Raw genomic sequence first — 144,179 nt, 5'->3', positions numbered from 1 at the left:
ATGATACAAAGTACGTATACAGGGTGTTTGAAAACATCGCCGATAACGTTTGGGAGATAATTCCTGACATCAAGATAAGACAGAAAGTATAGACCAACCTGGGTGCACAAATGCTTCCTTTCGGAGTTATAGGCTGCAAGAAACGTGAAAATAATCAAATTTAAGGGTCTATAACTCCCAAACTATTTGACCTACCGAAGTTGGGTCAAGACCTCACATAGAAACTAATATGTACCCTCTCCAAAATTGCAGATTTCAGAATCCTGCGGTACTTCCGCAAAAAATTTTTAAAATAGAGAGTTTGACTAAGGGCATATAATTTGAAATTCCTACTAAAAACACCTATAAAACTGTTGCAGAAATACTATAGGATTCTGGAACATGGCTATTTAGATAGCGCACATACTAGTTCTTAAGTGAAGTCTTGACCCGACTATGATAGGTACCATAGTATTGGAGCAATGGAGCTTCAAAGTTAATCTTTTCATTCATGATTTCGGCAGCCTATAACTCTGAAAGAAAGCATTTGTACACCCAAGTTGGTCTATACTTTTTGTCTTAGCTTGGTGTCTGGAATCACCTCCCAAACATTTTCTGTGTTGTTTTGAAACACCCTGTACATGAATGGTCATTCTAACGTGATGGAATGGAATGGTCATTCTAACGTGTGTAGGATATGGAATTAGTGGAAACAAATGTAAGGCACTGGAAAGATCTTTAAAAAATAAATGAAGATATCTTGTTCCTAGTGTTCAACAGGTTTCGTTTCCCAACACTATTGCCAAATAGTAAATGCTGCATACCACTGGGTAGGTCACTTTACCATCATTAATGTACACTGTTTCGTTTCTTAAGAATAACAAAAGAATGGATAATATATGCTTATTTGAATCTTTCGTAAAATTTTGTTCTTCTACGTTGGGCAACTTTCTATTTTTCTCCTAGTTGTTACCTTAATAAACAATGTGAAATTTCAATAAATTTTTTACCCTATGGTTTTTGTGAGTAAATATAGCTTTGTGTGCGAAAATGTTATCTTCCAACTCGATTATATAATCTTCAAAATGAATTTTTGGGTCAATTACAAAAAAAAATGTTTCAATAACTTAACTTTCAAACACTACTTTCCTACATGCTGCATACGGTTTATGTCACCATTAAAATATACTATCTTTCACCTTTGAAGAATAGGTGTAGAATGAGTAAGTAAAATACATTCAAAGATTGTGTTTAACCCTTAACTTGAGTGCGACTCGTGGTCATAAAAACTCTTTTGCTTTGAATGACCACTCCTGACATCCATCAAAGAAACGAAGTTTTCTCATATGACACCTTTTATATTTAACAATATATCAATCTATTACAAAATTCGAATAATCGAATACCTGTCATCAACCATACCAACCGTATTATCACTGGAGCAACGCGACCCTATTCAGTGAATTGGATAATATCCTGTTAGTGTACATTGCTTACATGATATTTTTTGTAGAAGTAGGTCTCTTGAGTTGAAAGTATAATATTAAGGATTAACTATAATGCATTATTTGCTTTTCTTGAAATTGAATTCAAGTAAATATTTTTTTACTTTTTGTTTCTTCGTAAAATATTTCTTTTAGTTAAATTGATTTCATTTAATCCGTGTCTTCTTAGTACGCTTGCATTTCTCATAACACAGTTCATATATTAGGACTACGGTTGAAATAGAAAATCCAAAACCCATAAATATAAAAATACCTTGCAAATCTGATAACGAAATACTTGATGTATCTTGATCCAATGTTGGTGTGTTATGAAACAACATTTCTGTTTTGTGAATACTATATATGGGAACAACATATTTCTCCCAATACTTTAAAATTCCTGATTCAATAAAAGCTGTAACATCTTTATTAAATACATCTTTAAATATCGATTTTTTAGGAAATGTTGCTACAATATTACTTTCTAAAATGCATTCATCTAGAAGCCGAAAGTACGATAACATTTCTTCTGATAAATAGTCGGTTCCACTAGCAATTTCACCGCTCAGTAACTCAACGTATATACCATATCTACCTGTACGAGCCATCTCTTCCATATTAGCTCCATTCTCAACAAAAATAAATCTTTTAGCAAACCGTTGGTGATCCTCTATACTTGACTCGCTCATCATAATTTCCATGTAAGGTTCAAACCCTAACCATTCCAAATTACTTTCTATTACGTCACTAAATGTTCTAAGAATTTTATGGTAAGCTGGAATCGTGAAACTAGATAAGATATTAGCGCTATATGCTGTTGTCAGCAACATAAACGTAAGTATCAAAAATATAAGAAATAGACGTAAGGCACTTTCCTTTGGTTCTGATATTCCAGTTTGAATCAACAATCTTACCACGTCCGAGAAACATTCTAAAATATTCTCATGTCTTCTTCGATATTTGAAACACCTAATCTTGTTTTGTATATTTGTCAACACTTTGAGAAAGAATATTGAAAATAATATTATAGAAAAAACTAGACACCACACTGTAAAAGTAAATGGACAAATCAAAGCATAGGCTTTTGAAATTTCTATTGGTCGTGGGGTTAACACAGTGAGACATGGTTTTAAATAAGATACTGAAAAATCTATAGCGAGTGACTTTGCTTCATATTCTTACCAACAATCTCCTATACCAAAATCTGCATTGCGTTTGATGACTTCACCTAACATTCCATCAGCTGTCCCATTATCATAATATTCTCCCCACAATCCTCTTGGTAGGAGGAAGGAGAACGTAAAATTCCGAAGTTGAGACAATTCCTTAACTAGAAGGCCTTCAATGCCATTCACATCCGCAAATTTATGATGTCCGAAAATAGGTTGCTCTACTATTTCAATTTTCCCGTTTTGGGTAGATGTATAAAACAAGGTGAACGGAGAATATGGAACGCTTGCGATTTTAAGTTCTCTTCCCCTTAAGTCTCTTACGTTATTAGGATACAACTTCGTCTTCCAAGTAACTTTGCTTACATTCGTCTTATCAATTGGTAAAACACTAACATTATTAGAATAAATACGATATTGAATATTACAGCCATTTTTTGCCCCGCTACAGTTTAAAAATATCACATTAGCAAATCTTTCAAACACATTCTGTTGGAGGACACTTTCCAGTTTTGTGTTTTTGGAGCAACGTATAATTATAAAATATGTTAAGGGTACACTTAGACGGGAAGTGAAGAACCTGAGAATGTGTTCCGCATTCCTTGCAACTACAATGGATAATTCACATTTAATATGGTTCGGAATATTTATGCTGGATTTCACAGTTGGAATATCTGATAGAGCATTTGAGATAGTGTCGGAGATGTCATTTGTGGCTTGGCATTCGTCACCAACGATAGACACACAACGAACAGCGTCTCCAATTGACGCACGTAGAATATAGTAAACCATTTGCAACAGCAATTCATCCTCGAGAGGTTCTTCTTCTTCATTCACAGTGCTTGAAAGATCATACCCGTAAAATGTTTCACAAATTATCAGGATAAATAAAAGCAGCATCTTCACCTGAAATAAATGACAATATTAAATAAGTTCTTTCAGTGGAAACTATTCTAGATTTAGCTTTTTGCACATGGAGACTTACCTACTAAAAAGTTAGTCAAAGACTGAAAGATTAGGAACAAAGGGTTACGAAGTCATCGAATGTTTGAAAATAGGTTCATTCTGGCAAAAAAAAAGTTTTTTGTTGTTGGTTTAGAAATACTTGAGTAGTTGGATGGAATTCTTAAGCAGAGCAAGTGTACTCACCATGTCTTTGAGGGATTAGCTCGGTTAACTATATTCTTGCACAGAATTTTTATGTTAACAATCATTTCTGTAATGTTTCAGTGATCGCTTCAAAATGACCTGAGATTTCTTCGATTTTTTGACTCTGGTTTATTGTGACATTCCAATTGATATATTTCCTTACTATTTATGCAACATCCTCATTAGTTAACTCTAAGATGCATTTTGATGCCAATTGGCATCATACTGAATCAATAACAATAACAATAGTAATAATGTTCTTAAAATGTGTATATTAGCGAATATCACACCAAAGCCACGTGGCACCAATGCAGTTAAGATTTCTAAAACACAGTTTTCGTCTAGTGGCATAGATTAGACAGAAAGTGTCAAAGAGAGTCAGAAAGTGCATAGAAAGCATAAAACGTGTACGTTTGTTACTTGTAAATTTTTCACAAAACCTTTTTTTCTTCTCATAACATTAAAAAAAAACATCAGTGTTTCACAATCTTCCATACCCCATAGTTTCTGCTGATATTGACACTAAAGTCTATTTTCACTAGTGTAATACAAAAATGACAACTATCGTGTAACTTCATACTTCAGGGATAAAAACCTAAAAAAAAAAACTCATATTATTGGAAATTATTTACATTTATCTACGGAATGCATAAAGAAAGCAAAAAGAAAGATAATTTCATCATGATCAAGATTATTTCAGCATTAAAGGCCTTGTATTGGGTCATTCTGTTGGCTTGACGAGTCTAGATCAAGCGTTTCAAGTGTACAGCCTTATAATATACCGTATGTTCCTGATATAATGCAATAGTGTTGCCAGCTACTTTTCATTGTTATACTTGAAGGAAGTAGGCGGCATATATTCGATATTCTATGGGGACGGAAGTTTTCCTCGTTCAACCTTTCTCCAATTGAGCTGTTATTTCCAGCCTGTATCCTTCAACCATGGGCTACCAAAGGAAGTAAACCAAATCGAAGAATGCTGAAGATTAAGCCACTTACATAAGTTCCAAATTAGGAGTTCGATGAGGTGACTTTTAATTATTATTATTATTATTATGAAATGACGATTACTTATTATTATAGCTGTTATCTTGCTGCTACATTTAAAAGTCATTTTCATTCTCTAAATGTTGGATAAATTAAAAAGTTTATTCCTTTGTTCTAATGATATGTATTTATATTGACATTTAAAGAATAAACATTACATGAATATGTTAATGATTAATTTTCTAAAATGAAGGTAACACATAGGCTATTGTACGGTAATACTTTTTTAACGAAAAAATATTAAAATAAAGAAAGTATCAAGAACTTAATTGAATAATCTTAAAGTTAAAGTACTAGAAAAGGCAAAGACAAATGGTCCTGTTTGGTAGTAATGCCAAAATTGAGTAATACTCTTTTCGTATCAACCAATTAACCGGTATCATTTACACTAGCCAACTCCATTAATCCTTATCAATTATTCTTTCTATTAATTTACATACAATATTAAACTTTTACCATCTCATAATAAACAGGGTGTCTGAAAACAACAACGAAAATGTTTAAGAGGTGATTCCTGACAGCAAGATTAGACAAAAAGTCCAACCTGGGTGTACAAATGCTTCCTTTCAGAGTTATATGCTGCCAAAAATATATATAAAAAAATAATTTTAAAGATCCATTGTTCGAATACCATCGGAGCTACCCTAGTCTGGTCAATACTTCACTTAAGAACTAGTATGTATCCTATCCAAATATCCATTTTTTCAGAATCCTGCCGTACTTCACAGAGGTAGTTGATGCGCACTTCAAATTATATGCCCTTAGCCAAAATCTTTCCACAAAAATTATGGCGTGAGTACCGCAGGATTCTGAAACATGTATTTTTGGATAGGGCACATATTAGTTCCTAAGTGAAGTCTTGATCCAACTAAGGTAGGTCCCATAGTTTTGGAGCTATGGACCTTTTAAAGTTATGTATTCTGCAGCCTGAAACTCCGTAAGGAAGCATTTATGCACCCAGGTTGGTATATACTTTTTTTCTTATGTTTGTGTCAGGAATCATCTCCCAGATGTTGTCGGTGTTGTTTCTAAACACCCTTATATATATATATATATATATATATATATATATATATATATATATATATATATATATATATATATACACACACACACACACACACACACACAAACACACATACACACACATATATATATATATATATATATAGGTGACGGACAAAAATTTAAAACCTTTGCAAAAGTGTTAAAATCATACCTAGTATAGTGTGGGGGGGCTCCTTTTGCGTCCAAAACAGCTTCGACCCAACGTGGAATGGATGTGTACAGCTCCTGAATCGTAGTGTGTGGAATTTTGTACCATTGTTCCTCCAAAACATGCTCCCATTCCTTAAGGGATGCTTGTGGAGGGTAATGAGACCGAACACGCCTTTCTAACTCAGACCAAAATGGCTCAATGATCTTCAGATCTATTGATTGTGGGTACCAAAGGAGGTGGGATAGCTCCTGTTCATGCTCATCAAACCATGATTTCACCGTTTTTGCAGCGTGACAGGGTGCCAAATCTTCGTATTTGCCATCACAATCAGGGAATAATATTTGGGCCATGGGTAATTCTCGTCTCCCAAAATGGTCTCACACGCCTTAGCATTAATCATTCCATGCAGAACTATGATGGGACCTACAGAAAACCACGATATTACTGCTATACTGTAACAGAACCATCCACATGCTTTACAGTTGGGAGCAGATAATCTGTTTCATAGGACTGAGACGGTGTTCTCCATTCGTAAACACGACCGGTTGTTGGAAACAAGGTGAAGATCGATTCATCGGACTACATTACGTGTTTCCACCACTCATGAGTCCACGCCTTGTGGTCCTTCTATCACTGGATATGCCTCTTCGCATTTACTGCTGTGACCAGAGGTTTGGTGATAGCGGCGCTACCATGAATTTTCTTTTTATGAAGTTCCTGTTGCACTGTTTTCGATGAAAGCGGGATCTGTAGGATTGAGTTCAGACGTAGTTTTCATTGCAGTGGTCTTCTCTTTTAGCTGCTACAATCCGCTTTAATGCCCTCAGGTCTATATCTGACAGGATTGTTTTTCGACCATTGTTGTGCTTTGCAGACGTCGTTTGCCCATGAATTGTGAATGAACTCGTGATACTTGACACAGTGCCTTTCGATACCCCCCATTTTCGCCACTGTTGTTCCAACCAGACTGGCACCAACGATAATGCCTCTTTTGAGGTCTGTCAGGTCGCACATTTTGCCGCACCACTTTCATACAACGACACTCAGATATGAACTCGTTACTCCTGAGGGAAGAGGAAGGCCCACATAACACAATGAAAACAAAAAACAATCGGCAATCAGAATACGTGTTATACAGTAGAGGGCCAAACTTACGTGTTTGTATGAAGTGATTTTAGATTTTTTATCCAATCCCTATATATATATATATATATATATATATATATATACAGTATAACCTCGTTAACACGAACTCGCTTAAGCCGAACACTCGGTTAGGACGAACAAAATTTCGGTCCCGGCATCGCTGTACGTTATCTTATAGGAAGTTTTATCGGTTAACACGAATTTCGGTTAGCACGAATTACGAACTAATATTTAGTCCCTTGAGTCAGTAAATGTTTTCACTTAACACGAACTTTCAATCCTTAGTTTTTTCCAGAGTATTTTTCTAATTTTAGTTTCCACTCCAGATCAGTTTTTGTCATACAGTATTTATACAGACGAAAATTGCCTTGTAAATAAGAGAAAAAAACAGAAACGGGTATATTTCCTCTCTTATGAGGTGTTGATTCTGTCCTCCGTCAAGCGCTGAACATGCAGGTGCTTGGCAGACGGGCTGGTGACAACTCGAGACAAAACGTCTTCTCTCCTCTGTAACTCCAAACTGGTTACAGCAGTCATAAATACCGTTTCGTTACTAGTGGTACCCAACCTGCTAGAAGAGTTGTCAATTTTATAACTTGACCTTAATTTTCTGCGTGGAAACTTTTTTTCTTAATCTTCGAAGATAGGGTAATAAGCTTACTGTAGTGTTTTTACTTTTCAGAGGACGGTACCGAGACCGAACTCGAATTTGATTCGAGCCGTGTTTTTCGAAATCGAGACGAGACCGAAACTCTCAGTCTCGTCTCGATACTATTCTGTGGATGGTATCAAGACGAAGAATAGTCTTGGTCTCGTCTCGAATTTGGAACCGAGACGAGACTACTCAGTCTCGTCTCGATACCATCTCTAGTGTTTTCTATGACATACATAATATACTGTAGTGGTATGTATAGTCTGTATACTGTAGTGCGTATGTATGGAGAAAATGTATTCGAATAATAAAATTTGGCTCCCCGGTTAACACGAATTTTTTTAACACGAACTTCTGATTTTTCAGTCCCTTGGAATTCGTGTTAACGAGGGTTTACTGTATATATATATATATATATATATATATATATATATATATGTATGTATGTATATATAAAAATTTGGTAAATTTTGGAACTGTTCTCATCTGTGGACAATGAATATGTATATCTTGGGAACGAGTTTGACATTCTAATTAGGAAGAAGTAAAGAAAAAATATAAAAGGTTGTGTTAAGTGGAACGAGAGGTTATGACGCTGTTGTATGAAGGACAATTCCTAAATATATTTAGAAAATGTATCATCGACTTACAGGTAAAAGAAATCCTTATATTTAAGAAAGTAATTTTAGCTTCGCAATGTTAACTTTAATTGTGATACTTTGATAGCAACTTGCCGTTCTTTCCTTAAAACGTGTCCTTCCTAGTATGGTAATAAAATCGGCTCTTGACCCTAAGTGGATCGCTATTGACTCAACATGTTACCCTTGACTTCAATCTATCTCAAAGTAACTTTTTGGGCCCCCTACCCCTCCCTTTACCGAATTATCGAATCATTCGTGATCCAAATTGAATATATATATATATATATATATATATATATATATATATATATATATAAGCTAATGATTATGACAACAAACACTATTCGAAGCTTTCTTCCACCCACTGGAAAACGTGAAGTATATTAATATTTATTTGCATATATTGTTATTGTAGACTGTCCCATACTTCGATTTTACAAAATTTGAGAAATAAATTTCACCTTTTATTTTATGGTCAATTTGAAGGCATTTTGTTATACTACCATTAAGAAACCCATATACATCATATTACGAATCAATCATTATGAAACAATTTCATGTAGTAGGCGCAGCAGTGGTACCAATCTTTGAAAGTTTCATTTACAACTTTATTTCCTTTTTCTTTTTTAACTGATTTTGTGAGTAATGGTGCATTCAATATAAAGGTACAACAAGATTTTATCTCTCTGTCTCTCTCTCTCTCTCTGTGTGTGTGTGTGTGTGTGTTTCTAGTTTCAGGCGTAAGCGTGTGTATACTACCAATATACTTTCGTGTGTACATATGATAGTGTGTGTGTGTGGCTGGGGTATATGAAGTATTAATTGGGATCTCGTAGTGGAACTTATCGATATTAGTACGTACATACGAGCGGCCGTTACTTCACACGATAACTTTGGACGAACGCGAATTTTTTAAATTTAGGGAGTTCCTTAATGGAGGTGATACGCCAACTGGAAGTGGTAGAAATGGGTCATTTTCGATTTTAACGTTGATCACTATAGAGCTAACAAAATTTGGACGATTACTGTGTTTGAATTTCAACATAATCTTTGAGTCTAGGTCTCATATAACCTCGATGCAGAAAGGAATCCTAAATTTAAATAATTAACTACATCGAAACCGATTTCAGTATAAAACTCAAGGTTTCGCCAGAAAACTAGCACAAACATTTGGAATAGAAAAAGTATCAAGTATCCAGTTGGAGGGGAAAGAAAGGATGGGAATACGGAAATAAGAAATTTTCGTGGAAGTTATATGTGATTTTATCTGCACTAATGAATATGGTAAAATGAACAGTACACATAGCATAATTTTTATATAAATATGTTTATTTCTCTAGAAAGAATAATGCTATTCTTATAAAACTTAGAAGGCTTACTAAGTATAAATCAAGCTAACATACAATATAATTCGTGCATTTACATACCTAAGATACTCGAGTTACAGGTATGAAAATGGTTTAAAAAAAGAAACAGGAAATTGAGGGGAAATTAATCGAAAATCCCTCTGTCACGGGAAAACTGAGGATGATACAGAAAAACTGATTGCAGATTCGAATTCTACGTAAAAAGTTCTATTAGAATCAGGTATTTTCTTCCCTCTGCCAGAGAAAAAGATTTTTTTGTCCACTAGTGTAATAGGTACCATTTTCAATCTCAGAAAAATTTATTCAAACCGGTTAACGTTGATCGCAGATATTAAAAATACCCACATCCGTATATTCTTTAGTACAAACGAAAATTTTACCTACCCATCTCTGCACAAACGCTGTATAAACGATCGCGACAATTTGTGCTTCAATCGAACATGGTGGGGCGAGCACTTAGACAACTCCCCTTTCTTGTCGTTCTGTCAACGCACCTGATAGCGTAGAAACAAAACTTTCACCTGCGCATTACTGTACAAACGATGTACAAACGATTGAGATAATGTTCTTTTGAATCGGACGTGGGAGAGGTGCTACCAATTAGACAGTCTATACTTTGTTATCGTTTCGGCGGCGCCCCATTTATATGCAAACGAAAATTTCAGCTGCATATTTATGTATAATGACGTACAAACAATTGCCACAGTTTGTGGTTGAATTGAACATGGAAGGGCTACCATACAGACAGCCCCCACTTTGTTTCGTTCTGGCGGCGCTGCTAATTGCGTACAAACGAAACTTTCGCCTGCACATTTTTGTACAAACGATGTACAACAATTTGTGATTGAATTCGACATGGTGAGGGCTACCACTTAAACAGACCCCCACTTTGGCTTCGTTCTGGCGGTGCCCATAATTGTATACAAACGGAAATTTCGCCTGCACATTTTTGTACAAACGATGTACGATTGTCAAGGCTCTATATTTGTATTCTACATTTAAAATTGCAACGGGGCGTTTGTTGCTGCCGTATTCGGTAGCCCGATCATCACCTTGTTCTTCGCGAGCAGAGTCATTCGAAGAACAGAAAACGCACTCTGTAGACAAACAGTTTATGGTTGTGAACTCGGAGAGCATGGTACTTCTGCTTGTCAAGGTCAAAAAGTGGGAGAAAAAAGGATGTGTATAATGTATATATATATATATATATATATATTATATATTGTTGGGGATGATCGAAATATTTTGAAAATTTTGAAACCTATGAATGTTGTAGATACTATGTAGATGTTTCTTCGTTTTTCCTTGCGTATTGAAAACTTCAAAAAAGTGTAGAAAATTCATTATTTTTGCTAAAAGTCTGTAATATTTTTCGGTACAACTTATATTTTTTCTCAAAGCCTTAAAGTGATTGGAACACGGTCAAAAAGTAAAATTTAAAACAAACGTGCATTTCGCACAGTTTTCCCATTTTAGGTTCCTCAAGATCAAAATTCACACATTTCATTGCGAGGGTTGACTTTTTTACTTTATTTGCCTCTCTGCCGCGTCTGTCATTATCGATTTCTTCGAGTGTATCCGTTTCGGAACAGAAGCACCAAATATATTTCCATAACAACGCTTCCAATTCAGCCTATTCTTCCACTCCAAAATTTCACATACCTCACGTTGCGTCCTAGATATACCGGCCCTGCTTTACTTGCCGCACAGAGTGGCACTCTTATAATTGTATTGCCAAGGTTCGATTCTATTTGTCCCTGGTCGGGTTAAGCCAATTTACAATTGGAGTGGGAGAAGGGATTTCCGTTCTACCCGTCCAGATTCGGTCACTGTTCGGGTAAACTAATTTATAAGAGGAGTCCTGGGTTCGATCCTCGTATGTCTCTGTTCGGGTAAGACAATTTATAATGGAATTGTGAGGACTGAGCTTACATGTTCTAATTTACGCGACTACATGTGGCACTATCGGGATCCGAACCTAGGATCTCTTTAGAAATCTTCTTTATAGCATCATTCAATTCCAAAGATTAGTGAGATCCTGTAATAATAATCAATGAATTGGTAACAAAGAAATAACTCCACTCCCACAGTCTTAGGATTCGGGAGTTAAGAAAACCAGAGGCATATGCCGTACACCCACCATCATTATTGCGTCAATCTAAACGTAAACTTCTTAATACCTGTAAAAGAAGACAAGGTGGAACGGACATGCATAGTTAACACCAGATGAGTAGCGGGAGACGAAAGTAAACGTTCGCACTTGACTTTCACAAAGATACCTTACCTTGTTATATCCTACTTTAGGTCACACACGTATTTAGAACTTAGTATCTTCCTTTCACTGAGAAAGAGACAATGTAAAATTACACACATTGATGCTATTAAATATTACTTTCCAATGCATTTTAGAAAAGAAAAAATATATTTGTAAAACACTCATATTTGGTATTATTATTTCATGAAAATAAAACATTTTCAAACGCGTAATAACAGAAGAACACGTTTGAATTATTATCAAAAATTTTCACTTGTTATAAAATGGTCCAATGACTTGTATACGAACCGATACGGTACGATATAATACGCAAAGTTTACGACCGTGCGAATATGACGAATCGAGTAGTGATGATGGAGTTCACTGTAGACACTTCACTTCCATTTTTGTATAGAGAAGATATCATTTAACATCTTTAGTATCTGGATCGCAGTAGAACACTTATTTCAATATCTTCTTTCATCTTAAGTTCCAAATAGGTTACTTGACGATTTACATTCAAAACCCATTGTTTACTCTGCAAATCCACAAAATGCTAAAAGCATATTAACTTTCGTTGCACTATTAGAAAGGATGTATGATAAAAATTCTACAGTTGGAATCTTTATATGAATATTTCTTCATTTCTTCTACTGTATGTGCTAGTGTTGCACAGTCCTGAGGATTGACCTCCGCTCGCGTCATGCGCGTCATTTCGTTGCTTATTGTGCAGCGCAAGAGTACACTACGAAGTTAAAATATAGTGCACATAAAACATTTAGTCTTTAGTTCGTTGTTTCGCTGATTTTGTATAATGGATAATCCATCGTTCAATTGAAATTATATTATAGACACTAATACTCCCAATAAAGCAGGAAATTAATGATTATGTGTAATAATCATCTCTCACGTCGTATCTGTTGTGATGGTTCAAGCCTATTCTGCGTGGGTGTTGGAGATGAGAGTAGCAAAATTCCTTACCTTGTCTGGTTCGACGGGAGAAGCAGGACTATCTGGAAAAGTGAGGCACCTTTCGGGTAAAACATTCTTGTCCTTCGCTCTTCTGCGAATGTTGGCTAGTTGCGTTTTACTTTCAAGAATTGGCGTTGGGAAATACGAGGGTTGATTAAAAACTTTAAGCATGTCCATATTGTCACAAATGGCCCCGGACGGAATGTCTACTAGTCGTGCCACGAATGTGGGCAAGAACCCTGGAATTCAATTCTCCATAATTACATTGCATCATAGTAGCACAATCAGAACACGTTGGGATGCCTATTCCTGTAGTCCACTGAGGGTTAAACTTGTTTGAAGTTAGTTTACACTGCGGTATAACAGCTCACATGTTCGCACGAGGACACGTAATCACGAAAATCTGAATAATAACGAACGCATGGGCCATATACAATAACACGTGGGCCATTTCATAAATGTCTTTTCAGTCCTATTTTATTATTGTTGTTGGTTTGTGTCTCCTATTATTTTAATCATTTCTTAAAATGGGAACACAAACACAATTTCAATGCTTGAATATAAATCAATGATTACTTATAGCTTGACATATTATTCAATATTATATTTCATATTTTTTAAAAAAATTCAAACCAAATTATAGGAACATATTAAAATATTCAATGCAATAATGTGTTCAATGAAACATGATATTTAACAAAATATTATATTTGGTAAAATATTAAGTTTCATAAGGTATCGAATTCAATGCCATACTTACCACTGCATAATAAAACATGAGTAACACAAACAAAATATATTGCAATAAATTTAAAATACTGGTAATTGATTTAATATTCTCCAATAATACTCATTTATACTAAAATAAAACACATTTTTTAGAAATTACTAATATATCAATAAATGATCCAAATTGTTATATTTTCAATTTTCATGGAAATAAAATACTCCTTACTATTTGGTCACAAAAATTTACTATAGTTAAATCATTAACATTAATCATAAAATTCAAAACGATATATTCATTTAAATTCTGAGGCAAAATATTTATCGAAATATTCAAAATAATTCAATGCAACTATATCATAGAACATAGTTGAATTATTACAGGATTCATAAAAATTACATACTAAAACACATAGGTTAATACAACACTAAAAATATTTCATTTACTTAAAAATGAAATTGACTGGGCGGATGCGAGCTTGTCACGCTCGAAGTATATAAAAATATACTGCCTGCATTAAGTCTGCAAGACCCTTCCCCAATTATTTATTAATATGTTTCCATCCCCGAATCAAAGTGGAAAGGATAGGAAACAAAATTATAAAATTTAAAATAATATGGAGGGGACTAATACGAACATTGCGTTACAAACGCTTTACAAAATGTGAATAACCCATAATCTTGGAGAAAAACTTTGATTCCATGCTTTCAAGTCCAAGTTGAAGTATTTTCGTATTTAACGAAAAGATTAAAGTAAGGTAAGTGCAATAGCAATTGCTAATAATTAGCATACACATGACTTATTGGTACCCAATTATAGTAAAATATCGTATTATATTTTGTTTTGAACCTAACCAACGCGCCATGAAGGTGGATACAAGTATAAAACAAAACTACAATAACTTACCACACCAGAATTGAAGTATCCTTAGCTAATTAAAAATGCGACAGGCATACTACTTAACTCAAACAAATAACTTGACGAAACACATCGTAAGTATCATTATTATTAATTAAGGCATGGTTGATATTTAGAAATTGAAAAATTTAACTCACTAATTTAGAATGTAATCGTTGAGGTTTATTACCGAATGGTTTTTCACCAAAATATTCAAATTTGTATTCAAAATATTTTTAATTTTGTAAAATTGTAACACTCTGGTGGAATATTCTGTACAGATTTTCCACATCTTCACAATTTAAATTTATTTAATTTCACTAAATTTGAAATTATTTTCATTGCACAAATTAACTCTTGCACTACAAAGAGTGGCACTATAATTTTCATACTTTAAAAGAAATAAAATTTCGTTATGAATGCGTTAACGAAAAGATATTATTACAACTAATTTCGTAATACATATGCTTCTAATATCAAAATTTTGAAAGTGGTATCTCTGGTCCAACATTTTTAATATATTATCAGGTGCGACAATATATGAAACGAAAAAATAGTATTCAAAAATTTTCCTAAATCTATCGGCTATAGCCATTAACATGAAACATACAGTAAAAATACTATTAATTTTATTGTAATATTCAAACTTGTCTAAAGTACTAACAGCATCATTTAGTATTTATAGTATGAAAAATAATTACTAATACCGAAGAGAATTTTATACAAAAAAAAATTCTGCAATGATTCCAAACATTTATTTTTCATTGCAATGTCAAAAATACGGAAAATGGGCAAACCGGCTATGTAATAATCTCGTTTACCCAATTCCTTTATTGTTGGATTTATTACAACATCGTAAACCTAATTTTTCATGCAATCAAGGATTTTACTTTTAAGTTCCAATGATTTTTGTTAGTACAAAAACGCAATATTGTATAAAAACTATATATTTGTGCTGCTTCAACATGAGAATTAACTGATACCTTACGATTGGTTTATACACTTGAAACATTAACAATTTGAGTGTCATTGGAAATATTCGCAGAATTTATACTTTCTGCATAGGCATGACTTCTTACCTATCTTACGCACTTCTTTACATGTCTTCAGGTTAATTTTTATTTTTCGACGGTGGAAAAACCTTTGTTTACCTTTCTTACTAGCCAAACAAACATCACTGTTTCTAAATTTCTCAGTAACATTTCTAGTTGAATGTAAATTATTGGCCGGTGGATAGTCATTCTGAGTATCCTGATTTAACATCATTTTTCTTACTTTTACAGAATTTAAATTTGATCGATTTACGATTTACACAATCTGTACCAAGGGCACATGAAATGATTTCATTGTTATTAAAACAAACAATTACAGGTGTTCACACTGCACATTCTCATCGTACTAAAATATTTTACCAATGGGAAAATAACGTAACTCATCATTCTGAATTGGTTGCACAATGAATTTTACTCTAGGTTGACTTTCAACATGCCGTGTATACACCACAAAAAGTACAGGAATTATTGACAAACATTCCTTATTAACAAGTAGCAATGAGTCGGAGGGGGGGAAACACTTCCTTTCACAAAAGGGACGAGTGCAGACTTTAACTTCGTCTAAAAAACCACAACGGCATCACTTTTTATTTTCGTAGTGTTGGTCGCATTAACAAAACTCGTACTACTATTGGAGATAACCCTCATGAAGTCAACCTGTACGGTGTTTGTATTTACACTGGCTGTTTTATTACTTACTTCATTCCCCTGAGAAAAACATCATTGTTTTGTAAAACAGATACATTTGCCAACTTGGTTTTAATGCTTTGTAGTTGTGCACCATTATTATCTAAGAATTGAAATAAATTATTCCAACAAATATTCTCAATTTCATCAATTTCAATAAAGTGCAACTCCTGGATTTCAGATAACCTACATTTTTTTGACAGGATTTGGATAAATATCAATGTCATCGACAATATTTTCCAGTTTCCTTTTACAACTTTTACCTCTAACCTCAGAAGGACAACTATGACGAACATATGCTAATGGGCCCATTCTGAACTCATTCGCAAATTTGACCTCTTCCTGATTTTAGTTTTCCTTTTCGGTCTGACCCACATTAACCGACATAGTGTATACATTAGTATCCTTACTACATTTTTTGAGGATAGAATTAATACCACTACAAGGAGTTTTAGAAGGGTTTTTAACATCAACTAAAAATAATTCTTTCTCCTCACCATTGAGCATACTATCATGGTAACTAAAGGAACTAGTATAATTAGAATACTTTTTTGTAATCCTTCAACTATTGTTTCAATAACCTTATTTTCGACGTTAACATCGGCGCACTGAAGTTTCAACTTTGAGGCTACATAGTTAGAATCTATATTTTTGCCACGAGCACACTTCTCTTTCAATTTCCCATACTGAGCGGTTTTTCTTATACCACGTACACGGAGATTGACCTCCTTTTCGACATTTTTCCTATATTCACAATTGAAATTAAACAAAGATTCATAAATTGCATCTTTACCTACTCTATTGAAAGAATTAGGTTCTACTTTGAGACCTAAAACATTTTGAAACTCTTCTAAGCAAAATGGAACAATACTATATATATATTTATTAATGACGTTAGCGTAGTTTAACTCTATCTGCGCTCTCACATTCATTAAATTTAATGCTAGCATTTTGTACGTGGATTTATAAATTATACGCAAAATTCTACAATTAACACAGATATATAACTTGCAAATAACATTACATGTAAAAGAATAGCAAAGAAATGTTTCTTTCGCACATTACTTACTATTCATATTTAAATTTTCAGTCGTTATTTTGCATTCTTGTATGCGTAAACTAGAACCTACCTGCATTTGTTCAGCAGTTTTTGACGTTTCTGGAAGATTATTTTTTGGTATTTTACGAAATTTTATTAGTTTATTATACATAATGTTTATCTGATGTCGCAGCTCCAGAAAATTTCTTTCAACCTTTTCGTGCATTTCATACAATTCGACGGATAACAAATTAATTACATCAAGCAATGTTTCCATTTCACGAGTAATTGTCAAGATAAAATATTACACTAAAAAACACAATATGTATTAATAAAATTGCATTAAATACGAAGCAGTGCAGTTCAAAAATTCGCTTTCTCCCACCTAAAGTATCTGTCGTTGTTTGGTGTGCTAATTCATAATGGTATTCCCAAGGTTCGATTCTCTTTGCCCCTGGTTGGGTTAAGCCAATTTATAATTGCAGTGGGAAAAGGAATTTCTGTTGTACCCGTCCAGATTCGGTTACTGTTCGGGTAAACTAATTTATAAGAGGAGTCCTGGGTTCGATCCTCGTATGTCTCTGTTCGGGTAAGACAATATATAATAGAATTGTGAGGTCTGAGCTTACATGTTCCAATTCACGCGACTACATGTGACACTATCGGGATCCGAACCTAGGATCTCTTTAGAAATCCTCTCTATAACATCATTCAATTGCAAAAGATTAGTGAGATCCTGTAATAATAATCAATGAACTGGTAACAATAGAATTAATAACTCCACTCCCACAGTCTTAGGATTCGGGCGTTAAGAAAACCAGAGGCATATGCCGTACACCCACCATCATTATTGCGTCAATCTAAACGTAAACTTCTTAATACCTGTAAAAGAAGACAAGGTGGAACGGACATGCATAGTTAACACCAGATGAGTAGCGGGAGACGAAAGTAAACGTTCGCACTTCACTTCCACAAAGATACCTTACCTTGTTATATCCTACTTTAGGTCAGACACGTATTTAGAACTTAGTATCTTCCATTCACTGAGAAAGAGACAATGTAAAATTACACACATTGATGCTATTAAATATTACTTTCCAATGCATTTTAGAAAAGAAAAATATATTTGTAAAACACTTATATTTGGTATTATTATTTCATGAAAATAAAACATTTTCAAACGCGTAATAACACAAGAACACGTTTGAATTATTATCAAAAATTTTCACTTGTTATAAAATGGTCCAATGACTTGTATACGAACCGATACGGTACGATAAAATACGCAAAGTTTACGACCGTGCGAATATGACGAATCGAGTAGTGATGATGGAGTTCACTGTAGACACTTCACTTCCATTGTTGTATAGAGAAGATATTATTTAACATCTTTAGTATCTGGATCGCAGTAGAACACTTATTTCAATATCTTCTTTCATTTTAAGTTCCAAATAGGTTAATTGACGATTTACATTGAAAACCCATTGTTTAGTCTGCAAAACCACAAAATACCAAAAGCATATTAACTTTCGTTGCACTATTAGGAAGGATGTTTAATAAAACTTCGACAGCAGGAATCTTTATATGATAACTTTTATGAATATTTCTTCATTTCTTCTACTGTATGTGCTAGTGTTAAAGAGTCCTGAGGATAGACTGCCGCTCGTTTTCATGCGCGTTCTTTCGTTGCCTATTGTGCACAATACACTACCAAATTAAAATATGGTGCACATGAAACATTTAGTTTTTAGTTCGTTGTTTCGCTGATGTTGTATAATGGATAATCCATCGTTCAATTGAAATTATTGAATACACTAATACTCCCAATAAAGCAGGAAATTAATGATTATGTGTAATAATCACCTTCCCACGTCGAATCTGTTGTCATTGTTCATGCTTATTCTGCGTAGGTGTTGGAGATGAGACTAGCAAAATTCGTTGCCTTGTTTGGTTTGGCGGAAGAAGCAGGGCTGTCTGGAAAAGTGAGGCACCTTTTGGGTAAAAAGTTTTTGTTCTTCGCTCTTTTGCGAATGTTGGCTGGTTGCGTTTTACTTCCAAGAATTGGCGTTGGGAAATACGAGGGTTGATTAAAAACTTAAAGCATGTCCATATCGTCACACTCTTTGTTACCCGCAATGGAAATCTGCGACTCGCTACTGATGAATACTGTTCTCCACTATTAACGTCTTGAATAAGCACCAGAGGCAGCCTAAAAGCAGGATACGCAAACGTTGCATTTCTCTTTTACCCGGAATCGAAGTAACTTCGCGTACCTTGTTATTTTAGAGGGACCTACAATTATTTGGATGGTCATCGGATAACAAAAATACGCATCTTATTGAAGATATTCTGTGTATCTTATTCACCAATTTACTTTTTTTGTTTTGTTTTTTCTTTGGTGATGTAAGCTGCATTTTGCTGTTTTGTTTCTTCATTTACAAGTATGTACACGAGGGCATTGATTTTGGCAGTTTTAAGGCAAAACGTTTCCAAGTTCAACTTCAGGTATCTTCGGAAACGGTAAACCAAAAATACCAACTTCTGCAATCGGGAGGAATTAAGCGTATATATTTTTCCTTTTAAGTTTAATAAGATATGTCGACATATATGTGTTACGGAAATATAGAGAATGTACCATTTTTTCGTGGTTTGTTAAACAATTATTTTTAAAAGTTTCTAGAAAGAGAATTCACGGATGCTATAGGGATATAAACAACTTTTAGAAACAAAACAAGTTGAAGTGAGAGGGAAAACATAAGCTATTTGTGAAACAGAAATGTATACTTGTGTCAAAATATTTGCGAAGTTAGTTATAAGGACTTCCGTTTTGGCGTCACAGGAAACAGCCTCTTTTTAAGGATAGTTCAGAAATAGAGAACAGAAACATGGAAAGTGAAAAACAAATTGTGTATAAAAACTCTGATAAATTCTACCAGCGGAGAAGTTGCCTTTTATCCACGAGACCTTGCGGGTTGCGCTAACCGAGTAGTTTGTCGCGAGTCAACTATTTGTCTTGTCATATCATTATTGGATGGCTGAAAGGATACAAACATGTAAATTGGAATCTCTCTTTATTGTTTTCTAATAAGCATAAAATAATTACCAGAGGTAGCATTAGTCGAATTTGTATTCTTCACGCACCTTAGGACTTTGTGACAGGATTTATAATTATGTTTATTGAGATTTATATCTGTTGTCTCAGGTTAACTCTTGGTTTAACTCTTAGATCATTAAAATCAATAGAAGTTTATTGAATATGACCAGAGAGGAATGATATCTTTTGCTAATTTATTTATGTAAATGTTCATGTAATTACGCAAGCTGATTGGCTCAATTCTCAGGCAGACTATCATGTCTTGCATTTATGTAGGTATTTTAATTCAGTTGTAAGGACCAATCCAGCTCAACCTGTCTGATCCATTTAAGTATTAAAATAAAATTGATAGGCTACGAGTGAGAGTAATCATTGACCTTTACTAGCATTAATAAAATCCCCGATTTCTTTCTCACGTGAAAAGGTAATTTGCATGATAGATACAGTACTACCGAGTTATTACATCATGCATATTTATCATTATAGCATTATTAGCATAATGTAGATTATGTTGACACACTTTGTACGTGTTATATGCATGGATGTGAGCAATTACTGACTTTGTCATTTATGTTTGTTTTACGAATTTTTGAATGCCATCCTGTTTAATATAACTTTCCATTTGAATTTTATCAACTCACTCCTGCTTCCTGGGGTCATTCACTTATCACGAGCATCACAGTTGGCCTCCGTTACGTGATAGACATCTTTAGCTCCAAACTCTTTCTGAAAAATGAAAAATCACCTATGGTCAGATTTTACTTTGTCATAACGAAAAGAGTTGAACTTGAAGTTTTACGGGTCATCCTTCAAGACCCCTTTGTTGTATCAGTATAGGATAAACGTTACCATTCGCTTTTTCGTAGGAGCTTTCGAATGCCACCTAGTTTACATACCTTTTCATTTGCAAGTTTTCCTTGTCTTTTCTTTCATTGGAAATTTTCTTTTAGGTATGGAAACATGATTGACAAAGCCAGCATATATTCACATGTATATATAATTTCGAAATATTATATCGTTAATTATTTCAATCAATGTTACTTTCTTCTACACTTAACAGTCAAACATGTATTATTAACTTAAAAGAAAAAATGACCTGCTCAAGTTTTCCTGATTGCAAACGTTGACTTGAGAGCTCGAGCTTTGCATCTTTCGTTTACCGTGTCCGAACATACCGAAAGTTGAAATTAGTAAGGTTTTGCTTGAAAACAACCATAAACAATGCACTCGACCTTTCACGAATAAGATGTACATATTTATAAATGAAGAAACGAAACGTACAGCTTACATCACAAAAAAGAATGTAAATCGATGAATATGGTACGAACAGTATCTGAAAGAAAACGCACCTTTTTGTTATGCGATGGTCATCCAAATAATTGTAGGTCCCTCTAAAATAACAACGTACGTGGAATTACTTCAATTCCATGTGAAACAGAAACAGAAGGTGTACCTTGCTTTTCCTTGCGTATTCGAAACACAAGTAGTGGGAAAACTTATTCATAAGAAGCGAGTCACCGATTCCCGTTACGGGTAAAAAGAGCACCATTGTGTGCGGCAAGTAAAACAAGCCCGGTACATCCAGGACGAGACGTGAGGTCTGTGTAACTTTGTAGTGGAAGAGTCGGCTGAATTAGAAGCGTTGTTATGGAGATATATTTGATGCTTCTGTTCCGAAACGTACGCAATCGAAGCAGCCGAAGAATGACAGAAGCGATGGAGACGCAAGATTAAGGGAAACGGAAAATCCTTCAACTCTGGCAAAAAAATGTGTAAAGTTTGTCTTAGAGGAGTTAAAATGGTGAAAAAATGTGCAAAAAGCAGACTTGTTTTCAGTTTTATTTCTTTTTGACAATGTTGCTATTATTTTCAGGCCTCGAAATTTGTATTTGTTGTTCCTAAGGGTATTACAAATTGTTAACCAAAAACAAAAAAAATAAGTAATGTGTATCCATCATAATTTGATGTATATTTTTTTTAAAAATATTTGAACGCTCATAAAAATAAAGAAAATGTGCATCGAAGTTTTTTTAAATGCATATTTACACCTACATAATATCTACAATCTCTGAAGCTTTCAAGTATTTCGACCACTGCTACCAAAATCTAAAAAAAAATCACGTTTAATAAGATTATTCGGTAAGGGAAGGGGATCAAAAATTTCCTTGTGTTAGTTTTAGTTCAAGGCTGACATTTCGGGTCAATAGCGATCCAATTCGTATCAATGGGAGATTTCAGTATCTTACTAGGAAAGACCGTTTACTTTTCGTACATTTTTCGTTTTTTTGACATTCTCCCTCAAAAATCGAAGACATTATATACCATTCGAATTCAACGGAACACATCTAGTCGGTATGAAACTTGTCTTAACAGTAGACATTAACTTGTTTTATATTCATGTGAAATATCATGTTGTTTAGAAGTTTGATAAAATAATCATAAGTGGTTATATTTTCAATCATAAAAAGTTGCCATACACTACTTCTAAAATTCGTTCTAAACGTGACAGTACTGTATTAAACTATATAAACTGTTTCAGATTTGTAAGGCAGCAGTTTCTTTCGTCTCTGATAAGTGTGGCCGTTGCATTGATCCCAACTCATAGAAGTGGGTTTTGTTGTGGACAAGCATTATGTGCCTGGGTTTTCTCTTGGTTAGAAAGGTTTCCTCACATTTTTTCGTTCCATCATTTTATTCATACCATCACTGTCTCCTTTAGCATAGCGAGCATAACTATGGGGAATAAAACTTAAAGATTTAATTTCAATTTTAATTTTTGTTACATATTTTTTTACCGAGACTAAATATTTTCATAGAAACAAGATCTATCAGATCTCACTCATAACAAAAACAATAGTAAATTATTTAATTTTGTTTTTATAACCTCCTCCGTTTACCCTTATTCATGTCCGTTCCTTCGTCCCCGATAGGGAACACAAAATGTGACTACATTATTATTGCTTTACAATTTTAAAACCCAACTGGCAACATTGGAAACTGTATATAGGGATAATCGTTGATGGATAATTCCTTGTAAACAGTTTTCAATGTTGCCAGTTGGATTTTAAAGTTGTAAAGCAAGAATAATGTCGTCATATTTGATGTCCTCTGTGCGGAACGCCACGACCAAGATGGTTATTTATTATTAGTAAGAATTTCAAAGTTTTTCCCCAAAAAACGACTTATAGGTTTACAGATAATAAACTATCCCACAAATTTAAAGAGATATTTTAATAGTGGGTTGTTATATCTTCACCTGTTATATAATAGTGTAAAATATGTTGTGCAAGTTTGTTAGCCGAGTTTTGGACAGTCAAACTTTGATTTCTGTTTAATTAAAAAAACTGAAATCATTAACAGATCAAATACATCATGCTACGAATTTAATGTAGTATTCTCCTATGTGAGTCAGAAATACTTTCATTCTGATTCATAACTATGTAGACTAATAGTTCTAAATCAATTGATCGGGCATAACGTTTTGCAAAGGCTAAAAGTATGTTTAAATATTAATTAAAGATTAGTATTTAAAATACAAGGGAAAGGTAAGTGAAAACCACTTTTTAAGACCATAACTATTCAATTTTGTTATTGAATGCGACACCGTGTATTTCGCAGTGTTTCGTGTGATGACTTTAAATTCAGTTTTCAGTATTATGCAGTAGAAAACTACGTTTCTGGTTCACAGATTGTTGAAATTAAGTCATAAGCAAAAAGAAATTGTTGAAAGAGTTTTAGAGGATTAGTTTGAGAATATAATCACGTTGATAAATAATTAATTTAATGACTAAACATTTGGGGATCAGTACACGAAAAGAAAAAAGTGAGCTATTTACAAGAAAAATCTGTAGATTTCGAATGCAAGCAGCGTTCCTTGTACTGCTCTTGTCACGACAAGAGAGATTCAATCCTAGAAAGTTCATGTTCTGACTGTGAGATAGATCTTCTCGACTTGAAGAGTCCGCACAAAATCAAGTAATGTTTGCCTAATTGCATCATCATGATTTTCTGTATCCCACACGTGTCGATGGAGAACACGTTATTTGATTTATTTACGAGTGTACAGATTGGTCCTAGTCAAACAACGAATCTATAAGTAGTCTGGAAAAGAAAATCTTACGTAAGATACAAAATCTTGCAACATTTGTCACTTGCAACTTAGTACGATAGAAGACACTTTTTTCTAGTCTAAGTTCACAAGTGTAAGTTTCTAGAAATCACTTCTTTCCTGTCAGTACACTAGAAATAAGTTCCTTAATTTACGAAAAGAGTCGGCCTTAATTAATATTTGAAATAAGTCCTTATTAAAATTACTTACTTTAGATAATTCAGTACCTACAACTGAAATTTGATTGTCCATAACAGGAGTCAAAAACCTGATCATAAAAATATTTAACATACTTGTACTCCAGATCAATATGTGCCAATATACGGAGCAGTGTTTCTTCCAGAAATCTTTTTGGGGATACTGTCCCCCGGAGCTATGAGAGTGCCCTCCTGAGTAGACTAAAATAATACGTCTGTAAGATAATAATAAATAGAATACTAGCATAAGTTCCCCTCTAAATAGTAAGTGTGTCCCCCGGCACACATTGTTTCTGAAAGAAACACTGATACGTAGTTTGGTAAATGTCAAAAACATGTTGTTTGATCTCAAACTGTTTCACTGTTAATAATAATGATTTTTCAGGAGAAAAAAGTGAAGAACGAAAAATAAAATGAGAACTTACTATCTTAAAATACAAGTGAAGCACATTCAAATTTATTAGTGAAGAACAATCTTAATTACATTGAAAATTGCTTACTTTAAAAAAAGACTTCCTTATGTATTAACGATCAAGTTCTTTGAGAAAAGTGAACAAAATAGTCATTGGATTTCTAAAGAGTATGCAGTTTATCATATGCACGGCGAAGGGATTTTGGATGCTAGAATTTACCGTTACCATTCGTTTGAATATGATCTTCACCATTATTCATATTTGATTAGCTCTGAAGATGAATTGGGAAATCGCGTTTTCTATGTTCCAGCACCCAATTTTCCCCCGGTGTATATTCTGGGCAAATAACAGTTACGCTCTCATAATGCATTTTCATTTTAAATTTTGCATATTTTAATAGCAAAGAAGAGCTATGGTTATTCACAAAAAAAATGGCACTTTGAACTGGTTATTCTAGAAACGCGTTTTCATTTGCAACATTCGTGAATAATACGAGCAAGAGTTACAACTGATTTTAAGATTATCACTATGATAAGGTATTTGTAGCGCAGATGTTTATTTGTGAAAACATATTCCATTCCTTCCTTTTCACTGTCTGTTCTTTTCATTATCTCTAGCCCTGTATCGTGTTCTGATTATTATGTTCTAAGCTAAATATTCTAAATGTAGGTGCAATATGAAGTACTAATAGACAACCAAAACTCATCCTAGTGCCACTATTTGATTATGTCTTTGAATATAAGAAACACTAATTAATTAATAAAAAATGTACACGAACACAGAGTAAGAACCTCAAAGACTAAGATATCCCTTGTAAACTATTTCGTGCGAATCAACTTATTCTGTAATATATGGCTATTAATGAAATATTTGCTTATAAAATGTCAACAAAATCAATCGAGTCCTTTTCGAAAATTTATCAAAAACAAACACCCATGCGAAGGAGTAAATTATCCTCAGAGCATATAATTTACGCAGTCTTATTGAGCTATTATAAGACAGTTTATTTATTAGGTATGAATAGAATCGAGTTCTCGTGCTTAAGAAAACTGTTGAAAAATATCTTTATGAGCAATCTATCTATTCTGTCATATATCACAGTCAGGGACGTCCGAAGAAAATTTTCTAAGGAATGGCTCATCTTAATGGTTGTTGTATTAAGTCTAGTATTTCTGGTATTTAATATACATGGTTTGAGCCAGAGGGGGGCCCGAGCTACACCCTCCCCTTCCCTTTGGGCGCCCGTGATCAGAGTATAAAGTTATCAATGAGATTTCGATGTATTAAATCAGTAGAGAAATTTTTAGGAAAGTCACAAGTTGATTTCAACCTTCAGTAAACTGTTCTTATCGCTGAGCACTGGCGTTTTTTTTTCATGTAAAATCTGGGAGCACATAAATGAAAGTGATTTAAATGGTACCAATTAGCCCAACCTGTTAATTATCTTCAATTCCATTTGTTACCTTTCCGCTTACCTTCATGGACCCCCTAAGGTATATCAAGAACTCTGTTATAATCGTTTCACAGCCTGAATATTATATTCGAAATAAATACAATAATTATTATTTATATGTTATTCTTTCGTTAGAAAATATATTAAATTAGAATAAAATATTAAATATTAAATATTAAATTAGAATAAAATAGAGAGGCGTCCCCCTTGATCCTCCCGCCAGAGACGTCTGTGGCTGAAACTAAGAAGAAAATTCCAAAACCTTTACTGGCGAATTTTATAAAATCCTTAACAGTTTGAAATAGTTTTTTGGACCGTTGGTCGAAACTAAATAAAATGATAATATTGAATTAGTACTTACTATCCTGATCGTTTCACATATATCGCCATAACTTTAAACTTTTAGTGCGAGTGCAGTCAAGATTTAACATTTGAGTACCCCTAGAGTAATATGAACTTGTCCTCCTGGAAAAATGTGTAATTTGGGACCCATATAATTAAAAACGTAACGAGAATTTTAATACTCTTTGGAGTACCAGTTATTGGGATCAAATTACACTTATGTTTTTTCTTTGGAAATTTATTATTTTTAGTTAATGGAGCGTTTCAAACACAATAAAGATGTTCAGTTCCTTTGGAAATTAAATGATGGATACATTTTACTTCTCACCAGTTGTATTGAGGGTATAATGATATACACAACTTAAGGCCTTACGAGTCTTCAGGTGTAACCGTCTCAATGACCAGCGACGTTTTCCGTTTCACCTTTTCAACAGTCTGAAAATGAACTCCTTTGACAGAAAATTTCACTTTAGGAAAAATAAAAAGTCCCACGGTGACTAGTCTGTCGAAATAGGTGGATGTCCCAACACTTAGATGCCAAAAAATGCTTAACGGTCAAATAGACGAGTGACGCTATGCGCTATCAAATTTGGTTCTGCTTTCAGTTGTTCCATTGTGTCACTGTACACGAGCTTTCGAATTTCTTCTGCTCCTGCGTAAGGCTTTTTGGTACCATTTCAGTGTAAACTTTACGCATATGCAGATGGCCGTGCAGAATGCGCTGATAAACTCTTTATCAATACCCACCATGTCTTTTATCATTGGAATGTTGACCTTCGATTTTATCGGAAAATGTCAGTAACATTTTCAACATTTTCTATGTTGTTGCTGTGATAGTCATTACCATCAACGCTTTCTGTGTCACTCGTTAAAGCGTTTTGGTCAATCAAACAGGTATGTACGAGATATCACATTATGACCGTACACATCCTTCAAGAGTTTCAAGCACTGACGCGGTGATTTCCTTAATTCAACAAGGAATGTTATGTTAAAGCGCTACTCAATTTTCACATTTGTTATTCTTCTTGTAAGGCCTCGGTACGCCTTTCTTTATTCACTTTTCATAGACTAAACCTACTGAGAGATATAAATCATGTATATCATTCTCTTTTCAAATGTGCAAGTATATTTTACGATCCCTTTTTGCCAAGCCTGGTATATACTTGACATATATTAAGTTTGAAGATTCACATGAACCAAGAATACAGGTGGGTTCCTCTCGAAACTGTTTTGTCAAATTGATAACTTCTTTCGAAAAAAAAATGAACTTTTCTGTTCGAAATGTTGTATCATTTTCCAGTATCGTCACTAAAATTTTGATTTGTCTCCTGTCGTGCAAAACCCTATTTGATCGTTTTAACAATAGGCTTCATCACGACATTTATCTTCACCTCTATCCTGTTTTAACCGTTAGCACAAGCATCTTTAGAGTCGGAGTTCCGGGTTTGATTCACTGGGAAGTTCATGTGGTTCCGATCACACGTTATATTGTAGGTCCATGCCTCGTATATCTTGGCATCTGAAAGGGATGCTAAATCGAAAATTATATCACATCAAATGGATTTAGAACCTTGTGTCCAAACCGTGTTGGCAGATAGAACTTCAGAGTTCAGCATTAATCGTTCTAGTGTAAAAACGGCAATGAATAGGAGAACAATTTTTTTTACATAGATTAGATAGCGCATGAATGTTTCACGTAGGACGTTATTTCTTCAATTCATAAATGGTAGAATTACATTTCCATTAGTTCCAGTCACATTATAAATTTACGTACAGGAAAAACGGTAAGAAGAGGAAACGGACGCTTTTGTCATTAGGATTTCAATGAATAATTATCAACTTAGCTCCTATCAGTAACGCTAACAGGGTTTCCTAAGGAGAAGAGAACCCTAAGAGCTATGAGCGATATCCAAGTGAAGTTCCGAGTATACAGATTTTGATATATATATATATATATATATATATATAGGGTGTTAAAAAACAACACCGACAACGTTTGGGAGATGATTCCTGACACAAGGGTGCTACAAAAGTATAGACCAAAATGGGTGCACAAATGCTTCCTTTCGGAGTTATAGGCTGCTGAAAACATGAAAAAATGAATTTTAATAGTCCATAGCTCCAATACTATGGGATCTACCGTAGTCGGGTCAAGACTTCGTTGAGGAACTAATATGTGTCCTATCCAAAAATATATGTTTCATAATCCTGCAGTACTCACACAACAATTTTTATAGAGAAAGTTTCTCTAAGGGCATATAATTTGAAGTACTCACCAACTACCTCTGCCCCATAGTATTGGAGCTATGGAACTTTAAAATTCATTTTCTGAAGTTTTCGGCAGGATACAATTCCGAAAGGAAGCATTTGTGCACACTGGTTTGTCTACACATTTGTCCTATCTTGGGAGGAATCACCCCCCAAACGCGGTTGGTATTATATATATATATAATGCCTCATGTCCAACAACAGTTATTATTAATGAATTCGTACATACAGTAAATACCTAGGTATATTCAGTATTATACTGAGTGAGTAAGCAAGTCTGATATAATTTGATAAAGTATTTCGAAGAACTGAAACTTTCTGGTAAGTCAAGGTGCGAGCAATTATCCTCCTTGTCTCCCGCTGAGGTCCTCAATGGTTGCTACTTTCGTACTAATACCAGAAGAAGGACTATAATCAAGTATAATGTCTGGTTTCGAGATTGATTCGTGTAAATGGTACCGAAGAAATCTTTCATACTTTTTCAACATCCTAAAAGGAGATTGCATCTCTGATGCTATCACTGGCTTACAACAGGAAGATATATGTTTAGATCTTCTGTTTTCAATTTTCAATTTGAATAGTTTTGAAATGTACCATAGCTTCCCAATGTGAAATAAAGTCACCTCAAATTTAATATATTTTTTTATCTACCATCTATCCTTTACAAGTTAAAAAAGTTAAACTTTTTCCAAATTAAATATTATCAGGTAACTAATATCATTTTATTTGAAGACACTTGATTTAGAGCTGAATTTACCCATTTAATATATTTTCGTATTTCATCTTCAAGCAGTGCGAATAACTGCGAAGTCCTAAAATATAATGAAATTTTTACCTTTACGTTCCACGTTTATGCACCTTGGGTGAAAGATACGTTGATTAAGGACAATTGGAACGATTATAAATAAATCGGTGTAATAAAAATGTCGTAGAAAACGGGAGATTCTAGACAAACTCACATGAAAGAAATTAATCACCTTAACCTCGCATGGCCACAAATTGAGCAACTAATCTTCATGCTGCTGTCATTTAAAAAAAAATAGCTATGCATGTAATATGCCCTGTCTTCATTGCAAATGTAGATCATTCAGAAAAAACATACATCATTAATAATTGATATCCACTTGTTACATGCACACAAGACAAACATCCAACGGGATTTCTAGTTTACGCAGTCGTGAGAACTTTTTGATTAGGAAAATGTGCGTGACAAGAGCCCTATCTTTAAATAATATAGTTGCAGAACATTTTCCATGAAGGAAAGCACCAAATACATTTATCTATGACATTCATGATTAGTTGGAAACATAATACCGTAGTCTGTAAATCCATTTCCGAAATGGATGATTTTTATCGATCGTATTAACTATTAAGTAAATCCATTTAAGCACTATAATTTAGCGTGATGAGAAGAATGTATTCCTTCAACCAATATATTATTACTAGTATTTTATGAACAAATATTTAATCAATGGATTATATAGACCACGTATTTACTACTAAAAGCTCTCCCAAATATACTAGTATGTAAGCCATATAAAAAATAAAATTTACCAGTATTACACTACAGTGGATTTATAAATGTTTTGTACCGCTTTAGAGTACCTAAGTAGATTGTTTAGTATCGGTAATATAGTGAACTTTGTAAAGCATCTCCTGTCCCTTCGAGACTAACGCCTAAATGATCATGCCACTTTTTATTCACATTTGACAAATGCTGGAGAAACATTTAAAAAAAATAAAACTGAAAGAAATCGCAAAAAAAAAATCTGATCTGTAAGTGAAAATCCTATATACATAATGTGAGTATTAATATTCCATACTTGTGCCAATAACAATTGGATTGTTATGCAATTACCGTACATTGCAATAATAATTTAGGATTATAATAAGTGTTTGAGCGTAATGGATCCAGAGTCCAGAATGAATGCTGGAGTAGAATGATATTTTGGGTGGAAAGGTAGGTTATTTTAAATGCACTATTGTTTTTGTATTTTCCAATTATTTTTCCTTTACAGAAAGTTTTTGATATTGTACTTTTGAATTTTGAAAATCGAAATAATAGTCTTGATAAACATTGCTGTTACATTTAAAATACAAAGAAATGATTATTTCTGTTATTCTGTTCTGTTTGCCAAATTATGACGCTACCATATACATTTTCTCTTTTAAACTTTTCTTGAAAACAACAGATCAAAGAAGCACATATCGGGTCACGTGCATGTTATGATATAGTTTTCGCTGTTGTAGGAATCGTTATTTTCGAGTTTATACAACCTTGTCCTCAAGTTACTGTTACGTTCCATTCTGTGTCCATTCTGTTCAATGCTGGAGTACAATGATACCAACAAAATATGCCAATGCCAATAAAATATGTTCCATGCCAATAAAAAAACTTTATTCATTATGACGTGATAATTCACGTATTATAATGTCAGCAGTAATGAAAGAAACTTTATGCCCTAACACTGTACTGGCGAAGATAATTACAGGTAGAGATTCGGTGCGTCAAATCCTGGTGAAGCACTGATGGGAAGAACTAGCCCGTGGTTCTACCGTGAATCAGCATCAGTCCATACCTGATAAGGATCACCCCAAAAAATGAAGGCGTAGTTGCTGCTGGAATCATTTGTAGCCTATGCTTTAGGATGAGCTGGTTCATTGCAGGAATTCATACTGTCCAACTCCAGCTTGTCGCTGACCCCGAGAAGGAAGGTCCGGAGCGAAATCTTGTCTCGGAACCACTGTCGCTGTAACGGACGAAACTCGGACATGAAACTGAGAAAAAATTGCGTTGTAGGTGCTATGCAGCCAGTAACAGGAACACGTTCTTCCTGTACTGAGACAAGAACTGGATATAGCATTTTGCAAGTGAAGGCTGACTCAGGAACATCTCAAACAAGACTCATGAATTTGCTGGAATTGGCATCTGGAAAGAGAGTATATCGCAGGAAGATGGTATCTTTGCTTTTACTCTGGCATCAGAAGATTGCATCTGTGTTATTTCGAAGAATGTGCATATTGAACAGATAAGGATTGGATTAGTTTTAGAGTTTTGTGTTTTCAAAAAAAACTGTCTTTTCCTTCTCATTTTTTCGTCGAATTAGTTTGATACAAACACACACACACACACACACACATAGGGAATGGACAAAAAATCAAAAAACACTTCATACAGGACAAGTATGTTTGGCCCTCCACTGTACAACACATGTTCTAGTTGCTGATCGTTTTTTGTTTTCAATGTATCACGTGGACCTTCCTCTTCCGTCACCCATAACCATGTTCACCTGTGAGTGTCGTGGTGTGAAGCTGGTGCTGTAAAATGGGCGAATTCACAGACTCCAAAAGAGGCGTGATAGTTGGTGCCCGTCTGGTTGGAGTTTTATGGCAACAATGGCGAACATTGTGGGGGTATCGAAAAGACACTGTGTCCAATGTCAGGACGATATATACAATTCATGGGCAAACGATGTCTGTAAAGCACAACAGTGGTCGAAAGACAATCCTTCAGATAGGGGCCGAAGGGCATTAAAAGGGATTGATGCAGCTAAGAAGAAGTCCACTGCAATGAAAATTACGTTTGAACTCAATTCCGGCCTACAAAACCCGCTTTCATCGAAAACAGTGCGACGCGAAATTCATAAAATGAAAATTCATTGCAGCGCCTTTATCGCCAAACTGCTGGACACAGCCGTAAATGCGAGGAGGCATATCCAGTTGTGCAAGGACCACAAGGCGTGCATTCATGAGCAGTGAAAACACGTAACATGATCCGGTGAATCGACCTTCAAATTGTTTCCAACGACCGGTCGTGTTTTACGTATGGAGAACACCGGCGTAGGCCTATGATACAGATTGTCTGCTCCAAACTATAAAGCATGGGGGTGATTCTATTTCAGTATGGGCAGTAATGTCGTGGTTTTCTGCAGGTCCCATCATGGCCCTGCATGGAATAACGAATGTTGAGGTGTATGAGGCCATTTTAAGGGACCAGTTCTACCCATTTCATAAATATTTTTCATTGATGGTGATGGCAGCTACAAAGATGATTTGGCACCCTCTTACGCTGCAAAAAGGTGAAATCGTGGTTTGGGGAGCATCACTAAGAGCTACCACACCTTTCGTGGGTCCCACAAGCTCCAGATTTGAACATCATTGAGCCATTTTGGTCTGCGTTTTGCACGCAAAAGAAGGCCCCACACCATACTATGTATGATTTTCACACCTTTGCATACGTTTTAGGTTTTTTTTGTCTTACCCGTATATATATAACTAGTCGGAAAAAAGTTGAACTGCAAAGTATGATAAAGAAAACAATACACAAAATGTATTCTTATTTTGTATAGTGTATTTTGCATTCTTTCTGCAGATGTTAGAAAAATACAAAAAAGACATGTTCATAGCAACTGTGCTGTTTATGTGTGGTGAATGATCCAGAAAAGAAAGAATGACAGTCCAACCGTCATAAGAATAAACGGAAAATATCTAGGTTTCAGAATTTGAAAGTATCGTGTGACGCTGTGTATGAAAAATCGGTCAGAATTTCGTGCGTGTGTTACGTGTTCTGATATTGTGTCTGCAAGGTATTGTTTAAAATCGTGTTATTGCGGGAATGTGGTGACTTCTATGACGTGTTTTGATGTATGTAATAAATGGAATGTAATACCTGAGTTAAGTCCTTGATTAGTTAAATTTGTTTATGGACTGTGTAGATTATTTAATCATAATTTGAAAGTTAACCTACCTCCCGCTAAGTCGACTAAAAACTGAGAAAATGAAACTGCGTGCTCAATTCAGGAATATCGTACTTTGGCTTATTATGAAAATATTATTAAACTTAGAAGAGAAGAAAATCAAATACAAACGTGTTTGACGTTGAACCGCCAAAAAACGGCAGGTTTAGTATTATGTTTAAACTCGAATTTTGTAAGGCGGAAAAATGAAGAACTGCATGTGATTTGGAAATGAAGTAATCTAGCAAACTATCTGTTAGGAAATGAATTGCATGGAGTTGGGAATGAATTATTGACATAATTTGTCTTTAGTATGGGAAAGGAATGTTGAGAGTACGGAAGACGAATTCCGCTATTGCGGAACGAAAACAAGAGACGTAGGCAGGAGTTTGAAGTAAAAATGAATTTTAGTATTATGATATTTTGTAACATAAAACAATATAGAACAAACACAATGCTAGATTCAAATCAAATTTATTACCGAAAAAAAAGTAATTCGATGATGTTGTACAAAAACATATTTGTCATCCTTTCATATAATTGCTTAACTACTGAAAAACTTAACAGTAAGATAATTTTGATCTAACCACAAAATATTAGAGATTGGAATAACACGGAATTATCTTTTGAAAACGATACAGTTGCTTGTTATCTTGTTGCTTACAGTTTCTTGGAGTAAGATGGCATCGGCGAGTGTTAGGTGCTAAGATTCAACACCCTAAAGAAGCATTTAACTAGTACACGAATGTGAGATGCTAATTAGATATTTAAGTTGTCATAATATACATATACGTTGCAAATTACTATACTTTTACTTTTGGATAGTTTTGTAGTTAATGTCCTAATTGCTATTTAGAGACTTTTCCAGTGTCATATCAAAGCTCTGGGTGTTGAATGATCGAATGAATCCAGAATGAACCGTCGAAGCAGAATAAAGTTCTCGTTGAAAATTTCGTTCTTTTTATATGCATTATTGTTTTAATTTTATGCAATTACTCTGCTTTCTGGGAAATGTTTCGTATTTTTTTAATTTGAAAGTTCAAGTAATATTTTTTATATTTATTTTTTATATTTTTCTGACCAATTTTGGTAAATCCGTTTTCTATTTGTCGAAATTACGACGTCACAAAATGTTTCTTTTTCTCGAAGACAACGAATTACATAAGCACGTATTGATGTTAGTTGAACGTTTTAGGTTTGGTTATGAGAAGTTTTATTTTTTTTTTTAAATTTACACAACCTGGGCCTCAGGTTACTGTCCCCTTAGTAGTTTTGAATATATTTTGCGTACGGAAATATTGCACGAAAAATATATGATTTTATGTGTCCATTCCGTTACATGTTAATATGAAAGATTTGTTCATTGTTATATGATAATTCACTTATTATATGGTATATGAGCCATATGTCTTAAACATTTTGCAGCAGGCGCGCATATACGATGTGACCTAACGTAAAAATATCAGATTATAGTAGGAAAGACGTGGAGATCTCAAAAAACATTTGACACGTGATATGTTAATGTGTGAGTTTAAAGTCCATCAGAATAGTACGACACCAAGTAAAAACATTCATCATAACTAATGTACAGTGATCTGAAACACATCCACAAGTTGGTTTCAAACTTTTGTGGAGATTTAAAAATTTTGAAGACCAATCAATATCTAGCCGCCCAAAAATAATATTTCTGTTTTATGTTAGCATAACACGTCTTCCTGTTGGTTGATCATCGAGTTAATAATAATAATAATAATAATAATCATAATAATAATAACTTTACACTCACGCGTCTTTTGTGTGAACGGCTTAGGGTTTGATTCCTGTTGGGGACATTCTATCGTATAGGTGCAAAAGCATATTCTGGACAACCATCCTAAGTAATGTTCTACTTGAATTATTCTAATTCATACCAGAAAAACAGCGTAATGGTACCTAACAGTAAGATTGCTGGCCATCTTCTTCCTTCCCTGGGTAGTGTAATAGCCGAGGGGTGTCATTTCTCAAATGTGATAAACTTATAAGGTTATGTATTAAAATGCACAGAAATAAAATTTACAACCCTAGTAATACTAATAATAAATAATTTGAACTGAAATAGTGATAGTCTAGTCTCTGTACCTAATGGTAGCCTACGAAGGAAAACCTGAAACAGATTTATCGATTCCTGGACTCTTTGTAGAATCACATCGTAGTATAAATCTTACAGTTATGTATATTACTAGCTTACTGTAATGTACATATGTCAACTTGTTTTCTTCTTAGACGTGTATGTAAAAGGAATTAATTTCTTTGTGATTTTATTTCTTGGTTCCTTCGTGTTGGCGAGAAGTTAACTTCTTCGCAACCGGCCGTCATCTAGCAAAGCGAGTGAAATCTAGGCTACACAACAAAGCTCATAGAGTGTTTAGAGCCTGAAGTTCATCTACATCTACTAGCAGGAAGACTGCAGGTGAGTCAAATAAGCTTATTAATTTTCGTAGAAAAGTGTTTGGTAAACAGTATCTCTTCTAACAATTTTTATTAAATATTATGCAGGTATCAGGTATCCTAAAATAACTTGCAGCTTCTCAGTCTTTCAACAAAAAAGTAATAATATCAGGTAAGGTATATTTAAGTAAAACGTATGAACCACTGTAGGAAACTTATCATGTTATGATGCAGTCGCAAAACACGAACAAAGTTAAAAAGTAGTTTTCTGAAAAAAATGTCCGATAAAAACCCATAATCAAACTCAAGGATTCTTTTTAAGTGAAATGAGTAATATTATATATTAGGATTATTTGTGAACCATTTGTTTCTGAAATGTTGACACATTGAAATAAGTCGTATTTGAAGTAATTGTCGAAAATTAAGAAAAGTTCACCCTGAAGCGTAGACTATATCTTCTGGATAAAGGAGATATTTATATTACATGAACTCACTTTTCTATGTTAACCATCCCTTTTTAAGTTTCCATAAAAAATGAAGTTTATTAAAGTCTCAATAAAAAGCACTTATTTACGAAATATGAACAGAACTGGCTGAGTAGTTTCTCTAAGTAAACTCTTCTTCATGCAAGTTTTTAAGTCAATTGAGTTTTGTCATATGGCATATAATTAGGGTATTCATAAAAGATGCATTTATTGAGTGCAAATTAAATGAAGTGAGATTTTTTGGATATAGTCGCAGGATAATATATATCTCAGAAAGTAAACTACTGCTTGTAGGTCTACTTGGGGGAAATGTGCTTTATCTTTTGATTTATCATGTTATTAGCGATGAATATTTTACTTAATTCTTTACGAAGGATGTTTAAATCAGTTTTAATTTGGAGACAAAAAAAAAACAATTGAATAAGTAACATTTTTCAAACTCAAGTGTTGTTGTATAGCAGCTCAGTCAATATCTAATGTGGCACTTTAAAACAATTGAGACATATGAACCATACCAGTTCTCTTCTTTCGTATTTTGTGCTTATATGCTACGCCCAAAAATTGCCTGTGTGTTTATAAATTAAGCCCGTCTCTAAAGGGCTAAATGATTGTTAAACTGCTTAGTCATTTCCCACAGATTTATGTAAAATATCTAATAAATTTTTTCGACGTACTCTAGAGGGAAACAGTCTAGCTGAAATATTTTTAGTGTTTTCCCATTTGACTTTCTGTAGCTAACATTCGTCCTTAACTATACAAACCAGAATAAGGATTCTAGAAACAAAATCAATACCTTATCATTTACTAAGGAAAAATTCTATATGAGACTTTCCACATTTTTCTTTAATAATCAAATTTAGAGCTTGCTTACCACAGAAAGAAGACTAAAGAATTAATATTTCTATTCCATACCAAAACAAATGTACTAGAATAACACGCTTTCAAATAAATTGGGCTACGCCGCTTTTCTACTCTCAATTAACGTATATATTGCAACATCTGACTTTGTGGTACTCTTAGGACAAAAGGGCATAGCTACAGATACACTTGTATTGATTTTTATTGGATCTATCTAAAGTCCAGGGTCATAGGCTAACTTGATTGGAAGTTAAGGGAAATTGGAATGGGAGGAAAGTAGTTGAAAATAGGTCATTTCTAATTTGACAAAGAGATTGTTTATCAATTGTACTGTTTGTTTCGGCTGCACACTAGTAAGTCTCCATAAGCCAAATGGAAAAGCAACGTAGCTAGTTCAACGGACTGTTTAATTGGCTCTCATCGGTTTCAAAAATATGGCATTAGTAATTCAACAACTGATAAACAGTTTTCTTCTGTGATTTGTCAACATTTGAGACATTATCTAATCCAACTCATTTAAGGTAGGAGGAAAAAACTAATTAAAAGAAATTACCAAAGTAAATGGATGTGGAAATGTGTAATGATTAGAAAATTATAATCACGTAAGAAAGATGTTCAATCAGATTACAACAAATTCGCGGAATATCAATATTATTAATTCAATGCAGGACATTGTCCAACATCTTAGTAGCAGAGCTAACGAGTCTTGTTTAAAATTAGTACAGCTTATCAACATGGCTTAAAATGGGTTACGCTATCATTGATTCGGATGCTGTACATGAAACACAGGCAGTTAAAAGGTGAATATACTTGATTACTAAACAGTAGTTGAGGGAGTATTGTCTTGAATGTAAAAACAGAACCACAGACGCGCTGGTTGACACAAAAAATGCATACCTTTTGTGATATCTGCAAAACGTTTAGATGCATAGTAAAAACTGTGCTAATTGATGCATTTGTGTGCATAAAAGTCATTACACATGTAAATATTTTGCTGAAATCACAAAATGTTATGGATTGTTTTGTCTCCTACTGAAGCATATGCTTTCATGAATTGAAACAGTGGTTTGTATCTCTGGTTCCATAACCCTTAATATATACACGATTTCCAAGGGTGTGGAAATGATTAAATAAATTTGGAATACTACTAAAAACATGTAATCGAGGCTTTTCGGTGTGATGCAGGACAGAGTGCATATATTTCATATTATATGAGAGCCTCTGCGACCATTTTGAAAGATACCATACTGGATTTGAGTTAATTGAACAATTTTACAATACGCTAATACTTTTCAAATAACGTGTGATATTCTAAAGACATTAATAGGATTGTTTCCTGTATTCTTTGTTAACGAAATTTTGATCACATAGGTTTAGAACATATACAAATGTCTGGAACGTAACCAAAACTTGTTATTGTAAATTCATGATCATTATTTTGTTCAGAATACAAACAAGCAGAGAGAAAAATACCATAATAATGTCTTTGAAAAATCACACCCTATTTTCAAACATAGTATCGCATCGTAAAGTTCCCGTTTCATAGAATTAATTAAACTACAGTCGGCTGAGGCCGCAACACTTCCAAATTGACCGCAGAGGCTCTCATGTAATGCGGAATATTTCAATTATGTTATGCATCACACCAGCAAACATCGATTTCATAGTTTTGGTAGTATTCTAAATTTATCCATTCGTTTTCATACTTTTGGCAACCCTGTATATCAGATATGCAATATACAATTTAAGCTACTCCAGGTATGAGACGCATCTACAATACGTTCCTACAAGTATGAGAGAATAGTTAGAAACGTAAGGCCTTCAAATAATATATCTTACAAATCAAAAAGGAAAAGAACTAAATTTATTACGCATAGCTTTTCGTTTTATAGGTTGCTTTGCAAGTGCAGTTTTGCCGTTTTCGCTAAGACTAAAACTCCAAATTAACTTTGGTAAAAGAGAAGAGCTTTAGTAAAAGAAAACAAAATCTTACCCATAGCAAATGTAGCGATGGGAACAGAAAACTGTATACTGTAAAGTATAAAAATGGAATGAGTAGGGAGTCAATAGGGACGAGGCTATATGTCCCCGTCACGATTGACTCAGTTGCTAATGACTGCAAGATTAAAATAAAAACAGGCTAAAACGAATCAAGTTCAAATGAACAAAAGAGCTTCTAACTGAAAAAAAAACAAAAGCAAAAATAGAAAATAAAAGAATAAAAAAAGATAAAATATATAAATGTAAGCTACGAACTTAAATTTTATTTTGTATTTTTTCACCAGCTAGTTATCAACTCATATCAATTTAGTTCATTATTCATTTCCAGTTCTAGATCTAGTATACTAAAATACATTCACATGGAAAGCGATACGAAAGATTCAGAGAACATAGGCATACAGAGTTTCTTTTTAAAATCATCTGAAATAATTGTTCATTTACAGTTTTCAGTGTTTAAATACTAGAGATGTATTCTGCAAACGGACAAATATCTAGACATTTAGAATTAGATACAAAAATATGAAAATTGTGATGTGGTATAAATACCATGTTCTACAAAAAGGTTATATTTCTGGGATGAAAATCTGTATATTTATAGTAATTCACTATGTTAAATTTGAATTAAAATTTCGCTATTAGGGTTACTTTTTTCAGTAATGCAGGATGCAAGCTAAGCACACGACATATGTTCTTAAAAAATCTGAGAATGAAACAGTATCTAAGACGTTACTGTTTTATATTATGTTTTGTTGTGGGTGTGTCTCTTGTCTCTACTAATACATCAGCAGTAATCTTCGAACATGCTGCGTCATGTTTCTTTCATTTCCCATTTATGAAGCACTGAATTTTAATTAAGTAGAAGTAACAGTCAGCTTAAGTCTTGTAAGAATTAAAGTCAATGTCAGATTGAATTCATTGGAAGAAGAAAACAAAAATAGGAAATCTTATTAACCTATGAAAAGTTAACCTAATAATGTTGCCAGAAATTACATATGAAATTTCCTTTTCTTACTGTACGCCATGTTCTACATATTTGTGTACATTTCGTACATGCCGTCAATATTTTTAATGTTTAACATGTTTTATGTACTTATAGAACACCCTATAGTACTGAAAATGTATAATGAAATTGTAATTTTAGGTTTGAATTCAGCGTGGTAAATTATTTTAGAATTACAGATCGTCATCTTAGAAATATAGCCCATGTGAAAGAGTATTATTAATTAAGATACCTTTCTATGTACTAATTTGAATACTTTTTCCACCAAAAAATTAATTCCTACTTTATTTGATTACGAAACAAGTTATATATCATTTGATTCCACTGTATTAACTTCTATTTATAACAGATATGGAAACAAATTTCGTAACCAATATGTGAAAATAACTAAAAGAAATGAAACCATTTAAATTACATACTGAATTGCGAATTCGAATGTTAAGATAACAATAGAACAGTAACTGTAAGGATATGTTTAATCTCGTTGGCTATTTTGAAGTTGATACAAAGGGTGTGCCAATTGTTTGTCTAGAGCTGTAATGGCAATATATATTTTGGCACACCGGATTTGATGCCCGTGAGGTGAGGAAGATTTGATGCCCGCAAGGGAAACGGTTAAACGTCATTTGAAAAGAAAAAATTAAGCGATAATCTAAAAAAATACACATCTCAACTCCTTTTGCTGAACTGAAAAAGAATGAAAGTAACCTCTTTCAGCCATAGGTGCTCGATGGGATCGGCGCTCGTGAGTTCAAAATTCACGTTCACCCTACCTCAACCACACGAAGTGAGCGTGAGGACAAGGTAATGTTGTGGGAGTAGGTCGAGTGAGCGTGAGGTCAGATTGGTGATATGAAAGTGAGGTCGAGTGAGTTATGTCGTGAACGTAAGCTTGACTGAGGTTGGTCCAAACTGGGCACCTTTGCCTTCCTCACCTTTTAAACCCTATTCTTTGGAGCTTTCATAGTTACTTTTCATATGAACTTATTTTCTTGTAAATATACTGTATTCCCATCCTCTCAAAAGAAACGTATTTTACAAAACACGAAAGTACTATATTACTGTCTTTTTTTTAAAAAAAAAAAAGAATCACTTTTTTAAGAAAGGAAATAACAGTTTTCTACACGTTCGAATCGAAGCAACTAATATATATTTCTTACGGAAAAGACAAAAATTCTTCTTTGGAAATAGTATTGTTGAAGGTTAGTGAAGGTTTGAGGTACATTTCATGTCCTAAAACACAATTTACAAAATCTGACTGTTGTACGTGCTTTTATATTTTCTTCAATTCTGTATTTCATTATATGTACACTTTGAATAATAATAATTCAATATAAAGTAAAATTAATATTTTCCCATATATTTCATTTCCCTCTTACTTATATTTTCATATTATTAGATATAATATTGTTTTCATTTTCAATTTTTGCTATTTGATGGCCTATAGTAAAAAGATACCACGATATTGCCCCGGATATATCGTTGTTGACCCTTTTAAATTATGTATTATTTAAAAGATAAATTATAAACTTTCAGTCAACCAGCTACAGCAACATCTCTATTTATCCTAGCATCATTATTCTTATCTTATTCTCTTCAGAATAGAACAGTCCTTCAAACGTTACCATCCACAGGAACATTCAGTAGATCTCAAAAATCAAGTAAAATACTATGTGGTGTACAAAATTTCAGGTTTCTATCTTTAATATTAAGGGAGGAGCTAATATTTACCAATGAACGAAGAAAAACTCTACAATTGCCAGATGAACTCTAACCGGATGTAGTATAAAAACTTCCTGAGACAATATAAGGACATCATTATGTTTTGTACATCATTCTCTTTAGAATAGAACAGTCAACCAAACGATATCGTTTATATGTCTCCAACATATATCTGAGGAGGGGAAAATTGCAAAAATGGGAGTTCTTGTTAAAAAATCTTTTTTTAAGTTTGGGCCCCTCCGGACCCCTTCGTGTTAACGCACAAATCTAAAAATAAACAGAAAAATACTAACGGCGTACTGAAAATATCTTCAAAATTTCAGGCTTCTATCTAGAAAAGTGAAGTTAAAAATATTAACCAATACGAGTATGCTAAGAATATCCCCACAATATCACACATTTCCGTATAAAACGGGAAATTTCCTGAAACATCTCTATTTATCCTAGAATCATGGTTCATACATCCTTCTTTTTAAAATAAAACAGCCTTTCAAGCGATACCATTCATGTCGCCATCGTGTATCTGAGGTGGGAAATTCGCGCAAGAAAAGAGATTTTCTAAATATATATATTTGGTCTAGGAATTAATTCGTGCGGGTGGACAAAAGATGGCGCAACGAACGGAGCGTCCCACAGTTCCGTATATCCACACATGTGTTGCAAACCCCTGTCATTGCGTATCGTTCGTAGTATAGGGCAGTGGATTAAAGCGTCAACAACACCAGTTTGTAGTTAAGTGAACATGGCGCAATTTGTGCCTGATAAAGTGTTTTACGGGGTGTCCTGCTGCATTACTTTAACATGCAGAAAAGTGCGACTGAAAGTCATCGTATTTTAGTGGAGGTGTATGGTGACCATGCTCTAGCTGAGCGAACGTGTCAGAAGTGGTTTGCACGGTTTAGAAGTGGTGATTTCGGCTTGGCAGACCAAGAGCGAGCTGGACAGCCAAAAAAATTTCAAGACGAAGAATTGACAGCATTGCTCGAGCAGGATTCGTGTCAAACGCAGGAACAATTTGCAGCAGCATTAGGCGTTGATCAAACAACAGTCTCCAAACGCTTGGAAGCCATGGGAATGATTCAAAAGATGTCACATTGGGTTCCACATGAATTGAAAGACAGAGACGTTGAAAGACGAAAAACCATTTGCGAATTGCTGCTTCAACGACAGAGCAGAAAGGGGTTTCTGCATCGAATTATTACGGGTGATGAGAAGTGGATCCATTACGAGAACCCTAAACGAAAAAAGGCCTGGGTGAAACCAGGTGAACCAGGTCCATCACAACCAAAACGAGATATTCACTGTGCAAAGGTTATGCTGTGCATATGGTGGGATATGAAAGGTGTGGTGTACTATGAGCTGCTGCAACCGGGTGAAACTATGAATGGAGAACGTTATCGACGACAATTAATGCGTTTGAAGCAAGCTCTGGCCAGAACACGACCAGAATGGGAGAACAGACATGATAAACTTATTGTTCAACATGATAACGCTCGCCCACATGTCGCAAAAGCGGTCAAAACCTATTTAGAAAATGTCGGATGGGAAGTTTTACCCCACCCGCCGTATTCGCCAGACGTTGCTCCTTCGGACTACTACTTGTTCGATTGCATGAACAACGATTTGATTGGACAGCGGTTTACTTCTTCAGAAGATATCGAAACATGGGTCTCTGACTGGATCGCTTCCAAGGATGAGGACTTCTTTCGCCACGGAATCCGTACATTGCCTGACAGATGGGCGAAAGTGGTGGCTAGCGATGGACAATATTTTTCTTAAGGTATTTATGTATTTTGTGTTTGTACTACAGCTTCAATGTGTGCGTACAAACCGCACGAATTGATTCCTAGACCAAATATATATATATATATATATATATATATATATATATATATATATATATATATATATATATATATATATATATACTTTTTGCTCTTCTCGAAGCCCTTGTTTCAACGCAGAGATATGAAACAGATTTGAAAATACCAAGGCGTACAATGAATGTGTGTGCAAAATTTCAATCCTCTAGGTACAAAAGTAAGCACGCCAAAAAATAATATGCCCACAATACCATAAATTCCCGTATGAAACATGATCTCATTTAAAACTTTTCTGAGATATCCCTATTTATTCTAGAATAATGATTCATTCCTCATTCTCTTTAGAATAAACCAACCTTTCAAACGACACCATTCACATGCCTGCGTCATGTATCTGAGGCAGGAAAGTCGCAAATAAAAGGGATTTGTGGAAAGAAAGCTTACGTGAGCTAAACGAAGATTTTTTAATAATCAATGTTCACCAAATTAGAGTATTAAGTACTACTATTACTACTACTACTACTACTACTACTACTACTACTACTACTACTACTACTAATAATAATAATAATAATAATAATAATAATAATAATAATAATAATATCTCTAGGGACCACGCATCCATTGGATATTTTTTATGGAAACCTTGCAGCCAGCACCTTTTTATTTCAAGGTGAAATTAATTTCGAAATTACACGTATACTTTCATGTCAATCGTTCGCCAGAGTCACTATAGCATGCAATCGTGAACTTGAAATACATCTATTTTGTCAAGTTGTTTTTTCATTTCTTGTAAATGAATCACAAGCAGGTGTCTTTTCTGAATATATATGGTTGATCTAAATATTTGTTCACTCCTTTGTGGATTTTTGCGGATCTTTTATCCGTTTTCTTGCTTCTGAACTTTGGAAGGGTAGAGAAGACTTGAAGCGTTTATCAGTTGTCTTCACTTAATAACCACACATTTCTATACCTGACGCCAACTCACCATAATAAACAGTAACCAAAAGACTATAATATGATATGTCAATATACTTACCTCGACCATATTTTTTTTCCTTTATCAGCACACTAACGTATTACATACACAAAGAACACTCATAGTCCCTCTATAATAATAATAATACGAAAACCAGTCAAGCACGAGAAAACTTGCTGGAGAATAACATCAAATAAATCAGGATGAATGTCGCTCTCATCAAGAAGAAATACATCTAAATCAAGTTCTCGAATTTTTTACTGTATAAGCGCATCTTACTGAGTTAAGTGATAGTTTGGGTATTCCTACACTATATGTAGTTCTCCAGATATAACGACTACAAGGAAATATTGGCCTGATATATATTGGCTCTTTTGATCCAAAAAGTCAAATAAAGTTAATAGGCTAATTTCAAAAGGAAGAATGAATCAACGAATAATTTTACAAATAATTTTTATTAATTCCAAAAAAAAAAAACAAACAAAAATACATTGACATCCGACTAGGATTTTAATAAAGTTTAACTTCAATATATATATAAACAACGTATGTGAAACTGTGAGATAATTCACATATAGTACAAAATTTAACACTCGCATAATTTAATAATTATACCATACTACGTTCACTACTCTTGTGGAAAGTATAACGTACCTCTATGCAATTAACACTTTCTATTTCACAAGAAATATTTATGAAAAACCACAAATCTTGGACTTCACAAACTTGGTTTCACAGAAGAACAACATAAACTTCAAAAATCGTATTGCAGTTATATAATACCTAATCTATCAGCAAGAACGTAGAACTTCCAGACATTATGATGCCCACTTTTATATTTTGCTTCGAATGGCTTCACAATCCGTAAGACACACATTTGTAGGTCTCAATATTCCAAATATTTCCCCAAGAGGCGCTATAATAAACCTATGGTTCTGACGAGTTTGCATAACCTCCAGGTTTCATGTTCTGATATCTGACTTTTTTAAAGTAGTAAAATTAACGCACGCAACAACAGGTAAACGGAATGAAAAGCATCTATTCCTCAGAAGACAAATCTACATAAGAAATCTATTCTGTCATTGTCTTTATTTAATGCATTTACTCTATTCGGACATACAAAAAGCAACATATTTCCTTCATCCTCGGATTTCAAAAGAAAATTAAAACTGATCTTCACTCTACTCTTTTCAAAATACCTTTATTTTTTTTAAAAAAAAGTATTCACCTTTATCTCAAGGGTTTACTAACGTAAAGGTCAGAGCTTTAAAATTATGTTCTTCCAGCACTGACTTCATTGGTTTGATTGAACTAGGACAGCAGTGGCAACTTAGCGTGAGTAGATACACAATTACGAAACGAATAGTAACAATCCGAATTTATTATCTGATTGAGTCGACAGACGTTTCGTGCATTTCGTTGAATGTTTGGTAAACATACTTGACCTACGAACTTCTCTATTCAGCAGAACTCCGCACCTTGATTGAATAAGTTCCACTCCATTCTAGCAATAAGTTGTAGTTTTGTGTGATCAGGTCTTTCTTTTTTCGAGGACTATTATGACAATCACATTACTGTCAGTGTCGTGCGATACAGGAATTTAATAATATACTTTTCGTGATTTCAACTGGCAATTTGTCTTTCACATTTCGCCCGACTTTGGACTTAGATAACGAAAGGCTATCGTGCATTCTCTCATGAAATTGTGACGTAATATGGATTCCAATCATCTGATTACATCACCTGGATTATTTCCTATAAGGTTCACTAACAAATCATGTTTGTAGAAACAAGCCAGGTATAACTGAAAAAGCATCAGAAACATAGTTACATCGGCTAAAACTATTGCAAAATAATTGTGCAAAAGTGATGCAAATTGAACTTCAGAATCTGTTCCGCGCATCGTAATGGACACTGGCACTAAAATGACATAATTGCAAGAACATAATGAGACTGATTCATTTTAATACAGTAGAAATATATTTCATTATCATTTCCAGTTTCCATGTTCAGCATTTTGTATTTGTCACGTTCGTTTTTTTGTAAATCATATATTCTGCTTGGCTATATAAAGATAAATTATTCAAACACTTTGTGGAAGCGCCTTTTTTGTTCTTTAGGGTTCAGTACAAGAGCTAAAGCTGACAGAAAAGTAATCTTTGCATTCCTAAGTTTATACCAGAAAAATGTTTCATATAAATTACCGTTTTTGTTCTTTTAGAATCAATACAAACAGCGAAAGTTATAGTAAATTTCTACTATTTCGAGCCGCACTGTAAAGATGAATACAAAGATAAGATGTGCTTTATTTTCTTCGTATGTCAATGATAGTCTCTCACTTCTAGTTACAATAGAACAGCTATTCTCAATTCGTTTTCCGCGATATTCGATTTCTGTGCTGACGAAATCTCAAGAGATTGCGATATAGCAGAACTCTGATCAGTTGATTTCCTTGAACTCTAAAATTGGTCTCATATCCCTAGAAACGGAAACCGTGGATTGTAGAAAATACTGTTTTAAGAAATTAGTTGATAGTAAAAAAAAAAAAGTGCGACAAACATACATTTATGAACATTCGTAATTCAGTAAATATCACTATTATAAGCCCGCAAGTAATATACAACTAATGCAGTCGAAAAAACTATGATTACCAGGATATGTGAGTAACACGCATGAAGAGATACTTGCAGAACTAAGGAGCTGTAAGTTTCAAGGAAAATAGCGTCTAGTAGCTACTGTCTTCGTAAACTTCTACGACATTTTTCTCTGCTGTAGTGAAGTAAATATCTGAAAGAGTGACCTCTATATCATCAAATAATTGCATAAGTTGACGAAACAAGTTAACGGAAAAGCAGCATCTTTATTTCGTTTAGAACAATAAATTCCATTATTAACATTTAAAAGTAGAAGTGATCAGCAAACATTGCAACATGTTTAAAACATACAGGTCCTGCAATTAGATTTTTAAAATTTATTATACCCTCTTCTATTAGAATTGTGTTTTGTTTATGAATATCACGATAGTTATATGAGACACATACCTCGGGAACAGGCAGAAATACATCACTTTTGCGATCAACTTTTCCCTCGGAAGCTTTAACGCGTTTGTTGGTATATATGTATGAGTGTAAGACGAGCGTAAGTTAGCATCTGGGAAAATGATCCCGGTCTTCCTTAGTATTCCTGCTCCGGGCCAGATTTGTACCCAGAGTGATAGTTCTTGATATTAAGCAACAATATTCTATATATATACCTAGGTAATATAAGGTTTATTATTCATTAAAATGATCTTATGAATGCATCTAGTTTAGTTTAGAAGATCATAGTTCCATAATTTTTCCATTTTCTTCAGTAAATAATATGATTAAATTACACTATTATATATGTACATAACTATGTTTTACCTTTTGTTCTTCAAGTTACATTACAAAAGAATAATTCGTACTCTAATAGGAAAAAAAACAAGCAGCAATTTCTATGCCTTTATTTTTGTCTTTGTAACAAATATACTATGAAAACTGTCGATTATGATATTAGTTTTATTATTTTTTAAAAAAATACAACAATATTAGCGCTTTAGTACGTACTCTGTCGGAGCCGACGGATGAAATGACCTTGTCGGTAAAAACTGCTCAAATATTCATTTAGTTCCTACTACGCCTTTCTAGCTTTTACAATATGAAGCTGAAATTTGTATTTCTTTTTTACATAGTTATTTTTCTCTAGCGTAACAAAAATATAGAACCTTTAATAAAAGAAAGCAAAAAGTGCCCCTTCTTTGAGTAACTTCTTCAAGTAGTGAAGATATCTAAAGGAAACATATATTTAAATGAACGCAGAAGAAGGTGAAGGAATATTATAACGCAGAATTTTAATTACATAGGTAATAACAACTTTTTATTTTATGTTATTTATTCAATACAACAGGCTCTAGGCCCAGTTACAGTGTTGTTTCTTCGAAATAGATTTACCCACAGTTATATATATATTTAACAGGATTATACATTTATACATTTTCATTATCACATATATTTTTAAGTTTGTTCCAAAAACATGCATACTAGATATCTTTCAATCAGTCAGCAATCAGTGCTACAGGTGCTGTGTGTGTATACGTTCCACCCATACAATCTGCAACTCCAGCTGCGGTTAACAGAGGATGATCCAGACAAGTGAATTCAATTGTGCCACACAAAGGTATGGAGGGGATCCCATGTTCTCACAGCGTGTTCTTTTCAGTGATGAGGCATTATTTTTCGTCTACGGAGATGCCAATAAACAAAATAACAGATACTGGAATGACACAAACGCAGATTGACGCAAAACAATAAAGAAGTGGTGGGGAAAAGGTGATGGTGTGGTGTTGAATCTAGGGGACGCGCATTATTGGACCGTACTTCATCCACGGCACCCTGATTGGCGAGAAATGTAGTGATCTGCTCTAGAATGTTGTGTTCCGTCCCCTCTTGAATGAGGACGGTGATTTTTCCCTTCTTTTTCCAGCAAGACGTGGCTCCACCTCACTATGCGTTATGTTCACGACCGGGATATTGGATAGCGCGACGGAGACCAATACAGTGACCATCACGATCCCCAGATCTTACGCCGCTAGACTTCTTCTTCTGGGTCCATGTGAAGAATTTGGTTTATCAAGAATTCATCCCTGATATCTACCATCTCATGAAGTGATTCTGCAACGTTGTGAAACCGTCGACCAAGACATGGTGTTGCGAGTCCATGCGGATTGGCAGAGGCGCCTTGCAAAGTGTCTTGCTTAAGAAGGACAGTATATAAAACACATGCTGTAATGCCAAATTTTCACCCTTTATGACGCAATACGTAACTTGCCTATCAATAGTGATAGGTGAAAATGGACTGCACCACAGTTTCCGTGAGATTGAGCCCGTGCCACATGATTCCCCTCATGATCCTTTTCTATTTAAAAATCTAAAGTTGGGCTTCAGATGATGACTTCTAAGATAGACTCAATGGCAACCATGTCGTGGAATATTGTCCATTACCCACCCTAACAACATTCACCGTGAACCAAGTGTGGACAAACTGTTCGTATGATACCATCTTATACCTCACCCTGTATTTTTTAAGTATTACTCTACAACAATGCATTACATAGCTTGTCAGTAAAAAGAGGATAAAACATTAATTAACTATTAACCACTGATTTCGTTTAACTAAAACATTACCTAAAGATGACATCAGACTGAAAAAATGACACGCTTGAAGTTAAAATTCTAAGGAAACGTTTTGAGAAAATAGTGTAGCAAAGTTTTCTGACCTTCAGAATTACATTGTTAGTTGTCAGTGTTAATTAGGAAAATACTATTGCTCTAGAACGTATAATTCATTTAGTTATACACTGTATATAGTCGATGTTCTGGTAAAAGTCTCTTGGTTCGACTATTATATTCTAATATTACGTTTTCAAAGTTAGAGATCAGTAACTAGAATATCATTGGTAATATTTGCTAACCAATAAACTGTTTAAATTATATGTTATTTCTAGTTTTATGTTATGTTATTGATCCTACACTGAATTTGAATGTTTTTGTGCTGTTGAGGTTTCTGAATTAAAGTACAAAAAGTTAGATTCAGAGACTTGATGACTTACGTGTTAATGATAAACAATATGCAAAATTTACACAGTTCTTTTGGGTTCATTTAACGTCACATACACTTAACGATCCGCATCTATTCCTAACAGTTAGTAGCATACCACTTTACATTTAGCACTACTACGAAATGCACTTCCCTAACGAAACGACTAGGAAAATAAGGATTTAAAACCCTTTCAACATTATTTTAATTTGTACATAAGAAATAGTACTGCGATAAACAGATATTGCTATCTTTCTTACTTCTAATCATATAGCAAATATATTTTTTGCACATTTTCTTTAATTACTTTAAGAAACATACATAGAACTGGGACGCAGACAAGGTTGGACGACGACAAGTCTGGACACTTAATTTTGGTCGCTTCCGACAAGATTGGACAACGACAAGGTTGGACGACGACAAGCTTGGACAACGACAAGCTTGGACACTTCTCAATTTATCCTCTTACGCGAGACTCGAACGAAATCCTGAGGTGTCCAAGCTTGTCGTAGTCGATCCCGACAAGTCTGGACACATTTCATTTTGGGTCTCTGACGACAAGGTTGGACGACGACAAGCCTGGACACATTCCTGTGGTGTCCAAGCTTGTCGTGGTCGATCCCGACAAGCCTGGACACATCTCATTTTGGGTCGCTGACGACAAGGTTGGCCAACGGCAAGCCTGGACACATTCCTGAAGGTGTCCAGGCTTGTCGGGATCGATCCCGGGATGCCTTGACGTATCCCATTTTGGGTCGCTGACACCTACAGGCTTGTCGTCATTCAACCTTGTCGTCGTCCAACCTTGGTGCGGTCCCCACAGAACTACCAGGGAGGTCATTCAGATCACTGCATAATTTTCCCGACTGTTAATATACTGAATAAATAATAGGAATCACAAACGTGGAATCCTTACTTGGGCGTTAATTAAAGTGAGGAATAAATATATTCCAAATGCCGTTGCAAATCCAGGAAATCATAAATATAGCACCATAAACATCTCTATTCCAAAGTATATACTTGTGCAATTTGTGAAACATATCTTACAATCTGGACTCCATGTAGCATGAGAAAATTTATTTACGTCCCTGTATCACATATTTGTTCAAATTTATGGACGAAATCGCACTTACAACTCACCAAGGCACTGAAATTCAGTCCTTTCCCACTGACGTACATATTTTCAGTGACAACCATTAACAAAAATATGTAACAATATTGTTTTGCGATAAACAGAAAGCTCTGGTCGACACTTCATATCAGATAGTCCATCAATACCATGTCAAACCTTCTAGCAGAGGATGGACCATACAACCTTTTTATAAGAATCTTTAGCAGCAGCATTTCCAACTTGCATCGAGATTGGGAAGAAATATAAGATTGGGAAGCGTAAAATAACATAATTGTAAATTAGTAACTTTTATGCAAATTCTTCAATGAATCATCCATGAAAGTGGTTCGAAAATCCATCATTAGACGGCTAAAGTGTTAAATCTCGTATCTCCACTTTTTACGGAATTTTATATTTTCGTTTAATTTAATTCCGCATCTCCTAAACGAAAACCAAACAAAAAAATAACATTTTAACCCCTCGTATCCCTTATAACATGTCGTAAAAACAGAATTGCTCTCCTGAAAAGTTTCGTTTTGATGAGTTACGAGGTTTTCCACTTTCGCCGTCGATATGCTGTATCTATCTTGTATAAATTGATCACAGAGTTGCCATTACTCCCTCTATCTTTGTAAAACAATACAAGAGCGATTCAATTTTGCTTTTCTAACTTTGAAATCGTAATTTTAGAAAGAAAATATTGTTTTCCTGAGTAAATTGAATTGTATTAATATTTCGTATATTAAATGTCAACATATACGTGCTCTCAGAGATAAATACCACATATTCAGGATTTAGGTATTTCTTGAAACTTGTATAATGTTCTTTGCTTGCATATTTTATTGACAAAATACATGTTCCTTAGGTTATCTTAAAATAATAAAACATATTTTAATGTACGGTAGTCGATTAAAAGCAGACGTCATAATTACCCTGTAGTGGTCCTCGTATAATTTATTTTGCGGTAGTTGTAGTGCTAATGTATGCAATGACTTTTTTAAATGGAATTGTAAGTTCCAGCAAATTAGTTTTCCGGCATCTTGTTGCCATTTTAACTCAGACAGATTTCTCATTTATTTATGATATATTTAAAATATTTATTGTTATCCTTTTAATGATGTAAGCTATTTTTTCTTTCAGATCTGTGATGTTCTTCTCGTTCTGCGATTCATTTTAGTTCCATGACGAATGGAATTAGTGCCGAGTGTTGATACCCATACGAAGTAGCAAACACAAATTTAAAAATGTTTCTGAAGAAAGACAATAAAATGAGTTACAAATATGAGATTTGTATAATATTTGATCGTTGGGATATTAAATACCCGTAAATTTCCAGAAAGGAAATTTTTATTTAAATCACTGGTTCTCCTTAGATGTTAGTATTTATATTATTTTACAAGTCGTGTACGGGTTAACCATAATCCTACAGCTATTTTTCATCTCCCTTTATGCCTATGAATATTGTTAAGTCCTTTTGCCTATTCCGTAATTATTTAATTTGAGAACAAACGTCTTAGGTATAATATTTACGTAACATCTAAACCTGAGAGTTACGTATACTCTAAAATACGATCCGAATCCAGAAGGTAACTTTTCCACGCATCCTATTGCTGGGAAACTATATGTTTCACGAAGCGACTGCGTGCAGTGAGAGAATACGTCCTTGCATGGTGCATGTGCCAGCGGAATTTACTTAGTGCTGTTAGTAGCGTCGTAGCAGTAGTTGAAAATGGACGTTACTATTCCAGCTCGCGCTGTGTGTAAAGTGCTTGGAGTGATAAAGTTCTTGAGTGCATAGGGCATAGCGCTGATTGTAATCCATTGTTAGTTGTGCCAGGTCTATGGGACTAACATAATGACCAACCAGATATTGCTCGTGTTTACAACTTGCTGCAGAATGTCTTGTAGTATGCGTATGATGAGTCCTGTAAGCAATCGGCATTTCATTTCCAGTGATGATCCGGTCCAAAAACTATAGTCCTTCATGGTAATATGTTGTAAAAATGTCAGTGCTGACCGCATGCTCATTGCTTTGGTTTCTGGAGTAATTTGTATAACACTCATCTAGCACATGCTTCTTGAACAAGAGACACTCCATGGCAATGGTGTTCAATAAGGAGCGGGAAATCTGCGGAAACTGAGCGTTGAGTTATGTTATTGTGAAGCAACTATTCTAAATGATGCGTTCCAGTACAAGTTTCAGAAGGTTGTCTGTTATGACAGTTGGCCTCCCTTTGCGCTCCTCATCACGCACCTTCCGGCGCCCTGCTGCAAATTGTCTATACCAGAACGGACGGTCTGCTTTCTCACGACGTTAGGCCCACAGACGTGGCACAGCTGACAATGAAATTAAATCGAGGTTTAATCCTAAGCATTTAAAACCTTTATCACTCCTCGCACTTCACACGTAGTGTTAGCTGGAATAGTAATGTCCATATTCAAACACTGCTACGACGCTACTAACACCACCTAGGGATTTCCGCTAGCGCATGTGCCATGCTAATACCTTACTCCCTCACGTGCACGCAGTCTCGTTGCGCAACGTACGGATGCGCCTCGTATTATTGGCGGTTAATGAGTTACAGTTGGTTTAAATATGAGTTACATACGAATCACTAAGTCTTGCTGAGCTAGAAAATAAGTTGTGTGCATTGATTGTTAAAACATGCGTAGTCCTTCGCAAGGTGGGGATAAACAATGACTTTGTAAACTTATAAATTGGTACTCTATGAGAACAACACGCCTTACAATATAAAACTATGAGTAAAATGTGTATATAAAATAAGATCTTAATTATACCACTAGCATATAACATGGTTAATGATACATTGTCTAAAATTGTTTTTAACTCTTAAATTTAAATGACATGTTTATGTTTAACTAGAACATAGTCCAAATTCAATTCACCGACAATGAGAAGCTATGCGTGCATTAATTCATATTTTAGTGTTGTTTATACAACCGTTATTTAAGTACCAGAGTAGAATTCCCATTTCTGCTCTTAGGAAACTATATATATAAAAAATAGAATGGTGGTTTCCAATTGCATACCACGCCACAGAATCCCAGCCGTTAAAGTCACTCTGATCACTGCTGGAGGTAATGCCAAAGTCCATAATAGTAATAATATGAAATGTGAAGGTAAAATAAAAGCAAAGACAGGAATTGCGAAAGAGGCCTTCAGGAGGAAAAAAGTGCTATTTTGTGCGACTTTGAATAATGAGTTGCGAAAAGGACTCATAATATGCATTATGTGGAGTATTGTACTTTGCGAGTAGAAACATAGATATTACTCTAAAATAAAGAGTAATGACTACAAGCTTTCGAAATGTGGGTTTGGAGAAGAATGTAGTATATTAGCTGGGTAGAACTGAAAACAAGTGAGAGGGTGTGGGATACGATGGGGAAGAAAAGAACAATTTTAGATATTACTAAGAAGAGAAAGAATCTATTTGGGACATTGGATAAGAAGGAACGGTGTCATGAGGGACGTGCAAGAGAGTATGGTGGCAGGAAAGAGAGAAACGGGCGAAGGAAACTACAATTAATGGACAAACAGAAAAATCGTACGGGAAGGCAAACAGGTTAGCAGAAGACCGTGATGCACGCAAGCTTCTCAGTTGCAGCAAATGACCTGCCAATAATGGCGGAACGTCTATGATGATGATGAATAGCTGCCCACCCGTGAGTAGTTGCAGAAATTGGAAATGATTGCAGTCATAGGAAATCCCGACTATTGCAAAACAATGACTTCACATACCCTTGGGTCGAACTCAGAACGTTAAAGAACTCCCAATCAAGAAGCAATAATACACAATTACTGATTTTTACAAATAATGAAGAGAATCAGTTACTAGATTTAATGTTTAAAGATACAACCTGTAAATTATTTGAGAAGTTAAACTATCATGTGTCGAGGTCATGGTGTCCTGTGATACAACAGGAAGTAATCAATTTTGATTGTAAATTAATATTTGTCATATTACAATCTGGAGCCTTTGACGTTTCAAACACAAGAAATAACTTTTGTGTCCCAGTACATATTTTCTGTGGTTTCAATAAGAACACTGATAAATTTTTCAATATTTTTATTAAAGTTAAATATGATACATAAACTGAGGGCCACAATAGCTCATTGGTAGAGCGTTCACTTCTGGTTCATGGAGTAACGGGTTCGAATCTGCTCCCACGAAGTAAACTTTGTGGTGAAGAAACACCGTGTGTGGGGGTTTCCTCGGGTTCTCCCTTTTTATCTCACTTTCTTCATTCCACCATTTCATCCATTTCTCATCATCACCGTCTCCTTTAGAATAAGCAGCATAACCATGGAACGTAAGCCTAAAAGATTTCTTTTTTTGATACATACACTATATACGAGGGCGGCTAGAAAGAAAACTTTTGTTTCCGCATGTACGAGAATTGGCCGTCAGTGCAGTAGGTATGTGTGCAGTAGTTCAGTAGACAGCGAACGGTGAAAGGAGAAGGTTGTGTTCCAGTTCGTTCTTCCGGTTTAATAATTAAAAATGAACACACACACAAAAAAAGCTGCCAAACGTGAAGTGCGTGCAGTAGACCATCATTTCAGAAGTCCACTGTGTTACGATATATCAGACGAGCTATACAGAATAAACGTCAGAGCATGTTGACTTCTGGTGTGGTATTGATTCAAGATAATGCTTGCCCGCTGGACGTACTCAAAATCTTTTGAAGCAGTTTCACTGGGATGTTTTCGATCATCCTTCCTATAGTCCAGATTTGGCGACGAGCGACTACGAACTCTTCAGGTATATGAAACAATGGCTTGCGCATGTATATGAAACACAACTTCAAAAATGACAAGTCGCTTCACTATGTTGTTAGCAGGTGGTTTCATTTCGCGGCGGGAGATATCTTTGCAGAAGGAATATAAAGCTGTGTAAAACGTTATGCGGAGTGCCTGAATATTGTGAATATGTTGAGAGGTAAGTAATGATCTACTTTTGTAATGCATATAATAAAAGTTCTGTAGCTGCGACTGTGTTCCATGGATAACCAACGGCGGTGTTATACCGAATTCCTTTCATATCTACAGTATAACCTAGGAGAAAATAGCATTTTTAAGATGAAATTCTAACCTAAAAAGTATACCATGCTAATGAGACCTATCCTCAACGATTTCGAGGTATTGGCTCTAGAATTATTGATAATTGCGTAATTATTTTCCAGAATTGATACAAAATACGTACACAGGGTGTTTGAAAACAACACCGACAAAGTTTGAGAGGTGATTCCTGACACCAAGATAAGACAAAAATATATACCAATCAGGGTACACAAATGCTTCCTTTCGGAGTTATAGGCTGCACAAAACATGATAAAAAATCAACTTTAAGGGTCCATAGCTCATAAACTATGGGACCTACCTTAGTCGGGTCAAGACTTCACTTAGGAACTAATATGTGCCCTATCCAAAATGCATGTTCCAGAATCCTGCGGTACTTCTGCAACAATTTTCATGTAGGGAGTTTGACTAAGGGAATATAATTTGAAGTATTTACCAACTACCTTAGTAAAATTGTTGCAGAATATAGCAGGATTCTGAAACATGACTATTAAGTAGGTAACATACTAATTCTTAAGGGAAGTCTTGACCGACTAGGGTAGAGCCCATAGTATTGAAGCTATGGACCTTTAAAGTTATTTTTCATTTTTCGGCAGCCCATAACTCCTCAAGGAAGCATTGGTGCACCCAGGTTGGTCTATACATTTTTCTCTTTTTCTTCGTGTCAGGAATCACCTCCCAAACGTTTTTGGTGTTGTTTTGAAACACCCAGTATATGAGTGGTGATGGAATGGTCGTTCCAACATTTGTAGCATATGGAATTAGTGGAAAGGAATGTAAGGCACTGGGAAGATCTTAAAAAAATAAAAGAAAATATTTTTTTCTAGTGTTCAACAGATTTTTTTTTTCCAAACCTATTGCCAAATCGTACGTGTTGCATACCACTGGGTATTTCACTTTACCACCATTAAAGTACACTGTTCCGTTTCTCAAGAATAACTAGAGTATGAATAATATATGCATATTTGAAACTTTTTCAAAATATTGTTCGTCTACGTTAGGCAAGTTTCTATTTTTCGCTTGGTTGTTACCTTAATAAACAATGTGAAATTTCAAGAATCGTTTTACCGTATGTCTTTTTTGTTAGTAATTGTGGCTTTCTGTGCGAAAATGTTACCTTCTAACTCATGATCTTGAAAATAAATTTTTGGGTTAATTACTCAAAAATGTTTCAATAACCTAACTTTCAAATACTCCTTTCAATACATGGTGCATACGGTTTATGTCACCATTAAAATACACTATCTTTCACCTTTGAAGTATAGGTGTAGAATGAGTAGGAACTAAACTACATTCAAAGATTGTTTTTAACTCTTAACTCGAGTGCGACTAATGGTCATTAGAACTCTTTTGCTTCGAATGACAGCTCCTGACATCTACCGAAGAAACAAAGTCTCCTCCTATGACATCTTTTATATTTATAAACACTTTTAATTTTTTGTTTTCTTCGTAAAATATTTCTTGTAGTTAAATTGATTTCGTTTAATCCGTGTCTGCTTAGAACGCTTGCATTTCTCATAACAGAGTTCATATATTAGGACTATGGTTGAAATAGAAAATCCAAAAGTCATAAACATAAATATACCTTGCAAATCCAACAACGAAATACTTGATGTATCTTGATCCCCTGCTGCTGTGCTATGAAACAACATTTCTGTTTTGTGAATACTATATATGGGAACAACATATTTCTCCCAATACTTTAAAATTCCTGATTCAATAAAAGCTGAGACATCATTATTAAAAATATCTTTGAATATCGAACCTTTAGGAAATGTTGCTACAATATTACTTTCCAAAATGCATTCATCTAGAAGCCGAAAGTACGATAACATTCCTTCTGATAAATAGTCAGTTCCACTAACAATTTCATCGCTTAGTAACTCCGCGTATATACCGTATCTACCTGTACGTGCCATCTCTTCCATATTAACTCCATTCTCAAGGAAAATAAATCTTTCACCAAACCGTTGGTGATCCTTTATACTTGACTCGCTCATCAGAATTTCCATGTAAGGTTCAAACCCTAGCCATTCCAAATTACTTTCTATTACGTCACTAAATGTTCTAAGAATTTTATGGTAAGCTGGAATCGTGAAACTAGATAAGATATTAGCGCTAAATGCTGTTGTCAGCAACATAAACGTAAGTATCAAAAATATAAGAAATAGACGTAAGGCACTTTCCTTTGGTTCTGATATTCCAGTTTGAATCAACAATCTTACCACGTCCGAGAAACATTCTAAAATATTCTCATGTCTTCTTCGATATTTGAAACACCTAATCTTGTTTTGTATATTTGTCAACACTTTGAGAAAGAATATTGAAAATAATATTATAGAAATAACTAGACACCACACTGTAAAAGTAAATGGACAAATCAAAGCATAGGCTTTTGAAATTTCTATTGGTCGTGGGGTTAACACAGTGAGACATAGTTTTAAATAAGATACTGAAAAATCTATAGCCAGTGATTTTGCTTCATATTCTAACCAACAATCGCCTATACCAAAATCTGCATTGCGTTTTATGACTTCACCTAACATTCCATTAGCTGTCCCATTATCGTAATATTCTCCCCACGATCCTCTTGGTAGGAGGAAGGAGAACGTAAAATTCCGAAGTTGAGACAACTCCTTAACTAGAAGGCCTTCAATACCATTAACATCCGCAAATTTGTGATGTCCGAAAATAGGTTGCTCTACAATTTCGATTGTCCCGTTTTGGGTAGATGTATAAAACAAGGTGAACGGACTACATGGAACGCTTGTGATTATAAGTTCTCTTCCCCTTAAGTCTCTTACGTTATTAGGATACAACTTCGTCTTCCACGTAACTTTGCTTACATTCTTCTTATCAATTGGTAAAACACTAACATTATTAGAATAGATACGATATTGAATATTACAGCCATCGTTTACCCCGCTACAGTTTAAAAATATCACATTAGCAAATTTTTCAAACACATTCTGTTGGAGGATACTTTCCAGTTTGGTGTGTTTGGAGCAACTTATAATTATAAAATATGTTAAGGGTACACTTAGACGGGAAGTGAAGAACCTGAAAATGTGTTCTGCATTCCTTGCAACTACAATGGATAATTTACATTTAATATGGTTCTGAATATTCATGTAGGATTTCACAGTTGGAATATCTGATAGAGTATTTGAAATAGTGTCGGAGATGTCATTTCTGGCTTGGCATTCGTCACCAACGATAGACACACAATGAACAGTGTCTCCAATGGACGCACGTAGAACATAGTAAACCATTTGCAACAGTAATTCATTCTCGAGAGGTTCTTCTTCTTCACTCACAATGTTCGAAAGATCATACCCGTAAAGTGTTTCACAAATCATCAGGAGAAATAAAAGCAGCATCTTCACCTGAAATGACAATTTTAGATAAGTTTTTTTTTCAGTGGAAACTATTTTAGGTTTAGATTTTAGCACATGCTGACTTATCTACTACAAAAGTTAACCAAAGCAGAAAGATTAGGAACAAAGTGTTACTAAGTCATCGAATATTTGAAAATAGGTTCATTCTCGCAAAAAAGTTTTCGTTGTTGGTTTAGAAATACTTAAGTAGTTGGATGGAATTGTTAAGCAGAGCAAGTGTACTCACCATGTCTTTGAGGGATTAGCTTGGTTAACTATTTTCTTGGATAGAAGCGAATTTTCGTGTTACAAGTATTTCTGTAACGCTTCAGTGATCGCTTCAAAATGATCTCAGATTTCTTCGATTTTTTCAACTCTGGTTTATTGTGACATTTCAAGTGATATATTTACTTACAATGTATGTAGCGTTCTCATTAGTTAGCTCTAAGACGCATTTTGATGCCAATTGGCATCATACTGAATCAATAACAATAACAATAGTAATGATATACTTAAAACGTGTATATTAGCGAATAGCGCACGCCGATGCCATGTGGCACCAATGGAGTTAATCTATCTACCACATAGTTTTCGTCTTGTGGCGTAGATCGGATTGAGTGTGTCAAAGAGCGTCAGAAAGCATATAGAAAGCATAAAAGGTGTACGTTTGTTACTGGCAAAGTTTTCACAAAACTTTTTTTTTCTCATCAATCTATTAAAATGTTACAATAGCAATTAAGAGCGACTCAGCTTCAACCTATAACTTTAGCTTTCAAACCTTTGATTTACAGTTATTTGTGATTTCACGTTCATAAAAAAGACAATTTTTTTTTTAAAAAAATGTATATCTTAAATAAATTACTTAAAGAGATATTTTTCCACAAAGGTTATCCCTTTAAATTATTGTTCAAAGCCCCTGCATTTTAATAAGCTTTCTCCGAAATAAATCCAAATGAATTGTGCTGAAATCTCTGGAGTTTTTTAGACTATACGTTTGTGGACGTTTATATGTTTGTGGAGAATCCTTTCGATAGTGAGATATAGGAAACTACAAGCTCTAGAAACATGACGTTTTCACTGATTGATTGCAAATTTTGCGTAAATTCTCCAGTTCTAACTCAATATTAAAAAAACAAAAACATGGCCATTATTTATTTTTTACATTCTTACAGGTACACTGGAATTGTTGAAATTAAAAAAAAAAAACTAAAGCATATTATCCTATCTATTATACATCCCAACCCCATATAATTGTATATAGGGGCTGCATATATCTGAGGTATTCGCTTCATGCCCAAATTACAATGAAAAACGAAGGATAACCATTCCTCCAGTCTAAGTTGAATCTTTATTGTTTTGAGTGTTTTGCCCAATGAACACCATATATCACTGTCATTATAATTGATTCTATGTGTAATATATAAGCTTATTTTAAAATGTATAAACGATAATCATGCCTTTTGTTCTGTATGGTTTCAAATATGGTCTCTCACTTGGAACAAAGAACATAGACTGAAAGTATTTGAGAATAAGATCCTGAGACGAATATTCGGATCCAAGAGAATCAGGAATAGGGAATGACGGTATCTTCAAAACGAGGAACTACATATTTTATACGGTTTATCCAACATTGTTATGGTCATCAAATCTAGGAGGCTCAGGTGGGGAGGTTATGAGTCAGGATGGAAGAAAGTAGGAAAACGATCATTAGGAAGACGTAGGCGCAGATGGCAGGGCAATATTAAGAAGGATCTCGCAGAGATTGGAATACAAAGTAGAAACTGGATCCAATTTGCTAAGGATAGAAGTCAGTGGAGCGCTTTTGTGAACGCTGCATTGAACCTCGGGGTTCCATAGGCCGTAGAGTTACTTGGTTTATGTATTTGCTTATTACATACATGCAAGAAGAAAGGAAACACAGATCATACATGAATTAAAAACTGGAACCGGAAGTAGGCTCAAATCTTGCAAACGGTACGAGATATTGAAAAAGTAATCGAAAAAATCTCCCCTTTAGGTATCTCATGCCGATTTTTACCAAGACTTCTTTCACTTTTGTCTGCAAAAGGACATGTACAGATGTGAGGAATAACAAAGAGATTCATGCTCATATATGAATGATGCGCTGTGTAAAGAGCGCAGGTTCAGCTAGTCCTTATCAATTACTTTTGTGTATCAATTCACATACAATATTAAATTTTACCATCTTTTAATTACACGGTGTCTCAAAACAACAACGAAAAAGTTTGGGACGTGATTCCCGACGGCAAGATAAGACCAACTTGGGTGCATAAATGCTTCCTTTCGGAGTTATACTTTGAAAAAAAAAAGAAAAAAAAAGTTTCAGAGGCCCGTAGCTCCAATACTATGAGACATACTAAAGTCGAGTCAAGACTTTACTTAAGAACCAGTATGTGTCCTATTCAAATATTTTTTTCAGAATTCTGTCGTACTTCTGCAACAGGGGTAGTGGGTGGGCACTTCAAATTGTATGCCCTTAGCCAAACTCTCTCCATATAAGATGAGTACCGCAGGATTCTGAAACATGAATTTTTGAATAGGACACCAATTAGTTCCTGAGTGAAGTCTTGACCCAACTAAGATAGATCTCATAGTTTTGGAGCTATGGACGTTTTAAGGTAATTTTCCAATGTATTTTGCAGCCTGTAACTACGAAAGGAAATATTTCTGCACCCAGGTTGCTATATACTTTTGTCTTATGTTTGTGTCAAGAATCATCTCCCACACGTTGTCGTTGTTGTTCTGAAACACCCTTATATATATAGCAACATTTTCTAAAGTTGAGGAACTGCTCTCATCAGTGGTCCGGGATTATATATATTTTGGAATCGAGTTTGACTTTGTAATTAATAAGACATGAAGAAAAATCTCTGAGTTTTACGTTCCACGGTTAGGCTAAGGGAGAGGGTGATGATGAGAGATGAGTGAAATGGTGGAATAAAGAAGGTGGGAGGAAATTGGACAACCCCGAGAAAACCCACGAGCACAGTGCTTGTCCACCACAAAGTTCACTTGGCGGGGGCTGGGATCGAACCCGGGACCCCAAGCAACAGAGGTGAACGCTCTACCACTCAGCCACCGCGCCCCCTTATTAAGAAAAATTTAAAAGGTTGTGTTAAGTGGAACGAGATATTGTGACGCTGTTTTATGAAGGACAATTATTAAATATTTTGGGAAATATACCCACGGCTTACAAATAGAAAAAATCATAAATTTAAGAAAGTAATTTTAGCATCTCAATGTTAATTTTAGTTGTGATACATTGACAGTAACTCGACTTTCTCTCCTTAAAAAGTGTCTTTCCTAGTAAGATAATGTAATCGGCCCTTCATCCTAAGTGACCCAAAATGTTACTCTTTACCTCAATCTACCTGAAAGTTATTTTTGGCCCTCTTACTTTACCGAATTATAGTATCATTTGTTATCAAAATTGTATATATATATATATATATATATATATATATATATATATATATATATATATATATATATAATTTTGGTTTGGATGATCGAACATTTTGAAAATTTTACATATTGTAGGTACTATGTAGGTGTGAATGTATATTTTAAAAAAAAACATCGAATGCCATTTTCTTAGTTTTTTATTGTTTACTGAAAATTTCAAAGAAAAAAATAGAAAACATTTTGGGGGACACGTTCCTGGTTATTTTGGTTAAAAATTTGGTATATCCTTTGGTACAACATATATTTTTTCTCAAAGGCTGAAAATGATAGCAACGTTGTCAAAGAGAAGTAAACTTTAACACAAACGTGCTTTTCGCACAGTTTTTCCACCACTTTATAGTCCTCAAAGTCAAACTTCAATCGTTTCTTTGCGAGAGTCCACTCTTTTCCTTTTACGAGAGTTGTTTCTTTGCGCGAGTTGTTCTTTGGCTGCTTCGAGTGTGTCATCTTCGGAACAGAAGCATCTAATATATGTCCATTACAACGCTTCAAATTCAACCGACTTTTCCACTTGTAATGTGCCATTACAATCAAGGCAATGAAATTTTTGCTTGGGAGGACTCAATACTTTTCGAACGTATCGCGTACTGTAAATTCTTCAATACATAATTTTCGGTCCATGTAGTAAATTCATTTGTTCTTTACTTAAACCAAAATATTCTGAGAGCTTCCGAATAATCTAGGAAGAATAACATTTCGGGGAATAATTTCTGTATTTATATATTATTTTATTATAAACTCGGTGTATGGAGATTTCAAATGGATGATTGTTGAAATTATACATTTTAATAATATACAAAGAAATAGGTCAGCAATCGGACAAATTCCTGAAATTATCCACCAATCTGATGTTTCTCAGAAAAATTGAGAACACCTTCGCCCCTCTGAGATGACCAAATGCTTCCAAAATCCGGATCCATCTAGATTTTACTGTTTGCAATTCGTTTTATATTCTTCGCCGCCAAAATTCTTTGCTAAGATTGGCAACTATATTCCACCGCAGTATTCTAGCGCGAATGAATTCGTCTTTGGCTGGTAGCCGTTCCCACAACAACATACATATCGAACTGGTGCAGTAAAATTTATAAAAGGACTGGATTTTCCATGAGATAACCAGGTAAAATTAGTTCCAGATAAGTAATAAGTAATCCGAAAGCTGATGGAAATCTTAGAATTTTGAAATTATATCCAAAAAACAGACAAAAACAGAGAGATATTGATGTGCAAGTCAGGATCGCCATGCTTGATGCTGATATTGTTCTAAGACAGGCATGAAGTACTAGTGATTCAATTTCTGAATTTTATGATTTTTCAAAGAAATAGTAGTGATTTTGAAACGTTTGGAATATCTTTTCCACGACAAAAATTTCTTGTTGAGGTTACGATAGGCATGGCCTAATATAGCTTTGTCTGTATACGTAATAAATGTGATTTGTTTCTACATGGCAGTATTCATAAGTTCTGGTATAGTTATGTTAGTTTTCACTATGTCAGTGTAAATTTTAACAGGGACTTTCATTTACTCCTAAATTGAACAAAGCTTGCTACGGAAATGGATTGAATGATTTTTTTTTCGTGAGGGTTATTTTCCCTTCAGGAAAGGGACCTTTTTAGTTAATAGTTTCAACATATCCCTCCAGACAGACTGAAAATAATTTTAAAATTAAAAAAAATAGTTGATAGAAGGGTCATTGGCCCCTGGTTATTCCGTTTTCTTTTCCCAGTTCATAGAGCCGGTGTAAGAGTGTGAAATTTAGGGATTTGTTTGATTTATGTATAATCGAGTGCTGTGATAATATGATTTAACATGTGTAGTGATATGTATTATTATTTGGTTTCAAGGTTTATGTGGGATGTCGCTTGTATGTGGATGATTGAGTACGTAGATAGTAGAAGTAATGTGTGAGTGAAAGTATGATTTATTTATTTATTTATTTTGGTCAATTAAATGGGTAAATTACTTCGGCATGCAAATTCATAGTAATTCCGTACCGTAACTACATATTATATTGCTTATGGCTAACGATAACTGAGTACAAAGAGTATTTACTAGTGCAAGGTTTTTTTTCCGTACTACTAATGCCATCTCGTGTCGGAATGGGATCTATTCGCCGCTAGGTTTTTGTTCCTCGCAACTTAAGGATCTGGTCAACACGAAAATTATCCTTCTTTTGTAATTATTGATGCTTAAATATTAATTCTGGTCCATATGAATAAATATGTAGACACATTATATTACTAATTAACTTTCTTGAAAAGAATAATCATTTTGATAGTCCAGTAATCAAATTATTAATAACAGTACACATTGGGTTTTTCCTTAAACAGAAGTTCTTATATATGGCATTATTCTCTTGTCTTGCTGCAGTTTTAATTGTCCCTTCGTTGCTTTCTGTGAACGATCGCATTGTTGACACTTTAAAATATAATTGCATTCAGTTAAGAGGATAACTAATGATATTGAGTACTCATTGTATATAAAATAATATGAAACTGTAAGGTGAGTTATACTGTAGTCTGTACTGAAAGAATCTAGTATCAGTTCATACTAATTCTCACGTATTGATTAGTGTGCTATAGTAGTTTGTCGTTTTTAATAGATATAATGAGACTGCTTCCAACAGTCTTGGGCGTAATTATAGAGTATAGGATGTCTGAAAATAACTCGACGGTACAAAAAATAATAAATTTATAAATGGGTAATAATAATGGTAATGGTATATATATATATTGCAGTGAGTGTGAATAAATAATAATACACCTGTGCAAATATGTGCCCAGTTGTAAATTTTGCTACAACGTATTGATTGTATTTATATAATAATAAATATTTAGTACACAACAATTACTTTAGAATTTTGTGTGAGTATAGTGTGTGGTGTAAAAATAATGGATTTTATTTTCAATTTGTGTCTTGACTTTTAGTAGTAAACGTACATACTCGTATTAACTGATCATCCAGCCTGACGGTGCAAATAGTAGTTATGTAGCGAATATTTCCGGATATTTTCCAGTTAATCACAGAACATAATATCTATTTGCAGAATTGGTACAGTTTAAATATATGCGCTCAGCTTACATTTGCGATACTAATCTGAAACTATGAATTTTTTCACGTCACCAGATTGATCTAAGTTCATTATTGTTTGCAGAGGAGACGAACTGGATAGGGTGGAATAATATAGAAAACTTATTACAGTAGAATATCGTTATACCCTATCGAAAACGCCAATGTCCATAAATTTCCATTTCTTCTACTTCTAGCAGATAAAGTGTTTCGAAATTAACTGACGCTTCAAGATGTAGCGAATCTTGCGGACTGGAAGTGACTACTAAGAATTTGGCAAAAAAAACTTACTAGTGCAAAATTTATTTTACTTATTTTTTTTATAAATTTGGCAAATCTGTTAGGATTTCCTCTATTTTATTGATTTAATTATAGTTTTCTGTACTTTACTCGTAACTCTTCTCATTTTCTGAGAGGTCGGATGATCTTGTTATTCAGAAATTCTAAATTAAGAGACCATACCATCACTCCGGCAGTGCCGGAGTCTCCAAGGTCTCAGCCGCACACGGGGCGAAGTGAGATTTCCAGAAAGTCACTGTCTTTGTAGAAATCTTGCTCAGGACACAGACTAGCTCATGAGCTTAGAGATATTTATCTCAGGCCACGTATTTCATAGACCACCTGTTTCGGTACGTATGAAAGTATATTTGGGTGTGGATTGTCATATATCTAAATTTGACTATTTATTTTTTGTAGTTTTAGTGTCCTGGCTTATTCTTTGGCGTGCGGCTCTCTTCCCTTCTCTACCTAAACTTATATTTTTTCTTCTTCAAGAACTTTTTAATTTTTCAACCTTTCCCCCAGTTTTGAACTTGACAAATAGCAACTGCTTAACATATATCTTTTGAAACTGAATTACCAACTGAGATGGCGCGAGACACGATTCGTCGACGTATTCGTTGATGTTGAATACCAAGGGACCGTTTTCCATCACATTTCGACTCACTGCAATAGCGAGCGATAATTCAGCATACCATTAAATTTTGATTTCGTTCCTTTTATCATTATCCGTTTGGAATTCTTTGTGGATTATCAGTCATTTCTACTTCCGTTTCCATTAGTAACCATAAATGTGAATATTGTCGTAGGGCCCAATACTAGTATTAACATTTTAGAGTCATATATTTATACATATTCTGTGGTGACGTGCCTGCCTCGTACATTAAATGTCCTTTTTTTAAACAGGATACTTGAGAATATGAATTTTTACATTATGTGCGGTCAATTAGCTAAATTTGTGATATAGTCGGGGTTATTGATTTGAAGATGATTAAGTATATGTAGGTTGAGATATAAATGCGAATTGAATATGATATGATATTAAAGTAAAATGTGTAATGTTTAATTGAGTAGATAAATATGATTAAAAGGTCTTGGTACCTTACCACGAACTGTTATTGTTTACCACAGTTTCAAACTATCCGACGAATGTAAAATATAAGTTTTAAAATACTTCCGCATATAGATAATTTTCTTCAAATTTTGTAATATTATTAATTAATAAATGTAACTGTTAACTTCATCTGTCATTATCCTAACTGTATGTATAATGCAATTAAGGCAGGTCATCATAACCCGTAATGTATTATTAAATCTACCCTCAAATTCGTAAACCTTAAGTCCTTCCGTGAAATTACATTTTAATTTCATCCCTCATATGCGAATCCCCAAACCTGAACAGCGTTTTCACTTCAATAATTGTGCTCTCGATAAAAAAGAAAAATCACTTTGTATCTGCTCTATACATTGTTCGAATATAACGATAAATGTGTGCACCTTGTGATACAAGGTGATAGTGATTATAGATAATCAGTGAATGGAATAATAAATGGAATGACTAAATAAATGACGTAGACACCGTGATATTAGTGACGAAACTTTGTTCTCTTAATCCCGGAAAAATGTATAGATGAATACTTCTATAGAATGAATATATGTTGTTTAAAATTCATAAACATGGTCACGTGTGCGTACATTTAAATGAAATGAAGGTAAATCATGGACACCAAAACGTGCTTTGATAATTCAAATGTCTTCGCATTTTATCTGAAAGCACGAGCGAGGACTTGTTGGATTACTTTTTTTTCTTTCTTTTAGTTTTTATGAGATACAGACTCATTCTAACCACCATTTTAATTTTTTTATTTAATAGTATAGAAATATTTACATCTATATATCTATATCTATATCTATCTATCTATCTATCTATCTATCTATCTATCTATCTATCTATCTATATATATATATATATATATATATATATATATATATATATACATTGCTATATTTCAATATTATATGTGTGGAATGATATATTCATATGTATACTTGTTTGCATGTTCATACCATTTTATGTTCAATTTTTCGATAGTTGTAATAAATGTCCACAAAGTGTAGTTAGGTGATGGTTTCTTTAAAACTGATTTTCACCTATAACAATACATTGTCCTGTATGTATGTGCGTATACACGAATGAGTTAAAATTAAGTCTAAAGTTGTAGCATTTAATATTGATTTACAACGATAGTGTTTATAATAAGTGTGTAATAGGATGTAATATATATTGGTGCATGGCAGAAGTCATGATAGATAACTAACTAAATTTACTTCAAATCGACTGTGCGAGGAAAGCCAAAATAACAGGATAAGCAAGAATAACGACAGTCTTTCAAGGAATCTCAAAACTTCAATTCTTGGAAAATATGTACACCGTTTTGACTTTTTTGCATCCTTTTGGCTAATTCAAGTGTGTTTCACCTCTACCATGGATGTTCAGATATTGGATAAAGGTTATTTAACGTTTTAAAATAACAGGAAAACGACTAAATTAAAACTTCTCGTCACCTGGGCTGCGTTAGGGCAACTCCCACTTGTGCAGTTGCCTGGATCCAGGTCGGGGTAGTATGAGGGAACACGTGTCTCTTCATCATCATTTCAGAAATGATCTTCAAGTTGTAAAATTCGAGTATGAATAACCTTTTTAATAACTATTCAAGTTTCATTAGCATATTTCTATCATTATCCAATTATCCTTTATCTCTCGTTCTTTCTTCCTTCTTCTTTTTCATCTTCCTATTTTCGTCCTTTTCTCCTAGGTTCTTCTTTTTTCTACCTCATTTTTTCCTCTTTCTAATAAACCTGAAGATTGGTTGTGACTGGGAGTTGTCGCTATAGACACAGTAATTAAATTGCTTTGATGTTTCTCTTCGGAAGCCTTATATGAATTAGTTAATCCTAAAGCATACAAATGAAGGAAAAATTCCAAAATTCATTAATTTTATATAATATTTTATTAATTATCAAATTGAAGATTAAAATATAGCGATTACCCCGTTTACCACTTAAGCTTTCTTTGTTTCACACTATGAAGTTACACACACACACACTTCACGTCGCGTCCTGAATGTACCTGGCTTGTTTTACTTGCCGCACACAGTAGCACTCTTTGCTATCCACAACGGGAATCGGCGACTGGCTACTGATGAATATTGTTTCCCACTATTAACGTCATGAATACGTACTTGAGGAAGCGGGAAAGCAAGGTACGCAAACTTGCTATTTCTCTTTTACCAGGAATAGAAGTAACTTCACGTACCTTGTTGTTTTAGACGGACCTACAATTGTTTGGATGATAATCAGATAACAAAAATGCACATCTTATTTAAGATATTCTGCGTATCTTATTCACCAATTTACTTCTTTTATTTTGTTTTTTCTATTGTGATGTAAGCTGTATTTTGCTGTCTCGTTTCTTCATTTATAAATAAGTACACCTTGTTCCAGAAAGCTTGAAGACATCAATTTTGGCGGTTCTGAGGCAAAACGTTTCCAAGTTCAACTTCAAGTATGTTCGGAAACTGTAAATCAAAGATACCAAGTTCGAGCTCCGAAGCCAACTTCTGCGATTGGGAGAAATGTGCTGATGTGTTTTTTCTTTGAAGTATAATAAGATAAGGCGAAACATATTCATAAATGTAAGCACATAGCACATACTGGCTTAGTCATTTATTTCTTTTTCTTTTTACGAATTTTCGAATGTCACCCATTTTAATATACCTTTCCATTTGAATTTTGTCAGTTCCCCTCTGATTCCTGGGTTCACTCTCTTATCACGAGCGTTTCAGTTAGACTCCGTTATGCAATAAAACTCTCTAACACCGAACTCCTTCTACAAATGTGAGCTGTGGTCAGATTTTACTTTTCCATATGGAAAGAAATTGAACTTATAGTTTTTTGTGTCATCATGCGTGACTCATTTGTTGAATCACTATAGGATAAACGTTTCTTTTGACTTTCTCTTAACCCGTTTAAATTATGATGGCAGAACACCTGTGCCATGGCGTCAATCTTCGGAATTTGCTTAGTAAGTCTCTAGTAAAGCTTCCTAGACCGGATCTTTTGCATTCATTCAAATATGGAAGCACCATAAAACACATTTTATGGGCATTTTGCTTTCTCGCGTGCTCTGTCTGGGGACTGTGACGTCACAAACATGGACGATGGTTTTAAAAAAGGGTATATTTGAGAAGTTATTTCAAAATGTCCCTGACAACGTTAATATTTACCCTAGAATCATGATTTGTATCTTGTTGGTTTTGATATGAGACGGGCTTTCGTAATGTACCACTCAAATTTCTCTATCGCTTACCAGGAGCGGGAAACTCTCTTCCAAAATGGGAAAAAAATGGATTTAAAAAAAATCACTTTTCTTCATTTTTCTCTTCACAGGTACAAGATAGCGAAATTTGAGTGGTACCATTTTAAAGGCTGCCTTACGCTGAAGAAAATGAGGTATGAGGTATGACTCATGTTGCTAGAGTCAACAGACGAGTGTAAAGAAATCTCGATTTCTTTACTTTTTTTCATTTTTTACACATTTTTAATCAATTACTTTAGTAAAGTATCTACAGTATTATCACTATATATTCTAAAGTCGTGATACATACTTCGTTTTCTTTAGTATGGACCAGTTTCTCAAACGGAACCACTCGCATGTCTATAGCATGCACCGTAGTGGAGGATTTTGGGACAAAATTTCCCTTTTTCGCGAATTTTCTCCACTATGGTACACGCTAGAGACAAGAGAGTGGTACCGTTTCAAAGACTGGTATCGGCTAAACAAACCTGTTTATCATTCATGTCTCTACGATATTTAAGGATGAGTCAGGAAATGTTCATATAAAAATGGGTTATCCGTTGCTCACATAGGGGAAAGCTGATAGTGTTTGCACATGGGGTAATATTTTTTCCTCTCTTATTTTTCAAGATATAACACTGAAACTTCGTACAGTTATTACACATAGTATGCAGTATGTTCGAGAGTTTTTGGGGCTCTGTGGGTTTACACAGGGGCCGTCCAGAGGGGACAAAATCGGGGGAAAATGGATTTTTGACAAAAATTTCCCTTTTTCGCGAATTTTCTCCCCCATGGTACATGCTAGAGACATGCGAGTGACACCGTTTGAAAGACTGGTTCATGGAAAAGACAACGAGGTACAACACATGTTCCCACAATGAACAGTCTTGATGATGATGATGATAGTATAGAAATTCACTAAAAAGGTATTACCAAGGGAAAATATGTAAATTAGCTGTAGCATCAAAACTACTCATCCCAGAGTCAGTCTTTGTATTTCATTCTCTTTACCATAAAGAAAGTTTTTTTAGTAGCATTTGGATGATCTTACCAAAGAGGAGATATTCGCGATGAAAAGGGATTTTTTAAAAAGAAAATCCATTTTACCAATTTGAGAAGAAATTTCCCGCATTTGATATACTTTAGGGAAATTTTACGGAAACAGTTGGAAATACTGCGTTACTAGAAACAAAATGGGGTATGAACCATGATCCTACAATAAATAGTCTTGACGCAATGGATTACTGAGTGAAAGTCTAAAAAATACCTTTAAAAAAGCCATAATTGAAAAGGGTTAATAGCGTTTGACATATCTTTACATTTGAAAGTTTTCCTTGTCTTTTCTTTCATTTGATATTTTCTTTCTCGTACAGAAACATGATTGACAAAGCCAGCTTATGTTCACACATATACATAATTTCAAAATATTATACCGTTAAATATTTCAATCAATGTTACTTTTTTCTACACTTAATAACTATCAATCATGTCTTATTACACATAAAAGAAAAAAATATATGTGCATAATTTCTCCTGATTGCAAACGTTGGCTTCGGAACTCGAACTTGACATCTTTGGTTTATCGTTCCCGAAGATACCTGAAGTCGAACTTTGAAAAGTTTGGCATAAAAACAGCCGTAATCAATGCGTTCGACCTTTCTGAAATAAGGTTTGCATATTTATAAATGAAAAAAACGAAAGAGCAAAATACAGCTTACATCACAAAAAATGAAAGTATATTGATAAGTGAAGTGCGCAGACCATCTGAAACAAAACGCGTATTTTTGTTACCCGATTGCCATGCAAATACTTGTAGGTCCGTCTGCAATAACAAGGTACCTACAGAAATAGAATGCGTGCCTTTCTTTTTCGCTAGCTCTAGTGCGTATTCGAAACGCCAGCAGTGGGAAAACACTATTCATAAGTAGCGAGTCGGTGACTCCCGTTGCTTGTAACAGAGAGCACCACTGTGTGCGGCCAGTGAAGCAAGCACTGGTAAATACGAGGAGGCGACGCGAGGTGAGTGTAACTTTGTTGTGGAAGAGTCGGATGAAGTGGAAGCACTGTTACCGAGATATATTTCGTGCTTTTGTTCCGAAATGGACACAATCGTGGCAGCCGAAGAACGACAGGAGCGGCAGAAATGCAAGAGGAAGGAGAAGGAAAATCCTTGAGCTCTGGCAAAGAACTGTTTGAACTTTGACATTGAGTACTCTAAAACGGCCGAAAATTGTGCGAGAAGTACGTTTGTTTTCATTTTTTTCTTTCTGGAAATGTGTCATTATTTTGAGGCCTCGAACAAAGTATATGTTGTGCCTAAGGGTATTACATTTTTTAAACCAGAAAATCAGCGACATGCTCCATCAAACTTTTTTCTACATTTTTTTTGAAATTTTCAACACTCATTAAAGTAAAGACAATGCACATCGATGGTTTCGAAAAATATACATATTTACACCTACATAATATCTACAATCTGTGAGTTTCAAACTATTTCGACCACTGCCACTAAATGTTTTTTTAAAAAAAGATATCTAGTTTGGAGCATGTATGATATGATAATTCAGTAAGGAGAGGGGGCCAAAAATTTTTTTGAGGTAGTTTCAGGTCAAGGGGGACATTTTGGGTCAACAAAAACCCAATTGGGCTCAAAAGGTGATTTCAGTATCTTACTAGGAAAAACCCTTTACTTTTGGTAAATTTTTCCTTCTTTTGTCATTTTGTCTCAAAAATCGAAGACATTATATACCATTGAAATTCAACAGAACACATCTAGTCGGTATGAATCTTGTTTTAACGCTAGACATGAACTTGCGTTATATTCATGTGAAATATCATGTAGTTTAGAATTTTAATAAACGAGTTATTAATGGTTATATTTTTGGTCATAAAAAGTTGCCCTAAATTAAACATAAATTTCTTACAAGGCTGTCTGTATTCTTTATTATAAATTAACGAGAAATGTAACAGTTTCGGAAGTATATCACTTCCTTCTTCAGACTACTATTTCAACTGAAATCTAGATAACATAACATAATTTGTTATCTCTACCAATCAAGAATCATCTTTTTCGTTAAAATTCAAAATATATGCACATTGTTGTGACAATTTTAAACTCTTAACAGAAATAATATATTGTTACCCAATCTTTATATTTCTTTTAATATATATTAACTAAATTAAATATTAGTAGTCTGAAGAAGGAAGTGATATACTTCCAAAACTGTTACATTTCTCGTTATTTTATAATAAAGAATACAGACAGCCTTGTAAGAAAGTTATGTTTAATTTATGTTTAAGATGGACACAAAGCCTTTTTATAAAAATATCTATAAAAAAGTTGCTATGCACTACTTCTAAAATTCGTTCTAAAGTGACAGTACTGTATTAAACTATATAAACTGTTTCAGATTTGTAGGGCAGTAGTGGCTTTCGCCTCTGCTGAACGGGGTCGTTGCATTGATCCTAGCTCAGGGAAGTGAGTTTTGTTGGGCACAAGCTCTATGCGACTGGGTTTTTGCGTGGTTCGCACGTTTCCTGACATGTTTTCGTTCCATCATTTTATTCATACCATCACTGTCTCCTTTAGCATAGCAAGCATAATCATGGGGCATAAAATTTAAAGACTTAATTTCAATTTTCATTTTTGTTACATATTTTTGTAAAGAGACGAAATATTTTTATAGAAACGAGATCTATCAGTTGTCATTCATAACAAAAACAATAGTAAATTATCTCATTTCGTTTTTATAGCCTCCTCCGTTTACCTTTATCCATGTCCGTCCCGGCGTCCCCCATAGAGGACACAAAATATGACGAAAATATTATTGCTTTACAACTTTAAATTCCAACTGGCAACATTGAAAACTGTATATAGGGAATAATCATAGATGGACGATCCCTTGTAAACAGTTTTCAATGTTGCCAGTTGGATTTTAAAGTTCTAAAGCAATAATAATGTCGTCATATTTTATGTCTGCTGTGCGGTACGCGCACGACCGACATGGTTATTTATTATTAGTGAGAATTTCAAACTTTTGTTGCCCAGAAAACAACTTATCGCTTCACAGCCAAGAAGTGATCTCAAAAATTTAAAGAAATGTATAACAGTGTGTTGTGATATCTTCACCTGTTATATAACCGTGTGAAATATGTTGTGCAATTTTGTTAGCCGAGTTTAGGACAGTCAAAGTTTGATTTCTATTTAAGGAAAAAAAAACTGAAATCATTAACAGATCAAATGCATCATGCTACGAATTTAATGTAGTATTCTCCTATGAGAGTCAGAAATACGTTCATATTATCCGTGCTTCTGGTTCGTAGCTATGTAGAGTCAAAGTTTTAAAGCAATTTATCGGGCATAACATTTTGGAAAGGCAAAAGTGATGTTTAAGTAGTAATTATAGGTTAATATTTAAAATACAAGTCAAGTGAAAACCACTTTTTAAGACTATAACTATTCCATTTTGTTTTTGAATGCGACGCAATATACTTAGCAATGTTCCGTATAATGACTTTAATTTAATTTTCAGTAGTGCTTAATAGAAAACTATTTTCTTGTTTCATGTATTATTGAAATTAAGTCTTAAGCAAGACAAATACCAGAAGTTGTTGAAATAACTTTAAAGAGGATTAATTTCAGAATGTAATCACGTTAATCTAAATAATCAATTTAATTACTAAATGTTTAGACAGCATTTGAGAACCAGTACAGGAGAGAGGAAAAATTTAGCGAATTTAGAAGAAAAATCCATAGATTCCTAATGCAGGCAACTTGCTGGTATGCTCTTGTCACGACAAGCGAGGTTCAACCCCAGGAAGTTCATATTGTGGGACAGATCTTCTGAACTTGCAGAGTCCGCACAAAATCAAGTAATGTTTGTCTAAGAACATTACCATGATTTTCTGTACCCCATACTTATCGATGTAAGACATGTTATTTTCTTAATTTATGAGTGTACAGATTAGTCCTAGTCAAGCAATGAATTTATAGGTAGTCTGGGCAAGAAAATTATACGTAACACAAAATATTGCAAAATTTGTCCCTCGCAATTTTGTAGAATACAAAACCAGTTTTCTTCTGGTCTAAATTTACTAGTGTAAGTTTCTAGAAATCACTTTTTTTCTGTCAGTGTATCTGTAATAAGTTTATTTTTTTTTGATTTGTGAAAAAAAGAGTTGCCCTTCATTGATATTTGAAATAAATCCTATTATAATTATTTACTTTAGATAATTTAGAACCTACAACTTAAATTTGGTTGTCCATAATAGGATTAAAAAATCTGAGCATAACAATATTTACCACACTTATACTCCAGATCAACGTTTGCCAATTTACTTAGCAGTGTTTTTTCCACACATGTTTTTGGTAGGCATTACCTTCCGGAACTCTGAGAGTGCCCACTCTGAAAAGGCTAAAGTAATAAGATAATAAATATAATACTAGCATAAGTTTCCCCTCGGACAGCCGTGCACCCCGGAACAAATTTATTCTGGAAGAAAGAGTGATACGTGTTTTGGTCAATGTTGTTTGATCTTATACTCTTTTACTGTTAGTGTTAAGGATTTTTCAGGAAAAAAAGAAAAATACAACTATAGAATATAAATTACTATCTTAAAATACAAGTGATGCACATTCAAATTTATTAGAGCACAACACTTTTAATTACATTGGATATTGCTTACTTTAAAAAAAAAAAAAAAGCATTTCGTTATGTGTTGACGATCAAGTTCTTTGAGAAAAGTAAACATAATTGTTAGTGCGTTTCTAAAGAGTGTGCGGGTTATCGTATGCACGGCAAAGGGATTTTGGATCCTAGAATTTACTGTTACCTCTCGGTTGAATATGATATTCTAATGGCGCCATAACTCATTTTTGATTAGCTCTGAAGATGAATTGGGAAATTGCGTTTTCTATGTTCCAGCACCCAAGTTTTCGCCTGTGTATACTCTGGCCAAATAACAGTTACACTCTCAGCACTCATTTTTATTTAGAATTCAGTATATTTCAATAGCAGTGAAGAGTCACGGTTATTCCCGAAAAATTGACATTTTGAACTGATGAATGCAGTAACGCGTTTTCATTCTTGAATACGTTTCTTAACATTCTTGAATAATACGTGCAAGAGTTGCAATTGATTTTAAGATAATAACTATGATAAGGTATTTGATGCGCAGTTGTTCATTCGTGAAAATATATTAATTTCCCTCCTTTTCACTGTCTGTTAGCTTCATTATCTCTAGCCTTTTGTCTTGTTCTGATTATTATGTTCTAAGCAAAATATTTCAAATGTAGCTGCAACATGGAGAACTAATAGACAACCAAAACTCCTAATAGTGTCACTATTTGACGCTGTCTTTGAGTATAAGAAAACACTAATTAATTAATAAAATGAACAATAATACAGAGGAAGAACCTTTAAGACAAAGATATTCCTTGTGGACTATTTCGTGCGAGTGAACTTATTCTGTAATATATGGTCATTACTGAAAGATTTACTTATCAAATGTCAACAAAACCATGAGTCCTTTTTCAAAAATAAAAAAAAACTCATGCGAAGGAGTAAATTATCATCAGGGCAAAAAAAACTCATGCGAATTAGTAAATTATCCTTAGGACATATAAGTTACGCAGTATTATTAGGCTATTAATAGAACAGTTTAGAACAGTTTATCTATGATATATGAATAGAATCGAGTTCTCGTGTTCAACAAAATTGTCGAAAAAACATCTTTATAAGAAACCTATCTTCTCTGACATTTTTCAAGATAAATTACATATATAACACTATAAAGTTATCAATGAGCTTTCTATATATGAAATCAATATATATATATATATATATATATATATATATATATATATATATATTTTAGAAAATCACAAGTTATTTTCACCTTACAGTAAACTGTTCTTATTGCTGGAACCACTAAAATTTTTATCACAACAATGAAAGCGATTTAAAGGGTACCACCTAGCCCAAACTGCATACTATCTTCTATTATATTTTTTACCATTCTGCTTACTTTCATAGACCCCTAAGGTATATCAAGAACTCTGTTATAATCGTTTCACAGCCTGATTATTATGGAAATAAAAATGAAATGCAATTTTTGAGTTTTACGTCCCACAATTATGCCGGCTAGGCTAAAGAAGACGGCCGTTAGTAAATAATTTAAACTAGAATAAAGTATTGAATATTTTATATTTCAAATTATAGAGGGGACGCGTCCCTTTTGCTTCCCCCGCCAGAGACGCTCATGGCTCGAGCTAAAAAGAAAATTTCAAAACCTTTACTTGGGAATTTTATAAATAAAAATTTGAAGTTATCTTTTTTGTACCGTGGTCCAAACAAAACAATATGATAGGATTAACGTAGTCCTTACTACTCTGAATGTATCACATATTTCGCCATAACTTTAAACTTTTCGTCTGGGGGCAGGTCAGATTTAGCATTTGGGTACCCCTAGAGTAATATGTACTTATCCTCCTGGAAAAATGTGTAATTTGGGACCCATACAATTTAAAAGAATTAACGAAAATTTTAATACTTTTCGGGTACCAGTTACTGGGATCAGATTATGCTTATACTTTATCTTTGGAAATTTATTATTTTTAGTTAATGGAGCATTTCAAACACAATATATATAAATATTTTCAGTTCTTTTGGAAATTAAATGGTGGATTCATTCTATCTCTCACCAATTACATTGAGGGTAATATGTTGCGCAGAAATTAAAGCTTTCCTAATCTTCAGGAATGATTGTCTTAAGGAACACTGCTGTTTTCAGTTTACATCTTCAACAGTCTGAAAATAACCTCCTTTGACAAAATATTTCCCTTTAGAAAAAATGAAAAATTGCACTGTGACAAGTCTGGCGATATAGCTGGGCTTTCCACCGGTGGTGTCCTCTTAGCTGACAAAAACTGCTTAACGGTCAAATAGTATGACAAGTAACATTACCATGATCGCAATTTATTAATTATTCTTCCACAACAGGGTGATTTTTGCTCTCACGCGTATTCGCAACTTCATCAAACCCTGCAGATCCACAGCTTATTCACTGCCTGACCTGATGCTAGCAACTCAATCACGAATAGGCCTTCATATCAAACAACGCATTCAGTGTTATCTTCACTTCCGATTTGTTTTTGCGTGAATTTTTATTCGCTGTGAGAAGATACAATTTTTCAGTCATAGATTGCCTTTGGATTTCGCAATCGTACTGATTTGGATTTCGGGATCCACGTCTCGTGACCAGTGACGCTATTCGCTAACAAGTTTGATTCTGCTTTCAGATGTTCCATTGTGTCACTGCACACGTGCTTCCGTGATTCGTTCTATTCCTGCGTAGGGATTTCTGGTGCCATTTTAGTGTAAACTTGGCGCGTATGCAGATGGTCGTGCAGAATGCGTTGACAAACTCTTTATCGATACCCACCATGTCTTTTATCATTGGAATGTTGACCCTTGATCTTTTCGGACGGTGTCAGTTGTATTTTCAACATTTTCTCTGTTGTTGCTGTGGTACGATCACCAGATGTTTCACTGTCATCAACGCTTTTAGGCTAAAGCGTTTGGGTCAATCAAAGACTTATGTACAAAACATCGTATTATGACCATACACGTCCTTCAAGAGTTTCACGCACTCACATGGTGACTTCTTTTACTCAACAAGGAATGATATGTTAATGCGCTACTCAATTGTCACATTTGTCATTCTTTTGGCAAGACAATGTTACATCTTTTCTTTATTCGCTGTTCACATACTAAACCCAACTGAGAGGTGCAAATCATGTATATCATTCTCTTTTCGGATGAGCAAGGTTACTCTGCGGTCCCTTTAATATTTTGAAAACATCGTATATACTTAGAATATATTAAACTTGAAGATTCGCATGAACCAAGAGTTCAGGTGGCTTCCTGTCAAAACTATTTCTCGAAAAAATGTATGTATCTATTTTAAATGTTGTATCTCGATTCCAGTATCGTCACAAATTTCTGACTTGTCTCGTGTCGTGCAGAAATCTATTTGAACGTTTTAACAATAGGTTTCATCACGACCTTTATCTTCAGCTTTCTCCTGTTTTAGCAGTTAGCGTACGCGTCTTTACATTCATCAACTGGGTTCGATTCGCTGGGTAGTTCATGCCTTTCCGATCGCATTAAGCTGTAGATCAATGTCTCGCATATACTGGCATCTGAAAGGGACGCTCAATCCAAAATTATATCGCATTAAATGGGTTTAGATTCTTGTGTCAAAACCGGGTTGGTAGATAAAACTTCAGAGTTCAACGTTGATAGTTCTAGTGTAAAAACGGCAATAAATAGGAGAAACAGTTGTTTTCTTAGATAGATTAGATAGTGCATGAACGTTTGACGTAGAACGTTATTTCTCCAGTTCGTAAATGGTACAATTCTCATAACACTTCCCGTTACAATATTAATTTACGTTACAGGGAAAAAGGTATTAAGAGCTAACGGACGCTTTTGTGATTTGGATTTCAAGGAATAAATATCAACTTATCTCCTATCCGCAACACTAGCAGGGTTTCCGTAGGAGGAGAGAGGCCTAACAACAATGAGGGATATCCAAGTAAAGTTGTGATTATACTCATTTTCATATATATATATATATATATATATATAGTGCAATAAATAGGAGAATAATATATATTGCTTCATGTTCAACAGCTACATTTGGTGAATATTGTATAGATTTATTATCTACGGTAAATATATTAAGCTATAGTGAGTGGGTAATCAAATCTTATATAATTTGGTAAAGTATTTCGAAGAACTGAAACATTCTGGTAAGTTCTGGGAGAGCAATTATTCTCCTTGTCCCTCACTGAGACCTTCAATGTCTGCTACTTTTGCATTAAAACCAGAAGAAGTACTATAGTCAAGTATAATATCTGTTTTCGAGATTGATTCGTGTAAAAGATACCCAAGAAACGTTTCACATTGTTTCAGCATCCTAAAAGGTGATTGCATCTCTGATTCTATCATTGGCCTGCGACAGGAAGATATATGTTTAGATCTAATGTTTTAATTTTCAATTTGGATAGTTTTGAAATGTACCACAGCTTCACAATGTGAAATAAAGTCACTTCTGATTTAATAATCTTTTATCTACCGATTATCCTTTATACGCTGAAACTAGTTAAACTGTTTACAAATATTATCAGGTAACTTATATCTCATTTGTATTTTGGAACACTTGATTTGGAGGTAAATTTGTCCATTTTAGTATTTTTATCTTTTTGTATTTCATATCAAGCAATGCGAATAACTTTGAAGTCCTAAAATAAAATGAATTCTTACCTTTACGTTCCACGTTTATGCTCTTTGGGTGAAAGATACGTTGATTACGGAATGTTGGAAATATTATGAATCATTTGGTGAAATACAAATGTCGTAGAAAGTTGGAGATTCTAGACAAACTGACAGGAAAGAAATTAATCACCTTAACCTCTCATGGCCGCAGATTGAGCAACTAATCTTTGTGCTGCTGTTATTTGAAAGAAAATAGTTTTTGCCTGTAATACACCCTGTCTTCACTTCAAATATAAAACATTCAAAAATAACATACGTTATTAATAATTGATATCCACTTGCTACATGCACATAAGAGAAACATCAAACTGAATTTTTAGTTTACGCAGCAGTGAGAATTTTTTGCTTAGGGAAATGTGCGTGACAACAGCCCTACCTTTAAATAATATAGTTGAAGTACATTTTACATGAAGGAAAGCATCAACTATATTTATCTAAGGCTTTCATGATTACTTGGAAACATTATACCGTAGTCTGTAAGTCCATTTCGGAAATGGATGATTTTTTATCGGTCGTATTAACTATTAAGCAAATCCATTTTAGCACTATAATTTAGCGTGATGAGAAGAAAGTATTCCTTTAGTCAATATATTATTACTAGTATTTTGTGAACAAATATTTAATCAATGGATTATATAGACCTCGTATTTACTACTAAAAGCTCTCCCAAATATACTAGTATGTCATCATCATCATCATAGGTATTTTGCCTTTATTGGCAGGTCACTTGCCGCAGCTGAGAAGCTTCCATGCTCCATAGTTCTCCGCTAACCTTTTCGTCTTTGCGTACGATCTTTCTGTTTTAATATCATCCATTAATTGTAGTCTCCTTCGCCCCCTCCCTCTCTTTCCCGCCACCATACCCTCTAGGACGTCCCTCATGATATAATTTATTCTTAGGCAATCTCCCAACCAGTTTGTTTTCCTCTTCTTAATAATATCTAAGATTGTTCTTTTCTCATATACCATTTCTAACACTCTCTCATTCGCTTTCCACTCGACCCAACTAATTCTTTCCATTCTTCTTTACACCCACATTTCGAAGGCTTCCATTCGATTTTCGTCACTTTTACGTAATGTCCACGTTTCCGCCCCATACAGTACAACACTCCACATGAAGCATTTTATGAGTCATACTAATATGTAACCCATGTAAAAATAAAATTTACTAGTATTGCACTTCAGTTGATTCATAATTTTTTTTTGTACTGCTTCATAGTACCTACGTAGATTGTCTAGTATCGGCAATATAGTGTAGTTTTTAAAGCATTTCCTGTCACTTCAAGGCCAGTGCCTAAATGATCATGCCACCATTTATTCACATTTGACAAATGCTGCAAAAACATTAAAAAATAAATACAAATGAAAGAAATCGCAAAAAATCGGATCTGTAAGTGAAAACCATATATACATAATGTGAATGTTATTTGTGCATTCCATACTTGAGCCAATAACAATTTGTGAAAGCGAATAGATACTTGGATTGTCATTTAATTAGCGTACACTGCAATAATAAATTGAGATTACAGGGTGTCCGAGAAGTCCTTCCCTGATTACAGAAATTGATAACTCAGGCTAGAAATAAGATAGAAATATGAAACTGGTGTTGAATTGTTTACAAACTATAAAAGTTTTTGTCTGTGTTAGGTTTGTTCTGTTTTACCAAGTCTCAATTTTGTTTGTTTTAGGTTTGTAGTACGTAAGTAAGAAGCCCAAAAAGCCATGCCAACCAACCAGGAGAAGGCACAGTGTGTCCTGTGGTACCATGAGAGACGATCACCAACCACGGTGCAGAGACAGTTCCAGACAATATTTGGGAGGACTCCACCTGATGTCAAGAGCATTAAAGCCTGGTATGAGAAGTTCAAGAACACAGGGTCGGTTGCTGACCTTCCGAGGTCTGGTCGACCAAGAACCTCAGCAGACACGGTGGAGGCTGTGTGGCAGTCTTTTCTGAGAAGTCCTAAGAAATCGGTGCGCAGGGCCTCACGTGAATTAAAGATGCCAAAAAGCTCTATCCATGACATTTTACACAAACGTTTATTGTTTCGTGCTTACAAAGTGCAACTCGTTCAGGCCTTGTTGACCGATGACGGTACACATCGATATAACTTTGCGGTCGAAATGCTATCACGTATTGAAGACGATAATGGTTATCTCAGACGAATTGCCTTTACCGACGAAGCGACATTCTTTGTTAGTGGAGTAGTGAGCCATAATGTACGCATTTGGGGTTCAGACCCCCCCCCCAGGAAGGTCAGGGAGTTCACCAGAGGCAGTCCAAAGGTGAATGTTTGGTGCGCGTTATTGCACGATCGAATTATCGGGCCATTCTTCTTCGCTGAGGATACCATCACATCTGCAGTGTACCTGGATATGCTGCAGCTGTATGTTGTTCCTCAGCTGCTTCAGTATCGCCCCGATGTCGTTTTTCAGCAAGACGGTGCACCATCTCATTGGGGTTTGGACGTCCGTGCCTATCTCGATAGGACATTTCCTGGGCGATGGATTGGTCGTGATGGACCAACAGCTTGGCCTCCACGCTCTCCTGACATAACCCCATTAGACTTCTTTTTATGGGGTTATGTCAAGGATGAGGTCTACCGAACACGTGTACCAGATCTTGAAACCCTGCAGCAACGAATAACCACAGTCGTTGCATCGATCCCTCAAGTGATGTTGGCTAATGTGTGGATGGAAATTGAATATCGCCTAGATGTGCTACGTGCTACCAAGGGTGCTCATGTGGAAGTGTACTGATGTGACCAAACCTTTTATAGTTTGTGAACAATTCAACACCAGTTTCATATTTCTATAGTATTTCTAGCCTCAGTTATCCATTTCTGTAATCAGGGAAGGACTTCTCGGACACCCTGTATAATAAGCATTTATTGAGCCAGAGTACAGAATGAAGTCTGGAGTAAAATGATATTTTGGATGAAAATTTTGGTAATTTTATATGCACTATGGTTTTTGTGTTATCCAATTATTTTTGCTTTCCAGGAAGCTTTTAATATTTTATTTTAAAGTTTGAAAATCCAAGTAATAGTCCTGCTAAATACAGAGTGTTTATAAAAGAACTCCGGAGTTTCAAAAATCATATCTTATTAACGATAAAAGAGAGCCAAATTTAGTTAATTTCTCAGAAACGACTAGCTCAAAAAGTTTTAGTCATACTAATTGGAAATGTTTTTATCAACAGGTGGCAGCGCTGCGGAGCGTTGACCTTGAGACGACGTAGCGGCTGCGGTAGTCAGTGAATCAGTGCCGTGCCGTGTGGATTGTTTCGCTTTGCGCTATGGTGACGCCACAACAAAAGGCTCAATGTGTTATTCAAGAGATAAAGTACCTTTACGATGTGTGCCGTGCCACTCACGGGGCTCATATTGAACTTTATTAAATTGTTAAAACAAACGTGAAAATGTAAGCGTTCCAATCATGTATAATACATGTATGTACGTTTTTACTTAGTTTGCCTCAAAACCCCGGCGTGGTTCATATTGAACTTGATTAAATTGTTAAAAACAAAACTTGAATGCTTAAAAACAAATGTAAGCTTTCCAATCATGTATAACACATATATGTACGTTTTTTACTTAATATTCTGAATCAAAATCCTGGAGTTCTTTTATAGACACCCTGTATTGTTGTTACATTTAAAATATAAAGATGTTATTATTTTTGATATTCTGTCCAGTTTGGGAAAATCCACGTGCGGTGTGCCCAAATTATGACGTTACAGCATGGATTTTTCCTTTAAACTTCTCTTGAAAACAGCAGATCATAGAAGCACACATCGACGTCACCTGGATGTTATGTTATAGTTTTCGTTGTTGTAGGAAACTTTATTTTCCAGTTTATACAATCTTGTACTCAAGTTACTGTCACGTTTGTCAGTTCTGATTATGGTTTTCACCTTCCGTGTACACAAATATTCCACTGAAAAATATAATCCAAAGTGTGCATTCCGTTCCATGTTAATAAAAAAAACGTTATGCACTATTACGTAATAATTCACTTATTATATAATAATCAACCTCTCTGAATTTTTCGAAACCATTGACAGCATTAATCAAAGAAACTTTATGCACTAACACAGCCCTGGCGATGATCATTACAGGTAAAGAGTCGCTGCATCAAATCCTGGTGAACCATTGATGGGAAGAACTGGCCCTTGGTTCTGCAGTGAATCAGCATCTGTCCACACTTCATGATGATCACAAAACGAATGTGGGCAGGGTTTAAGGTTGCTGCTGAAACCATCCAGAGCTCTTGCTTTACGATGAGCTGGTTCATGGAGGGAATTCATAATGTCCAAGTGCAGCTTGTGTCTGACCACGAGAAGGAAGGTCGGGAGCGCAAAAATCCTTCGGGACCACTGTCACTCTAACGGATGAATATCGGAACGTCTTGAAGTGTGAACAAATATGTTGGTGATGCTATGTAGCCAGTAACAGAACAGGTTCTTGGAGCATATTTACGAGAGAAAACTGGAAATATCATAACTGAAAAAGTGAAGGCTGACTCAGGAACATCTCAAAGAAGACTCGTAAAGATGCTGGAATGGACATCCGGAAAGGGAGTATCTCGCAGGAAGATGGTAACGCTACTCTTACTTTGGTATCTGGAGATTGCATGTGTGTTATCTCGAAGTAGATACTTTTTGAAAAGAAAAGGATTGCAATAGTTTTAGATTTCTGTGTTTTGAAAAAAGGAAAATTTTATTTTCCTTCTCTTTTAGTAGTCGGATTAGTTTGTCACACACACACACACACACACACTCTCTCTCTCTCTCACACACACACACACATTATATATATTCGTAGGCGAAAAGTTCGGAATGCAAAGTATGATAAAGGAAACAATATACAAAAATAATTTTTATTTTTATAGCTGTATTTTGAAAAAAATATTTTGCTTTCTTTCTCCACATGTTAGAAAAAAATTCACGGCAAGAGTGTTTGCTTATGTGTGTTTAATGAGCCAGGAAAGAAAGAATAACAGTCCAACCGCTATGAGAATTGTAGCGGAAAATATTTAGGTTTCGGAAATTGAAAGTATTTTGTGATTCTGTGTATGAGAGATCCGACAGAGTTTTGTGCGTGAATTAAGTGTTTTGATATTGTGTCTGTAAGTTATCGTTCAAAATCGTGTTCCAGGAATGTGGTGACTTGTGTTCGTGATGTGAAGTGTTGTGATGTATGTAATAGATAGAATGTGATACCTAGATTAGCTAAATTTGTTTATGGGCTTTGTAGATTAGTTGAACATAAATTGAACGTTAGTCTTCTTCCCGCTAAGTAGACTAAAAATCGACAAAATATTCTTGAGTCCTCAATTCAGGAATATCGTACCTTAGCTTATTATGAAAATATTATTCCACTGGGAAAAGACGAAATTCAAATACAAACGCCTTTGACGTTGAACCGACAAAAGCGACAGGTTTAGTATGTATGCTTAAACTCAAATTTTGTCAGGTGGAAAAATGAAGTACTGCATGTGGTTTGGAACTGAAGTATTCTAGCAAACTACATGTTAGTTAATAAATTTCATGGAGCTGAGAACGAATTAAAGACCGAATTTGCCTAGAGTATGGGAAACGAATGTTGAGAGTACGGTAGGTGAATTCGGTTATAGCGGAACGAAAACAATTGACGTAGGCAGAAGTTTGAGGTAAAAATGAAGTTTACTGTTATGATATTTTGTACCATAAAACCATATGGAACAAACACAATACCAGTTTCAAACCAAACTTATTACTGAAGAACTAAGTAATTCGATGTTGTACAAAAATATATTTATCATCCTTTCATATAATTGCTGAAGTACTGAGAAAACTTAACGATATGATAATTTTGATCTAATCTCAAAAGAATAGAGATTAGGACAACACGGAATTATCTTTTGAAAACGATATAGTTGTTTGTCTCCCAGTTTCTCTGAGCAAGATGGCATCAGGGAATGTTAGGTAGCAAACTTCGGCTCCCTAAAGAAGAATTTAACTAGCACAGGAATGTGAAATGCTAACTAGATATTCAACTTGTCATAATATACGCATACGTTGCAAATTACTGCACTTTTATTTTTGCATAGTTTTATAGTTAATATCCTGGTTACTATTTAGAGACTTCTCCATTGTATGTCGAAGATCTGGGTGTTGAGTGATCGAATGAATCCAGAATGAACTCTGGAAGCAGAATTAAGTTCTTTTTTTTTAAATTTTGGTCTGTTTATATGAACTCCTTTTTTATTTTATCCACTTACATTACTTTCCTGGAAATTGGAATAATGATTTTTTGTATTGGTTCTCTTCATATTCTTCTATTGAACATATTGGGAAACATATTTATTTCAATTATTAAAACAAAAAGCTACTTACAATGCCAATAGACATTTAACCGCATATTCTATCCATGAAATCGTGTCATCCTCCATTTATTGCGGAAAATATATTTATGAAAAATAAGAAGCTTTGAGTAGATGAAGAAAACTCACAATTCCCTAAACGGAAACTACTTTTGATAAATCATTTCTCTGGAAGTAATTTATGATATGTAAAAGTACTGTTAGTGAAATACTTATACAGGAAGTATCAAGAAAATAGCATATTTCGTATTACACAAAAATATCTTACAAATTTCTCACTAGAGTAAACTATCACTTGTGAATTACTTATTGTAAATAAATTATACTTGTCGAAGAGCTATTTATGAAATATGATCGAAACATTGTTATTCATTTCTCGGATCAGAAAAAAAAACTTACGCTGGGAGTAAATACTCTTTGTAGATCGTAACATAAGAAATTTCTAATTCCATAAAGTAGTGTTAGTAATGAAGTATATATTTTTGAAATAGCAAAAGAGTTATATGTTAATTCTGAGAAAATTGTCTTCTACTAAATTTAAGTATTATTATAAATAGAGATAGAATATAATAGATGTAAAAACAGACAATAGATAATTGAGCAAAATGACATTTTTATTTATATCCTCGTAGTTGCTGGAACATTAACGTCTAAAGTAGTTTTTGACGTTCTCCGTATTCGTTTGTTCGCGTTGAAGAGTGATGCACGTATGCTGTAAGTTGTACAATTGATGTCAATTGAATACGTATATAATAATGATTCTTCATTCTCTTTGAGTACTATACAATGGTTTAATAAAAGTTTACTCTTCTTTACATCTCTAAAATTGGCGCTTCATTTGAATTACAAACTAGTCTGTTAAATGTTTAAATATACATACGCTTATGCCAGACGTTATCTTCAGCACCAATAGGTTATTCGATATATTCTTCACTACTCACTTTCTATCTCAAAAGCTACCGACAAAATGAAATACTTTATATTACTTTTAGTTCTTTTAATTTCCATGGTAAGTTCTCCTTTGTTTATTTTATAATTAGATATTCCTTGTTTTCATTTATGATTTTATTAAGTGTAATACAGTTACTCAAAGACACTTACATTAACCCTTTACTGCGTAGCAGGAGCCATAGAAAAATGCACGGGGTTTGACTGTCCCCTCATGTGTGAGGTTTTCAATAGTTTCTGAGTAGAAAGCACTTTATGTTCTTTAAATTTGTTACTCTAATAAAACTTACTATATTTAGTGCAACATTTTTAAATCTTATGGTTTCTTTACATTTATAACAACAATACTAACGCAGGACCATCTCTGATACTTGCCTTTACGATCACTTTATTTCTTGATTTAATATAATGTATTGTTGATAAAGGGAAAACTGTTAAATGGTCACGAGTGTATAAAGTCCCACCTTTTCGGAATCGAATGGAATGTTTCGTAAATCAGTGCGTTAATTTTCTACACCTAAATGTATATTGTCTCCTGTTAAGAGTGACTATTTGCGCCGCGTGAAAACTCCAGTGCTCGTCCATAATATCTATAGCGTGTTCTCCTGTGTTCATACATTCGTTTCAGTGTCACTTAAACGTATATTTTTAAGCAAATTTGAATATTTTCATGTTCCTCTATATACAGAAACACATGCTTTCTCAAATATCCCCCAAATTTACTTATTTGTGACACGATGTTTTAGTGAATGGCGCTCTCGTCTGGTACGGAGAGTTCATTCTTAAATTTTCTTCGACACGATTTACTGATGATGATTTCGTCTCCATATGTCTTCTCGTAATTCTCTCGTTTCCCTCCATGTTTTGATTTCTCCAACCATTTCATTATGATGCACGTCCTTTAATTAGCTGCTTTTCTTAGATTAAATACTACGAATTTCAGGCATTACATAGCATATACAGTATAATTTGTTTATAATTCGAACTAATTCAGTTATTTCGTCTATCTAAAATAAAGGTTTGGTTACCGTCAACAGATTACATAGAAACCCTTCCTCCATCTTTCTAGAGCTCCTTCGTGGCTAAGCGGTTAGCGTACGCGCCTTTGGCGTGGGAGGCCAGGGTTCCGGCGGGAGCTCATGTGGTTCGGATTCCACGTTAATCAGTAGGTCAAAGTCTCGTATAGCCTCGCTGCTGAACGGGACGTTAAACTACAAATCAACTAAACTCAACAATATATCTTTCTAATGCATTTTGCAGTGAGCTAAAACATATAGACAATTTAATCAATTTCTAGACATGAATATTCAACCTTTACCCATTGACAAATTAAATTTTACCCATTGACCTTTACATTAGTTTGTTTTGAGTTTAACGTTCTGTTCAGCAGCGAGGCTATACGAGACTTGGACCTACTGATTAACGTGGAATCCGAACCACATGAGCTCCCACCGGAACTCGGGTCTCCCACGCCAAAGGAGCGTACACTATCCGGTTAGCCACGAAGGAGCTCTAGAAAGATGGAGGAAGGGTTTCTATGTAATCTGTTGACGGCAGCCAAACCTTTATACTACTAGTCAGTAGTGCTTCTCAAAACAAACCTTACCTTCTCATCACTTCACGATCAACCGCTTTCTTTCTTCTTAATTTTCTTCGTAATTTCACATAAAAGGTAATTAAGAGTTTTTGTTTCTGCAACTACATAGCTCAGGAAATAAAGGGTTTTTGTCAGGAAAAATTCGAGACACGTTGAATTTCTGCCAGTTGTTACGGTATAACTAGAGGTGTATTTTCCCAAAAGTCACCACCCCTACCCTTGTGCTTTCCCATCCACTCTCCTTTTAACATCCAATTTGAAAGTTTTGCGATTATCGCTCATATCTCCGTTATTATTAATCCGAACTTCAAAATCTCTCTATGGTTTTCTTCCTTGAACTACAATCTAAAAAATGTTATTGTTAACAATTTTCGCCAGGTCTAATACTTTAAGAGATATTCGTAGAAAAATGTAATATTTTACATTTTTACGTGTACGTTTTCCTTCTTTTTTTAAAGTATTTTAACTTTTATGTATTCGATAATTTGTAGAAAATTTTGTAATATTTTGCTCGTCTCGTTTACTTCAAATAGAATGTACTCCTACGCAATACGTATAAGATCGCTTGAACCTCTACGCAATATCCCAAAATGGGCTCCTTTCTTTCTTTTTTCGCTTTGTTGGTAACCTAAGCCGTGACACTCACGGTCCCTGCAAGCCACACTCAGTATCGTTCTTGATGAGTGATGATAATAAATAAATATTTTCTGATTTTGTGGAATATATTTCTCAATTTCGTCTCAATATGTATTTTGTCTCAATTTCGCGTATCTTTTTTTTTTCAGTTTTGATTCAGAAGGGCTTCTGCTCCTAACCCATATGATATAGGGGTGTTCCATTATTCATCACTTATGCACCCGCTGTGTCCCGGACTGACAGCCGGCAGCTCTGAATGAACTGACAATATTATCTATTAAAAATAATCATTGCCATTCACAGAATCACGGACCTCTCACTTACCGCTAGCTAATGTTATCCTTTTTGTGTTTCTTATACACATTATGTTCATTATTCATTTCTTGATTTTTTTGTTTACACATCATCCTATCAATAATTGATATATACATTTCCTGTCTATAATAAAGGTATTTAACACTTTTTACAATATTACATGCTACTATTCAAAATCAGCTGTGCCTTGATCTCATCCATGGTTGCTACGTTGTGACATGAGAGTCCATTACAGTGTTAGCACATAGATGAACAATTCATACCTGACAATGCTTACAATAATCCCCATAATCATTCTGTAAAAATACAACACTAAAATCATCTGGTGCAATAGGCTTTGAAGAGGTAACTGGTTTAAATACTTTTCTATCTCCTCTATTTCCTCTTACGGACTCTAGCTTCCATCCCCATTCAATAGCTGACAAATTGGCTCCCAACCATCTTTGTACTTGCAAATAAACAATTTGTAAGTGCTGTTGACATTCTTCTGCGGTTGGTGATAGTTTAGCCAAATTCAAATTCGATTTCAAATTTGACTTTCTTGTGAGCAGTGAATTTGAAGTACCGGGCTTCATTGAAGTTTGAGTATCTGTTCAGTTCATATAAAACGTTCTCCACTTCTTAGCAGTTGTTCATTGCAAATATTGTTTTCGGTAACATCAAAGCTTGCTTCTCAGCATCACACGAGGATTTCAATATTTCTACTGCTTTTACTTTTTCTAAACCATAAAAGCAAGACGTAGTGTCGCAGCCAGTCACTGCATAGATAAATAAGAGACTTCTTCTGATTGTCTTTGTTCAAGCAACACTTGAATGTTATAAAATAATTTGGATCGATCCTTACCACCTATTTGTTTACAAAAAATACTATTGTTTTCTTTATCAGGAGTAAGGTCCTCTAAAGGACCAATACATCTGTATTAGAACTTACAACAACGATTTCGGAACACTGATTTAGTTCTTCTATGGAATCAATCATCCACTATATGAACATCAGCATCTTCTTCTGCCGTGAGGATACACCCCTTTAGTCCAATTCTGATGCTACTGCCTGCAACATATTTTTCTTGTTTTACCTACTCCCTAAAAAGTTTTCTTTGGCTGTTAAAAATTTTGTTATCCTTTAAGTTTATTTTGTATGAAGTTTTATTTGCAGCTCTTTTGTTTTGTTCCTCGTATTTAATGGTCGAATGCTCTGAGTATTCACCAGAAATTATAGTAGCACTTCCTCTATAGCTAGATATTACATAGTCACAATAATGTTTAACTATTTCTCCATATGTGGAATCACTCTCACATAATGGATCATAATGGATCCATCTCACATTATGGATCAGAAACCCAAATGCCGAATTATCGACTACAAATGCCGCATTACTTACATCAATATCTTCTTGGAAACCATCTTGGAATATCTTCAGCAATGAGGATTTCGTGCCTTTACGAAGTGATACATCCTCAAAAAGAGACGGTGGTCTAGATGCTAGCTCATATGATAGATATCCTTTTTATTTGTTTGAATTGTCATAAACACACAATATTCCGTTGAAAAGCTGTTGAGGGTTGACTGTCACTTCCTTTCACCGAACTTTCACTCCTTTTGGTTTAGCTTGAGTTTTCACCATGTCTCTTCTATGAAGCTGTAAATCGCTAAATTTTTTGTCTTTCGTTCTTTCGATCGCTGCGACTCCTATTTTATAATCCTCATCACTGTTGACAGACTCATCAGACACATTTTCAGATGATAAAGAAAGGAGTTCTCTAGATACCTTAGTGAACGGATTGTGTTCTGTAAGCCATATAGTGAACTTTCCAAATCTGCCTGGTCTCTTTTTCTTGTTTCTCTAATCTCTACATGTTGTTCAGTAAATGTTACAGCAGTTCCGAAAACCTCTTCAATGGCTTTCTAAAGGGACTCGAAAACCGACAGTGAATTTAATCGGCGTTTTTCAGTCCACTTGAGACATCCCTTGCGCACGCATTCCAAACCTTTGAGGCCTGCGTTTTAAAATACAGCAGGTATGATTTCCTTGTAGTTTTTAAGCTACATCCTCTACATTGTATAATTTTTGAAATACGGACCTCTGGAATTCACTTTTTCACTTTTGCGATGCGTTCTATCTCCGAAACTAGTTGCATTCAACCGAAGTTGAAGAGAGCTTTTTTCTACGTTTGATGTTCCCTACACGGTAGTTGAGAGTTTTAACACTTATTTTGCTACACCTGATATATATATATATATAGGCGCAGATCCAAGGGGGCTATATTCCTCCCTTGACGCTAGGGTTGCCAACCGGCCGGTTTTTCACCGGCATGGCCGGATATATTGCTGTTATTTTGATTAAAGCCGGAGACCGGTCAAACTTCTTACCAGCCATTTATGACCGTTCTTATTTCAAATTTGTATTTAGTTTGAAGTATAGACATAAAACGTGATTCTCATTCTGTAAATCCAAAACTGTCACCTTTCACTATCTATCAACGACTAATTAATTTTGTTCATCTGTTTACATAATTTTAAATAGATGACAGAGACTGTATCACGGACATTTTGAAATTTACTTGTAAGGAAGTTTACACATTTATTGAGAGTAAAAGAGGACTTCTTAAAGCAATTCCATGTAGTTGAAGTATACGTTTAAAGAATAAATTACATTTTCCAAATTCAAAATTGTCACGTAAAGATTAATTTGTCCTTTTTTTCGGTAATTTGAAAGAGGTGGTGATATATACAATAAAATAATCAATGCCGATTTCAGTTTCTTATTTATAGTAGGGAAGGCCAATTCCGGAAAGTGAAATTTCCGGAATCTGGATCCTGGAAAATATTGGCCATCCCTAATTTATAGCACATTGTATCTATTAAGTTTATTAGTGAATGTACTAAGGATATGCAGAATACAGGTGCTAATGCACTTTTGTTCACGATAGTATTTTTCTTCCCATGGGGGGTCAGAACAGAGATACTTTACACTTAGACCTATATCATAGGGAATATTGAGGTGGCGCCGGTTTTTCAGTTTTTCATAGTTGGCAACCCTACTTGACGCTCAGATATACGCTGGATAAAATGGGTTTCAATGCTGCTTTATATTGGATAAAGCAGCAAATTATGGTTTAGCCCCTCCCTTGATCATATTCTGTACCCACTAACTAATATATATATATATATATATATATATATATATATATATATATATATATATATATATATATAAGAGAACGACAATAATAGAGAACATATAATCAGAAAACTATACACTACATATCCTTGCTGTTTTTGAGGTCTTTCTGTTTGTTTGTTTGTACTCTCGAGACTTTACGGAACTAACTCTGGTACCTGTGTACAATACGGATTGACTCGATAAATTAAAACATTAAATTTTCTGCGTATTATTTTTGATAAATTAAAATAGTTTAAAGTTTCCTGAGCAACAATGGAATTTCATAGTGATGAAACGTAATTTAATTGACAAAGAGTTCAGTTTAGATCTATAAAACTAATTGGTACATTTACTTTTCTAAAATATACTATTTTCACCTACGTAAATAGCTCTAACAATTGACATGTTTTCAAGAGGTCAGGTTTATATATATTAATAAAGATGAAATTAAATAATCTTGGAACATTGTATAAAAAGATTTTAACTTAAAAGTCACATTTAAGTATAAGGTACGTCCAAAATGTCTACTACTTAACGAAAATTTTAATTCAGTAAGATTAACCATATATTGTCCTATTGAGCACAAACGAGATCAAAATAACACAACACCACCACCACTTATGATGCAAACCACAAGAAGCACTTAACAATAATGTTTACAAAGTCGACTAAACAATTCGCAGTGGCGGCTGTCTCATACCAGTGTCTGTGGTATTAGTGAGCACGCACATCGCTCTCTTAATGTGTGCCGTTTTACACATTCCCATACCTCTAAGTATATTAATACATAAATCTTTTAAAAGCTAAAGAAGCGACCTACAACTTTCATTTGAAGTTTTTATAGAAATTATCGAATACACGATAGTTACGATATAAGAAACGGAAAAAAGTACGCGTAAAAAGTGAAATTTTTACGAATATCTTTTACACATTTCTACGAATATCTTTTAAAGTGTTAGACCTAACGAAAAGTGTTAAAAATAACTTTTTTGGACCGTGGTTCAGGGAAGAAAACTTTAAAAAGAGTTTGAAGATCTGCTTAACAATAACGGAGATATGATCGACAATCGAAAACCTTGCTAATTGAATGTTAAATGGGGTTGGACGGGAATAAACAAGGGGGAGGGGGACTTGTGGGAAAATACACTTCTAGTTAGGATCTAACAACTTGTAGAAATACAATTTGTCTCGAAATTTTCCCGACAATCGTGGATTTTTTCCTTACATTTTCCTCGGCTAATAAATAAACATTCAATGATATAAATTATGTATTATTTCAAAATATTATTTAACATGAAAATATACAAAAAAAATTGTAACTGCCATGTATGCAGTGTATACATGATAGGATATTATTCATATTGAAAATTTAAACAAACGAGTATTATTTCCATTCTACATATAGTACTGTAATACAATTCATAAACTATACTCTTTTGCTCGAAAATAAAAACCGATTTAGTAATCTTCTAGTTTCCGAAACTGTATTAGCAAATGCACTTTGAAATTTTATTAAGTGAAAGTTACTTTAAAAGTTACTTCAATATATCACGATAAGTATTTTTTTTGGTAATAAGTAACATATAATTGAGAAATGTTAAAAATACATGAGAATTCAAAGCCATTAGATCTTTGTTAAGCTTGTGAAACCCTCTCAAGCCGTGCTAAATTCTTAGGTATATTCGTTTGTAATTTCAATCTTTCCTACATTTAATCTTAACTTTTATAGAACGATATATACCTGATGACTGTTTACCTTCTCTAAGTCATCTGAAAAAAATCTCCAAGTGAAATATATATGATAACTCCCTCTATACGTTCTGAAAATGTGCTGACGATTTACTATGTTATACACACAAGTACAGGTACAGGGTGCTATTGAAATACTTTCTAAATGTAAATTAATATCAATTTATTCCGATACCTATAGAGTTTGTACTTTTGCCATCTTTTAAAGTAAATTACGCTCTTCGATGTTGTTGGTTTGGCTCTTGCTGTGGTTTCGCTATTCTAATTCATCAATTGAAATATAATTTATCCTGAGTAACTATATGATAAATAAATATATTTTGTGATAAACCAGTTGTGTAGGTTGGTCACACAAATTTATATGAAACCCGTATTTCAAAATTCAATTTCAAGTAATCGTATTACTGTACAGATTAATCGTTCAATGTTTGCTTTACATATACGAAACACACGAATTTGATGTAATATGGGATAATGTGATTTTATAGAAAAAAAATTAAAACTCTGAACATACAGAAGAAAGTAGTATCTTACGTCTTTTAGTTGCTTTTTCAGTCTAGCCACTTTAACCTAAAATGAATTTCATTCACATAGATGAGCAGTTATTTTATGGTGGTAATTCTGGAAGAGGTTTTACAACATTGACAAAAAAAAAATAGTAAATACGTGGGAGTAGTTCGTTTGTTGGTTGACATATTCTTCATTTTACCCCACCTCTGCAATTCCCTATTGAAGGTATTATAAGAAATGATAAAGGATAGTTTCTGCACGCGTACGTTAATTGTAATTGTAATTTACATCGAGTAATGCAATGTTATAATTTTCAATATCGCGTAAAACATGTAATTGGAGCGCTGGAAGGAATATTGGAAGTTTGTATTTTTAAGCCTCTAAGGGACCTTCAGCTTTAAGTTCTCTACACAATGTTTTCTTGTATAATTTTTCGAATTACTACGAGCAAAATATTTATATGTTAGTAGTGATATCTTTTTTTTTTAAAAAAAATGGAAACATTTGTAAGGTTTTAGTGTATACGCAAATTGAAATCGAAATTTAGCTTCAAGTTTTAATTTAGTTTCTTCCCTTTAAACATCAAGAATATATACATTATTTCTGCGATTTTTATGCAACAAGTAACTAAAAACATTGCAGTTCAAACTAAGTAAATAACCTTTAACGTATAGTAAATACTACCCTTGCCGAAGTTGACTTGATTTTAAGTTTAAAGTCCCTTTCAGCAGCGAGGCTATATGAGACGGAACCTACTGATTAAGTGGAATCAGAACTACATGGTGTTCTAAAGCAAATCATAGCCGTGTCTCCCACAATAACGTTTCAGAAGTTGTTTCACTAATAAGAGCAACATAATTACAAGCATTTTCATTGGTAATCAGCTCTTGCAGATGAAAGTAATTCTTCATCTTCTAGAAATGGCTGATGCGACTTTGTTAATTTTTCTATGTAATTATCTTAGCAATTCTATGACTCTCCATGAAACATTATTTAGATTACAGTAAAGCATGATTGAAATGTAGTAGTGCAGTATGAGTATTTTGAGTTCAAAATATTGCTGTAATCAATAAAATATAAAACTAAAATCTCTTGTTAATTTTAGTATATACATAATATTTACTTAGAAATATTTTTTTGTTGACAAGTTCTCCATTGTCAAAAATAATATTCTAAAATCAGCTTGTAAACATTCAGATTCAATATGGCTTTCAAGTTTCTTCATAAAAATTGACTGAATATTAGAAAAAATAAATGAGTATGCGAAGAAGAGTTAAGTAAGCATATTGTTAAAGATGTGAGGCACAGTGTTATTTATTATAATGTCTCATACTGTATAAGGACTGTTACCATATATGAGAAATCTGAACAGGATTCTTTTGTTGGGTGCAGCCGAACCAATAAATTATTAGAGTATATATTTCTAGTTATCGTTCTCCCAAGGTCCAACATTATCAGTAAATTTTTCAGAGTACACAATCAATTACTAACTGTTTTAAATACCTACACTTAAACCAATATAATGTCTAAGAATACCTATGAAAGTACTATACAAATTACAAATATGGGACATATATATATGATCAGGACTGAAATCCGAGACCGATTGTCAACCGGAAAAGCACGAGGACAAGATCTTTAAAACCAGAATTGTTTCGGTCAAAATAAGAGGTATGGTAACTCAACCATAACAAGGATAATGGTAGTTTTGTATTTAATCTTTAAGTGAAAGAGTAATTGATCTAGATAAGTAAAATATGTATGTGTATTACTAAGTTTGAATTATCCCAACTGAAAAAACAACGTTCAGAAATCAACTGTGGCTATGATCTGTGAAACAAAGGAAACATAAGAAAGGTATTCAAAAAAACACTCATTCTTGGAATCTATTATGCGTGTAATGATAAGATTATATTTTTAGTATATGAGAAAGGGTGGGTCTTCTTTTTCAATATATACATAGGTTGATCAGATGTAAGTTAGGAAAGCACCTCACTAACCTAATGAATGAAAACACGATAATATTAACAGGTAATATAATGTTCAATTGCTTTCTGTAGATCGATATTAAGAAAACCTACTTTTAAAATTGTCTGACTTGTTGAGAAACCGACGCTGGTCAACTACAACTATGGCACATTATTAATACTCAATTTATTTTTAAACTCGTTCATGGGCATGAACGAAATGAACGCAGCTATATGTCAAAAGCCTAGTCATAATTTTTGAAAACTATTATCTTACCATCTTTCATTTAAGTGACTTTTTGAAAACATCGAAATACGAACATGTGTGGGCGTATATTAGGTTTACGAGATAATGTCAAAGTAATATAATTTTCAAGGATATTACAAGAATGTCAATATTTTGGGAATAGATTTATAACATCAGAATAAGGAAAATTTTATGTGAACCTGTGCTGAAAAGTGGATAGTCTCGGAGTTATAGGATGCAAAAACGTGAAATAACTGAACTTTAAAAGTTTATAGCTCCACTAGTATGAAACCTATCGTAATGAGATCAAGACATCACCGAGGAACTGGTAAGCGAACTATCCAAATATTTACCATATTTAACTTGCATATCAATTTTTAGAGAGATGGGTGTAAAGTGATCAAGTACTTACAAACAGTCTCTCTAAAAATGATTGGGCAAGTACCGGAAGTTATAAAAGATTGATATTTGGATAGTACACATACTAGTTCCCCAGTGATGTCTTGACTTGACTACGATCGGTCCTATGGTATTCAAACTACGTACCTTTAAAGTTTAATTTTACACGGATTCGGCACTTTATAACTAAGAAACTATGCACTTCTGACCAGTCCTATACGAACTTTTCCTCCTACTTTGATGTGAAGAATTCTATTCCCAAAATATTGTGACAAATTTTTGTGCACATCTTCTGTACAAACTTTGCATTGTAGATCATCATTTAATCAGGAGTAACCAACATAGTATGTACAGGCGAATATGCCTGATATTTCTTATCCACATCACTTAATTGGTTTATTTCAAATTAAAATGTATTTGCGTATCGTCACAACAATATCAAGTAACTATTGACCGTAGTACCATAATATTGACCATGTGCATATTAACAGGGACATATTGTTCGATTCTTAAACCACTAATTTCATTTTGAAGATATTATTATATATACATTTTCATTTGTTTTCAAAATTACCTCTTTAGTAAGTTTTATTTTAAAAACATTTGATGTAAATACAAAGTGATTTTTGATATATAGCTGCAGAGTTTTTTCTTATTTCGCAGTAAACTAATACATGTTTTGAGATTTTAGTAACACTTAATAAATTGATAATTGATTCATCTTACGCCAGTCGACATGTTAATTGTTTATTAGAGTTCTCCTTAAGCTTTACAGAAATTTTGCTGTTTTTATTACTTTACCAGACCCACAGTAACAAGTCCGTTATAAATTAGACAGACAAATTAGGATCATGGTCAGTGAATATAAAGTATATGTAATGCAGTACATACAAATACTAATCATATGTTACTTTCTTTTTCATCTTCCTTTTTAATATATTTCACACTATTCCCATCGTTCAGTTACAAAGTTAAGTTAATAGTATACGGAACAGAATATTTAGAATGCAAACTCCGAAGTATTATAGTAACTCCTCAATTAGATTTTCTTCTGTATAAAAATGTAATATTTGTAGCACATTCGGAAAATTTAAAAATTTCCTGTTCCTTGAATTCATTTCTATCACTCTTATGTATTTTGCCTGTTCTCGTTGTAGGTCAGTGTTCTTTCAGAAGGTGAGTAATATATATTTTTGTTGGTATGGATTATCTCTACTTTATGCTGAAATCATTATATTACTATAATGATTTACAACTAATGTTTAATTTGTTCTAGCTATAGCTTATATAGTGTTAAGTAATATTCCTGAAGTATAACCGGACTGTAGTTGTATATTATTTGACTGATATTTTATGCTGACAGAAAATATATTAGAAACATTGTTTTGGGCCCTACATATTTGATAAATTATAATCAATCTTCAAGAATAATGTTTTGTCTCTAAATTAAATTAATGGATTTGTTATAAGAAAGTCATATTAAATATTTATATTAGTATATTGTTTAATTTACGTTATTGTTTAACGTACCAGTATTCCTGCTACATAAAATGAAGATAATGTTTATTGCAACATCCCAAATACATATTTATCTCCTGTTGGGTTCGAACTTAAGTTGGAAAAATTTTTGAAATGTACTTGTAATTGTAACAATTTGCCATATTGAAAAAATTTGATTTCATATAAGTATTTACTCATTAAAATTTGTTCATGTGTCTTTAGTTGACATTGTCATTATATATATATATATATATATTGAGTTGATTTTAAGTTTATCATCATCGCCGTCTCCTTTAGCCTAGCCTAGCCTAACTTAAAGATTTCGTTTCATTTTATTTCTTCTTTGGTCCGAAACTAATGAAGCTAGATAGTAGTGGGTCCTTTCTTATTGAATTTGTCTTTGGCTACGGCAAGTTTGACCTAATCTCTGCTTCAGTTGCAGGTAATTGAAATTATTGATCTCTCCAGACTCTCTTCGTTCTACTTTAGTCTGTAAGGTCGTTCATATTGTTTCAAAGTGTGAACTATTTTAACCATCACCTCCTGCACTCCTTCTTCGGTTCTAGAAGTAACAGACGTGCTATCAGCTTATCTGACCTTATAAAGGATCTGTTTTCCAGTCTTGAAATGTTCAGCTTAAAATAGTGCTTCTTTCACAAAGTTTTCATTGTAAATATTGAATAATTCGGATGACACATTATATCCTTGTCTGACTTCTTTCCTATCTCCACATTATTAGTTTGTCTTCGGCAAAAACTCAACTTTGCTCTTTGTCCCAGTTAAAATTGCGCATTCAGATTGCGATGATGATTCAAGTTAACCTTCAGGTCGAGTGTTGCTTGATATTTCGTCCAATTGACACTATCGAATGATCTCTACCAGACGATGAAGAACAAACACATCTTTTTCCTTACATGAATATCTCGTTCTGATGTAATTACAATGAACTCAATAATATCTTTGGATCGTTTTACCATTTCTAGTTTTTGGTACATCAGGTCATATCTTCCTCGTCGTTCAGGATTAAACATAACGCTTCCATGTATTTCTCTTTAGCTCTATCAGTTTCTCCTTTCAATAAATTATTCAGTTTTATATATACTTCTATATGCATTATTTTTACCCTTGCTTCTTTCACCATCTTCTTAAGCATTGATTCATCCTCGAGGTTTATTGGTGCTCTTAGAAACACACACTACTGTTTTGAAAGTAATAAAAGTGAGGATCACAATTCTTTGTGGATTTAGACACATACCGTGATACAATGTCAGAGAACCATACTGTGATAAATGAAAGGATTTTATGCAAAATGATAAAAAGAAGTATTGAGTTACTATTACATAATATATAATTACAGGTGAGCTTACTAAATCTTTTTAGGAATCATAGGTTCCTCTAAACGTCTATTAGTACTACTATAATGTTACCTTAAACATTGAATTTTATCATTAAGCAGATTTACAAATCTTGGTACTGTCACCAGAAGAGTACTGGTATTCTTTTCATCGTAAAGGCTAATCGATATTATTTTATTGTAAATACTTGAATATATATTTAATCTTATAAATTAACAGTCCATGTCTACTTGATTCGTATAATTTAAAGAATGATCAGAAATCTGAATTAAAGTAACTTACATGACTTCAACTACATGGCTGAGCATTTTTGTTATGTATACTTTATTATTTTGTCCATTTCGTTCACAAGTATTCCACACAAAACTTTACGAACGTTTTACTTTACGAACAAATATAAAGGTAACCAAGAACGTTTTGTGCTTTCTGTGGAGGTCTGAGTTCAATTGTACCTCACAACCTGAGTTGAATGCAAAAGGAGATAAGGCGAAGGTGAGTTGTTAGCGTAGGTATATGTAACATACTACCCGGTTGTGGCAATTCAGTTACACCTAAGCTTGCGTAAAGTCAGAATGAACATGGGACCACCAAAAAACGTCATAGTGGAATATGCTGTACGTGTTCAAACTAGGGTCAAACACAGCTGAAGCGGGGGGGGGGGAGATGTCAGGCCTTTGATGCGGATGTCGTGACAACGCGGACAATGCACTGGTGATTTAACAAGTTTAAAGACGGTACCGAAACACTCGAAGATGAACCACATGCCGGAATACCAATACAGATACAAAATGAAGATCTTCAGGCAGCAATTGTGGCGAACAGTGGCTAAACATGTGAGGAAGTGAGGCTAAAATTCAGTGTGAGTGGAAAAAATATTCGGCAGCACCTACGTAAACATGTAAAGCACTACAAGTTGGTTGACGGGTGCCACATGATTTGATCCCTTGCCAGAGGGCAACATCCTATGAACTAGTTACGAAACAGCCGAAACCAATACTGCGTCACAAGAAGGTCTTCCTGTGTGTTTGGGAGACTGCTCGTAGCATCGTTCATCGGGAACTTCTACCAGCTGGTCAGAGCTTCATTGAAACTGTATACTGACAGCAGTTGAGCCGCGTTCAAGAAAAAAACTCAGAATCTTCGAGCCAGCACCTCTGAATCGCAAATGGGTCATCCTGATACAGGACAACGATAAGATCTACATCGCTAAGATGACAAGGGACACCATTCTACGCTTTGAATGGGAAACACTATTGCATCCGCCATACTTCCCAGACATTGAACTGACCGTTTATCAGTTGTTCCATTCCTTTGACGATCACCCAAGAGGACGCCACCTCAAATCCCTAGTAGAAATGCAAAATGCACTAGATAATTCTTTCGCTCTACGGCCCACCAATTTCTTCCGCCATTAAATGCATGGCCTTCAAGAACGTTGGAAGAAGATCGTCAATAATGATGGGGACCAATTTTGATCTTCCAGGTACGTCTTATGTGACATATCGATGTTGGGAAGTGGTGGTGATAAATCGACAGAAGTGTCTTGGTTACCTTTATAGTTTACGAAAAAACGTTTCTCCTTATTTTCCACCCAATATGAGACTTAAGCAAGTTTCAAATCGATGGGCATTAATAAATTGTTTAGAACATCAATATGAAGGCCGAAACATAAATCAGTTATCTGGACTTTTCCGCAGGTGAGAAATTTTACTGTAATTTGACTGACTTATTACGTGACTTGAGTCTTTTTCCTGTTCTACTTAGAAAGAAATATATTTAAATTTGTATTGGTGTTCAAGAATATAACTGAAAACCTTTTAAAGTAGGACACAATTTACACTGAGCAGTGTGTAAGTATTGTTTGTTGCAGCTGCTATGGATTATATTCTATTAGTCGATTGAGATAGTTTGACTGTCGATATGGTTTTGGTGTGTTAAGTTACCAGAGAGGTCAGAACTTTGCATCCGCTTATCAGTAACATCAGTGAGCAAGAAGCAACGTTATTTGAATTAACATAAGACACGATATTGGAAGTCAGACCACGTAAACGGAGTATGACAAAAGAGCATAGGTGAAACACAATAATGGTTGAAGTAAGCTAGAGGATAGAGTTTGCTGGGCTTCAAATGTGTTATTGCGAAACTGAAGACAATTGCATAGAATGTTGCTACTTAACTTAACTAACACCTAAATATCCCAGTTGCACATACTATACTAGTGTTGGAACGGTAGTTAATTCATATCCACGGCAATGTCGCTATAATCTAGTCTCTAATTAATGAAGAAACTGCATAAATGTGAACCATTATCCATAAAAGCAGGACATTAGAATACTGGCAAAGTGTTGGTTTTATTTGAATGAGTAATCTTTTCTTTGTACTCTCCTCGTCCTTGCTGGACTATGTTTGTTTGGCAAACATCCTTTGAACCCCACGATGTGGATTGTCTCCACCCGTCTGTCGATCATATGGGCGACTCTAGTATGTTTTTGTGAGCTCTATGATTGTATTCAGCTGTTTCTTTTGTTACATTATATTATGCGTCACAGGAGCAGTGAATACAGAACTTTCCATAGCTAGTTTCAGAGAACGGTAGAAAATGTGTACCTAAACGGGAATTCTGTTTCCCATTACAATAATAGACAAATACAGAAAATGGCCATACTCGAGGGTAGCTTCCAGAGCATACTGATAGAGATTAACTTCTTTCGTAGTCTCTCAGTCCCTAGGCCTGAATACAAACCAACCTCTTTTTGCTGATTTTGGAAACAGGATTCGGCATCGAATTTAACGATCTGAACACGTGGTCCTGCTGCTGAAATAATGGCTTCAAACTTCCACTATTAATGACCTGTTCCATCTATAATAAGAGCTTTATTATCTTGAGAATATTGGTCAACTCTGTATTAATAGAATATGTTCGGACTTTCACTGTTGTACATTATTATATCACATTTATGCTGTTTAAAAACAAAACAAACTTCACTGTTTAAAGCCTTTAAAACGCTATTCTGGGTTAGAGTTTCCATTAAAATAATTTATTTCAACTGTTGCTGAATTGAATAAGTTTGAAGAATATTTAGTGTTGAGTTCAATTCTTCAAAAAGCGGCACTCTAATCCTAAAACAGTGCTTATTTTATTTTATTTATTTTATTTCTTCTTTTCTTTGCTATAAAATTTTCAAGTTAGCTCACAGATTGGCATATAGTTACACATAACGTAATGCTTAAATTGGAATATTTAATAATTAATGCTTACTTGTACTACTAATAAAATTTAGAACACATGCATGTTTATTACCATAGGTATCTGCTTCAAATATTTAAATTGACATGGCATAAATATAAATGTTTAAATAAAAAATACGACTATTGCGTTCGCCCTATTTTGAAATAGACCGCTTAGGTACTAATTGGTGTAATCTCTAAATTGAAGTTGTCCAGAAGAGAAGTTTGAATCTGAAGATCCCATGTAAATCATATCAAGAAAACGTTATTTCATATTAGTGTTACAAAACTAGCTTTGCAATTACGAATCGGGTTGTAAAAAAAAAAAAAAAAAAAAAAAGGAATATGAATTTTTCGTGGTATATTCAATTTCAAGTTCTCCCCTTAAATATCTTCACTTTTTTAGTTTCAACACGTGGAATCGAAGTGGTCCAAATAATTACATTAAAGCAATAGTACATGGTGTCCAATATACAATGCAACCCGGAGTTTGGGGTAATAGAACTTTTGAACCGGAAGCGGTCCAAATAATGGTTATACCAAAATGAAGTCTTGTTCGTGCATATATTTTTAAACCAGGAAACAATGATTGAAGTACACAAGGAACCACACAGTGTTGCCAGAAGTAATCGAAGGAGTAAATCAATTTTTTACAAGTCACGTAAATTGACTCATAACTCATACGTATTGATATTCTGTCGTTAACTTTCAGTTTGTATAGTTGGAATTGCTTGGAAACTATGGAATGAAAAAAGTTCCACCAATAATTAATCGAATGAGGCCTTTGTAATGGGGTACTAGGAAAAACGAGGTTTTTCACAAAATTAACATTTTGAATTGGCAACAATGCTGATGTGTCAGTGCATCAAAAGGTGTGTTAAGGATCTGTCTACAATAAGCAATTCCTGAAAACAATGAAAAAGAAGCTTTGAAATTACCATAATAAAACTTTTACTTACATGTACCCGGCAACATTGCTATTCATCACGAACTGAATTGTCAGTTCTACGGCAGATTCTGGAAGTGCCCCCGGTCTGATTCAATGAATAGCATGTTGCCGGGTGCATGTAAGTAGAAGTTTTATCATGATAATTTTAAAGTTTCTTTTTGACTCTTTTCAGGAATTTCATAATGTAGACAGATCCTTAACACACCTTTTGATGCACTGAAAGATCAGCACTGTTGCCAATTCAGAATGCTAATTTATGAAAACCACGTTTTCCCTAGTAACCCCTTACAGAGGCCTCATCCGATTAGTTATCGGTGGAAATGAAAAATTCTTTTTTTCAATTCCATAGTTTCCAAGCTACTGCAACTATACGAAATGAAAATTAGCAACAGAACATTTATAGGAAGGAGTTATGAGTCAATTTACGTGTTTTGTAAATAAAAAGATTTACATCTGGCAACACAGTGTGGTTTCTATTGTACTTCAATCGTTGCTTCCTAGTTTAAAAATATATGCATGAGCAAGGCTTCATTTTGGTATAACCATTATTTGTGATTGCTTCCAGTTCAAAAGTTCTACTATCATAAACTCCGGGTTGCATTGTATATTGGACACCCTGTATTAAAGTTGTGATTGTAAATCGGAAAATTATTTACACGCTAGCATGTATTCGTGTCAGATAGGGAGGGAAGTGATACCAATGATAGTAAATTTTGATCTTGACTGTTTGCTATTAGGTATTATCGTTACGCATATTTCGACGGACATAAATGTTATTATTTTTAAGTTGAGGAATGAATATATTTTACCTTTGAAAATTCTTAAGTATTACTCACTGTAAGAAACTCAATAAAAGGCACTAATTTGATGTAACACAGTAGCATTTAATTGAATAAGTTACATGAATAGAAGTGCATATATGATTGTTGTATCCATTATTTTTCAGATGCTGGTAAAACCGCCGCTCAACCTAAAGGTGTTAAATGGGGTAGTGCCATGGCACACTCGTGGGCCTTTTCGCATAATAGTGGAAAAGAAAAGAAAGCGACATGTTAGATTACAATGATCATGGTTGTCTCCTTTTCCCTACATACCGCTCCTACTTCTTTAAACACCACTATAACATAATTAGAGTATAATATGAAGAAATTTAAATGTGGAAAGCAAATAAATATTGTATTGAAGTTTCGTGTACGTAATTTTTAAACTACGGATACCCAAGGAAGTAGAAATGTACCCCACGCATATGTTTTACGATATATTTCATGTCACAGACACCCGAGGTTGACTAAGGTTTTTTATATTGTGGGTCGGATTGTAAGGAAACATATTTCCTCAGTAACAATTATGTTGTAAGGTGATCTGCTTCCGTATGTAGCTAAAACTACCATGGTGTACATTTCTACCCCCTTGGGTATCTATGTTACCACACTTGTTTCAAGTATTTCATGTTTGTGTTTTATTATTGTAAAGAGCAAAATAAGGAATAGGTAATATTAGAGCCTATTGAAACATATCGTTGCAATATTGCATTCATATTGCAATACTGTAACCTTCCCTGCCACAAAAATATTACGAAATTAATGCAGTTCTATACCGTATAAATAAATTTTCGTTTATTTAACCTAACCCACCGTAAACTAACGTACACCAATAAAACCAACATAATATAAGAAAACACAACCCAACTTAAAATAACATACCAATGTTATCGATGCACAAATAAAGATATCTCTCATTGTAAGAGTTTGTACTGCAATACCTGTACCCCTGTTGGAAATTCGGAGTTAAAAGATATTATGGGTATCCGAAGGTTAAGCAATTTGATTTACGAACCGCAAACTCTTTATTTGTCCCATCTGTTCATGTTTCTATCCTTCCTCCAAGAATAATAAAAAAAAACATTTGGAACGCTACTTGATGGAGCATCATGAAATTGTGCCAGGATATACCTGATGATAATTTTTTAGTCGGTTGCTGAAAGTGATATTCACGTCAGGAGTTATAGAAATCAACAACGTTCAGTCTTACTGTCTATCACTCTACAACAGTCATCTCGCATATTTTGTAAAATCATTGTAACGTCACTGTGAAACATGTGATATCTGAAAATTAATAAAGCAGATGGGTTGTCGCTGGCTGAGACCCGATTCTCCTTCAGCCCTCAGCCAAGCAGCAATCACTACCAACCGTCTTGAAGTTTAAAGGATGACGACAGGGCTGACTGCATCAGTTGATTTCGAGAACTCGAGGTGAGACGAAAGTCTAGTGCGCGGCGCCTTGATTGACTATACGGCACAGCGTCGGTATAAAGTAAAATTTCTAATTAAAAAAAGCATTTTTCTACAATCAATGAAACACCCCCAAAATATATTCTATCATTTTCAATACTTATTTCTTTGCTAAACTTGGAAGTTATAACTCCAGCTCGCGCCAAGGGAACTTTGCGGTAGACAAATACCATGTGCGTTGGTTTTCTCGGGGTTCTTCCGTTTCCTCCCACTTTCTTCATTCCACCATTTAATTCATTTCTCATCATCACTATCTCCTTTAGCATAAGAGCCGTTAAAAGAGTGTGACGTAAAACTTAAGTATTTTATTTTCATTTTTGGAAGACATAAGAATGTACTACCACTTCAGATTATAATTTTAATTGCGAAAATGACATGTTACAATTAACAAACTTCTTTACGTGGTGTGCAAGTGCCATTAGTCCTTGTTCTTTAAATATATTAAATTTAAGAGATTGTTAATGAATGCGTGTTAAATAGCTTGCTCCCATTTAGTCATGTGCATGAACTTATTCTCGCGAACGTAAAGCACATATAATTTATTTTTTAAGAAAATGGTAGAGCAAACGATCAAATGTAGTCAATAAATGATAACTTGATTCCCCTTGCTTTCCAATGTATTTTGTAGAAAGAGGTGAGATTTATAATAAACAAATCAAATTCAAGAGGTTTTAATTTGATATTTCTGATTTTTTATTCAGTGTGATTCTGCCCAAAGTTTTAATTAGTGATGAGCAAATTCAACTCTTTGTCTTGGCCTTCCACATCCAGTCTTGGTCTTGGTCTTACTTGCAAGAGTCTTGCAAGTGTTGCTTTTAAGAAATGTTATACTTTTCATAGGTTATTTTTTTTACTCTGGATATAAGGGATAATGCATTCTACACTGCGCCATTAGTAACGGAAATACAACATACGTTTCCGAATTTAATACATTTTACCTTCGTGTAAGTATAATGATAGTGTATAACATAGGCGATCACTTTTTTCTTCAATGAGAGCCGCCGCTTCACTACTTATAATATAGTTCACAATGATTCATAATTTTCTAAAATATTTTTAACAGATCCAATATTACACTTGTTCTCATACTGGGGAGGCTGCCCCTAAGGCGCATGAAAGAAAATCAAAACTGCGCAGATTACTGAAATATCTACCACAAATTGCAAAATTAATTTCACATTCTAAAGGCGTCAGATTTTTTTTTCTTTTCAACCACGATTAGCTCATAATTGTATTGAACAAACTTTCAATTAAATATTGAGGTTTTGTTTTACTGATTCCGATATGCACTTTATGGGGCAGAAACATAGATATTACGCAAAAGCGACGAAAAAATTGGATGCTTTCGAAACGCGGTCATACAGAAAAAAGGACACAATATTAAACAGAATACGAATGAGAAGGTGTTAGAAAAAGTAGCAGTACGGAAGAAACCAAAAAAATAAATGAAATTAAGAGGAGGAAGAGAAACTAGTTGGAACATTGGCCGAAGAAGAAATGTATTATGAGGAACGTTCTAGAGGATATGGTGGAAAGAAAGAGATGGAGGGGCGAAGAAGACTGTAGTTGAAGGAATGTATTAAAACTAAAAATTGCTGCGTCAAAACGGAGAGACTAGCTGAGAACCATCGTACATCGAACCTTTTCAGTTGCAGCAAGTGACCTGCCAATAATGGCATAATTGCTATAGTGATGATGATAATGAAGATATATTTAGCAATATTGGTCAAGAAAGAAAGAGCACAAATAAAATAATGATTATAATCACACCTCTTAACATTTTAGAATAATTTGAGTTCAAACTGAAAACGACTCAACTGTCTGTCTTTTTTGTGTAAAATCAATTCATATAAATGCTTTTGACCTATATTAGAAATAGAGAATAACGGCATCAACCTCCACGTTATTTGAAATAACTGTACAAAGTCACTCGTACTTGCCAATATGGATAGTTTCTTGTTGTGTAATGTTGTATTTCTCAATCCTCGTAGTGCCATATACCGAAGGAGGCTGAAAGTTACATTGATAAACAATTATTCAACGTATTAACACCCGGTCCTGAAATCAAACATGCGATCACATGCACTAAGCTTATGTAAATGTCATTAAAATGTCATTTCGTTTTAAATTTTATGAGCATACATTAAAAATTTCCAAATGATGCTTTAGCTTCGGAGCAAAGGCCACACCCACATAGCCGGTATCTATCCTGAACGGAATTACCGATACTTAATACTACATTTCACTTTAGTTTTGGAAGAAGAACACAACTAATATGTTTTGGAATGAAAATCTAAGGAAGACGGTGATGATGAGAAATGAACGAAATGGTGGAATGAAAAAGTAGGAAGAAACTTGAAATTCCCGTGAACACCCGCGCACACAGTGTTTCTCCACCAAAATAACTTACATGGCACAAGCTGATATCCAACCAGGGACCCCATGCACCACAGATGAAATCTCAACTACTGAGGCTGTACTTGTGCAAGACTCTTGCGCAATAGTCTTGGTATTGCAACCCGTGGTCTTGGTCTTGGTCTTGCATCGGAATTCCTGGTCTTGGTCTTGGTCGTGCATGCAAGACTCTTGCGCTCATCCCTAGTTTTAATAATTATCATCTGCTAATTTGACAAAATTGTTGCGAAGATAGTCACTCCCTATAAAATGAATGGAAAAATATTGGAGAATTCTGCTGTCATTTCTTGATATGTAACCCAAATTTAAAGCAACTTTACATTGGAGTAAATACTACATATAAATGGATTCGTATTGAAAAAAAAATGTTAGAATGAAAGAGTAAAACCATTAGATACACAGTACCATAAGTGACAGTAGTGCTAAGTGGTGCAAGGCCAAAGACTGACAAACTTCAGTCATTATGTGTTTGAATATATCACGCAGATGGGACTGGGTGTCGATGTTTACTTTTAAGAGAATGTTTAGTTACCTGTTTTAGATGTGAACAAATATTTACGTTTAGGAACTCCTCCTTAACAAAAGTTCGGATAACACTTCTCCAGAAAGGTGCGAACTGAATTTCCCTAGATAAATATAGTTCATTGCTGGCTTTTTCTATAAAGATGCAAATGTGAATCATGGTAATCTGATGATTATATCTACCAACCTCTCCACATAAAGGATAGCGGCAGAGAGAATACTCATTTTGAACTGAGAGCCTTGTCCTATCTAAATAGTTCGCATAGACGTATTTGGTGAGAGAGACCCAGGTTTGATTTCGGTGGAAGTTACTGTGCTTCCGATAACAGGAAGTTATAGGATGTATTCTTCATATAGGCTTGTTATTGTAAGGGTTGCTAAACTCTAATTTAATCTGTCATCATTTTTAAGTGAGCAATGCACAAAATAACCATACAGAAAATTTGAATAGGAATAATATTTGTATTAAGTTATCTTAATCGGGACGGGAATATTTTGTCGTCAAGTTTGTGTATAACGATTTGGATAAAATTACTACTTATAAACTATCTATTCATCTAAGTCTTTCACCATCGCTTAGTACTCACTTCTTGTCCCCGTCAAAGTTTATCTCTACCACCCATCTTTTATATCACGAGACTGGGTGCGTTATTTTCAACTTTAACACCAGACTATTACGAATTATTAAAATACACTAAAAAGTATTTAATATTCATAAATCGTTTATAAACAATCACTCTTAACTTTAATATTTGTATGCGGTTTCAATTACATAAATATTGGAGTCAACATTAATAGGACAAATTTATATCTCTTTTCATTTTTAATGAACACGCACACACACACACACACGCATATATATATATATATATATATATATATATATATATATATATATATATATATATATATATATATATATATATATATATATATATATATATATATTTGCAAAATAAGTGTTACAACTCTTTAGATGTGACTCCTGCCACTAAGACAAGAAAAAAAGATCTCTTGAACTTTCTGCTATCGGACATAGTTTCGGACCTACAAGGTGCCGAATGCGTGGAAAAATGGCTTTCGGACGCCAATAGTTCGGAAACTATCCAACGTAAAGAGGACGAGTAAAAAGTTCACTGAAGAAGTCATACCTGATGTATTGAATTGTGCATGTTTAACAATCCTACCATGCACGCGCAAGGGATTCCCCAAAGGAACGTAGGTAGTCCCGGATTATCTGTCAAATAAAAATTGGTCTAAATGGATATGAATTGATAGGGTTTCTACCAGGTAACAATAATTCCTTTGTATTAAGTAGATATCTGGAACAAATACAAAATGGTGGAAACATTCATGCCCGTTGTGTGTGGTTGCATAATAGCCAGCCAGATACGGATGCAGGCCAAGAGTGACGTTCTGAGTATTAAATGTAGCAAATTTTTCCTCTAATGCTCTAGAAAGACATCTGGGTGTCAGGGTGATTCACACGTGTAAAAAAAGTAACGAAAAATGCCCAGAAATGCACTCATACTAAGTAAACGTGAGTTTGAAGCGTCGGGAATGTAAGGAATAACATCAAGAACATGAAATCCATTGCCAAATGACCAATAATATTCCCTCAAATTGATGCAATATTATGTGGACGGTTACATACCAATAAGAATGCAACAACTGAGGACGAATTGAAATTGTGCAAGGAGATTCACTAAGAAACTGGGGAAACTAACGGAATGTCACTGATCGATTTTTAAATGTGGCTAGTGTGTGTGTTGATATCAACATGTAGCTAATGGACATATGTCAACATGTACCACTACTGCTGAAACACAGTCTCTTGGGTTTTGAATCTGAGGCCGTGGGCTCCCAGCAGGATTGTAAACTGCGACTACGTCAGCAAAAGCGAGATCTCTAGCCCTGAGACTAAAAGGGAGCCTCACTTTCTTTGTATTCAGTTCTTTGAGGAGTATCCACTTTGTTTGGCAAGTTCGCTTGTACAGCCTCCTGACATACTTGTGTATTTCCTTTTGTTATTCCTACTGCACGGTTGTTGAGAATCAGAATTTTAAAACGTTTTTCCTATTTCTCATGTTGTTTTATTTTCCATATGTATGGTGTTCCAGCAGTAGTGTTACATGTGCCTAATTGGTTCATTTTTATCTTTGTCTTGGCATGTGCACTGTGTGTAAGATACGAATTTCTGGAGTTATTTTCCTATATTTAGTGTACGTCATATGTCCCATAAGACGTGGGACATAATACAAGTTTGTTATTTTCACGCTCTATCAGAATTTGAACCATGGATTAAGACATTTCTTTTCATATGCGTCGATTGTGAGACAATGTTCCAAACAAAGAGGGACATTCATGGTATCATGTTCTAGTTACGTTCTACCAAAAAGTGCACCAGATGTAATAGCAGAATGTACAACATTATTTTCCTATTTTTCGCACGTGAGACGGTGTCCCCGCAGTAGTGGGACATGCTGATATTTGTCCATTAGTTACATATTGATATCAACATACACATTGGCCACATTTCAATATCGATCATGCAATACCACTAGCGACATTCCTTTAGTTTCCCCAATTTCTTTGTGAGTCCCCTTGCACAATTTGAATTCGTCCTCAGTTGTTGCATCCTTATTGGTATGCAACCGTGCACATAATATTGCATCGGTTTGAGGGAATATGATTAATGAATTGGGAATGGCTTTCATGTTCTTGATGCTATTACAGAATGCCTTACATTTCCGACACCTCGAACTCACGTTTACTGAGTATGAGTGAATTTCTGGGCATTTATCGTTGCGTGTTTTCGCACATGTGAATCACCCTGATTCATCTGTTGTGCTCTACTGACACTCCAGATGTCTTTCTAGAGCATTTGAGGACAAATTCGCTACACTTAACACTTAGAACGTCACTGTTGTCCTACATCCGTATCTGGCTATTATGCAACAACACACAACGGACATGAAGTTGTCCGCCATTTTGTATTTATTCAAGATATTGACTTAATAGAAAGGAATTATTGTTACCTAGTAAAAATCCTATCAATTCATATCCATTTTCATTTGAGAGATAATCCGCTGCTCCCTAAGCTCCTTTGAGGAATCCTTTGCGCGTGCATGGTAGGATTGTTAAACATGCATAATTCAATACAGCAGGTATGACTTCTTAAGAGTTTTAACACTTATTTTGCAACACCCGATATATATATGTTGGGAGCAATGTTCGAAAACGGCCATTGGCCGAAGAAAGTGATCAATTCTAAGTTTGGACAGATGCAATTATCCAAAGTACGAAGAAGTCTATCATTTCGGGGTTTGGTCGCTTAATAGTATCCAAAGCTAGGTTTGGATAATTACAGTTCATCCAAAGCTCAATTTAGTTATTTCCAGTTGTTCTTGCGAGATATCATTGCAATTTTTTATTCGTGGCGCATGCGCATTCGGAGAATATAGGGAGGGTAAAGCAGAAGTCAGTCTTCAGTCAGGCGGTAGCTTTATGTGTTAACGTGTATGCTTTCTTTGCCACTCACAATTGTTTATTCGTTGAAGTGAAATTGAAGACCGTGCACAACAATGAGTATGGTTGCAGCAGAAGACTTCAAAGCAAAACTAGACGACTACGTTCGAGCTAGTACAGCAGATAATACGTTCTTGTTATCTCCAGAGAAGTACAATGAGTTGCTGTTGGAGGTGAAGGCTTCGCAAGAGAAAAAGAAAAGAGGTGAGTCACTGACGTCACTGGACTATCGTCGCCTGAAGAGATATGATGTTTTAAGTATTGGTGGGGTTGAGAATCTTATCGAAAAACGTAAAGATGGTGATAGTGTTATTAGGTATTTCTGTCACACCGGAGAATTATACAGTGTCATTCATAAAGCTCACATTGACACTGGCCACAAACGTTTGAGATGCTTGGACAAAGAACTTAAGCTAAAGTACTGTAATGTAACACGAGAGATCATCAATATTTATCTCAAATTGTATGGGCAGTGTCAGTTGAAAAAGAAGCAAAAGTGCAAAGGACTGACTGTTAAACCTATTCTCAGTAATCTGCTTAATTCTAGGGGTCAGGTTGATCTTATCGACATGCAGAGTGAACCGGACAAAGGATACAAGTTCATATTAAATTATCAGGATCATCTCACAAAGTTTCTGTTTTTGCGCCCATTAAAGACAAAAAGAGCATCAGAAGTTGCTTATCATCTGATGGATATATTTTGCATTATTGGTGCACCTTGTATTCTTCAAAGTGATAACGGACGTGAGTTCGCAGCTGAAGTTACAAGTGAGCTGGCCTCAGTGTTTGGGTCGAAAATAGTGCACGGCAAGCCGCGCCACTCTCAGTCTCAAGGAAGTGTTGAGAGAGCGAACCAAGATGTTCGAGACATTCTTATTACATGGATGGCAGAAAATAGCTGTTCGTCTTGGGCTGAGGGTCTTCGTTTTGTCCAGATGAAGAAAAACAGGTCCTTCCATAGGGGCATTAACCGGAGCCCCTACGAGGCTTTGTTTGGCGTTCCCATGAGAAATGGACTTTCGGATTCATCTCTTCCATGTGATTTATTACGAGACTTGACCAATGAGGAAGATCTACAAGAAATATTGGCTCGTGATCCACATTGTGACACCATGCAGGAAGGGGAAGGCTCAGGACAGGATGTACAGAATTCATTGACTCGTGATCCACACTGTGACACCATGCAGGAAGAGGAAGGTTCAGGACAGGATGTACAGAATTTATTGACTCGTGATCCACACTGTGACACCATGCAGGAAGAGGAAGGCTCAGGACAGGATGTACAGTATTCATTGACTCGTGATGTACAAGAAGACACTTCAGGACAGGACGCACAGCATTCATTCGTTCGTGATTCCCTTAATAATCTTCGGCAGGAAAGAGAGACTTTTCCAGAATTTCCAGCTTCTTTAGAGACCATCAACACTGCAATTGTGGAAGCAAATGAATCTCCATGTCCGTGCGCAAATCAAGAAAAAAGATGCAACATCTGCACAAGAAGTGAGAGTATACGAGAGGCACGTGAGGGATCCAAAATACATTTAAAGCGACAAGCAAATGAAATGTTAATGGCGTCAAGTAAAAAATTCCCTCGTGCAGACGTAGGACAAACTGTTCTAATCAAAATCCCAGAATTGGACAGAGGCAGAGCTGCTCCGAGGAACGTCATGGCTGTGGTTATGGGGAGAAACGATAACGATCTCTACCAGTTGGGGACTTCTTCGGGAATTATTAGAAAGCTGTACGCGCGCAATGAGTTCCAGTTCGCAGATGAACAGTTTCTTCAGATCAGTGATGTTCCGCAGAGAGACATTTCACTTAGAAGTGTAGCTGAAGCAGAAACACACTCCAGGCAGGGGTTTATTAAGTGCGGCTGCAGGAACTTCTGTTTGAACAAAAAATGTAATTGTGTAAAGAAGGGTGTAAAGTGTAACTCAAAGTGTCATTCCTCAAGTGCGTGTAGGAACAAGTAACTGGACAGTTGACCTATTACAATGTACTTGAAGAGCCTGTATATGTGGCGAATCTGCATTTCAGTTATTCCATTTTATAACTGTAAGTTCATTATATTTTTTCGCACTTACAGCTTAAAATTTTCAGCACACGTTTTTCAAATTCTTCACTGTTTCATTGTGTTAATAACTGAACTTAAAACATTTAACGCACTTTGCTGTTAATGCTTAATTAATTATTGTACTTATTTTTATATGGTGCATATTTTCTAAAAGTCTTCTAAAAAAGAAAGTAAGCTGAATTAGAAGGAATTAATACGAAGAACTATTTTTATTCATATACGAATTTCATACTTCTTATTTGACAGAATTTTGTGATATACATTTTCATTTCTTAAACATTGAAAAATAAAAATCTTGTAAAATGTGTAAATTGTGAAAAAATTAATAAATTTTTTTCTTATTTTCCTTTCTAAATTGAGCTTTGGATGAACTGTAATTATCCAAACCTAGCTTTGGATACTATTAAGCGACCAAACCCCGAAATGATAGACTTCTTCGTACTTTGGATAATTGCATCTGTCCAAACTTAGAATTGATCACTTTCTTCGGCCAATGGCCGTTTTCGAACATTGCTCCCAACATATATATATATATATATATATATATATATATATATATATATATGCAGGGTTTTCATAAAGTCTGGATGGATTTAATTCGCTTATAATTTACATAAAAATGCTCATATTGAAATCAAATAAAGTGCAAACGGTAGCGGAAGGATTATATTTTTTACCTGTAATCTGCACCAGCTCAGTTCATTCACCGCCACACCTCCAACTGGGCGCCATTTACGTTCACACATTCGCGTAGGCTGCGCTGGAATCCACTCAACAGCGTTCCGCCGTGTTTGATCCGAAATGCCACAGAAGTTGAACCGGATGTCCAAATCTTCATCATGCAGATCCTGGACTATCTTGATTTTGTAACATTTGGCCTTGATCGTCTTCTTGCCTATCTTAAACACGGTTGTCTGTGGAATTCCGAGTTCCATGGACCGTCTAGGAGTCGACTTCTGTGGGCTGTTGAAACTGACCCTTGCCCTCCCTCTCCCTCACTCAACGTGTTCAGAGTTGCCGCTTATCTAACAGTGTTGCCAAGTAAAAATTTAATCCTTCCGCTACCGTTTGCACTTTATTTGATTTCATTATGAGCATTTTTATGAAAATTATAAGCAAATTAAATTCGTCCATACTTTATGAAAACCCTGTATCTATCTATCTATCTATCTATCTATCTATCTATCTGTAGCTAGCTAGCTAGCTAGCTAGCTAGATAGATAGATAGATAGATAGATATCTTTTTCAGGAACGATCAGTCACTCACAACTTGTCTTTTTCTTCCTTTTATTCTTCTAGTGTTCTCTTGGTATCGCCAGGTGGGAGCATAATCGAAGAACAACACATACAAATTGAACTAAATTTACTTGATTTATCACATTCATTAGATATGAAACGAAAAATTTGCGTTTCAGTGTACAAATAAGATTATCCATACATTTAGACCAGATATCGTACCCGTAGAATATTCATGGAATTTATGGTACCTAGGTACTCTGGCTGTTCCCTATGTTATTTAAAACACACATTTAATTCCAAGTGCAACGTCTTTTGTTCACAGAACGCCCGAAACATTTCACAGAGTTCTCGTTTGCAGCACTGTATGATGCAGATTTGAAATACAGTAATAAGTCGAAAATCCGAACTAATTTGAACCAAAGGTAGTTAGGATTTTCAAATTGTTCGGATTTTGGAAAATGACCAAGAAAATGCCATTTAGGCTTACTATACTGTACGGTATGTTCTTCTATCGATACAGTGGTTATTCAGCATATTCAATAATTACAATACCGTACGTAAGACTACATACATTTAACGTTTCTTAAGAACCTGCTCGTACACTAGATTACGCTGATCTTGTAAGCCACATTTAAAACTTACAGGCTTAAGAGAAAATAAAAATAAAAGTATGTAAGACAAATAATTACATATGAATGAACTTTTGTAAAAACTTTGACTCCACACAACGTCGACGGACACACTATTGTTTGTTTATCACTAGCATTAAGACAAAATGTGAAAAGCTTCTGGGGACTGCCTTCGGATTTTTGACGTTTCGGATTATCGACGTCCTACTGTACTTCTCTAACAAAAGCACACGTTCCTTCACCTACAAACTCATCTTTGTAACTGGAGTGATTATTTTGCTAACAGTAGTTTATGTAGTTCATTTCTTCGCCACAACTGCTAGTGCCACTTCCCAACGTCATCTCTTAGGTCGTATATAGCCAAGGCCATTGAAAATCTGATTACACAAACATATTTAAGTTCTTGTAATAACTACTGCCTCAATATTTTTTGGAAGTTTGGATTCGAGGACTTTAACGATAGTCTCAGAAATTGTTAGAGGCAAATAACCGAAATTTTGTACCAACTAATTGTAGGGAGAACAAAGTCCTATGTACAGTGCTTTGGAATATCACTGGACGAACAGTGTTGCCAAATTAATATATATCTGGGATGATGTTTATTCAAATAGCACTATGACAGATAGTTACATATTTCGATTCAATAAATCAAACGAAAACCAATTTTTTATTCACTTTTTGCAATCTAAGTGTGTTATAGTACCACACATTCAAAGTTTTTAAAGATCCATGATACATACAGCACAACGGAGTTGGAAAAGATAATGCACATCGAAAGTACCTTAGCGTTGGAACCATTGATATAGTATTATTTGTTTCCAAATAAATAGAAACGAAGTTACACGGATTGAAAATTTTGATTTTTTTTTTTTTTTTTGAAAATCTTTATTTCGAAAAAATGCTGAGGTAAGTATCATATCCGATTACTTGTACGGTTTGCAATTCACGTACAAGTTGTTTTGCCGCTTACAGAATTTCAATACATCAAACCGTTCCGGAGATACGATAAACATTGATACAGTTCGCAACACTTCTGAAAATGGCGTATTTTTGATAATTATTGAAAATTTTTGTAGTTTTCCCCAAGGACGTTTTAAAATAGAGGATCTGCTCATACGTATCTTCATCCTATAAACTCGATGAAGCCAGAAAACAACCGAGTATCTTCTGAGCCGGCACGCCGCATTGGCACGCATCGCTTACACCACCTTAAATTCACGTCGTTTTTGAAATAATAATACTAAAAATAATTCCCCCCGATTTAGCAGAGCTAGATTCCTATTCTGAACAATTATCCTGAATTAAAGGACCTGAAGCTAATATTCTATTCTGTGCAACTGCACTTTTGTTTAGAATTTTTTTATTTTCTAATGTGCGTTACAATGAAAGTGGTAGAATGAAGAAAATGGGACAACCCCGAGAAAACCCACGTATACGATATTTGTCCACCACAAAGTTCAGTTGGTGGAGGTTGGGATCGAACCCGGGGCCCCAAGTACCAGAGGTGGACACTCTACCACTGAGCCACCACGGCCCTCTTCCTAAATTAAGTTAGAAATTTTATGCTCTGGGTTCAGCAAATACCTATAACACGGGAATATGAAAGAACTTATCCATACTAAGTACATCACACTCTTGCAACTAGTTTCAATAAGTGTTACAAAGAAGGAGGAAAAATCTATTTTCATAAATCTGAATCTTATAAATGACTTTGTCGTGTAGCATCCGCGAATACAGGATGCAAATAAGGTGAAAAGTAAGACAAAGGATTATTTTAAGTACATACGTTATAATTGACATAAATACCCTTCCTTAGTGAATTAGGATTATACCAATACAATACACTTGTATCATTTAGTAGGAAGTAAACCAAATAGATATCCTCTCTGCAGTCTCACTGGTTTACCACACCTACAACACTGGCTAATAAACTAATTTCATTACTCTGGGCGGATTATACGAGCATATAAATCCAAACGAAAATTGGCCACGAATTCATTTGGAACCGTTCGGGCACTTGAATAAAATTGCTGTTGTAATCTAGGTTCTCCCACACCTGTCTAATTGCTAAGTTATCCTTTGAAGAATTTGCTAGAAAGAGGAAGAACATGGAAGATGTAAGACCAAATGAGGGGTACACGGAAAGAAGGGGCTAATCGAGATTTTACATTTTTGTCAACAAGAGAAGCAATTGAAAATGTTGAATGCAGATTCTTCCCTTGTAGCTGTTTTTCTTGTGTATATGTCTCTGCAACGAGTCATTTTTGAACAATATTCGTAGTGCAATTACAAGTACAAACTAGCACCAACAAGTAGTGTCCATATCGGCTATTTTCGCAAAAAATTACAATGAGCATCTTTATCCGTGTATCCGTTAAGTCTTTGAGCATTGAGTCTGGGACTGAATGTTTTTTACATTATATGGCTCTTAGGATATTAGTTTCCACGTAATTGATTGTTGTGACGAATCTTTAACATCACCACGTACATTACCAAGAAAATATGAAAGAAAAATAATAAATTCATTTTATTTAAAAATTGTAAAATGGAAAACATAATTTGGTTAACACATGTTATTCTTGTGTATGTAGTCCAAATAGAAAGATAAATCAGGATACAGCATTCTCTTTTAGCTCCCAGTAGCTAAATCTGAAATAGAAATCCGTTTGCCAGAAAGTAGAAATTAAATGAAATCTTTGAGTTTTATGTCCCACCGTTATGCCGGTTAGGCTAAAGGAGACGGTGATGATGAGTAATGAATGAAAATGGTGGAATAAAGAAAGTGGGAGGAAACGATAGAACCCCGAGAAAACCCCCGCACACGGTATTTGTCCACCACAAAGTCTACTTGGCGGGGGCTGGGATCGAACCTGGGACCCCAAGCACCAGAGGTGAACGCTCTACCACTGAGCCACCGCGACCCTGCTAGAAAGTAGAGTTCCGCAAATGGCAACTATATAAACTAAGAGAATATGGGTCAATAAGTCTCTCTTCCAATATTCATAACATACGTGGAGTTGCTGCGTGACGAAGCCCTAATCTTCAAGATTATTTGTAAGCTGAATTCATCATTTGACCAACCATCCACGGCAAGAGGCTTTTAGACAAATTGCGTTAATTTCCACTCCTTGTACTCCAAGACGGCTTCATGCACTAAGTCTGGTGTGCTATACAACTACTTTTACCCGGGAGGGCCTGGGTTCGTTTGTGGAGTCTTAGCCACTCTGCCTGTAGCAGTTTGGGACACCAAGACAATGAGGAGTTAACAGCGTTCCACTACAGAGGACAGAAGAGGATCTTTGCTGAAAGGAAGTATCTTCAATCCATCAAGAGCTTGTGAAGAAACTTTGTAGTTTAATTACCAAAAGGACAAATATTATGATTAGTGCGCGAAGTGTATAAATTTCCGTTCATGTGTGCTTCATGAACCTGGGACCAAACCAAGCGGCCAATGTAACTAGTTCTTGCAATGTAAATTTTTGAATTCTAACGGATACACTCTGAAAGAAGTTCCTCTAATAAATCACCGCAAAATGTCCTATCGAGTGTCTAGCTATTATTTTGTTTTGATTTTAATCAATTTAATTAATTATACTTTAAACCTAACGTAACAACGGTTTCATATCTTTGGTATATAGGTATCCAAATGCTCTTTCAAATCTCTATTTTTGATGCAGTTCTTTATATAGGGCACTCATATAGCCTAATTATACAAGTAATGTAAATAAACACTCATAATCATAAAATTAAATAGTGTGTCGAGTGTTTCTTAAGATGATCAGCCAAAGGTTGAAGAAAGGTACGAATCTAGTAGCAATGAGTTATTACGAAAGAGCTCAGTATTCGCAAAACACATTTTCTTTTAAGTGTATGTTGTTGGTGAGCAAGAGCTCTGTCACTTTAAAAGAAAGATTGATTTACATATTAGGTCAGCATTGCTTGTTGCCTATCTTGAAGGAGATCGATCTTACACTGCCATAGTAATATTTTATCTTCCGGTCTCACACAGACTACTACTACTAGTACCAAATTGAAATAGTAATATCTCATTAGGAACACATTCATCAAAGAATACTTCGGTTTTACTAATTCGGTTTTATCTTCAGTTGTAGACTTAGTTGAGGAGCACTTGTAAGCAGTTAGAGTTATTATAATTTAATGAATATGTGACGTTCAGTTTCACTCTTTGTTTTTCCTTATACGCGGTTATGAGCGTTGAGCAGTACATTGCTATTAAGTACTACCTGCACATCAACGTACACATCAATTCTGGTGTAGCCTGTTTTTTTTTACATTTTAATGGAATCAAAACTGAGAATTAGTTTTCGGCTTTAAAAATATCTTACCTATACGATCTAATTTCCGGACTCAGCAAACTAACGATAGTAGTCTTGCCTCAAACTCTAAACAAGACTAATAAACTCCTAGGCTAAGATGAACGGAAGAATAAGCAATTGAAGTCGTCGATTCTCATCACTAGTGCTGAGATTGGACAATATACACCCTCCATTCCAAAAGAAACCGAACGTTTAAAAAAAAACAAAAAAGCAATGTACATTTCGGAACAAATCATTTTTATTAATCAATGTATTCCCCTTCTGCATCGATACACATATTTGCACGCTCCAACAAGTTGTCAAACTTCTCCATGTCCTTTATTGGAATGAACTTTAGGAAGGCGGTCGTCGCCTTCTCAATGCCATCAATCGATGCGTGCCACTTTCCTTTCATCGCCAAATGCAGTTTCGGGAACAGATAGAAATCGCACGGAGCGAGATCTGGTGAATAGGGCGGATGATGCAACCGAATAATGTGATTTTTGACCAAAAATTCAGTTACAAGTCGCGAAAGATGTGATGGTGCATTATCGTCCAAAAGAGTCCAACTGCCGATTTCGCGATATTCGGGCCGAATACGACGAATTCTTGCCAGCAAACGCTTCATGAGCCCAAGTAAAACTCTCCAGTGACTGTCTGGCCGGGCTGAACAAATTCTTTGTGGATAATTCCTTTTGAATCGTAAAAACAAATCAGCATCACCTTAACTTTTGACTTCACCAAGTGACTTTTTTGGGTGTTCCTTCATCCGGCGCTCTCCATTCAGCACTTTGCCGCTTTGTTTCGGGCTCATATTCAAAACACCACGTCTCGTCACCAGTTACAATCGATTTCAAGAAGTTTCGATCCTGCCGAGCACTTTTAACGATGTCTTTGCAATGCGCAATTCGATCAACTTTTTGGTCTTCGGTGAGTTTGTGTGGTACAAACCGCGAATTAACCTTCTTAAGGCCCAAAACTTCGGTCAAAATGCGGTATGCGGTTGTTTGAGGAATGCCTAATTCCATTTCAATAACTTTCACCGACGATTTTTTGATATGTTTGATGAATTCACGCACTTTTTCGATGTTTTCTACCGATAATCCGGTTCTGGGACGGCCTGATCTTTCGTCATCATCCAGTGTCTCTCTACCCGATTTGAATCGCCTGAACCTCGTAAACTTGCGTACGGGATAGACATTCATCATCATATGCAGTTTGTAGCATTTGGTGCGTTTTACTAAAAGTTTTACCCAGTTTAACACAAAACTCAATTGCAGCTCGTTGTTTGAAACTCATTTTCCGACCGATGTACACTACACACTGACAGTTTAAACGCAATAACTTTGTTACCGTGCATCCAAATGTCATGACATTTATACCAGTTGTCAATGAGGGACTACGCCATCTACCGGTAAAATACTACAACAGATGGCACTAGTGGTACTACTTGTTTTCAAAAGTTCGGTTTCTTTTGGAATGGAGGGTGTATACAAAGGGTTCATTGTTTAGAACCATTCTCACGACAGACACGGCCTGGAAGTAAGAATTTCCTGACATATGTATTCCTGAATTTCCTGACTACAAAAATAAATAGCACTACTATCCTTTAAACTAAATATTTTCAATTAGGGGAAGGCGTTGTACCCTTGAAACAATGTACCTTTGAACACCTGTGTTTTTCTCAAATTCAGAGCTATCTAGGTGCAGTGATTAAAATTCATTTGAAAGATTAAAAGGAAAAAGCACTACAAGCGAGTGTGGCTGTTGTTTACTAAGTGTTGTGTCGAGTAATGTTCCTTTTAATTTTTTCACTCCTAAATGAAGATTTTTTGTAGTTACCTTTTGAGTTTTGTGCCCTTCGCTTTTCGCAACTTGTGATATTTATTTATTCAAAGTTGGAGTAGAATCATTGGTGAATACAGTAATATTTTTAGTTTTAACTTCTGTTCAATATTTAAGCTTGTGGAGAACTTCTTTTCGTAATGATGACCCTCTTGTACCTATGAACATTAATGCATCGTGTAACTTTGAACGATAAATTATACTGTTTAAAGCTACACAATGTGAGTAGTTAAAACAATTGATATATTTTATAGGTTAGGTTAGGATATAAAGTTATTAATTGTAATTTTAAGTAGTTTCTATATATTCGCTTATCTTATAACGTAATGTTAAGAGTTGTATATGCTCAACTTTATTGTTCACAAGTTTTTGTTAGAACTTCTCTTCAATTTTTAATTTAATTGATAAAATTTTAATTCTGAGCTAAACGTTCTATAGCTAAATCTTTTATTGCAATTTATAACTGTTAATATTTGTGGCTTCTTTTTATATTATTGCCGCAGAAACATTGTAATTATCACTGTTCAAAGGTACAAGAGGTTCTGTTCAATGGTACACGACCATAATGTACCTGTGAACAAAACGGAGTTGTTCTTATTTTATCTTATAAAGCTATTGTAATCATGTAACACGTTTAAAAATCATCCTATCTGATAGCAGAGAGGTGACGCTTCAAATGTACGACAAAAATTGTGGGAAAAGTGCTGAATATTATCACCAAAATTTCGAACACTCTAAAAGGGTTCACAGGTACAACGCCTTCCCCTACTATTGACAATGATCCACATAGTATCTGCGGTACAAATTTTATTTTATTTTCATTATGTTTCTTCTAAAAGTAAACATGAAAGTTTACCCTGAAACAAGCTATCTAGTGTATCTCAAAGTACCCTATTGTCTGATATACATCTGATATGGGGATAATATTTTAGTTAAATAGAAGTTAAAATTAAAAATTAAGTGACGATTTAAAGTTTCAACTAGCTAAGCATCTTACTAGTTTTAGAATGAACAGCATTAATAGGGTTTACACTATTTCTATATTAGCTTTATCTCAAAAAGAGGCACAGTTCTCATAGAGGTATAAAAATTGATCCCAGGTATAAAACTGGATTAGTTATTCTCAATTTTCTTCAAACTTCCGCGCGGTTTTACACCCACATACTTTTCCTTCAGCGTAACAATATCTATCGACTATTGTGTTTCATTTTTGTAAAGTTCGTTGTTGCTAAACTCTAATATTATTGTACAATATGTACACATTATATTTCGTCAACAGTATCTTGAAAAAACATTAATAACAAGTATAAATTTTCTTATTATGAAAACAGTTGTGATATTATGTTATTGTTGTGAAATTCCTCGCATCTTAACAAAATTACTAGAGCTGAATTTTACGTGTCATTGTTCGTCAAACACTTCCACATAAAAGCTATCCATCCGGCGCCAAAGGCAGAAGTGGAGGTTAAATCATATTACAAAAATCAGAATACAGGAATCGCTGTGATTTGGAGTTGTTAAACCCTCCCTATATACTCAATACCCAGATTTAAACATTCTCATAACATTCCTTCACTTTGCGAATACCGTCATTGTAGAAATCTACTCATTGTGATATAAACCACTCTTCCACCTCATGAATTACGTCATCTGTGTTCTCAAGATAGCTACCACACAGCGGAATGTTCATTTCGGGAAACGCAAGAAAATCACTGGGTGCGAGGTTGGGAGAATAAGGCAGAAGTTGCAATGCCTGGAAGCCACACGCTCTTGCTTTGTCGATGGAAACTTTAGGCAAATGAGTTGATGCCTCGTAAGCTAAGAGACGAACGCTTTTCGAGAACATGTCACTGCATTCGTTTTCAAAGCATCACGTAATTTATCCAGGATATTTCTGCAGTACTTCTCAGTGACGATTTGTCCTATTGCAAGGTGATATGTTAGGATTGCCCTACGATAATCCCCCCCCAAAAAAAACTGACAACTTGACCTTCCGGTAGGACTTTTTCACATTTGTCTTTTAGGGAGAGAGGATTCGGTGGGCTTCTACTGCATTTTCACGGCTTTGGTCTACGGATCATACTAATATATTCATATTTGATCCATGTTACTGGACGCCAGAAAAAATCCTCTTTATTTTCTTCTAACAGGTTAACGTCTGTTGGGAAATATCACCCCGTGTTTGCTATTTAAAAGGTATCAACATACGAGGAACGCAGTGCACAGATACCTTAGACATGTGTGGTTCGTCGATGATAATTTTCCACACACTACTATAACTGATACCAGTCTCATTCATAATTGTTTGGATGAGTACACGTCTGTCTTCAAGGATTAAACACTCCACTTTCTTCATAGTAACCGCATTATACGTCAGAGATTGCCTCCCAGGTCTTGGGTCGTCTGTGATAGATATATGACCAGTTTGGAATTTCCTTTTCTACTTTACAACGGTGTCATAAGATAGGCAATTATCGCCATACACAACAATCATTTAGTCATCAATTTGTCTGGCATTATTACTCATCAAATGCAGAAACTTTATCACACTGCGAGCCACAATCTCATCCATCTTTCATTTTGGTCATTTTCATCATACCCTGTATAAATAAGAATCATTACGAGCTAATTTCCTTATCATCATATGCATAAGAATTAAATATAATACTGATAAATTGTATCATCATATCTTAACAACTTCCTAGTGATAGTTAAAAAATTACGATATCACGCGTAGATATAACTGAATTAATGACATTAATTTGGAAGAAGGAAATACATTTTGCCCGGAATTAGGCTGAGAAATAAGTAGTTAATATTGTCTTCTCTTGCAATACTGTGACATTTGCTAGGATCAAATAAGCTTTTATCAAAAACTGCTTCTAACGTGAATTCTTAAAATCTCCAGCGAATATTAGTGGTCCCTTTAGTGTAATTGGAAACGATACATATAAAAACAACACACTTGAATGATAGAAGACTAAAGTGGAAACTTGATTATTTTACTAATTGTACATCCCTTTGCTCTCTTAGTTCCTGATTATCTTGTAATAATGTTTTTTTATTTCTGGAAATATTTTATTGTTTAGTATAATGTTAATGGCTAATAATGCCACTATTATATCTTTGCAAAATTAGAAACGGACAGTCATGATTAGTAATGCTTCATTGTTTAACAGCGGTCCTATTATACACGGTATATATATTCATAATTCTTTTCAAATATCAAAATTAAGTTTAGGAATTAAAATTTATCTTTGAAATTCTGAATAGATAATAAGAAATACACAATGCTTGTTGGAGATATGATTTCGAACAAAAAATATATGAAAGACATAAACTGAAATGATTAACAATGAATCATTAATTAATGGCCATTTGCAATGGACAAATTATCCTTAAATTATATTGTCATTAAAATCTAATTCTTCACGGCTGTTTAAGTAGTTTGATATAAGAAGTAGTGTCTTGGATGGCACATCACATATTACGTAAGGTCGTTTGAAGTTAGAACAATATCTGTCTCGAGACAGTATCACATTTTAAAATGCATTTGGCGTTGTTTCTAGTAGTTCTCGTGTTGTGCTTGGTAAGGCTTGGTGTTAGCTTGTAAAAGTATTTAGCGTTTACTATGTAGTGGATTGTAGGTAAACAGTTTTTATTCTTGCTTCGCATTTCCTCGTGAAAATATTACATTTTTAATACCAGTCTACTCTTTCTTCCTTATGCTCTCGCCTCCGGTAGAGCGGTCCCGGGTCCGATTCCCGGTGGTGGCACTCGGTCGAAGAAGTGTAAAACTCATTTTCAGGCCAGCTACCTTGAATGAGGTTTTCCTGGGTCTTCCACATTTCCACCAGGCAAATGCCGGGGTGGTACCTAACTTATAGGTCCCAGGCCGCTTCCTTCTTTCCCCAATCCTTTCTTCCTCCCCTTTCCCCGGGATTGTCTGCTCGCCGAGGAACGTCATCTCTCAAATCGTGAAGGGCTAAATGACCTTTGATGCCGACAGCCCAGAAATCTAAATTCCATCCCACCCCCCATCCATCCTTCTCCTTATTTTCATTCAGAGTATGAAATAAACATTCTATACTCTTTCCACGTTAAAATATTCTGATTAGAAATGAGGTATTTAATTTATCATCCTATGATAATAGCTTAGTCCTTCTCTGTAGTCTGGTGGCTACCTCATGTGTCTACTGCTCATGGTTTCATATGTTCGATTTCGTGTGCTCGAGTACGAAATATGATTTCACAATCTTTACGTTCATGAATCATCCGCATTCTTTTAGCCTAGAAAGCATAATGGTGAGACATTAAACTAGAAAAAAAACATTTTTTAGTTGTCTTATAGGCTGAAAGAGAAGAATGTTTCATTAAATAGAACGATTATGAAATAATTTGTGGCATGTTGATATAGGAGGATACGAAATAATTGCAGAAAATCCATAACACGACGTTGTATAATATAAACTCCTATGTAGTGCCATTAAACCAGCACATTGTTACATCAGAAGTGGGCACTGAATCACTTTTTTGTTTACTTTCCTAGCTTGAAACTTGTCTCTACACGATGTTTCATTTCTCTAGTTACTCGCATTCATTTTTCTAGTTACTCTGGTTAGGGCAAAAACACTGAAACTTAGAGCATATTTAGAAACATCATTGCTTTCTAGACAGACTCGAATCCAAATGACTTTCAGCTGGCGATCGGTCTTACTAAGATCTGACTTTTGTAAATAGCTGAAAAGTCCATATAATGTAGCTAAAACTTCCAAAGTCTTTTATGTGTAGTATATTGCGAAATTTAAGTCTTACACAACTTAACAATAAAGAAAGAAAAATGAGTTGTTGTTTTACAATGCAACAGTAACATACTGTAATATTGCTTCTGCTATTCTCCAATGAATTACTTTCGTTTTTAACCCATATTTAGTAAAATACTTACAGTTCACTTTACTTCCATAATTAGCGTAGTGATACATGTCCCGTAAATTTCTATTTTTCTCACCAACCCTACAATTACGTTCTACAACTTGAGTATACACTCAGAATTCTAGTTCACAAATTGACCACGCGATTAAATTAGATATAGCAAAAAGGAATTTCCATAATCGCTATTTATCGTTAAACTGTGCTAATCACTGACTATTAAGATGTGTAAAAGTCATTATTGGTGTGATATATACTACAAAAACGAGTAGGATCATGGGAAAGAAAATAATAATAAATTCAATTTGTTTCTTACAATTTTAGAAAAATTTTGTTTGTAATAGTAAATAACTACCACAAAATATAACTGGCAAGAAACTGCTAGCTTTGAATGCAAAATTGATATCAAATATAGATGAGGGTTAAAACACATTTTTAGCGCTTAAACACACTGTCACCGTTTCAAAAATAACCATAAAGTTACAGTAATTGACTTACGGTTTACTATGCAGCAACATACCTTCTCGAAGGGATTGTATATTATAAATCATGTTTCAAGAAGTAATGACATTCTGCTGAAGGATCGGAAGAAGTCCTCTAATGTCACTTTATGTAGGTGTTTCGTAATGTTCATGTTGGTGTAACCTGTCTTCTCATCAATGGCCTAACACTAAAAGTCACTCTTCAAAAAGACGGCGGTTCTGGAGTTTACTAGATTGCTATTAAATAATTTCACATGAAATATAGTAATGATTGAAGACAAACACAGCAAGATAAGTGGAATTGAATTTCGAATAGTTTTCCAGATTCTACAGATATAATTCTAGTATTTTATCGTTATATCGTAATTATTAAGAAACAAAGGTTTAATGTTGTACATAAGGAGAAAATGACATGGTATAACGTGACGATTATGAGATAATGACGTTCAGAATCAGCGGTATTTCTTTGTCATATTGTTATTAAAATATTATGGACAAAATGCCAAATTTGTGTTATTGACAAAATGCTAAATTCTGAAGCTGACTGTAAAATGGGAAACGACAAGCATCATACGAACAATCGAAAAAGATGCTCGAATTTGTTTCTGATGTAAAGATGACGAGTACAAATGCATTTAGTATACTAAGCTCACAGCACTTATATTTGCAACTTAAATTTGGTTTAATATTACATATATGCGTGATGATTAACAAATATTAATAATAATATCATGGTTTCTGTATTGTACAATTGGTATTTATTTACAGTTAGAAGGGTTGCTGAGTATGACGACCCTATTATGCTGAAAGTATGTTGGTATTCTTCATCTTCGTATCAATAATTATAACGACAGTGGAGCAATCAATAAACAACATTGTACCAGATACATTCTTCTTTCTTGTGCACCTTTTCGTATAATTACATACTCCTTTTTGTTTTTTAATTTATGTGAATATGTTGCCATTCCCAATATCTCCCACTTAATGAAACACATAAATAAATTGTTGAGTGGAGTATATTCTTTCATATATTTGTAAAACAATAATAATTTAAACGAAATGCATTCTGCTGGTTTAGCGACTAGAGACAATTGAACGTCATGCAGCAATAATTTAATATTCAATACTTAGCTTACATAACTCAATTCACAAAACAAACAAAGAGATAGCAATTTGACGGTAAGAATCGATAAGAACTTTTAATTTCCAGTAAGAAGTGAAAATTGTGCATTATTGTTTCAGAAACTTGACTGCATTTAATTGAATATCAATAAAGTGGGACTAAGACGTTCGTGTAAGAGAGAACAAATCGTAATTGTGTTCATATAAGCAAATATTTGGAATTTTATTACATACTGACAATTTGTAAATACATAACTTGATAAGTTATTTGATGTATTTTTGTATCAGGCACCTTTTAAACAAGTAGGAGCTCTTAGAATTAATTACAAAGTGGTCACGTCACTAGTTTCTATCATACAACAGAACCAGAAACATAATGTATTTACGCTAAGCTTCCTTCGTAATGTAACATTTTAGATTGGAATTTTTAAGAGCATGGCACGAGCATTGAACAAAAACAAAATTTAACAACACTGTGAATAGAATGATTTCAAACACACACACACACACACACACACACACACATATATATATATATATATATATATATATATATATATATATATATATATATATATATATATATATATATCATAATATTATAGTGTAATGTTATACGTAATAAATTTTCTTGATAATATTATAAAAAAAGAACTTACTAATTTCCTCTTTTCTTTACAGCTTGGTTCTCTCGTAGGTAAGTAATACTTAGTTATATTGAAGGGAATAGTTTGGCTTTTCAATTCTTTCTTGATACATTAGAGTAAGTATAAATACATCACGTAGGATAATTTAGGTAGGTTTTTTAACTAAAATAAATAACTTACTTTACTACGTAACACATCCAGTATCTTGCTCTTTTAGTTAGAACGAAGTTTACAAGTTTAAGAAGGTTATTTGTGATTATCTGTCCATACTTAAGTTTTAATTTTTTAAACTAGAAGCTTTGCAGGAAAAAAATACAATTGTAAAATACATCTGCGTTAATAATAGTATTTAAAAGTTAGAGTTGAACACTTAAATTATTCCAAAGAAAGCGAACACATTCTGGCTAAAACCATCTAGGGCAGATTTATTCTACTGAGACTGGGAACTTTATACATTATTCTTAGGCAAATGTTAAAAGTATTTCGCTTTTCATATGTCTGTTTATTTTAAATATAAATAGTAAGCCTGTGGAGTAAACAAATTTTAACTTCTGTAATAAGTTATAGTTTGAATCGCTGAATATTTTGAATATAATTGTACTTGCAGGAGTACAGCTTGTTTTACAGGAGTTATATGAAAGTTAGTAGTACTTAAATAACGGAACTGTAGGTAGAACTATGAATAGAATTATATTGTATTTTTTGTACATTGACAAAAACAATACATGTTTGCTCAAAATAATTTGAAATTACAAGACAGCGAGGAAGAAATTGAGAGGTGGTATACTTTGATAGATCCTATACCGCTGACTGCATTCAATACTTCCGATTTCGTTGGCAAATTTGTATGGTTAACGAGATGGACTACAGTATTTGAAGAATTACTTGGAAGAATTATTTATAGAGTAACGTTGTTAGTAATAGTATGGTTCTATTATTAACAACGTTATTTAATAATTCTAAATTATAATAATTCATAAAATTATGTTAACCTTTACATTTCAGTGAACGGATTTTCGAAGTTAAACTCACTGATACTTATCTCTTACTACTTGCAGTCACTAATCAGATGAATTGAGCTAGCATAAGAAAGTTTAATTTCCATTCGGGCAAACAATTCATCATAATACTCTAGCTATATTCAGTATGAAAGTACACTACACAAATAAATATTATTTTTCCTCTAACTGAATTTTCACTAACAAAAATTAGTAACTTTTATTGCACCATGTAGTAAGTACAAATTGTGCTTGGCAAAAGCATAGATAAGAACATCTCACCCTTTGATTTGTGACTTGTGATGTTAGTAGAGAATTGCCTTGAAACTGTATAACTGGTAAAAAAAAAGTTCAGAATTAGAATGTGATTCATTAAACTAAGTTTCTGTAATTGCCATCAAATCATAATTGTTTGATAATACACCACCAAAGAAATCATTTATTCAATCACACAAACTATCAGAATTCTCATAATATATAATGCACAGCTTTTTAGTTTCTGAATATACAGTTATTAGAGTGGTTCAATTGGATCAACTGAAGATAACTTACTAGCTTTTTTTCACTTCCACTATTTCTATTGTGCTCAGCAACTTGACTTCAGACTGATCTATTCTTGTATAATTGGGAGCGTCTAGAAGAATTGCAGAGGGAGGGAACAGTAAATCTTTTCCGTGTAGCAGTTAAGGCTCTCCACAATGATTGACCTCCACACAAGCGCAATGGGTGTCCTGTTGTAATCTTCAATAGTTGCAGAAACTTCACCATTAAGTTTAAAATAGGATTACCTTTCAATGCCTTTCAAATCAAGAAGCGTGTACTCTTTCTTTTTATATCTATATATAACTAACAAAACCGACCGCTCGGGTACTTAGAATTACTGTATTATTATTATTATTATTATTATTATTATTATTATTATTATTATTATTACTTTATTTGTAAATGATCTTGCAAAAAAAAAATCAAATATTCTAAAATTTTGCTATATGCAGACGATATGAAATTGTTCATATTATTCAACAATTAGTTTCATAATAATTTACTGCAACAAGATTTAAATGCAGTAAATATGTGGTGTAGAAACAATTTTCTAAAAATTGATGATAAGAAAACAAAATTTATGACATACACTAATAAAATTCAATATTATGTCAGTAAATATGAGGTCGATGGTGTACAAATAGAGAAAGTAAGCATTATTATAGACCTAGGCATCACATTTGACGATCAGTTAAAGTTTTCTTACCACATAAATTGTATTGTAATAATAATAATAATAATAATAATAATAATAATAATAATAATAATAATAATAATAATTATTATTATTATTATTATTATTATTATTATTATTATTATTATTATTATTATTATTATTATTACCTTTAAAAGTAAACGCAATAACAGCTTCTTTTATTCTTGCTCAGAAGCCAATAAACCTGCTAACGTAAACAACACCTTTTACCGATATATATGAAGAAGTAAAGGAGGCATAATTGGGGAAATAACGTGACATCAAGAAAGGTGCGAATAATTTTCCACCAATATACATTCCAAATTTGGATAATTCTTGATTAGCCATATACATGTTAAATTTGTCGAACCTGTACAAAACCAGGAATAATTCGGGGAGAAAAGACTTATCAAAGAACAGATAAAGGAGTGTAATGATAGTTATGGCACACAGATTCTATAATCATATCAGTGACAATATAATGTATTCCAACCAAGATATAAATTCTTCTGCTTTATACAAGTTTTCGTTCTTAGATAATTTCATGAACTTTGTCCTGTGTTTCGTAACAAACCCTGTCCCTTCCACTGCTGCACATTCATTGATGTATTGCTGCATTCTTAGGTATAAAGTAATCACTAAGTATTACAATGTGAACAATATCAAACCTGTTGTTTGCAAGTAACGAATCTTGAAATTGTCTTAGAAAGAAACTTGTATGGGTTATACAAGTATCTGCAAAATATGCATATGCAGGTTATTTCGTGTAGGCTATGTTTTGCCGATTTTATTGATACAGAACTATTTCCAAAGACGACGTTTTATCAGAACACCAGATCTATACAACAAATAAACTCCCAACCATCTCAGAGTTATCTCACAATTAAGAATTAGCAACTACGTAACGCAACAAATTTGTCTTATATCTGATTTGGAAAATTCATACCAGATATTTCTGGACGAAGTGTCCTATTTCATGTGTAAGCGATCGAGTTCGAGTCTCAGTGATACATTATTCGTGAAGGCGTTACAGTGATAGATATTTCAACTTAAACAATATCTATACGACTCATATAGTTTAGTGTCTAAAATGGAAATTAAACTACAAATCCACAATATAAAATATAATGTGAATTTTGATAGAAACTACGTAGCTAAAACGTGTAAAAGTAGCATCAAGGCTCCCGTTATTAATTTACAAAGAAACAAATGTAATACAGTACGGCTATAATTGATTTTCATAACCATTAAAATGAAAATATAGTTCTAAATTATTAGGAATCAAGCAATAATTATAGTATTACCATCTACTTATATCCAAATAAAATAAAAAACGATTTGATCTTATTTTCAATACCTTTTTGACATTCTGTGACAGGTTGTTTCAAAATATTTAATTTTAAAACTGATTTGTATATTTCATAGATGCCCAGGTAGCGTTGGGACAAGCTGGAGCCATTTCAGATGGTGGTTTTGCCTTGGGACAAGCTGGTGCTGTCGGCAAGAAGAAGTAGGAACCTCCTATGAATATTAGACCTGATTGTTCAAGACATTTTTCAATAAAAGTAATGAAGTAAACAATTTAAGTGCATTATATTTTAGTATAAATCACACGTTAAATTAAAATTACCATAAAGTTCACAGCTAAGTGATGATTTGGTTTAAAACACCTCTTGACTATATGGATTGAAGAATATTTTAATTATGAACCTTAATATCATGTTTAAAGTCCATTCTCTTCAAAAAATAATAATAAACACCGACCTGAACGTGTTTAACACATTAGAAGTTATGCCATTTCAAACATTAGAGTTCAAAAGTAACTACGACGTAATGATATCTGAAGCATGTGAACAAAGGGAGGAAACTACATAAACGTAGATGTGAAGCATGTGAAGAAGTCAATATCTCTACCACTAGGTAAGTCAGAAGCATGTGAAAAAGTACATTGCCACATAGATAGGTTTGAAGCATAAGAAGAAGAGGAGGTTACTACACATAGTTAGACACGAAGCATGCGAATATATGAGCTATCACTAGTACGTAGTTTATTAGGAAGCGTGTAGGTATACAAGATGGGAAGGTCACTAGAATGTAGACATATCGGAAATATTTGAAGAACGGCAGGTCACTATTACGTAGGCAATCTGAAGTATGCGAAGAAGGGATCACTACTACGTAGGTAGGTTGGAAGAATGGGAAATAGTGGATACCACTACAACGTAGGTAGACCGGAAGCATGCAAAGAAGGTATGTTACTACTACCTACCTATAGATAGGTGTGCGTTGATGTGTTAAGTTTTTAATATTTATTGTACTACTTGTTCTTACATATTTTCAAAAAAAATTGGGCAACTCATTTCCAGGATAATTTATTGTGACATTAGTTTCCTTTGAATATTCTGATCACCATAACAATGAGTCCTACCGATAAATTGATCAATTTTATACTGCTAACAAAAAAGAAAGAAGTACGTAGGTGATATATACGACAGTCTTGTTTAAAAAAAAATTGCTTTAGGCACTCAACCACTTCGAAAACTATTTTACATTTGATATCCGGGACACTTCTCCTTCATCATTGAACCTATACTACTAATTTCTGCTTATTTCTATTATTTTTAAATGAAATATTGACCTTCCACACCAAACAACTGGAAATTAGTCAACTGTGTTTGTGCACAGAGTGTACTTCTATTATGACGAGAAAGTTACGTGTTCCTGTTATCGTCCCATGAGATATTGTGTTGGTATTGTGTTGTATTCAAGCCATTCATTAAACAGAAAAATATTTATCAGTTAGTTTTCTTCAGTTGGTTAGTTACAGTAACTTTTCCTTTCTAAGTGAAATCTAATTAAACTGAACTGACAGTGATAGACGAGATTTCGGTACACCAACATACTGTTTGCACACAATATGTTTAGTATTGATATGTGTTTTATTGTGAAAAAGAAGGTAGTTTATGAATTGGATTCTAAAGTAATGTATTGACAAGTGCAATAAACATCAATGTTAACAACGAATAAATACACTGAATAACACTAAACAAGGGAATGTAAAGCTATTGGTGGGAAAGATTATTTTAGGGCCTAATCGAGAGACTAGGAAAAGTTCTGTGCAAATACGTTTAAAATTAATGTCCTCTGTGTATTACGGTTTGTAACAATATACAGTCATGAAACATATGCTCCAAAAATATGATTTGAAGCACAAAGCAGCCGTTCACACTTACCATAGATTTTCCTTGTCTACATGAATGAATACCAACTTTAAAATGTACTCAGCATTCGAAATCTTGTCTAAGCCTTGATCCACCTTAATCGTAAGTCAGCTTGAAAAAACAGAGTGGAGTTATTCCCAATGAAAAATAAATATAAGTTTATTATGTATTTCAACAAAGGCGATTCGATAAATTTTTGTTTGCTGTAATAGACTAATATTCTACACTCTAACTGCTATTAGTACAAACTAACTAAAATCCTCGACTCTTACAACATGTAATATTTTGCACTCCCTCGAAATTCTTGGTCTCTTTGCGCAAAAGCGAAAATATGTAAATCTTCTGTTGCATAGAAGTAAATCCAGAAAGAGGCACCCCAATGCAGAAACAATTCTTTATGCTATTTGAATGAGATAAGATGACAAATTCATTTTGTTTCAATATATTTGCTCAATAGTCTTAGTTTGTTTGTACAAAGTGGCTTATATCAGCAAGTAATGTTTCAGTGATATTTTCCTTCTACATCGAATCTACTTTTTTTTTTTGTACAGGAGTAAACCTTCCCTTATTCGTAGGTAGCGAATGCCCCAATATATATACTTTTACCATCTCGACTCGTTGAAAAAGTCATGTATATTTCAAAGAGAGAGAAAAACCAAACTTTGTACGAAGCAACTATACGGAGGAGGACATCTTTTCATGTATTAAACAGAAACACATATCAAACAGTGTTCCCAATCCAATTTAAAGCTATATTATAGAAACTACAGTAAATTAGACCAGCAGCCACTTCAATATTGAAATGGCAAACGGAAACTTAAAATGCAACTTTTATTATTCAGAGTTGCAAACTAAGGATATTATAATATCACAAACAACCAAACTTTAGAAGGCTGTAACACATCAGAGATGCACAGGATAATGGACATCGAAAGTACTCTTGAGTTGGATGCCGTGGTGATGGTAAGACTTGTTTAGAATGAATAGAAACGAAGCTATCAGTGCATAAAAATTTTAATTTTTAGAGACGCTTTATTTCGAAAAAAGTGCTGGGATAAGAATCGTATCTAATTACTCTACACTACTGAAAGTGGAGTATCTGTGGAAAATAATTAAAATTGATTGTTGTTTTCCTTGTCTTTTATGGATCTACAACAATAGCTTTTTAGTAACTGTAATTACAACATGTTCTTGCAATTACATAATTTAAGCAGTGTTGCAATCTTCTGCAATGTTTATCATATCTCCGGAACGGTTTGAGATATCGAAGTGCTGTGAGTGGCAAAATAATTTACACATAAACTGCAAACCATATCAGCAACTAGATATGATATTTACCGCAGCATTTGATTTTGAAATAAAGCGTTTCAAAAAATGAAAATTTTCAAGTACTTGTAACTTTGATCCTATTCACTCTAAATCAGTCATACCATCACCAAGGTATTGACGACCAATGTACTTTCCATGTGCATTATCCTGTGTTGTGTGTGTGTGTGTGTATATATTAGATGCTCCCAAACTTTGAATGTTTGTGATACTAAGACATCCTTAGTTTGCAAAAGTGGATAATAGAAGTGATATTTTAAGATTCCGTTTTACATCTTGATTTCATATATGTAGTGCCAATTGAAAAAATATAACCTTCTTATGGGTTGGCAGCACTGTTTTCTACGTGTTTCTATTTAATATATGCACGAGGTAGTAAAAGTTTTTCTTCTGACGAAATCTAGACTAACAATGTGCTCTACAAGCAAAAATCATTTAAACTTCATCAACTATCTACATTATGCAACAAATTATTGTGGCTGAAAATGAGTAACAAGGCAAAGCAAGCCTTCCTTAATAAGAATTTACAAAATTAACTGCTTAACGAGAGCCTGAAAATAAACTCTCTTGCTATAACTCGCTGTCGTGTATTTGTAGCGGTTTTACGCTAGAAAATTCTCTCCACAAAGGATTAAAAGACAACATTTTTCATTGTGACAGGGGTACTTTTTAAGCTGTATACGTCTCTCCTTACATAATAATTCTACTCTTATTCATATCTGAGTCAAATTTCGATTACACAACATACATCTTTACATAAAAAAGAATGTTTCAATCTTTTTTTCGCAATATCATGTACGATACTTGCATCCACTGTCAAGACATTTTAAAGAAATGGGTGCTGTAAAAAAAAAACAAAGTTTAAACTTTTCCAGAACAATGGGGTCTTATTGCAAAATTACGAAATACGAAATGAGAATTGAATTGGCTTCTGAAATGTAAACTTTCAATTAATTTATGTGGCTTTTAAAGAAGTATCTATTATTAGACTTATAAACAACAACGTATATCGTATATAGATATCTGAATAATGGTAAATAGATTTTACCTATTATGTTGCAGCAGTAGTTTCGACGGGAGAAAAATATGACACATTAAAAATACCAATTCCTATTGTGATTTGTAGGTCAGTACAACAATTAGCTGTTAATTTTTATTGTAAAATAGAATAATCGATATTGCAAGACTAATTTTTTGAATAACCATTAATACGATAACTTTAAAAAATGTTGGTATTTAGAACAGGAACGATAATAAATTTTAAAATCTATGCATTGTTGTATATGAAGGAGAAGAGAAGATCGTATAGTAAGCATTCAACAACAGATTTAATTACAAGTATGGTCTTACTTTTCTAAGCCATCACCATGCAGTACTTCCCAGTGTTTGTCCTCGTTGTCCTTAGTATGGCAAGCTCTTAATTATACTACGGCATTTCCTTTGCAACTAAATACGCAGAGATACAGTAAAAGCAGATCTATTATACCTATAATTTATATTTTCTTCAAATAAGGACGATAACTCAGGCGACCAATAAGGTAGAACTTTTGGGGTAAGAAGGGGCGCGGTGGCTTAGTGGTAGAGTGTTCACTTCCAGTGCTCGGGCTTCCTAATTCGATCGCAGCTCGCGCCGTGTGGACTTTCTGGTGGACAAACACCACGCTCGTGGGCTTTCCCGGGGTTGTCCCGTTTCCTTCCACTTTCTTCATTCCCATTTCACTCATTTTTCATTATCACCGTCTCCTTTAGCCTAACTGGCATATGCGTGGGACGTTAAATTTAAAGATTTCATTTCATTTTTTCTTTGAGTTAAGATATGTGATTCTTAACGAAATATCCCATAAAGTAGGCCATGTTTACTTTCCATATTAACATTTTAAATCACCAGTACAATGAATATTAATCTATAAACTACTACTGATTATTAGTTTATGGAGAACACATCTCCGTAGGAATGTATTCGAAAATAACGAAGGAAATTACATTTTCAATGTTGATGGCAAACCTAAATTATCTTGCCGACTTTTATTTCTTATCAATATGTGCTGACACTTTGCTTCTTATAGAGTACTGCCAATACGTCTCATAGTCAAAGTTTTCTGATATATCAAATCGATCAGTGATTCCTAAACTTGGATCTCTAAACGGAGTGAAAGATCTTGAATGGGAAACAGATTATTAAAATAAGAAAGTAGAGTTTATATCATATATATATGGCTAGCGTACGAATCTCTAGCACGCGTTATCCTGGATCAATTCCCTGGGGGCTCATGTTCTTCGTTACCCAGATAAGGCTGTAGGTACACGTCTTACACAGCTTCAGCGTTTAACGAGAAATGAAATTTCAGCTGAACTAATCAACAAATGAAATCATATAACTGTACAACAATTTTAAACGTTTGCTTTATATATTTATTTAATAATTTTAACACAATTATCTCGATTGTCTTGAACAAAAGAAACATCAAGTCAAATATAGCAATTTCGTCTTACAGTTTCAAATGTGTTAGCATAATCATAACAAGAAAGGTATTAAAGTTTGAGCTTAGCAATGCTTCAAATAAATCCTGCAGATCATTTGAGCATAATATGAGTGAGATATGAAAATGATTTAACAGGTTGTAATATACATAAACAAAATTTATGTAAGCGCTTTGTACAAATTCGTTGTGTAAAACTCCTGGTTATTTCATGAATAAATTAAAAAATGACACCCTTTCTTTAATGTCGATTTTAATAATAATAATAATATGAACACTGAACTTTTTTGTAATTGAAATGGAATTATACGTTCGATTAAAGTTATGTTCAGCAACATATTCGAAGAAAAACATCTTATTTAGAACACTACAATTTTTTACACACTTCTATTAATATCAAAGTCCTAAAGATGGAAATTGAATACAATTTTTGTATATAGTTGGAATAAATTGTTAAACAATAACTATATACTGATATTTCAAGAAATACTGTGAGTCATGTTCTTGAAATTCAATTAACACAGTTTAAGAGGAACAGAGCTAACTCTGGAGTATATTTTAGTGGCTTGACCTAATCATTTCTTATAGTAAGTGCAAAATACGTTAAACGAAATAACATTAGGAGGCCTATAAGAAAATTTTGCGAATCTTGATAGATATATAGTTAAAAAATTGGATCTATTGATTCAACTTGTTCAGTGACTCAAACCTTCTTGGAATAAATTGTCGAATGAGGTATTTATTTTATCACTTCTATAATATAGTTAATTGTTAGCATTGTATCATTGATTTTTATAAACTCTCTGCTAAGTCTCATTATACTAAAAATGCTCCTGTTACCTCAAATTCATTCCCTTCGAACAAATTGTCTTCAATATCAAGGCAAATATATTTCCTGTTCTCTTGTGTGAAGTAAAATTAAAACATTTGTGTGTATAACAAAATATTTTACTCCCACACTTTGTGACATTTCTTTATAGTAATTTCCATTATGTTGGTCCGACATTTGAAATAGGTTGTTCATAAACAAACATTCATAGCAATACTCACTGGCAAAAGGAATTTGGAGCACTTGTGACATTCTGTTTTATGCGTCATGAAACATGCTACTATAGTTAAGAGCATAGACGATGGAGGTCGTCAAGCAACCCTGAGTACATATTTTTCCCAAATATGTTATATCGTTATTTTGAATTTCTTGCTGCGTCTTATTGTATTTTGCTTGATCAAGATCAATACTGGAACCAAATTCATTCCCTTTTTTACTTCTTCGGTTTAAGTGGAGAGAAAAACGTATAATAGTACCTTCTCTTCAGATTATAACTCAATTCCAGATAGCAGCTTGTTGCTAACTATTTAAATTCTTGTTTTATGGTGTTCAATATTGACACGACCAATGGTTAATTTGTAGCACTTTTTGTTTGATTGTAGCATAAATGGAAGTAATAGATCATATCGTTTAAATGTGAGGCGACCCAAGGGAACAGTGTTTTGCTGTTTGCTGTCTCTTTTCCATGGAAATGAATATTGAAATAAGAAATATCGCAATAGTATATTTGTTCTATTTTCGATTTTAGTAAAGCTATGTGCGTTGAGAAATTGACTTTTCTGAGACACTGAATCGAAGATAAGATACTTCTTGTTGATCCAATTTGTTATTTTTTTGTATAGGAGTGAACGTTAAAACAAACGCGGTGAATTCAAACACTTTCATATGGAATAAAGGATTTAGATATGAGATAGAATCTATTACTTTAATACTGAATTGATTTTAGAATAACAATATAACGTGTATTATCGTTTCTGCTCTTAAATTTGTCGAAAGAG

At 34.3% G+C, this 144,179-nt stretch overlaps 2 long non-coding RNA genes across 2 annotated transcripts; both read left to right on the top strand.

Annotated features, from left to right (window-relative positions):
* The first annotated feature begins 89,384 nt into the window (after nucleotides 1-89,384).
* Nucleotides 89,385-108,210, top strand: LOC145683264 (uncharacterized). The gene is made up of 3 exons (XR_014130990.1): nucleotides 89,385-89,496; nucleotides 101,177-101,195; nucleotides 107,998-108,210. It is a non-coding gene; the product is annotated as an uncharacterized LOC145683264 (long non-coding RNA).
* A 21,176-nt stretch (nucleotides 108,211-129,386) lies between these two features.
* LOC145683263 (uncharacterized) lies at nucleotides 129,387-136,900 on the top strand. Its single transcript, XR_014130989.1, has 3 exons — nucleotides 129,387-129,499; nucleotides 133,125-133,140; nucleotides 136,751-136,900. It is a non-coding gene; the product is annotated as an uncharacterized LOC145683263 (long non-coding RNA).
* Nucleotides 136,901-144,179: the final 7,279 nt, after the last annotated feature.

Source organism: Thermobia domestica, chromosome 4, assembly GCF_964235325.1.
Source record: "Thermobia domestica chromosome 4, izTheDome1.hap1.1, whole genome shotgun sequence".
Classification (NCBI taxonomy): domain Eukaryota; kingdom Metazoa; phylum Arthropoda; class Insecta; order Zygentoma; family Lepismatidae; genus Thermobia; species Thermobia domestica.
This window is presented reverse-complemented; position numbering and strand designations above follow the sequence as displayed.